The following is a 139000-nucleotide window of genomic DNA, read 5'->3' as shown; positions in this document are numbered from 1 at the left end:
ATGGAGGCTTTAAGCCCCGCCCACTAGGCTGTAGCCACGCCCCCTCGTCCCATTCATGCCCATAGAGCCTCCATTGTGGCCTATGGAGGCTTTAAGCCCCGCCCACCAGGCTGTGGCCACGCCCCCTCCTCCCATTTTTGCCCCCCATTGTGGCCTATGGAGGCTTTAGCCACGCCCCCATTGGCTCCACCCCGTAGCTCCTCCCGCCCTCCCTGATTGGCCGAGGGCATTGAGGCCCCGCCCCTCCCCCGGGCTGGCCCCGCCCCCCCCCCCGTAGTTATTTATTGCCCCCCCCCCCCCCCCCCGGGGCCGCCCCTAATTAACGCCCTTTAATGAGCTCCCGTGACCTTTGACCCCCTCCGAGGCCACCCCCCCCCAATAAAATGGATGTGCCTGAAGCCATGCCTCCGTATAGGGGTTCTATAGGTGCTGGGGGGGGCCTATGGGTGCTTATAGGGGTTCTATAGGTGCTGGGGGGGGCCTATGGGTGCTTATAGGGGTTCTATAGGTGCTGGGGGGGGCCTATGGGTGCTTATAGGGGTTCTATAGGTGCTGAGGGGGGTCCTATGGGTGCTTATGGGGGTTCTATAGGTGCTGGGGGGGGGCCTATGGGTGCTGGGATGGGTCCTATGGGTGCTTATGGGCGTTCTATAGGTGCTGGGGGGGGCCTATGGGTGCTTATAGGGGTTCTATAGGTGCTGAGGGGGGTCCTATGGGTGCTTATAGGGGTTCTATAGGTGCTGAGGGGGGTCCTATGGGTGCTTATGGGGGTTCTATAGGTGCTGGGGGGGGCCTATGGGTGCTTATGGGGGTTCTATAGGTGCTGGGGGGGGCCTATGGGTGCTTATGGGGGTTCTATAGGTGCTGGGGGGGGCCTATGGGTGCTTATAGGGGTTCTATAGGTGCTGGGGGGGGCCTATGGGTGCTTATAGGGGTTCTATAGGTGCTGGGGGGGGCCTATGGGTGCTTATAGGGGTTCTATAGGTGCTGAGAGGGGTCCTATGGGTGCTTATGGGGGTTCTATAGGTGCTGGGGGGGGGCCTATGGGTGCTGGGATGGGTCCTATGGGTGCTTATGGGCGTTCTATAGGTGCTGGGGGGGGCCTATGGGTGCTTATAGGGGTTCTATAGGTGCTGAGGGGGGTCCTATGGGTGCTTATAGGGGTTCTATAGGTGCTGAGGGGGGTCCTATGGGTGCTGAGGGGGGTCCTATAGGTGCTTATAGGGGATCTATAGGTGCTGGGGGTGTCTTATGGGTGCTTATGGGGGTTCTATAGGTGCGGGGGGGGGGCCTATGGGTGCTGGGTGGGTCCTATGGGTGCTTATAGGGGATCTATAGGTGCTGGGGTGGGTCCTATGGGTGCTGAGGGCGGTCCTATGGGTGCTCATGGGGGTCCTATAGGTGCTTATGGAAGTCCTTATAGGTGCTGAGGGGGGTCCTATGGGTGCTGAGGGGGGTCCTATAGGTGCTTATAGGGGATCTATAGGTGCTGGGGGTGTCTTATGGGTGCTTATGGGGGTTCTATAGGTGCTGGGGGGGGGCCTATGGGTGCTGGGTGGGTCCTATGGGTGCTTATGGGCGTTCTATAGGTGCTGGGGAGGGTCCTAAGGGCTGAAGGGGGTCCTATAGGTGCTTATGGAAGTCCTTATAGGTGCTGGGCAGGTCCTATAGGTGCTTATAGGGGTTCTATAGGTGCTGGGAGGGTCCTATGGGTGCTTATGGGGGTTCTTATAGGTGCTGGGGGCATTCTATAGGTGTTGAGAGAGGCCTATAGGTGTTGGGGGGGTCCTATAGGTGCTTATGGGGGTCCTTATAGGTGCTCTGTGGGTCCTATGGGCTCCCCAGGGTGCTACAGGGGTCCCTGGGATCCTATAGAGCATCCCCCCTGTTTGCTATAGGTCCCCCTGTATCGTTATGGGGCTTGAGTTCTATAGGGTCCCATTGCTTCCCTATAGGGCCTCTTCTGGGTGCTATAGGGTCCCCTTGGGTCTCTATAGGGGCCTTTCTGGGTTCTCTAGAGCACTCCCCACTCCCTATAGGGGCTCTTCCATGTTCTATAGGGTCCCCCCCACCTCCTATAGGTCTCTTCTGGGTTCTATAGGATCCTCCTGGGTCCCTATAGGGGCTCCTTTGGGTCCTATAGGGTGTCCCCCCCCCTTCCTATGGGCCTCTCCGGGGTTCTATAGGTGCCCAACCCCTTCCTATAGGGGCTCTTCAGGTGCCATAGGGTCCCCCTGCTTCTCTATAGATCCCTTATGGGTTCTATAGGGGTCCTCCCCACTTCCTATAGGGCTCTCACAGGTACTATAGGGTCCAATGCTGTTCCTATAGGGTCCTTCTGGGTCCCTATAGGGGCCTTTCCGGGTTCTATAGGGTATTCCCCACTTCCCATAGAGCTCCTTCGGTTCCTATAAGGCCTCTACTGGTGCTATAGGGCCCCCTTCACTACCTATAGAGCCCTTGCAGGTGCTATAGGGGCTCCTCCAGGTCCTATAGGCTCCCTTATAGCTCCTATAGAGCCCTTGCAGGTGCTATAGGGGCACCTATAAGCCCCCTGCTAGCTCCTATAGGGTCCTTCCTGCTGCTACAGGGCTTCTTCCGGCTTCTATACGATCCCCCTTGGTCCCTATAGAGTGTCCCCCCCTTCCTATAGGTCCCTGCTGCCTCCTATAGGGTCCCCCCTTCCTATAGGCCCCTTCTGCCTCCTATAGGGCCCCCCTTCCTATAGGTCCCTTCTGCCTCCTATAGGGGTCCCCCTTCCTATAGGTCCCTTCTGCCTCCTATAGGGCGCCCCTTCCTATAGGTCCCTTCTGCCTCCTATAGGGGCCCCCCTTCCTATAGGCCCCTTCTGCCTCCTATAGGGGTCCCCCCTTCCTATAGGTCCCTTCTGCCTCCTATAGGGGTCCCCCTTCCTATAGGTCCCTTCTGCCTCCTATAGGGCCCCCCCTTCCTATAGGCCCCTTCTGCCTCCTATAGGGCGCCCCTTCCTATAGGTCCCTTCTGCCTCCTATAGGGGCCCCCCTTCCTATAGGCCCCTTCTGCCTCCTATAGGGGTCCCCCTTCCTATAGGTCCCTTCTGCCTCCTATAGGGGTCCCCCTTCCTATAGGTCCCTTCTGCCTCCTATAGGGCCCCCCCTTCCTATAGGCCCCTTCTGCCTCCTATAGGGCGCCCCTTCCTATAGGTCCCTTCTGCCTCCTATAGGGGCCCCCCTTCCTATAGGCCCCTTCTGCCTCCTATAGGGGTCCCCCTTCCTATAGGCCCCTTCTGCCTCCTATAGGGGTCCCCCCTTCCTATAGGTCCCTTCTGCCTCCTATAGGGGCCCCCCTTCCTATAGGCCCCTTCTGCCTCCTATAGGGGTCCCCCTTCCTATAGGTCCCTTCTGCCTCCTATAGGGTCCCCCCCTTCCTAGAGGTCCCTTCTGCCTCCTATAGGGGCCCCCTTCCTATAGGTCCCTGCTGACTCCTATAGGGGTCCCCCTTCCTATAGGTCCCTTCTGCCTCCTATAGGGGCCCCCTTCCTATAGGTCCCTTCTGCCTCCTATAGGGGCCCCCTTCCTATAGGTCCCTTCTGCCTCCTATAGGGGCCCCCTTCCTATAGGCCCCTTCTGCCTCCTATAGGGGTCCCCCCTTCCTATAGGTCCCTTCTGCCTCCTATAGGGGCCCCCCCTTCCTATAGGTCCCTTCTGCCTCCTATAGGGGTCCCCCTTCCTATAGGCCCCTTCTGCTCCTATAGGGCCCGCCCTTCCTATAGGCCCCTTCTGCCTCGTATAGGGCCCGCCCTTCCTATAGGCCCCTTCTGCCTCCTATAGGGCCCCCCTTCCTATAGGCCCCTTCTGCCTCCTATAGGGCCCGCCCTTCCTATAGGCCCCTTCTGCCTCCTATAGGGCCCCCCCTTCCTATAGGTCCCTTCTGCCTCCTATAGGGGCCCCCTTCCTATAGGCCCCTTCTGCCTCCTATAGGGCCCCCCTTCCTATAGGTCCCTTCTGCCTCCTATAGGGGTCCCCCTTCCTATAGGCCCCTTCTGCCTCCTATAGGGCCCCCCCTTCCTATAGGTCCCTTCTGCCTCCTATAGGGGGCCCCCTTCCTATAGGCCCCTTCTGCCTCCTATAGGGCCCCCCCTTCTATAGGTCCCTTCTGCCTCCTATAGGGGTCCCCCCCTTCCTATAGGTCCCTTCTGCCTCCTATAGGGGTCCCCCCCTTCCTATAGGTCCCTGCTGACTCCTATAGGCCCCCCCCCTTCCCATAGAGCCCCATCCACCCCCTATAGCCCCCACTTCCGGGTCCCTTGGCCACGCCCCCTTATGGGCGCGGCCTCCCGTCCATTTCCCGCGCTCCAGCCCCGCCCCCCCCAATCCCCCCTCCCTCTCCTTTTCCCGCGCTTTGCGCCCCCTCTCGCCCCTCCCCCTTTTTCCCCTCCCCCCTCCCCTCCCCCCTCCCCCTCCCCCCCTCCCCCCCCCCCTCCAGCGCCGCCGCCGCCGCTCCCCGCGCTCGGGCCCCGCCGCCGCCGCCGCCGCCGCGGACCGGAGGTCACGAGACCGCCCCTCCCCACCCCCTCCTCCCCCTCCCCCACCCCCTCTCTCTCTCTCGCACCCCTCCCCCACCCCCTCCTTTTCCCACCCCTCCCCCCCTCGGCTTTGATTCCCCCCCTTTTGAGGGGGGGGAGGGGGGGAGGGGGAGGGGGGGGAGGGGAGGAAGCCGGAAGTGACGGGGAAAAGGGAAAGGGGGGGAGGGGGAGGGGCAGAGAGAGAGAGAGAGGGAGAGGGGGGCACGTGAACACCCCCCCCACCCCACCCCCCCGCCGGTCACGTGACGCGGGTGTTTGGCCTCGTGATCCCGTAAAGGGGAAGGGGGGAAGAGGGGGGGAGGGGGAGGAAGGGGGGGGGAGGGGGGGGGGAGGGGAGCGATCGCGGTCTCGGCGCCCCCCCCCCCCCATCCCTTTCTGACCCCCCCCCCCCCCCCCCCCAAGCCATAGGGACCCCCCCCTATAGCGGCTCCTATAGGAGAGCCCCATAGAGCGCGTCCTTCCCCCCCCCCCCCCCCTTCCCATAGGGGCCCGCTTTAGGCCTTGCCCTATAGGACAGCCCCATAGGACCCCCTCTATAGAGCCCCCTTTTGCCCCCTATAGAGTCCCCTTTAGCCCCTATAGATACCCCACCTTTACCCCCCTATAGGCCCCCTCTTTATTATCCTATAGAGTCCTTTTTAGCCCCTATAGACTTCCCCTATAGACCCACTTTTATCCCTTATAGATACTTCCTATAGACCCCCCCATAGACCTCCCCTTTTAGCCCCTATAGACCTCCCTTTACCCCTATAGACCCCCTTTTACCCCTATAGAACCCCCCTATAGACCCCTTTTTACCTCTTATAGACCCCCCCATAGACCCCCCTATAGACCCTCCATTACCCCTATAGGACCCCCCTTTAACCCCCTATAGACCCCCCCCTTTAGCCCCATCCCCTATAGGACCCCCCCCCTTTACTCCCCCCCCCCCCCCCCATGGACATGCTCGATCCCGGGCTGGATTCGGCCTCTGGCTCCACTGCCCCCAGGTAAGGGGGGGGTCCCCAATATAGGGGGGCAATGGGGGGACCCCAATATAGGGGGCAATGGGGGGGACCTCAATATGGGGGGCAATGGGGGGACCTCAATATAGGGGGGCAATGGGGGGACCCCAATATAGGGGGGCAATGGGGGGGACCTCAATATAGGGGGCAATGGGGGACCCCAATATAGGGGGGCAACGGGGGGGACCTCAATATAGGGGGGCAATGGGGGGGACCCCAATATAGGGGGGCAACGGGGGGACCTCAATATAGGGGGGCAATGGGGGGGACCTCAATATAGGGGGCAATGGGGGGACCCCAATATAGGGGGCAATGGGGGGGGGCTCAAAGGGGGGGAAACCCCAATATGGGGGGGTTCAAAGGGGGGGTCCTATGGGGGGAGCCCCAAAGGTTTTGGGGTTCCCCCCCCTTGAGCCCCCCCCTCCATTCGCAGCCATGAAAAGAGCCAAGAGCCTGAAGAGAGCGTTGAGCTGCAGGAGGGTGAGGGGGCACCCATAGGGTCTATGGGGCACCCATGGGTGGGGGGCACCCATTGGGGTCTATGGGGCACCCATGGGTGGGGGGCACCCATAGGGTCTATGGGGCACCCATGGGTGGGGGGCGCCCATGGGGGTCTATGGGCACACATGGGTAGGGGGGCACCCATAGGGTCTATGGGCACCCATGGGTAGGGGGTGCCCATGGGGGTCTATGGGGCACCCATGGGTGGGGGGCACCCATTGGGGTCTATGGGGCACCCATGGGTGGGGGGCACCCATAGGGTCTATGGGGCACCCATGGGTGGGGGGCCCCCATGGGGGTCTATGGGGCACACATGGGTAGGGGGTGCCCATGGGGGTTTATGGGGCACCCATGGGTGGGGGCACCCATTGGGGTCTATGGGGCACCCATGGCTGGGGGGCACCCATAGGGTCTATGGGGCACCCATGGGTGGGGGGCGCCCATGGGGGTCTATGGGGCACACATGGGTAGGGGGGCACCCATAGGGTCTATGGGCACCCATGGGTGGGGGGTGCCCATGGGGTCTATGGGGCACACATGGGTAGGGGGGCACCCATAGGGTCTATGGGCACCCATGGGTAGGGGGTGCCCATGGGGGTCTATGGGGCACCCATGGGTGGGGGGCACCCATTGGGGTCTATGGGGCACCCATGGGTGGGGGCACCCATAGGGTCTATGGGGCACCCATGGGTGGGGGCGCCCATGGGGGTCCTATGGGGCACACATGGGTAGGGGGTGCCCATGGGGTTTATGGGGCACCCATGGGTGGGGGCGCCCATGGGGGTCTATGGGCACCCATAGGGTTGGGCTCCCCCATAGGGGTCTATGGGGCACCCATGGGTGCTGTGGGCGCCCAGAGGGTTCTATGGGGCACCCATGGGTGGGGGGTACCCATTGGGGTCTATGGGGCACCCATGGGTGGGGGGTGCCCATTGGGGTCTATGGGGCACCCATTGTCCCCCTATGGCAGGGGGAGGGGGCCCCAGGGGAGGAGGCGGCCGTGGCCATCGCCAGCGTCCCCGGAGCCTTTGGGACCAGGGCCTTCAGTACCAGTTCCGCACCGAGAGCAATGGGGGGCAGGTGAGCAGCACCCATGGGTGCTATGGGGGCTGTGGGGCACCCATGGGTGCCTATGGGGGTGTTGGGGGCCTCCCAATGGAGTTTATGGGGGGGATATGGGGAGGTTTTTGGGGGTCCAAAAGGGGGTTGGGGGGGGCTGAAAGGGGCACCCATGGGTGCTATGGGGGGGGGTATGGGGCACCCATGGGTGCTATGGGGGCTGTGGGGCACCCATGGGTGCCTATGGGGGTGTTGGGGGCCTCCCAATGGAGTTTATGGGGGGGATATGGGGAGGTTTTGGGGGTCCAAAAGGGGGTTGGGGGGGGGCTGAAAGGGGCACCCATGGGTGCTATGGGGGGGGTATGGGGCACCTATGGGTGCCTAGGGGGGTATTGACCCTTATTGATCCCCATTGATTCCCATTGATCGCCACTGATCGCCATTGATCCCAATTGACCCCCTTTGATCCCCATTGACCCCCATTGACCCCCATTGACCCCCATTGATCCCCATTGACCCCCATTGACCCCCATTGATCCCCATTGACCCCCATTGACCCCCATTGATCCCCATTGACTCCTGTGTCCCCATTGATCCCCACCCATTGACTCTCATTGGTCCTCATTGACCCCATTGATCCCCATTGATCTCCATTACCCCCATTCCCCCATTGCCCCCATTGCCCCATTGCCCCCATTGCCCCCATTGCCCCATTGCCCCCATTGCCCCCCATTCCCCCATTGCCCCCATTGCCCCATTCCCCCCCATTCCCCCCATTACCCCCATTGCCCCCCATTACCCCCATTCCCCCCATTGCCCCCATTGCCCCCATTGCCCCCATTCCCCCCATTCCCCCCATTGCCCCCATTCCCCCCATTGCCCCCATTCCCCCCATTGCCCCCATTGCCCCCATTGCCCCCATTCCCCCATTGCCCCATTGCCCCCCATGTCCCCATAGGTCACGTACCGCGTGGTTCAGGTGACGGAGCCGCTCGATGGGCCCGAAGGAGCCGCTGTCAGCGTCGTGTCCAGCTTTGCGGGGGGCACCCAGGTCTGGGGGGGGGCACCCATAGGGTTCTATGGGGATCCATAGGGGTCTATGGGGCTCTATAGGGGTCTATGGGGCTCTATAGAGGTCTATGGGCTTCATTAGGGTCTATGGACTCCATAGGGGTCTATGGGCTCCACGGGGGTTTGTAGGGCTCTATAGGGCTCTATAGGGGTCTATGGGTTCCGTTGGTTTCTATGGGGTTCTATAGATGTTTATGGGGCTTCATAAGGGTCTATAGGGCTCTATAGGGGTCTATGGACTCCATATGGGTCTATAGGGCTCCATTGGGGTCTATGGGCTCCATAGGGGTCTATAGGGCTCTATAGGGGTCTATGGCTTCCTTTGGGGTCTATGGACTCCGTAGGGCTCTATAGGGCTCTATAGGGGTCTATGGGTTCCTTTGGGGTCTATGGGCTCCTTTGGGGTCTATGGGCTCCATAGGGGTCTATGGGGCTCCACAGGCTCTGTAGGGGTCTATAGGGCTCCATAGGCTCCATAGGGGTCTATGGGGCTCCCATAGGGGTCTGTGTCCCCCCCAGGCCGTGCTCCAGAGCCCATTCAGTAACGGGGGCAGCCCCGGCGCCGAGGGGGGGCGGAACCTCGGTTCGCCTGGGGGGGGGAGGGGACGGTGTCGGTGCAGGCGGAGCCCGGCTTGACCCCGGCTGGAGGTGAGGGGGGGCAATGGGGTCAATGGGGGGCATGGGAGCAATGGGGATCAATGGGGGGCAATGGGGATCAATGGGGGGCAATGGGGTCAATGGGGGCAATGGGGATCAATGGGGATCAATGGGGGGCAATGGGGATCAATGGGAGGCAATGGGGGTCAATGGGGATCAATGGGGGTCAATGGAGGCAATGGGAGGCAATGGAGGTCAATGGGGATCAATGGGAGGCAATGGAGGTCAATGGGGGTCAATGGGAGGCAATGGGGATCAATGGGGATCAATGGGGGTCAATGGGAGGCAATGGAGGTCAATGGGGATCAATGGGGGGTCAATGGGGTCAATGGGAGGCAGTGGGGGTCAATGGGGATCAATGGGGGCAATGGGTGTCAATGGGAGGCAATGGGGGTCAATGGGGATCAATGGGGGGCAATGGGAGGCAATGGAGGTCAATGGGGGTCAGTGGGGGTCAATGGGGTCAATGGGAGGCAATGGAGGTCAATGGGGATCAATGGGAGGCAATGGGAGGCAATGGGAGGCAATGGGGGTCAATGGGGATCAATGGGGGTCAATGGGGACAATGGGAGGCAATGGGGGTCAATGGGAGGCAATGGAGATCAATGGGGGTCAATGGGGTCAATGGGAGGCAATGGGGGTCAATGGGAGGCAATGGGGGTCAATGGGGGTCAATGGGGTCAATGGGAGGCAATGGGGATCAATGGGGGTCAATGGGGTCAATGGGAGGCAATGGGGGTCAATGGGGACAATGGGAGGCAATGGGGGTCAATGGGGGGCAATGGGGATCAATGGGGGTCAATGGGAGGCAATGGGGGTCAATGGGGGTCAATGGGGATCAATGGGGGTCAATGGGGACAATGGGAGGCAATGGGGGTCAATGGGGGTCAATGGGGATCAATGGGGGTCAATGGGGTCAATGGGAGGCAATGGAGGTCAATGGGGATCAATGGGAGGCAATGGGAGGCAATGGGAGGCAATGGGGGTCAATGGGGATCAATGGGGGTCAATGGGGACAATGGGAGGCAATGGGGGTCAATGGGAGGCAATGGAGATCAATGGGGTCAATGGGAGGCAATGGGGGTCAATGGGGGTCAATGGGGTCAATGGGAGGCAATGGGGATCAATGGGGGTCAATGGGGTCAATGGGAGGCAATGGGGGTCAATGGGGACAATGGGAGGCAATGGGGGTCAATGGGAGGCAATGGGGATCAATGGGGGTCAATGGGGTCAATGGGGGTCAATGGGGATCAATGGGGGTCAATGGGGACAATGGGAGGCAATGGGGGTCAATGGGGGTCAATGGGGATCAATGGGGGTCAATGGGGTCAATGGGAGGCAATGGAGGTCAATGGGGGGCAATGGGGATCAATGGGGGGCAATGGGGATCAATGGGGGGCAATGGGAGGCAATGGGGGTCAATAGGAGGCAATGGGGGTCAATGGGGATCAATGGGGGGCAATGGGAGGCAATGGAGGTCAATGGGGGGTTAATGGGGGTCAATGGGGGGGCAGTGGGGGTCATTGGGGAGGGAAGACCAAGGGGGGTCAATGGGGAGGTGAACGGGGGCTAATGGGGGTCAATGGGGATCAATGGAGATCAATGTGGGGTCAATGGGGGGGAGGGCAACATGGGGGTCAATGAGAGGGTAATGGGGGGGGGACGACGACACCAAATGGGGTCCAAGGGTTACTTTCGGGGGGGGTCCCCCCTATTTAGGGCCCCCCCCCCCATGGCTCTGTGTGTGTCCCCCCCCATAGGGCAGTTCTATGTGATGATGACCCCCCAGGACGTGCTGCCCCCCCCGGGATCCCAGCGCATGGGGCCCCATGGCCACCCCTATTCCCCGTGGGTACCGCCCCCCCCCCCAGCCCCCTTTAGGCTCCGCCCCCCTCGAAGCCACCTCAATGGGAGGGGGCGTGGCCGCGGCGTTAAGCTCCGCCCCCTTTTCCCACGGGCCCCCCCCCCTTTTTCCCACGCCCCCCCCCCATTGATGGGTGGCGCCAAGCTCCGCCCCCCGCCAGCCGCGCCCCCTCCCATTGGTGCAGCCGGAGGGGGCGTGGCCACGGTGCTGAGGCTCCGCCCCCTTTGGGGGTGGGCCCCCCCCCCATTGCAGGAAGCTGGAGGGACCCCGAGTGCCCCGGGATGAGCGGCGACGAGCGCAGCACAATGAGGGTGAGGGAGGGCTCTGCCCCCATAGACCCCTATGGACCCCGTATGTGCCCCTATGGACCTCATATGGACCATTATGGACCCCATTATGGACCCCATATGGAGCCTCCATGGACCCCATATGGAGCCTCCATGGACCCCATATGGACCATTATGGACCCCATATGTACCCTCCATGGACCCCATGTGCCCCCATGTACCCCTATGGACCCCATATGTACCCACATGGACTCCATATAGACCCTTATGGACCCCATATGTGCCCCTATGGACCCCATATGGACCATTATGGACCCCATATGTACCCTCCATGGACCCCATGTGCCCCCATGTACCCCTATGGACCCCATATGTACCCACATGGACTCCATATAGACCCTTATGGACCCCATATGTGCCATTATGGACCCCATATGGACCATTATGGACCCCATATGTACCCTCCATGGATCCCATGTGCCCCCATGTACCCCTATGGACTCCATATGTACCTGCGTGGACTCCATATAGACCCTTATGGACCCCATATGTGCCCCTATGGACCCCATATGGACCATTATGGACCCCATACGTACCCTCCATGGACCCCATATGGACCATTATGGACCCCATATGTGCCCTCCATGGATCCCATGTATCCCCATGTACCCCTATGGACCCCATATGTACCTGCATGGACTCCATATAGACCCTTATGGACCCCATATGTCCCCGTGGACCCCCCATGAACCCCATATGTACCCCCATGGACCCCCCAGGGACCCCATATGTACTCCTATGGGCCTCATACGTACTCCTATGGACCATTCATAGACCCTATATATACCCCTATAGACCCGCCATGGACCCCATATGTGTCCTCGTGTCCCCCCCCATGTCCCTCTGTCCCTTTGATGTCCCCTGTGTGTCCCTATGGGTGTCCCTATGGATCTACCTATGGCTCCCTATGGGTATCCCTATGGATACTCCTATGGCTCCCGCTGTGTGTCCCCACGGAACCCTATGGATCCCCCCTATGGATCCCTATGGATCCCCCTATAGAACCCTATGAATCCCCCTATGGCTCCCCCTATGGAACCCTATGAATCCCCCTATGGCTCCCCCTATGGCTCCCTATGGCTCCCTATGGCTCCCTATGGCTCCCCCTATGGCTCCCCCTATGGCTCCCTATGGCTCCCCCTATGGCTCCCCCTATGGCTCCCTATGGCTCCCTATGGCTCCCTATGGCTCCCCCTATGGCTCCCCCTATGGCTCCCTATGGCTCCCTATGGCTCCCTATGGCTCCCCCTATGGCTCCCTATGGCTCCCTATGGCTCCCTATGGCTCCCTATGGCTCCCCCTATGGCTCCCTATGGCTTCCTATGGCTCCCCCTATGGCTCCCTATGGCTCCCTATGGCTCCCCCTATGGCTCCCTATGGCTCCCTATGGCTTCCTATGGCTCCCCCTATGGCTCCCTATGGCTCCCCCTATGGCTCCCTATGGCTCCCTATGGCTCCCTATGGCTTCCTATGGCTCCCCCTATGGCTCCCTATGGCTTCCTATGGCTCCCCCTATGGCTCCCTATGGCTCCCTATGGCTCCCTATGGCTCCCCCTATGGCTCCCCCTATGGCTCCCTATGGCTCCCCCTATGGCTCCCTATGGCTTCCTATGGCTCCCCCTATGGCTCCCTATGGCTCCCTATGGCTCCCTATGGCTCCCCCTATGGCTCCCCCTATGGCTCCCTATGGCTCCCCCTATGGCTCCCTATGGCTCCCCCTATGGCTCCCCCTATGGCTCCCTATGGCTCCCTATGGCTTCCTATGGCTCCCCCTATGGCTCCCTATGGCTCCCCCTATGGCTCCCCCTATGGCTCCCTATGGCTCCCCCTATGGCTCCCTATGGCTCCCTATGGCTCCCTATGGCTCCCCTATGGCTCCCCCTATGGCTCCCTATGGCTCCCTATGGCTCCCCCTATGGCTCCCCCTATGGCTCCCTATGGCTCCCCTATGGCTCCCTATGGCTCCCCCTATGGCTCCCCCTATGGCTCCCCCTATGGCTCCTTCCCCCTATGGTCCCCCTATGGTCCCTATGGCTCCCTCCCGGCAGTGGAGCGCCGGCGCCGGGACAAGATCAACAACTGGATCGTGCAGCTCTCCAAGATCATCCCCGACTGCGGCGCCGACAACAGCAAGAGCGGCGCGGTGAGGGCCTATAGGGGCCTATAGGGGCTTAGGGGGGTTCTATAGGGGCTTTGGGGGGGTTCTATAGGGGCTTTGGGGGGTTCTATAGGGGCTTAGGGGGTCCTATAGGGGCTTACGGGGATCCTATAGGGGCTTAGGGGGGTTCTATAGGGGCTTACGGGGATCCTATAGGGGCTTTGGGGGGTTCTATAGGGGCTTAGGGGGGTCCTATAGGGGCTTAGGGTGGTTCTATAGGGGCTTTGGGGGGTTCTATAGGGGCTTTGGGGGGTCCTATAGGGGCTTTGGGGGGTTCTATAGGGGCTTTGGGGGGTTCTATAGGGGCTTAGGGGGGTCCTATAGGGGCTTAGGGTGGTTCTATAGGGGCTTTGGGGGGTTCTATAGGGGCTTAGGGGGGTTCTATAGGGGCTTAGGGGGGTCCTATAGGGGCTTTGGGGGGTTCTATAGGGGCTTTGGGGGGTTCTATAGGGGCTTACGGGGATCCTATAGGGGCTTTGGGGGGTTCTATAGGGGCTTAGGGGGGTCCTATAGGGGCTTTGGGGGGTTCTATAGGGGCTTAGGGGGGTTCTATAGGGGCTTTGGGGGGTTCTATAGGGGCTTAGGGGGGTTCTATAGGGGCTTACGGGGATCCTATAGGGGCTTTGGGGGGTTCTATAGGGGCTTAGGGGGGTCCTATAGGGGCTTTGGGGGGTTCTATAGGGGCTTAGGGGGGTTCTATAGGGGCTTAGGGGGGTTCTATAGGGCTTACGGGGATTCTATAGGGGCTTTGGGGGGTTCTATAGGGGCTTAGGGGGGTCCTATAGGGGCTTTGGGGGGTTCTATAGGGGCTTAGGGGGGTCCTATAGGGGCTTTGGGGGGTTCTATAGGGGCTTTGGGGGGTTCTATAGGGGCTTTGGGGGGTTCTGTAGGGGCTTAGGGGGGTTCTATAGGGGCTTACGGGGATCCTATAGCGGCTTAGGGGGGTTCTATAGGGGCTTACGGGGATCCTATAGGGGCTTTGGGGGGTTCTATAGGGGCTTTGGGGGTTCTATAGGGGCTTACGGGGATTCTATAGGGCTTAGGGGGGTTCTATAGGGGCTTTGGGGGGTTCTATAGGGGCTTACGGGGATCCTATAGGGGCTTAGGGGGGTTCTATAGGGGCTTAGGGGGGTCCTATAGGGGCTTTGGGGGGTTCTATAGGGGCTTGGGGGGGTCCTATAGGGGCTTTGGGGGGTCCTATAGGGGCTTTGGGGGGTTCTATAGGGGCTTAGGGGGGTTCTATAGGGGCTTACGGGGATCCTATAGGGGCTTAGGGGGGTTCTATAGGGGCTTAGGGGGGTTCTATAGGGGCTTAGGGGGGTTCTATAGGGGCTTTGGGGGGTTCTATAGGGGCTTGGGGGGTCCTATAGGGGCTTAGGGGGTTCTATAGGGGCTTTGGGGGGTTCTATAGGGGCTTAGGGGGGTCCTATAGGGGCTTTGGGGGGTTCTATAGGGGCTTAGGGGGGTCCTATAGGGGCTTAGGGGGGTTCTATAGGGGCTTAGGGGGGTTCTATAGGGGCTTAGGGGGGTCCTATAGGGGCTTTGGGGGGTTCTATAGGGGCTTAGGGGGGTTCTATAGGGGCTTTGGGGGGTTCTATAGGGGCTTAGGGGGGTTCTATAGGGGCTTTGGGGGGTTCTATAGGGGCTTAGGGGGGTTCTATAGGGGCTTAGGGGGGTCCTATAGGGGCTTTGGGGGGTTCTATAGGGGCTTAGGGGGGTTCTATAGGGGCTTACGGGGACCCTATAGGGGCTTAGGGGGGTTCTATAGGGGCTTACGGGGATCCTATAGGGGCTTTGGGGGGTTCTATAGGGGCTTAGGGGGGTCCTATAGGTGTTTAGGGGGGTTCTATAGGGGCTTTGGGGGGTTCTATAGGGGTTTAGGGGGGTTCTATAGGGGCTTTGGGGGGTTCTATAGGGGCTTTGGGGGGTCCTATAGGGGTCCTATAAGGTGGGTTTGGTTCTGATCTATGGGTGGGTCCTGTGGGCAGGGTTGGTTCTGTTCTATGGGGGAGTCCTATAGGGGCCCTATAGGGGCTATGGAGGGTCCTATGGGGGAGGGTTTTGGTGTGTTCTATGGGGGGGCCCTATAGGGGCTATGGGGGGGTCTTATAGAGGGTCCTATGGGGTGGATTTGGTTCTGTTCTATTGGGGGGTCCTTTTAGGGGCTATGGGGGCTCCTATAGGGGTCCTATAGAGTAGGTTTGGTTCTGTTCTATTGGGGGGTCCTATAGGGGCCCTATGGGGTGGGTTTGGTTCTGTTCTATTGGGGGGTCCTATAGGGGCCCTATAGGGGGTCCTATGGGATGGGTTTGGTTCTGTTCTATGGGGGATCCTATAGGGTTCCTATAGGGCCTCTGGGGGGTTCCTATAGAGGTTCCTATAGGGCAGGTTTGGTTGCGTTCCATGGGGGGCAGAGCAAGGGGGGGATCCTATCCTATGGGGTGGGTTTGGTTCTGTTCTACTGGGGGGTCCTATAGGGGCCCTATAGGGGGTCCAATGGGATGGGTTTGGTTCTGTTCTATTGGGGGGCCCTATAGGGGGTCCTATGGGGTGGGTTTGGTTCTGTTCTATTGGGGGGCCCTATAGGGGGTCCAATGGGATGGGTTTGGTTCTGTTCTATTGGGGGGCCCTATAGGGGGTCCTATGGGGTGGGTTTGGTTCTGTTCTATTGGGGGGTCCTATAGGGGTCCTATGGGGTGGGTTTGGTTCTTTTCTATTGGGGGGTCCTATAGGGGCCCTATAGGGGGTCCTATGGGGTGGGTTTGGTTCTGTTCTATTGGGGGGTCCTATAGGGGCCCTATAGGGGGTCCAATGGGATGGGTTTGGTTCTGTTCTATTGGGGGGCCCTATAGGGGGTCCTATGGGGTGGGTTTGGTTCTGTTCTATTGGGGGGTCCTATAGGGGTCCTATGGGGTGGGTTTGGTTCTTTTCTATTGGGGTGTCCTATAGGGGGTCCTATGGGGTGGGTTTGGTTCTGTTCTATTGGGGGGCCCTATAGGGGGTCCTATGGGGTGGGTTTGGTTCTGTTCTATTGGGGGGCCCTATAGGGGGTCCTATGGGGTGGGTTTGGTTCTGTTCTATTGGGGGGTCCTATAGGGGTCCTATGGGGTGGGTTTGGTTCTGTTCTATTGGGGGGCCCTATAGGGGTCCTATGGGGTGGGTTCGGTTCTTTTCTATTGGGGTGTCCTATAGGGGGTCCTATAGGGGTCCTATAGGGGTCCTATAGGGGTCCTATAGGGGCGGGTTTGGTTCTGTTCCACGGGGGGGGGCAGAGCAAGGGGGGGATCCTCTCCAAAGCCTGTGACTACGTGCGGGAGCTGCGCCAGAGCAACCAGCGCCTGCAGGAGACCTTCAAGGAGGCCGAGCGCCTGCAGATGGACAACGACCTCCTCCGGCAGCAGGTCCCCCCCCGCCAGCCCATAATAGTCCCTATAGGGCAGCCCCTATAGCGCTCTATACGTGCCCCCCCCCCCCCAGTATTGCCAATGGGAGAGCGTGGCCGCGCCGCCTCCCGTTAGGCCACGCCCCCGTCGCTAAGCCACGCCCACTCCATATAAGGCGCGCCCATTCATGGCTACGCCCATTGAGACCGCCCATTCATGCCTAAGGCGCGCCCATTCGCGGCCTAAGCCACGCCCACTCGCGCCGCGCCGCCCTCCCATTGGCTGCTGGCGTGGTTTCCCGGCAACGCCGCCCGAGGGAGGGGGGGTGGGGGTGTTCTCAATGGAGAGCCGCGTCCCATATATGGCATGGGCAGGCCACGCCCCCTCGCCTAAGCCACGCCCCCTGGCCGTATATGGAAGGGATGTGGGGGTCTATAGGGAGAAGGGGGGCACCCATATAAGGGATGTGGGGTCTATAGGGATAAGAGGGGCACCCATATAAGGGAAGTGGGGTCGATAGGGAGAAGGGGGGCACCCATATAAGGGATGTGGGGGTCTATAGGGAGAAGGGGGGGACCCATATAAGGGACGTGGGGGTCTATAGGGAGAAGGGGGGCACCCATATAAGGGATGTGGGGGTCTATAGGGGTAAGGGAGGCACCCATATAAGGGATGTGGGGTCTATAGGGAGAAGGGGGGCACCCATATAAGGGATGTGGGGGTCTATAGGGATAAGAGGGGCACCCATATAAGGGATGTGGGGGTCTATAGGGGTAAGGGGGGGACCCATATAAGGGATGTGGGGGTCTATAGGGGTAAGGGGGGGACCCATATAAGGGATGTGGGGGTCTATAGAGGTAAGGGGGGCACCCATATAAGGGATGTGGGGTCTATAGGGGTAAGGGGGGCGCCCATATAAGGGATGTGGGGTCTATAGGGATAACGAGGGGATCCCATGGGCTGCCCATTGAGTAAAGCGAATGAATGGGGGGGGGGGGGGGGGGGGAGGCTCCCCCTTTAAGCCCCGCCTCCAAGCCCCGCCCCCCGCCTCTAAGCCCGCCCCCTTGCAGATGGAGGAGCTCAAGAGCGAGAACGCCGTGCTCCGGGCCCAGCTCCAGCAACGGGGGCTGGAGGGGACCCCCGATGGCACCCCCCAATGACGTCACAACGGGGGGGGGGCCACCCCCCCAAAGGGGGATACCCCCCATACACACACCATGGGGAACACCCCCCCCCCCAATGCACCCATCATGGGACCCCTCCACCCCCCCAAATCCCCCCCCCCCCCCCTTCCTTGGACTCTTCCAACCCCCCCCCGCCTTTGTAATTAACGTATTGTAATTAATGGCTTGGTTATACCTTGGGAGAGGGGGGAGGGGCGGGGGGGGAGGGCCCCACACCCAACATAGGGGTAAAGGCAGGGAAATGAGGTGGAATTTGGGGGGGTTGGGGAGGGGTGACCTTTGACCTAAAGGGACAGCCCGGTGTCATTGTCATAATACCCCATTACCCCATACCCCATATCCCATACCCCATATCCCATACCCCCTACCCCATATCCCATATCCCATATCCCATACCCCATACCCCGTATCCATACCCCATATCCCATATCCATATCCCCATATCCCATACCCATATCCCATAACCCATACCCCGTACCCATACCCCATATCCCATTTCCCATACCCCATACCCCATACCCCATATCCCATATCCCATACCCCATACCCCATACCCCATATCCATACCCCATATCCCATACCCCATACCCCATATCCCATTACCCCATACCCCATACCCCATACCCATACCCCATATCCCATACCCTATACCCCATATCCCATACCCCATACCCCATATCCCATACCCCATACCCCATACCCCATACCCCATATCCCACACCCCATACCCCATATCCCATATCCCATACCCCATATCCCATACCCCATACCCCATACCCCATATCCCATATCCCATACCCCATATCCCATACCCAATATCCCATACCCCATACCCCATATCCCATACCCCATATCCCATATCCCATACCCCATATCCCATACCCCATATCCCATATCCCATATCCCATACCCCATATCCCATACCCCATATCCCATACCCAATATCCCATACCCCATACCCCATATCCCATACCCCATATCCCATATCCCATACCCCATATCCCATACCCCATATCCCATACCCCATACCCCATATCCCACACCCCATACCCCATATCCCATATCCCATACCCCATACCCCATATCCCACACCCCATACCCCATACCCCATATCCCATACCCCATACCCCATATCCCATACCCCATATCCCATACCCCATATCCCATACCCCATATCCCATACCCCATATCCCATATCCCATATCCCATACCCCATACCCCATATCCCATACCCCATACCCCACACCCCATACCCCATATCCCATACCCCATATCCCATATCCCATATCCCATACCCCATATCCCATACCCCATACCCCACACCCCATATCCCATATCCCATACCCCATATCCCATACCCCATACCCCATATCCAATACCCCATACCCCATATCCCATACCCCATATCCCATACCCCATATCCCATACCCCATATCCCATATCCCATATCCCATACCCCATACCCCATACCCCATATCCCATACCCCATACCCCACACCCCATACCCCATATCCCATACCCCATATCCCATACCCCATATCCCATATCCCATATCCCATACCCCATACCCCATACCCCATATCCCATATCCCATATCCCATATCCCATACCCCATACCCCATACCCCATATCCCATACCCCATACCCCACACCCCATACCCCACATCCCATACCCCATATCCCATATCCCATACCCCATACCCCATACCCCATATCCCATATCCCATACCCCATATCCCATACCCCATATCCCATACCCCATATCCCATACCCCATATCCCATACCCCATATCCCATATCCCATACCCCATACCCCATATCCCATATCCCATACCCCATATCCCATATCCCATACCCCATACCCCATATCCCATACCCCATATCCCATATCCCATATCCCATATCCCATATCCCATACCCCATACCCCATATCCCATACCCCATACCCCATACCCCATATCCCATACCCCATATCCCATACCCCATACCCCATACCCCATATCCCATATCCCATACCCCATACCCCATATCCCATACCCCATATCCCATATCCCATACCCCATATCCCATACCCCATACCCCATATCCCATATCCCATATCCCATACCCCATATCCCATACCCCATACCCCATATCCCATACCCCATATCCCATACCCCATACCCCATACCCCATACCCCATACCCCATATCCCATACCCCATACCCCATACCCCATACCCCATATCCCATATCCCATATCCCATACCCCATATCCCATACCCCATACCCCATATCCCATATCCCATACCCCATACCCCATATCCCATACCCCATATCCCATATCCCATATCCCATACCCCATATCCCATATCCCATACCCCATACCCCATATCCCATATCCCATATCCCATATCCCATACCCCATACCCCATACCCCATACCCCATACCCCATACCCCATACCCCATATCCCATACCCCATACCCCATACCCCATATCCCATATCCCATATCCCATATCCCATACCCCATATCCCATATCCCATACCCCATATCCCATATCCCATATCCCATATCCCATATCCCATACCCCATACCCCATACCCCATACCCCATATCCCATATCCCATACCCCATACCCCATACCCCATATCCCATACCCCATACCCCATATCCCATACCCCATATCCCATACCCCATACCCCATACCCCATACCCCATACCCCATACCCCATATCCCATACCCCATACCCCATACCCCATACCCCATATCCCATACCCCATACCCCATACCCCATACCCCATATCCCATACCCCATACCCCATACCCCATATCCCATACCCCATACCCCATACCCCATACCCCATATCCCATACCCCATACCCCATACCCCATATCCCATATCCCATACCCCATACCCCATATCCCATACCCCACACCCCACACCCCACATCCATGTCCCAATGACCCCCCCCCCGTGTCCCTGCCCTGGCGCCTCGGTGTCTGCCCCACACTGACCCTGGCCTGGGGACAGCAAACACGGTGGCGGCACCCGGGCGCCCGCTCCCCTCTGCCAAGGGGGGGGCATCAATGGGGTGGGGGGGCATCAATGGGGGGGTATCCATGGGGGGCATCAATGGGGAGGTATCAATGGGGGGTATCAATGGGGGGCATCAATGGGGAGGTATCAATGGGGGGCATCAATGGGGGGCATCAATGGGGAGGTATCAATGGGGGGTATCAATGGGGGGCATCAATGGGGAGGTATCAATGGGGGGTATCAATGGGGGGCATCAATGGGGAGGTATCAATGGGGGGGTATCAATGGGGGGCATCAATGGGGAGGTATCAATGGGGGGTATCAATGGGGGGCATCAATGGGGAGGTATCAATGGGGGGTATCAATGGGGGGCATCAATGGGGAGGTATCAATGGGGGGTATCAATGGGGGGCATCAATGGGGAGGTATCAATGGGGGGTATCAATGGGGGGCATCAATGGGGGGGCATCAATAGAGGGCACACAAAAGACCTTGGTCCCATGGAGGAGGGGCACTAGGACCCAGAGACTGTTATGGGGGTCCCCATTCACTTCAATGGAGGTCCCATGTGTGAGGGGGTCCCCATTCACTTCAATGGGGGTTCCATAGGTGGGGGGTCCCCATTCACTTCAGTGGGGGTCCCATAGGTGGGGGGTCCCCATTCACTTCAATGGGGGTCCCATGGGTGAGGGGGTCCCCATTCACTTCAGTGGAGGTCCCATGGGTGGGGGGTCCCCATTCACTTCAATGGGGGTCCCATGGGTGGGGGGGGTCCCTATTCACTTCAACGGGGGTCCCATGTGTGAGGGGGTCCCCATTCAATTCAATGGGGGTTCCATGGGTGGGGGGTCCCCATTCACTTCAATGGAGGTCCCATGTGTGAGGGGGTCCCCATTCACTTCAATGGGGGTCCCATAGGTGGGGGGGTCCCCATTCACTTCAATGGGGGTCCCATGGGTGGGGGGTCCCCATTCATTTCAATGGAGGTCCCATGCGTAGGGGGTCCCCATTCACTTCAATGGGGGTCCCATGGGTGGGGGGAGTCCCCATTCACTTCAGTGGGGGTCCCGTGGGTGGGGGGTCCCCATTCACTTCAGTGGAGGTCCCATGGGTGGGGGGTCCCCTTCACTTCAATGGAGGTCCCATGGGTGAGGGGGTCCCCATTCACTTCAATGGAGGTCCCATGGGTGAGGGGGTCCCCATTCACTTCAATGGGGGTCCCATGGGTGGGGGGGGTCCCCATTCACTTCAACGGGGGTCCCATGTGTGAGGGGGTCCCCATTCAATTCAATGGGGGTTCCATGGGTGGGGGGGTCCCCATTCACTTCAATGGAGGTCCCATGGATGAGGGGGTCCCCATTCACTTCAATGGAGGTCCCATGTGTGAGGGGGTCCCCATTCACTTCAATGTGGGTCCCATAGGTGGGGGGGTCCCCATTCACTTCAATGGGGGTCCCATGGGTGGGGGGTCCCCATTCATTTCAATGGAGGTCCCATGGGTAGGGGGTCCCCATTCACTTCAATGGAGGTCCCATGGGTGGGGGGAGTCCCCATTCACTTCAATGGGGGTCCCATGGGTGGGGGGTCCCCATTCATTTCAATGGAGGTCCCATGGGTAGGGGGTCCCCATTCACTTCAATGGAGGTCCCATAGGTGGGGGGGTCCCCATTCACTTCAATGGGGGTCCCATAGGTGGGGGGTCCCCATTCACTTCAATGGGGGTCCCATGGATGAGGGGGTCCCCATTCACTTCAGTGGGAGTCCCATAGGTGGGGGGTCCCCATTCACTTCAGTGGCGGTCCCATGGGTGAGGGGGGTCCCCATTCACTTCAATGGGGGTCCCATAGGTGAGGGGGTCCCCATTCACTTCAGTGGAGGTCCCATGGGTGGGGGGGTCCCCATTCACTTCAATGGAGGTCCCATGGGTGGGGGGAGTCCCCATTCACTTCAATGGGAGTCCCATGGGTGGGGGGGTCCCCATTCACTTCAATGGAGGTCCCATAGGTGGGGGGGTCCCCATTCACTTCAATGGGGGTCCCATGTGTGAGGGGGTCCCCATTCACTTCAATGGAGGTCCCATAGGTGGGGGGGTCCCCATTCACTTCAATGGGGGTCCCATGGGTGGGGGGTCCCCATTCACTTCAATGGAGGTCCCATGGGTGGGGGGGGTCCCCATTCAATTCAATGGGGGTCCCATGGGTGGGGGGAGTCCCCATTCACTTCAATGGGAGTCCCATGGGTGAGGGGGTCCCCATTCACTTCAATGGGGGTCCCATGGGTGGGGGGGTCCCCATTCACTTCAATGGGGGTCCCATGGGTGAGGGGGTCCCCATTCACTTCAATGGGGGTCCCATGGGTGAGGGGGTCCCCATTCACTTCAATGGGGGTCCCATGGGTGGGGGGTCCCCATTCACTTCAATGGGGGTCCCATGGGTGAGGGGGTCCCCATTCACTTCAATGGGGGTCCCATGGGTGAGGGGGTCCCCATTCACTTCAATGGGGGTCCCATGGGTGGGGGGGTCCCCATTCACTTCAATGGGGGTCCCATGGGTGGGGGGGTCCCCATTCACTTCAATGGGGGTCCCTCGTCCCCCCCCATCGCAATGCTCCCTCCCCATCCCCCCCCCCCCCATCCCCTGCCAGGAAAGCCCCAAAAGCCCCAAACTTGGCTTTTTTCCACCCAAATCAGGGTCACGGGGGGGGAGGGGGGGGTGGATCCTTCCTGGAATGCCGATGGAAAACGGGGGGGGGGGGGTGGGATTGGGGGGGGATAAATGGAGCTGGAAGAGCCGGACCCCCCCATAGGCAGAATGAAGGTGCCCGGAGTCATCCTCGTCCTCCTCCTGCTCTTCCTTATGGATGGGAATGGGAATGGGGTGAGCAATGGATGGGATATGGGGGGGGGGGGGACCCCCCAACATCACCCCTTTACATACCCCCCCCCCCCCATAGGCTGTGCTGCAGGATGGGGCCGTGCTGCTGGGGCCCCCCCCAAGGCAATGGGGGCCCCCCCTAAAGCAGGCTGGGACCCCCCAACACGGGGGGGGCACCCCCCAAAGGCAATGGGGGGATGGACAGGTGAGTCCAAGGGGGGTGTTGGGGTGCGGGGGGGGCGCCCATATAAGGGATGTGGGGTCTATAGGGGTAAGGGGAGCACCCATATAAGGGATGTGGGGGTCTATGGGGAGAAGGGGGGGACCCATATAAGGGATGTGGGTGTCTATGGGGAGAAGGGGGGGACCCATATAAGGGATGTGGGGGTCTATGGGGAGAAGGGGGGACCCATATAAGGGATGTGGGGGTCTATGGGGAGAAGGGGGGCACCCATATAAGGGATGTGGGGGTCTATGGGGAGAAGGGGGGACCCATATAAGGGATGTGGGGGTCTATGGGGAGAAGGGGGGGACCCATATAAGGGATGTGGGGGTCTATGGGGAGAAGGGGGGGACCCATATAAGGGATGTGGGGGTCTATGGGGAGAAGGGGGGGACCCATATAAGGGATGTGGGGGTCTATAGGGGTAAGGGGGGGACCCATATAAGGGATGTGGGGGTCTATAGGGAGAAGGGGGGCACCCATATAAGGGATGTGGGGGTCTATGGGGAGAAGGGGGGACCCATATAAGGGATGTGGGGGTCTATGGGGAGAAGGGGGGACCCATATAAGGGATGTGGGGGTCTATGGGGAGAAGGGGGGGACCCATATAAGGGATGTGGGGGTCTATGGGGAGAAGGGGGGACCCATATAAGGGATGTGGGGGTCTATGGGGAGAAGGGGGGACCCATATAAGGGATGTGGGGGTCTATGGGGAGAAGGGGGGCACCCATATAAGGGATGTGGGGGTCTATGGGGAGAAGGGGGGACCCATATAAGGGATGTGGGGGTCTATGGGGAGAAGGGGGGACCCATATAAGGGATGTGGGGGTCTATGGGGAGAAGGGGGGCACCCATATAAGGGATGTGGGGGTCTATAGGGAGAAGGGGGGCACCCATATAAGGGATGTGGGGGTCTATAGGGGTAAAGGGGGCACCCATATAAGGGATGTGGGGGTCTATGGGGAGAAGGGGGGCACCCATATAAGGGATGTGGGGGTCTATGGGGAGAAGGGGGGCACCCATATAAGGGATGTGGGGGTCTATGGGGAGAAGGGGGGCACCCATATAAGGGATGTGGGGGTCTATAGGGAGAAGGGGGGCACCCATATAAGGGATGTGGGGGTCTATAGGGAGAAGGGGGGCACCCATATAAGGGATGTGGGGGTCTATGGGGAGAAGGGGGGCACCCATATAAGGGATGTGGGGGTCTATAGGGGTAAGGGAGGCACCCATATAAGGGATGTGGGCGTCTATAGGGGTAAGGGGGGCACCCATATAAGGGATGTGGGGGTCTATAGGGAGAAGGGGGGGACCCATATAAGGGATGTGGGGTCTATAGGGGTAAGGGAGGCACCCATATAAGGGATGTGGGGGTCTATAGGGGTAAGGGAGGCACCCATATAAGGGATGTGGGGGTCTATAGGGATAACGGGGGGACCCATATAAGGGATGTGGGGGTCTATAGGGAGAAGGGGGGGACCCATATAACGGATGTGGGGGTCTATAGGGGTAAGGGGGGCACCCATATAAGGGATGTGGGGGTCTATAGGGGTAAGGGGGGCACCCATATAAGGGATGTGGGGGTCTATAGGGGTAAGGGGGGCACCCGTATAAGGGATGTGGGGTCTATAGGGGTAAGGGGGGCACCCATATAAGGGATGTGGGGGTCTATAGGGGTAAGGGGGGCACCCATATAAGGGATGTGGGGTCTATAGGGGTAAGGGGGGCACCCATATAAGGGATGTGGGGTCTATAGGGGTAAGGGGGGGCACCCATATAAGGGATGTGGGGGTCTATAGGGAGAAGGGGGGGACCCATATAAGGGATGTGGGGGTCTATAGGGGTAAGGGAGGCACCCATATAAGGGATGTGGGGGTCTATAGGGAGAAGGGGGGGACCCATATAAGGGATGTGGGGGTCTATAGGGGTAAGGGGGGCACCCATATAAGGGATGTGGGGGTCTATAGGGGTAAGGGGGGCACCCGTATAAGGGATGTGGGGTCTATAGGGGTAAGGGGGGCACCCATATAAGGGATGTGGGGGTCTATAGGGGTAAGGGGGGCACCCATATAAGGGATGTGGGGTCTATAGGGGTAAGGGGGGCACCCATATAAGGGATGTGGGGTCTATAGGGGTAAGGGGGGGCACCCATATAAGGGATGTGGGGGTCTATAGGGGTAAGGGGGGCACCCATATAAGGGATGTGGGGTCTATAGGGGTAAGGGGGGCACCCATATAAGGGATGTGGGGTCTATAGGGAGAAGGGGGGCACCCATATAAGGGATGTGGGGGTCTATAGGGGTAAGGGGGGGACCCATATAAGGGATGTGGGGGTCTATAGGGGTAAGGGGGGCACCCATATAAGGGATGTGGGGGTCTATAGGGGTAAGGGGGGCACCCATATAAGGGATGTGGGGGTCTATAGGGGTAAGGGGGGGACCCCAAGCCCCCTTTAACCCCATTCCCCCCCCAGCCCCCCCGCATCCGGCGCCACAGCTCCCACTTCCCGCTCTGCTCCTATTGCTGCAACTGCTGCCGGAACCGGGGCTGCGGCCTCTGCTGCCGGACCTGAGCCCCCGAGCGCCCTGGGGACCCCAAAATCGGCTCCGCGACCCCCGAAAACCCCCAAGGGGACCCCAAAATCGGCTCCGCGACCCCCGAAAACCCCCATGGGGACCCCAAAATTATCAATGGGGACCCCCAAAATCATCAATGGGGACCCCAAAGTCATCAATGGGACCCCCAAATTATCAATGGGGACCTTGGAATCATCAATGGGGACCTCGAAATCATCAATGGGACCCCAAAGTCATCAATGGGACCCCCAAATTATCAATGGGGACCTTGGAATCATCAATGGGACCCCAAAATCGTCAATGGGGACCCCAAAATCATCAATGGGGACCCCAAAATCGTCAATGGGGACCTTGAAATCGTCAATGGGGACCTTGGAATCATCAATGGGACCCCAAAATTATCAATGGGGACCCCAAAGTCATCAATGGGACCCCAAAATCATCAATGGGGACCCCAAAGTCATCAATGGGGACCTCGAAATCATCAATGGGGACCCCAAAGTCATCAATGGGGACCTTGAAATCATCAATGGGGACCCCAAAATCGTCAATGGGGACCCCAAAATCGTCAATGGGGACCTTGAAATCGTCAATGGGGACCTTGGAATCATCAATGGGACCCCAAAATTATCAATGGGGACCCCAAAGTCATCAATGGGACCCCAAAATCATCAATGGGACCCCAAAGTCATCAATGGGGACCCCTAAATTATCAATGGGGACCCCAAAATCGTCAATGGGGACCCCAAAATCATCAATGGGGACCCCAAAATTACCAATGGGGACCCCAAAATCGTCAATGGGGACCCCAAAATTATCAATGGGGACCCCAAAGTCATCAATGGGGACCCCAAAATCATCAATGGGGACCTCGAAATCATCAATGGGGACCCCCAACCCCCCCCAGGACCCCCAACCCCCCCCCGAGCACCCCAAAGCCCCCAACCCCCCCCCCTATTTATTGCCCCCCCTTCACGTGTTGGAATAACGGGAATAAACCGGTGTTTTCTAATGGCTTGTGATGGATTTTGGGGGTCTATGGGGCGCCCATAGGGTCTATGGGGCGCCCATAGGGTCTATAGGGCACCTATAGGGGTTGGGGGGCTCCTCAGACACCTTTGGACCCCCCTAAAATCATGGGGGAGGGGGGCGGTCCCGTAAGCGCGCCCTCCTCATCACGTGGCCTGCGGAGGCCTCGCCCCCTCGGCCGCGCTCGTCAATGGAGGGGGCGTGGGAAAGGCGCGCCCGGAGGCGCGCGCGCGCGCGCGGGGCGTGGCTTAGGAGGGGAAGGGGCGGGGCTTAGGGCGGAGGGGGCGTGGCCTGGGCGCGATGGCGCCGCTGAAGGTGCTGGTCGGGGTGAAGCGGGTCATCGACTTCGCCGTCAAGGTAGCCCTACCCTATGGGGTCCCTATGGAGCCTATGGGGTCCTTATAGAGCCTATGGGGGCCCTAAACCCTATGGGTGCGCCTAAACCCTATAGGTGCTCCTTAACACTATGGGGTCCCTATGGAGCCTATGAGGTCCTTATAGAGCCTATGGGGGCCCTAAAACCCAATGGGTGCTCCTAAACCCCTATGGGGGCTCCTTAACACTACGGGGTCCCTATGGAGCCTGTGGGGGCCCTAAACCCTATGGCTGCTCCTAAACCCTATGGGGTCCCTATGGAGCCCATGAGGTCCTTATAGAGCCTATGGGGGCCATAAACCCCTATGGGTGCTCCTAAACCCTATAGGTGCTCCTTAACCCTATGGGGTCCCTATGGAGCCTATGAGGTCCTTATAGAGCCTATGGGGGCCATAAACCCCTATGGGTGCTCCTAAACCCTATGGGGGCCCTATGGAGCCTATGGGGTCCTTATAGAGCCTATGGGGGCCCTAAACCCCTGTGGGTGCGCCTAAACCCTATAGGTGCTCCTTAACCCTATGGGGTCCCTATGGAGCCTATGAGGTCCTTATAGAGCCTATGGGGGCCATAAACCCCTATGGGTGCTCCTAAACCCTATGGGGGCCCTATGGAGCCTATGGGGTCCTTATAGAGCCTATGAGGGCCTAAACCCCTATGGGTGCTCCTAAACCCTATGGGGACCCTATGAGGTCCTTATAGAGCCTTTGGGGGCCCTAAACCCCTATGGGTGCTCCTTAACCCTATGGGGTCCCTATGGAGCCTTTGGGGGCCCTAAACCCCTATGGATGCTCCTAAACCCTATGGGGTCCCTATGGAGCCCATGAGGTCCCTATAGAGCCTATGGGGGCCCCTAAACCCTGTGGGTGCTCCTTAACCCTATGGGTTCCCCTTAACCCTATGGTCCCCCCCAGCCCCATTGATCCCCCCCAAACCCTATTGATCCCCCCAGGCCCGTATAGCCCCCATATCCCCTATAGCCCCTTTATCCCCTATACCCACCCATATCCCCTATACCCCCCATGTCCCCTATAGCCCCCATATCCCCTATAGCCCCCATATCCCCTATACCCACCCATATCCCCTATACCCCCCATGTCCCCTATAGCCCCCATATCCCCTATACCCACCCATATCCCCTATACCCCCCATGTCCCCTATAGCCCCCATGTCCCCTATACCCCCCATATCCCCTATAGCCCCCATGTCCCCTTTAGCCCCCCATATTCGCTATAGCCCTCATGTCCCCTATAACCCCCACTGATCCCCTATAGCCTCCATTGATCCCGTATAACCCCTATATCCCCCATGTCCCCTCTACCCCCCATATCCCCTATAGCCCCCATATCCTCTATAACCCCCCATGTCCCCTATGCTTCCCATATCCCCTATAGCCCCCATGTCCCCTATAACCCCCCCTATTCCCTATAGCCCCTATGGCCCCCATACCCCCTATACCCCCCCATATCCCCTATAGCCCCCATGTCCCTTATGGCCCCTATACCCCCCCATGTCCCCTATAGCCCCCATGTCCCCTATGGCCCCCATACCCCCTATACCCCCCCATGTCCCCTATAGCCCCCATGTCCCCTATAACCCCCCCTATCCCCTATAGCCCCTATGGCCCCCATACCCCCTATAGCCCCCCCTATCCCCTATAGCCCCTCATGTCCCCTATAGCCCCCATGTCCCCTATAACCCCCCCTATCCCCTATAGCCCCTATGGCCCCCATACCCCCTATAGCCCCCCCTATCCCCTATAGCCCCTCATGTCCCCCTATAGCCCCCATTGGTCCCCTATAGCCCCCCTCACGTCCCCTATGGCCCCCATAGGTGCGCCTGGCGCCGGGGGGCCAGCGCGTGCAGGAGCAGGGCGTGAAGCACTCAATGAACCCCTTCTGCGAGATCGCCTTGGAAGAGGCCGTGCGCCTGCGGGAGAGGGGGGACGCCGCCGAGGTCATCGCGGCCAGCGTGGGCACACGGCAGAGCCAGGTCCCCCCACACCGCCCCATAGCGCCCCATAGCCCGCCCCATAGCGCCCCAGAACCTTTGGGGGTCCCCCCGAGCCCCCCCGGCCCCATTGGAGCAACCCAAACCCCCCCCGTTCTCCCCCCTTCCATGAGTGGTACGGTCCGGGTGGCTGAGGGAGCGCGGCGCTGCCGCTCGGGTCAGCCCAAAGCCAGCCGTGGGGGTGCCCCAATGTGTTACCGCGGGCAATGTGGGGACACGGCAGGGCCAGGTCACCTCAAACCCGCCCCATAGCGCCCCATAGCCCGCCCCATAGCGCCCCAGAACCTTTAGGACCCCCCCCGAGCCCCCTCGGCCCCATTGGAGCAACCCAAACCCCCCTGGTTCCCCCCCTCCCCTTCATCAGTGGTACGGTCCGGGTGGTGGAGGACGATCGGGGCTGCCCATTGAGACCAATGGGGGGGTGCGCTATGGTCCGGTCACGCCAAAGCAGCCCCATGGGCACCCCAAAACCCCCCATGCGTACCCCATAACCAGCCCCATAGCGCCCCATAACCATTGGGGGCACACCGGGCCCCTTTGGTGCCCCCCAAACCCCCCCGTTTCCCCCCCTCCGTTCGTGAATGGTACGGTCCGAGGGGCTGGGGCACAGCGGGGCCGTGGACGAGGTCATTGTGGCCAATGGGGGGGGGGTCCCCCCTATGGGGTATTTTGGGGCCTCTATGGGGTGTTTGGGGTCCCTATGGGTGCTATGGGTCAGTATGGGATGCTATGGGTCCGTATGGGAGCTATGGGTGCTATGGGTCACTATGGGATGCTATGGGTCCGTATGGGAGCTATGGGTGCTATGGGTCACTATGGGATGCTATGGGTGCTATGGGTCAGTATGGGATGCTATGGGTCACTATGGGATGGTATGGGTGCTATGGGTCAGTATGGGATGCTATGGGTCACTATGGGATGGTATGGGTGCTATGGGTCAGTATGGGATGCTATGGGTCCGTATGGGAGCTATGGGTGCTATGGGTCACTATGGGATGCTATGGGTGCTATGGGTCAGTATGGGATGTTGTGGGTGCTATGGGCCAGTATGGGATGCTATGGGTCACTATGGGAGCTATGGGTGCTATGGGTCACTATGGGATGCTGTGGGTGCTATGGGTCAGTATGGGATGCTATGGGTCCGTATGGGAGCTATGGGTGCTATGGGTCACTATGGGAGCTATGGGTGCTATGGGTCACTATGGGATGCTATGGGTCCATATGGGAGCTATGGATGCTATGGGTCTCTATGGGTCACTATGGGATGCTATGGGTCACTATGGGTGTCTGGGGTCCCTATGGGTGCTATGGGTCCCTATGGGTTACTATGGGATGCTATGGGTCACTATGGGTGTTGTGGGTCCCTCTGGGTGCTATGGGGAGCTATGGGTCACTGTGGGGTTCTATGGCTAAATATGGGTGCAATGGGTTTCTATGGGCCACTATAGATGCTGTGCATCCCTATGGGTTCTAAGGGGTGTTGTGGGTCCCTATGGGTGCTATGGGTCTCTATGTGTCCCTATGGGGTGTTACGGGTCCCTATGGGCGGCGCTGTCCCCATTGCTCCCTATGGGCGGCGCTGTCCCCATTGTTCCCTACGGGCGGCGCTGTCCCCGTTGCTCCCTACGGGCGCTGTCCCCATTGCTCCCTATGGGCGGCGCTGTCCCCATTGCTCCCTATGGGCGGCGCTGTCCCCATTGCTCCCTATGGGCGCTGTCCCCATTGTTCCCTATGGGCGGCGCTGTCCCCATTGTTCCCTATGGGTGCTATCCCCGTTGTTCCCTATGGGCGGCGCTGTCCCCATTGCTCCCTATGGGCGGCTCTGTCCCCATTGCTCCCTATGGGCGCTGTCCCCATTGCTCCCTATGGGCGCTGTCCCCATTGTTCCCTATGGGCGGCGCTGTCCCCATTGTTCCCTATGGGTGCTATCCCCGTTGTTCCCTATGGGCGGCGCTGTCCCCATTGCTCCCTATGGGCGCTGTCCCCATTGTTCCCTATGGGCGCTGTCCCCGTTGTTCCCTATGGGCGGCGCTGTCCCCGTTGTTCCCTATGGGTGGCGCTGTCCCCATTGCTCCCTATGGGCGGCGCTGTCCCCATTGTTCCCTATGGGCGGCGCTGTCCCCATTGCTCCCTATGGGCGGCGCTGTCCCCATTGCTCCCTATGGGCGGCGCTGTCCCCGCTGTTCCCTATGGGCGGCGCTGTCCCCATTGCTCCCTATGGGCGGCGCTGTCCCCATTGCTCCCTATGGGCGCTGTCCCCATTGCTCCCTATGGGCGGCGCTGTCCCCATTGCTCCCTATGGGCGCTGTCCCCATTGCTCCCTATGGGCGGCGCTGTCCCCATTGCTCCCTATGGGCGCCGCTGTCCCCATTGCTCCCTATGGGCTCTGTCCCCATTGCTCCCTACGGGCGGCGCTGTCCCCATTGTTCCCTATGGGCGGCTCTGTCCCCATTGCTCCCTATGGGCGCTGTCCCCGTTGCTCCCTACGGGCGCTGTCCCCATTGCTCCCTATGGGCGGCGCTGTCCCCGTTGCTCCCTATGGGCGGCGCTGTCCCCATTGCTCCCTATGGGCGCTGTCCCCATTGTTCCCTATGGGCGGCGCTGTCCCCATTGTTCCCTATGGGTGCTATCCCCGTTGTTCCCTATGGGCGGCGCTGTCCCCATTGCTCCCTATGGGCGGCTCTGTCCCCATTGCTCCCTATGGGCGCTGTCCCCATTGCTCCCTATGGGCGCTGTCCCCATTGTTCCCTATGGGCGGCGCTGTCCCCATTGTTCCCTATGGGTGCTATCCCCGTTGTTCCCTATGGGCGGCGCTGTCCCCATTGCTCCCTATGGGCGCTGTCCCCATTGTTCCCTATGGGCGCTGTCCCCGTTGTTCCCTATGGGCGGCGCTGTCCCCGTTGTTCCCTATGGGTGGCGCTGTCCCCATTGCTCCCTATGGGCGGCGCTGTCCCCATTGTTCCCTATGGGCGGCGCTGTCCCCATTGTTCCCTATGGGCGGCGCTGTCCCCATTGCTCCCTATGGGCGGCGCTGTCCCCATTGCTCCCTATGGGCGGCGCTGTCCCCGCTGTTCCCTATGGGCGGCGCTGTCCCCATTGCTCCCTATGGGCGGCGCTGTCCCCATTGCTCCCTATGGGCGCTGTCCCCATTGCTCCCTATGGGCGGCGCTGTCCCCATTGCTCCCTATGGGCGCTGTCCCCATTGCTCCCTATGGGCGGCGCTGTCCCCATTGCTCCCTATGGGCGCCGCTGTCCCCATTGCTCCCTATGGGCTCTGTCCCCATTGCTCCCTACGGGCGGCGCTGTCCCCATTGTTCCCTATGGGTGCTATCCCCGTTGTTCCCTATGGGCGCTGTCCCCGTTGTTCCCTATGGGCGGCGCTGTCCCCATTGCTCCCTATGGGCAGCGCTGTCCCCATTGCTCCCTATGGGCGGCGCTGTCCCCATTGCTCCCTACGGGCGGCGCTGTCCCCATTGTTCCCTATGGGAGGCGCTGTCCCCGTTGCTCCCTACGGGCGCTGTCCCCATTACTCCCTATGGGCGGCGCTGTCCCCATTGCTCCCTACGGGCGGCGCTGTCCCCATAGTTCCCTACGGGCGGCGCTGTCCCCATTGCTCCCTATGGGCGGCGCTGTCCCCATTGTTCCCTACGGGCGGCGCTGTCCCCATTGTTCCCTATGGGCGGCGCTGTCCCCATTGCTCCCTATGGGCGGCGCTGTCCCCATTGCTCCCTATGGGCGGCGCTGTCCCCATTGTTCCCTATGGGCGGCGCTGTCCCCATTGCTCCCTATGGGCGGCGCTGTCCCCATTGCTCCCTATGGGCGGCGCTGTCCCCTTTGCTCCCTATGGGCGGCGCTGTCCCCGTTGCTCCCTATGGGCGGCGCTGTCCCCGTTGTTCCCTATGGGCGGCGGTGTCCCCGTTGCTCCCTATGGGCGGCGCTGTCCCCGTTGTTCCCTATGGGCAGCGCTGTCCCCGTTGCCCCTACGGGCGGCGCTGTCCCCATTGTTCCCTATGGGCGGCGCTGTCCCCGTTGTTCCCTACGGGCGGCGCTGTCCCCGTTGTTCCCTACGGGCGGCGCTGTCCCCGTTGTTCCCTATGGGCGGCGCTGTCCCCATTGCTCCCTATGGGCGGCGCTGTCCCCGTTGCTCCCTATGGGCGGCGCTGTCCCCATTGCTCCCTATGGGCGGCGCTGTCCCCATTGTTCCCTATGGGCGGCGCTGTCCCCGTTGCTCCCTATGGGCGGCGCTGTCCCCGTTGCTCCCTACGGGCGGCGCTGTCCCCGTTGCTCCCTACGGGCGGCGCTGTCCCCATTGTTCCCTATGGGCGGCGCTGTCCCCATTGCTCCCTACGGGCGGCGCTGTCCCCATTGTTCCCTACGGGCGGCGCTGTCCCCGTTGCTCCCTACGGGCGGCGCTGTCCCCATTGTTCCCTACGGGCGGCGCTGTCCCCATTGCTCCCTATGGGCGGCGCTGTCCCCATTGCTCCCTATGGGCGGCGCTGTCCCCATTGTTCCCTATGGGCGGCGCTGTCCCCATTGCTCCCTATGGGCGGCGCTGTCCCCGTTGCTCCCTATGGGCGGCGCTGTCCCCATTGTTCCCTATGGGCGCTGTCCCCATTGCTCCCTATGGGCGGCGCTGTCCCCTTTGCTCCCTACGGGCGGCGCTGTCCCCATTGCTCCCTATGGGCGGCGCTGTCCCCGTTGCTCCCTACGGGCGGCGCTGTCCCCATTGCTCCCTACGGGCGGCGCTGTCCCCATTGCTCCCTATGGGCGGCGCTGTCCCCATTGCTCCCTACGGGCGGCGCTGTCCCCGTTGCTCCCTACGGGCGGCGCTGTCCCCGTTGCTCCCTACGGGCGGCGCTGTCCCCATTGTTCCCTATGGGCGGCACTGTCCCCATTGCTCCCTATGGGCGGCGCTGTCCCCATTGTTCCCTATGGGCGGCGCTGTCCCCGTTGCTCCCTATGGGCGGCGCTGTCCCCATTGTTCCCTATGGGCGGCGCTGTCCCCATTGTTCCCTAGGGGCGGCGCTGTCCCCATTGTTCCCTAGGGGCGGCGCTGTCCCCATTGTTCCCTATGGGCGGCGCTGTCCCCGTTGCTCCCTATGGGCGGCGCTGTCCCCATTGTTCCCTATGGGCGGCGCTGTCCCCGTTGCTCCCTATGGGCGGCGCTGTCCCCATTGTTCCCTATGGGCGGCGCTGTCCCCGTTGCTCCCTATGGGCGGCGCTGTCCCCATTGTTCCCTACGGGCGGCGCTGTCCCCATTGCTCCCTATGGGCGCTGTCCCCGTTGTTCCCTACGGGCGGCGCTGTCCCCGTTGTTCCCTATGGGCGGCGCTGTCCCCATTGTTCCCTATGGGCGCCGCTGTCCCCGTTGTTCCCTACGGGCGGCGCTGTCCCCGTTGTTCCCTATGGGCGGCGCTGTCCCCATTGCTCCCTATGGGCGGCGCTGTCCCCATTGTTCCCTATGGGCGGCGCTGTCCCCATTGTTCCCTACGGGCGGCGCTGTCCCCGTTGCTCCCTACGGGCGGCGCTGTCCCCATTGTTCCCTAGGGGCGGCGCTGTCCCCATTGTTCCCTATGGGCGGCGCTGTCCCCATTGTTCCCTACGGGCGGCGCTGTCCCCATTGTTCCCTATGGGCGGCGCTGTCCCCATTGTTCCCTACGGGCGGCGCTGTCCCCGTTGTTCCCTATGGGCGGCGCTGTCCCCATTGTTCCCTATGGGCGGCGCTGTCCCCATTGTTCCCTAGGGGCGGCGCTGTCCCCGTTGTTCCCTATGGGCGGCGCTGTCCCCGTTGCTCCCTATGGGCGGCGCTGTCCCCATTGCTCCCTACGGGCGGCGCTGTCCCCGTTGTTCCCTACGGTCGGCGCTGTCCCCATTGCTCCCTATGGGCGGCGCTGTCCCCGTTGCTCCCTATGGGCGGCGCTGTCCCCATTGTTCCCTATGGGCGGCGCTGTCCCCGTTGCTCCCTACGGGCGGCGCTGTCCCCGTTGTTCCCTATGGGCGGCGCTGTCCCCATTGCTCCCTATGGGCGGCGCTGTCCCCGTTGCTCCCTATGGACGGCGCTGTCCCCATTGCTCCCTATGGGCGGCGCTGTCCCCATTGCTCCCTATGGGCGGCGCTGTCCCCGTTGTTCCCTACGGGCGGCGCTGTCCCCATTGCTCCCTACGGGCGGCGCTGTCCCCATTGCTCCCTATGGGCGGCGCTGTCCCCATTGCTCCCTATGGGCGGCGCTGTCCCCGTTGCTCCCTACGGGCGGCGCTGTCCCCATTGTTCCCTACGGGCGGCGCTGTCCCCGTTGCTCCCTACGGGCGGCGCTGTCCCCGTTGTTCCCTACGGGCGGCGCTGTCCCCATTGTTCCCTACGGGCGGCGCTGTCCCCATTGTTCCCTATGGGAGGCGCTGTCCCCGTTGCCCCTACAGGCGGCGCTGTCCCCATTGTTCCCTATGGGCGCCGCTCTCTGTCTCCCCCTGCAGGACGCGCTGCGCACTGCGCTCGCCCTGGGCGCGGACCGGGCCGTGCTCGTGGAGGTGCCGGAGGCGGCGCCGCCGCTGGGGCCCCGCGAGGTGGCGGCGGCGCTGGGGGAGCTCGTGCGGAGGGAGCGCCCCCTGCTGGTGCTGCTGGGGAAGCAGGTGAGGGGGGGAGCCCAGAGAGACCTATAGAGACCTATAGAGACCTATAGAGACCTATAGAGACCTATAGAGACCTATAGAGAGACCTATAGAGACCTATAGAGACCTATAGAGAGACCTATAGAGACCTATAGAGACCTATAGAGAGACCTATAGAGACCTATAGAGATCTATAGAGACCTATAGAGAGACCTATAGAGAGACCTATAGAGACCTATAGAGATCTATAGAGACCTATAGAGAGACCTATAGAGACTTATAGAGACCTATAGAGACCTATAGAGATCTATAGAGACCTATAGAGAGACCTATAGAGACCTATAGAGATCTATAGAGACCTATAGAGACCTATAGAGATCTATAGAGACCTATAGAGAGACCTATAGAGACCTATAGAGACCTATAGAGACCTATAGAGATCTATAGAGACCTATAGAGAGACCTATAGAGACTTATAGAGACCTATAGAGACCTATAGAGATCTATAGAGACCTATAGAGAGACCTATAGAGACCTATAGAGATCTATAGAGACCTATAGAGACCTATAGAGATCTATAGAGACCTATAGAGAGACCTATAGAGACCTATAGAGACCTATAGAGAGACCTATAGAGACCTATAGAGACCTAGAGACCTATAGAGATCTATAGAGACCTATAGAGAGACCTATAGAGACCTATAGAGATCTATAGAGACCTATAGAGACCTATAGAGATCTATAGAGACCTATAGAGAGACCTATAGAGACCTATAGAGACCTATAGAGATCTATAGAGACCTATAGAGACCTATAGAGACCTATAGAGATCTATAGAGACCTATAGAGACCCATAGAGACCCATAGAGACCTATAGAGACCTATAGAGACCTATAGAGAGACCTATAGAGACCTATAGAGACCTATAGAGATCTATAGAGACCTATAGAGAGACCTATAGAGACGAGACCTATAGAGACCTATAGAGACCTATAGAGAGACCTACAGAGACCTATAGAGATCTATAGAGACCTATAGAGAGAGAGAGAGCCTATAGAGAGACACCTATAGAGAGACCTATAGAGCCCTATAGAGATACCTATAGAGAGACCTATAGACATCTATAGAGACCTATAGACACCTATGGAGACCTATAGAGACCTATAGAGAGAGACCCCTATAGAGACCTATAGAGCCCTATAGAGAGACACCTATAGAGAGACCTGTAGAGACCTATATAGAGAGAGCCTATAGAGACCTATAGAGAGAGACCCCTATAGAGAGAAACCCCCATAGAGACCTATAGAGAGAGACTTATAGAGACACCTATAGAGACACCTATAGAGACCTATAGAGACACCTATAGAGAGACCTATAGAGACCTATATAGAGAGCCTATAGAGATCTATAGAGAGCGACTCCTATAGAGACCTATAGACACCTATAGAGACCTATAGAGAGAGACCTATAGACACGTATAGAGAGAACCTATAGAGAGAGAGGTTATAGAGAGATCCTAGAGAGACCTATAGAGAGACACACATAAACACCTATAGAGACCTATAGAGAGAGCCCTATAGAGAGACATCTATAGAAAGACCTATAGAGACACCTATAGAGATCTATATACGGAACATATAGAGAGAGAGACTCCTATAGAGACAGCTATAGAGAAAGACCTATACAGAGAGCCTATAGAGGGAGCTATAGAGACATCTATAGAGACCTATACAGAGAGAGACCCTATAGACACCTATAGAGAGAGATCTATAGAGAGACCCCTATAGAGAGAGCCTATAGAGAGACATTTATAGAGAGACCCTATAGAGACATCTATAGAGAGAGCGTATAGAGAGAGACTCCTATAGAGACCCCTATAGGGAGACCCCTATGGAGAGACCCCAATGGAGCCCCTATAGAACCCCTATGGGATGCTTCCGAGCCCCTTTAGAACCTCCCAGAGCCCCCATAGGGCCCGTGGGGGGCGGTGTCTGTGTGCCCTATAGGGCTCTATGGGGCGCCCCATGGCCCCTATAGCCCCTATGGGTGCCTCCCCCCCCCAGGCCATAGACGACGACTGCAACCAGACAGGCCAGATCCTCGCCGCCATCTTGGACTGGCCCCAGGTGAGCGCCCCCTGCCCTGGGGCATTGTGGGATAGTGGGGGGGTGAGGGGGGGGGCGCTGGTCCCATTCATCCCATGCGGGGATGCTCCCGTCCCCGTTCCCAATCCCAATCCCATTCCCAATCCCATTCCCAATCCTATTCCCATTCCCATTCCCATTCCCAATCCCATTCCCAATCCCATTCCCATTCCCAATCCCATTCCCATTCCCAATCCCATTCCCAATCCCATTCCCATTCTCAATCCCAATCCCATTCCCAATCCCATTCCCGTTCCCATTCCCGGCTGTTCCCGTTCCCGTCCCCATTCCCGGCTGTTCCCATTCCCGTCCCCATTCCCGGCTGTCCCCATTCCCGGCTGTTCCCGTTCCCGTCCCCATTCCCGGCTGTTCCCATTCCCGTCCCCATTCCCGGCTGTTCCCGTTCCCATTCCCGGCTGTTCCCGTCCCCATTCCCGGCTGTTCCCATTCCCGTTCCCATTCCCGGCTGTTCCCGTTCCCGTTCCCATTCCCGGCTGTTCCCGTCCCCATTCCCGGCTGTTCCCGTTCCCGTTCCCATTCCCGGCTGTTCCCGTCCCCATTCCCGGCTGTTCCCATTCCTGTCCCCATTCCCGGCTGTTCCCATTCCCGGCTGTTCCCATTCCCGGCTGTTCCCATTCCCGTCCCCATTCCCGGCTGTTCCCATTCCCGGCTGTTCCCATTCCCATCCCCATTCCCGGCTGTTCCCATTCCCGGCTGTTCCCATTCCCGGCTGTTCCCATTCCCGGCCGTTCCCGTTCCCATTCCCGTTCCCATTCCCGGCTGTTCCCTTTCCCGTTCCCATTCCCGGCTGTTCCCGTTCCCATTCCCGGCTGTTCCCGTTCCCGTTCCCATTCCCGGCTATTCCCATTCCCGGCTGTTCCCGTTCCCGTTCCCATTCCCGGCTGTTCCCGTTCCCATTCCCGGCTGTTCCCATTCCCGGCTGTTCCCATTCCCGGCTGTTCCCGTTCCCATTCCCGGCTGTTCCCGTTCCCGTTCCCATTCCCGTTCCCATTCCCGGCTGTTCCCATTCCCGGCTGTTCCTGTTCCCATTCCCGGCTGTTCCCATTCCCGGCTGTTCCCGTTCCCATTCCCGGCTGTTCCCGTTCCCGTTCCCATTCCCGTTCCCATTCCCGGCTGTTCCCATTCCCGGCTGTTCCTGTTCCCATTCCCGGCTGTTCCCATTCCCGGCTGTTCCTGTTCCCATTCCCGGCTGTTCCCGTTCCCGGCTGTTCCCATTCCCGGCTGTTCCCATTCCCGGCTGTTCCCGTTCCCATTCCCGGCTGTTCCTGTTCCCATTCCCGGCTGTTCCCATTCCCGGCTGTTCCCGTTCCCATTCCCGGCTGTTCCCATTCCCGGCTGTTCCCGTTCCCGGCTGTTCCCGTTCCCATTCCCGGCTGTTCCCGTTCCCGGCTGTTCCCGTTCCCATTCCCGGCTGTTCCCGTTCCCATTCCCGGCTGTTCCCGTTCCCGGCTGTTCCCGTTCCCATTCCCGGCTGTTCCCGTTCCCATTCCCGGCTGTTCCCGTTCCCGGCTGTTCCCGTTCCCATTCCCGGCTGTTCCCGTTCCCGGCTGTTCCCGTTCCCGTTCCCGGCTGTTCCCGTTCCCAGGGCACTTTCCTCTCCCACCTGGAGCTCGCCCCCGCCTCCGGCTCCGTGCGGATCCAGCGGGAAGTGGACGGGGGCCTGGAGCGGCTCCGCCTGCGCCTCCCGGCGCTGCTCACGGCCGACCTGCGCCTCAATGAGCCCCGCTACGCCACGCTGCCCAACATCATGGTGAGACCCTATAGAGACCCCCTATAGACACCTATAGACACCTATAGACACCCCCTATAGACACCTATAGAGACCTATAGAGACCTATAGAGAGAGCTACGCCACGCTGCCCAACATCATGGTGAGACCCTATAGAGACCCCCTATAGACACCTATAGACACCTATAGAGACCTATAGAGAGAGCTACGCCACGCTGCCCAACATCATGGTGAGACCCTATAGACACCCCCTATAGACACCCTATAGAGACCTATAGAGACCTATAGAGAGAGCTACGCCACGCTGCCCAACATCATGGTGAGACCCTATAGACACCCCCTATAGACACCCTATAGAGACCTATAGAGACCTATAGAGAGAGCTACGCCACGCTGCCCAACATCATGGTGAGACCCTATAGACACCCCCTATAGACACCTATAGAGACCTATAGAGAGAGCTACGCCACGCTGCCCAACATCATGGTGAGACCCTATAGACACCCCCTATAGACACCTATAGAGACCTATAGAGAGAGCTACGCCACGCTGCCCAACATCATGGTGAGACCCTATAGAGACCCCCTATAGACACCTATAGACACCTATAGAGACCTATAGAGAGAGCTACGCCACGCTGCCCAACATCATGGTGAGACCCTATAGACACCCCCTATAGACACCCTATAGAGACCTATAGAGACCTATAGAGAGAGCTACGCCACGCTGCCCAACATCATGGTGAGACCCTATAGAGACCCCCTATAGACACCTATAGAGACCCCCTATAGAGACCTATAGAGACCTATAGAGACCTATAGAGAGAGCTACGCCACGCTGCCCAACATCATGGTGAGACCCTATAGAGACCCCCTATAGACACCTATAGAGACCCCCTATAGAGACCTATAGAGACCTATAGAGACCTATAGAGAGAGCTACGCCACGCTGCCCAACATCATGGTGAGACCCTATAGAGACCCCCTATAGACACCTATAGAGACCCCCTATAGAGACCTATAGAGACCTATAGAGACCTATAGAGAGAGCTACGCCACGCTGCCCAACATCATGGTGAGACCCTATAGACACCCCCTATAGACACCTATAGAGACCCCCTATAGAGACCTATAGAGACCTATAGAGACCTATAGAGAGAGCTACGCCACGCTGCCCAACATCATGGTGAGACCCTATAGAGACCCCCTATAGACACCTATAGAGACCCCCTATAGAGACCTATAGAGACCTATAGAGACCTATAGAGAGAGCTACGCCACGCTGCCCAACATCATGGTGAGACCCTATAGACACCCCCTATAGACACCTATAGAGACCCCCTATAGAGACCTATAGAGACCTATAGAGACCTATAGAGAGAGCTACGCCACGCTGCCCAACATCATGGTGAGACCCTATAGAGACCCCCTATAGACACCTATAGAGACCCTATAGAGACCTATAGAGAGAGCTACGCCACGCTGCCCAACATCATGGTGAGACCCTATAGACACCCCCTATAGACACCTATAGACACCTATAGAGACCTATAGAGAGAGCTACGCCACGCTGCCCAACATCATGGTGAGACCCTATAGAGACCCCCTATAGACACCTATAGAGACCCTATAGAGACCTATAGAGAGAGCTACGCCACGCTGCCCAACATCATGGTGAGACCCTATAGACACCCCCTATAGACACCTATAGAGACCTATAGAGAGAGCTACGCCACGCTGCCCAACATCATGGTGAGACCCTATAGACACCCCCTATAGACACCTATAGAGACCTATAGAGACCTATAGAGAGAGCTACGCCACGCTGCCCAACATCATGGTGAGACCCTATAGACACCCCCTATAGACACCTATAGACACCTATAGAGACCCCCTATAGACACCTATAGAGACCCTATAGAGACCTATAGAGAGAGCTACGCCACGCTGCCCAACATCATGGTGAGACCCTATAGAGACCCCCTATAGACACCTATAGAGACCCTATAGAGACCTATAGAGAGAGCTACGCCACGCTGCCCAACATCATGGTGAGACCCTATAGACACCCCCTATAGAGACCTATAGAGACCTATAGAGAGAGCTACGCCACGCTGCCCAACATCATGGTGAGACCCTATAGACACCCCCTATAGACACCTATAGAGACCTATAGAGACCTATAGAGAGAGCTACGCCACGCTGCCCAACATCATGGTGAAACCCTATAGACACCCCCTATAGACACCTATAGAGACCTATAGAGAGAGCTACGCCACGCTGCCCAACATCATGGTGAGACCCTATAGACACCCCCTATAGACACCTATAGACACCTATAGAGACCCCCTATAGACACCTATAGAGACCTATAGAGACCTATAGAGAGAGCTACGCCACGCTGCCCAACATCATGGTGAGACCCTATAGACACCCCCTATAGACACCTATAGACACCTATAGAGACCCCCTATAGACACCTATAGAGACCTATAGAGACCTATAGAGAGAGCTACGCCACGCTGCCCAACATCATGGTGAGACCCTATAGAGACCCCCTATAGACACCTATAGAGACCTATAGAGAGAGCTACGCCACGCTGCCCAACATCATGGTGAGACCCTATAGACACCCCCTATAGACAGCTATAGAGACCTATAGAGACCTATAGAGAGAGCTACGCCACGCTGCCCAACATCATGGTGAGACCCTATAGACACCCCCTATAGACACCTATAGAGACCTATAGAGACCTATAGAGAGAGCTACGCCACGCTGCCCAACATCATGGTGAGACCCTATAGACACCCCCTATAGACACCTATAGACACCTATAGAGACCTATAGAGAGAGCTACGCCACGCTGCCCAACATCATGGTGAGACCCTATAGAGACCCCCTATAGACACCTATAGAGACCTATAGAGACCTATAGAGAGAGCTACGCCACGCTGCCCAACATCATGGTGAGACCCTATAGAGACCCCCTATAGACACCTATAGAGACCTATAGAGATCTATAGAGAGAGCTACGCCACGCTGCCCAACATCATGGTGAGACCCTATAGAGACCCCCTATAGACACCTATAGAGACCTATAGAGACCTATAGAGAGAGCTACGCCACGCTGCCCAACATCATGGTGAGACCCTATAGAGACCCCCTATAGACACCTATAGAGACCTATAGAGATCTATAGAGAGAGCTACGCCACGCTGCCCAACATCATGGTGAGACCCTATAGAGACCCCCTATAGACACCTATAGAGACCTATAGAGACCTATAGAGAGAGCTACGCCACGCTGCCCAACATCATGGTGAGACCCTATAGACACCCCCTATAGACACCTATAGAGACCTATAGAGACCTATAGAGAGAGCTACGCCACGCTGCCCAACATCATGGTGAGACCCTATAGACACCCCCTATAGACACCTATAGAGACCCCCTATAGACACCTATAGAGACCTATAGAGACCTATAGAGAGAGCTACGCCACGCTGCCCAACATCATGGTGAGACCCTATAGAGACCCCCTATAGACACCTATAGACACCTATAGAGACCCCCTATAGACACCTATAGAGACCTATAGAGACCTATAGAGAGAGCTACGCCACGCTGCCCAACATCATGGTGAGACCCTATAGACACCCCCTATAGACACCTATAGAGACCTATAGAGACCTATAGAGAGAGCTACGCCACGCTGCCCAACATCATGGTACCTATAGACACCTATAGAGACCCCCTATAGACACCTATAGAGACCCTATAGAGACCTATAGAGACCTATAGAGAGAGCTACGCCACGCTGCCCAACATCATGGTGAGACCCTATAGAGACCCCCTATAGACACCTATAGAGACCTATAGAGACCTATAGAGAGAGCTACGCCACGCTGCCCAACATCATGGTGAGACCCTATAGACACCCCCTATAGAGACCCCCTATAGACACCTATAGAGACCTATAGAGACCTATAGAGAGAGCTACGCCACGCTGCCCAACATCATGGTGAGACCTATAGACACCTATAGAGACCCCCTATAGACACCTATAGAGACCTGTAGAGACCTATAGAGAGAGCTACGCCACGCTGCCCAACATCATGGTGAGACCTATAGACACCCCCTATAGAGACCCCCTATAGACACCTATAGACACCTATAGAGACCCCCTATAGACACCTATAGACACCTATAGAGACCTATAGAGCTACGCCACGCTGCCCAACATCATGGTGAGACCCTATAGACACCTATAGAGACCCCCTATAGACACCTATAGACACCTATAGAGACCCCCTATAGAGACCTATAGAGACCTATAGAGACCCTGTAGAGACCTATAGAGACCCTATAGACACCTATAAAGACCTATAGAGAGAGCTACGCCACGCTGCCCAACATCATGGTACCTATAGACACCTATAGAGACCCCCTATAGACACCTATAGAGACCCTATAGAGACCTATAGAGACCCTATACAGAGAGCTACGCCACGCTGCCCAACATCATGGTGAGACCTATAGACACCCCCTATAGAGACCTCCTATAGACACCTATAGAGGCCTATAGAGACCTATAGAGCTATGCCACACTGCCCAACATCATGGTGAGACCCATAGACACCCCCTATAGAGACCTCCTATAGAGACCCTATAGAGACCCTATAGAGACCCTATAGAGACCCTATAGAGAGAGCTACGCCACACTGCCCAACATCATGGTGAGACCCTATAGACACCTCCTATAGTCACCTATACAGACCTATAGAGACCTATAGAGAGAGCTACGCCACGCTGCCCAACATCATGGTGAGACCCTATAGAGACCCTATAGAGACCCTATAGAGAGAGTTACATCACCCTGCCCAACATTATGGTACCTATAGAGATCTATAGAGTACATATAGAGACCCTGTACACCCCTATAGAGAGAGCTATAGCCACCCTGCCCAACATCATGGTGGGTACGTATAGACAGCCCGTATAGACCCCCATAACCCCCATATGTGCCCCATAGCCCCCATAGCCCCCATAGCCCCCATAGCCCCCATAGCCCCCATAAGCCCCATAGCCCCCATAGCCCCCATAACCCCCATAGCCCCCATTCCCCCCATAGCCCCCATAGCCCCCATAACCCCCATAGCCCCCATAGCCCCCATTCCCCCCATAGCCCCCATAGCCCCCATAGCCCCCATAGCCCCCATAACCCCCATAGCCCCCATAACGCCCATAGCCCCCATAACCCCCATTGCCCCCATAGCCCCTATAGCCCCCATAGCCCCCATAGCCCCCATTCCCCCCATAGCCCCCATAACCCCCATAGCCCCCATAGCCCCCATAACGCCCATAGCCCCCATAACCCCCATTGCCCCCATAGCCCCTATAGCCCCCATAGCCCCCATAACTCCCATAGCCCCCTTTGCCCCATAGCCCCCATTCCCCCCATAGCCCCCACTCCCCCCATAACCCACATAGCCCCCACTCCCCCCATAACCCCCATAGCCCCATAGCCCCCATAGCCCCCATAACCCCCATAGCCCCCATAGCCCCCATAACCCCCGTAACCCCCATAGCCCCCATTCCCCCCATAGCCCCATAGCTCTCATAGCCCCCATAACGCCCATTGCCCCCATAACCCCCATAACCCCCATAGCCCCCATTCCCCCCATAGCCCCATAGCCCCCATAACCCCCATAGCCCCATAGCTCTCATAGCCCGATAACCCCCATTGCCCCCATAACCCCCATAACCCCCATTCCCCCCATTCCCCCCATAGCCCCCATAACCCCCATAGCCCCCATTCCCCCCATTCCCCCCATAGCCCCATAGCCCCCATAGCCCCCATAGCCCCCATAACCCCCATAACCCCCATTGCCCCCATTCCCCCCATAGCCCCCATTCCCCCCATAGCCGCCCCATAGCCCCCCCTTTGTGCCCCATAGAAGGCCAAGAAGAAGCCCCTGGAGCTGGTGCCGCTCGCGGAGCTGCTGGGGGCTCCCCCCCCGCCCCCCAAGCTGCGGGTGCTGCGCCTGGAGGAACCTCCCGCCCGCCAGGGGGGGCAGCGCGTCGAGAGCGTGGCCGCTCTGCTCGAGCGCCTCGCTGCCGCCGGCCGCCTCTGAGAGCCGCGCCGCGCCTCTTCCGGGTTCGCAGCCAATGGGGAGGCGGCGCGCCGGCGCGCCGGTGACGTCAGGCGCGGGAAAAGGCGGGCGCGCCACCGGCGGCGGCGCCAAGAATAAAGCGGGTGTGAATGAGGAGGAGGGGCTGGTTTGGACCAGTATGGACCAGTATGGACCAGTATGGACACATTGGGTCCCAGTTTGACCCCATTGAATCCCAGTTTGACCCCATTGGGTCCCAGTTTGACCCCATTGGGTCCCAGTTTAACCCCTTCGGGTCCCAGTTTGACCCCATTGGGTCCCAGTTTGACCCCATTGGGTCCCAGTTTAACCCCATTGGGTCCCAGTTTGACCCCATTGAATCCCAGTTTAACCCCATTGGGTCCCAGTTTGACCCCATTGAATCCCAGTTTGACCCCATTGGGTCCCAGTTTAACCCCATTGGGTCCCAGTTTGACCCCATTGGGTCCCAGTTTGACCCCATTGAATCCCAGTTTAACCCCATTGAGTCCCAGTTTAACCCCATTGAATCCCAGTTTAACCCCATTGGGTCCCAGTTTGACCCCATTGGGTCCCAGTTTAACCCCATTGAATCCCAGTTTGACCCCATTGGGTCCCAGTTTAACCCCATTGGGTCCCAGTTTGACCCCATTGAATCCCAGTTTGACCCCATTGGGTCCCAGTTTAACCCCATTGGGTCCCAGTTTGACCCCATTGGGTCCCAGTTTGACCCCATTGAATCCCAGTTTGACCCCATTGGGTCCCAGTTTGACCCCATTGAATCCCAGTTTGACCCCATTGGGTCCCAGTTTGACCCCATTGGGTCCCAGTTTAACCCCATTGAATCCCAGTTTGACCCCATTGAATCCCAGTTTGACCCCATTGGGTCCCAGTTTAACCCCATTGGGTCCCAGTTTGACCCCATTGAATCCCAGTTTAACCCCATTGGGTCCCAGTTTGACCCCATTGGGTCCCAGTTTAACCCCATTGGGTCCCAGTTTAACCCCATTGAATCCCAGTTTGACCCCATTGGGTCCCAGTTCATCCCCATCACCCCCTATGGCGGCCCCGTTGCCAGGCAACGCCTTGGCCCCGCCCCTCCCCGCTTCCATCATCCCCGCCAGCCAATCAGACACCGAGGAGGGCGGGGCCGCGGCTCCGCCGGCCGCAGGGGGCGTGGCTTCCAGCGGGAGGCGGGGCTCCCCTGCACTGACCAATGACGAACGCGCGGAGGCGGGCTTTAGGGCGGCGCCGACCAATGAGCGCTCGGCAGACCCTGCAGGAGCGGGGCGGGCGGCCCCGTACGGGCCTTCAGAGCCGGGGCGGCGGCGGCGGCGGCGGCGAAGAAGAAGATGGCGGCGGCGGACGGAGACGATTCCCTGTACCCCATCGCTGTGCTCATCGATGAGCTGCGCAACGAGGACGTGCAGGTACCGCTCCGCCGGGCCCCGGCTCCGGGCCCCGGCTCCGGGCCCCGGCCCCGGCCCGGCTCCGGTGTCCCCGGTGCGGCCGCCATCACCGAGCCCGCTTCTCCCGCTAATGGCGGCCGCGGGTGCGCCGCCATGAAAGGCGCGCTGCGATTGGTTGAGGCCGCTTCCCCCCCCTCGGGCGCGGGCTAATGGGGAGCGGTGTTCTATGGCGGCTGTGGTGGTGGGGGGGGTGCTCCTCATCATCGTCCTCGCTGCGGATGAGAGGCGCGCTGTGATTGGCTGGCGGAGCCTGTTGAGGCTGTGACGGGGCTCCTGATTGGGCAGGGCGCGTTCGAGGCAGTCGGCGCTGCGGCGCCCCCTGTCGGCGGGGGCGGCCCCTGCGCCTCGCTGCGGCCGCAGGGAGCGGGCCGGGGCACGCCATTGGACGGCGCCCGGCGAGGGGAGGGGCTTAGCGATGGTGCGCAGCCAATGGGAGGGCTCCTCTGGGCTGCCGTGGCGCTGCGGAGCCGTGAGACGACGCTCCTGATTGGCTGGATCGGAGAGGGGCTGGGTTTCATGCCCTGCAGGGGCTTTATTTGCCCCTAGGGGAGGCTATTTGCCCCAGAGGGGCCCTTATTTACCCTTGGGGGTGGCTTACTTACCCCATGAAGGGGCAATATCCCCCTTGGGGGTCTCATTCCTACCTATGGGGCTGAGATTCCCCCCAAAGGGCTTTCATTTGCCCCTCAGGGGGGGTTATTTGCCCCCAGAGGGGCATTATTCCCTATAGAAAAGCCTGTATTTGCCCCTGGAGGGGAGTTATTTACCCCATGAGGCTGCAGTAACCCCCTTGGTGCTCCCATTTTACCCCCAAGGGGGTGAGATTCCCCCCAGAAAGGCCCTCATTTGCCCCTGAGGGTGGGTTATTTGCCCCTCGGGGGGGGTTATTTGCCCCTCGGGGGGGGTTATTTGCCCCTCGGGGTGGGTTATTTGCCCCTCAGGGGGGGTTATTTGTCCCTGGGGGTTGTTATTTGCCCCTCAGGGGAGGTTATTTGTCACTTAGGGTGGGTTATTTGCCCCTGGGGTTTGTTATTTGCCCCTGAGGGTGGGTTATTTGCCCCTGAGGGTGGGTTATTTGCCCCTCGGGGGGGGTTATTTGCCCCTGGGGGGGGTTATTTGCCCCTGAGGGTGGGTTATTTGCTCCTGGGGGGGGTTATTTGCCCCTCAGGGGGGGTTATTTGCCCCTCGGGGTGGGTTATTTGCCCCTCAGGGGGGGTTATTTGCCCCTGGGGGTGGGTTATTTGCTCCTCGGGGGGGGTTATTTGCCCCTCGGGGGGGGGGTTATTTGCCCCTCGGGGGGGGGGGTTATTTGCCCCTCGGGGGGGGTTATCTGCCCCTCGGGGGGGGTTATTTGCCCCTCGGGGGGGGTTATTTGCCCCTGGGGGTTGTTATTTGCCCCTGAGGGTGGGTTATTTGCCCCTGGGGGGGGTTATTTGCCCCCAGGACTGCTTTACCCCCCCCTCCAGCATCCCCTTTCCCTCCCCCTTAGCCCCTTTCCTCCCCCTTATCACCCCCCCTTTACCCCCTTAGTTACCCCTTCGGGTGCTCAATACCCCCCCCCTTTGCCATTTACCCCCCGGGGGGGGGCAAATCCTGACCCCCCCCCCCCCCCTCCTTCCCCGCAGCTCCGCCTGAACAGCATCAAGAAGCTGTCGACCATTGCCCTGGCGCTGGGCGTCGAGCGCACCCGCAGCGAGCTCCTGCCCTTCCTCACCGGTACGGGGGGGCCATAGCCCCTATGGGGGGGGGCAAAAGGGGCCCCAATGGGGCCCACAATTGCCCCCCCCCCATAGGGTTGGATGGGGTGGGGAAAGGGGGCGGGGCTTAAGGGGGTGGGAGGGGCTTAAAGGGGTGGGAGGGGCTTAAAGGGGTGGGAGGGGCATAAAGGGAGGGAGGGGCTTAAAGGGGTGGGAGGGGCTTAAAGGGGTGGGAGGGGCTTAAAGGGAGGGAGGGGCTTAAAGGGGAGGGAGGGGCTTAAGGAGGGGGAGGGGCTTAAGGAGGGGGAGGGGATTAAAGGGGTGGGAGGGGATTAAAGGGGTGGGAGGGGCTTAAAGGGGGGAGGGGCTTAAGGAGGGGGAGGGGATTAAAGGGGAGGGAGGGGCTTAAACGGGTGGGAGGGGCTTAAAGGGGGGGAGGGGCTTAAGGAGGGGGAGGGGATTAAAGGGGAGGGAGGGGCTTAAAGGGGGGAGGGCCTTAAGGAGGGGGAGGGGCTTAAGGAGGGGGAGGGGCTTAAAGGGATGGGAGGGGCTTAAGGGGGAGGGGCTTAAGGAGAGGGAGGGGCTTAAGGAGGGGGAGGGGCTTAATGAGGAGGAGGGGCTTAAAGGGGAGGGAGGGGCTTAAGGAGGGGAGGGGCTTAAAGGGGAGGGAGGGGCTTAAGGAGAGGGAGGGGCTTAAGGAGAGGGAGGGGCTTAAGGGGGGTTGGGGGAGGTTCAAGGCCTGCGCCCGTGGGTGCTGGTGCTGAGCGGGGCCGGGCGGGCGCAGACACCATCTACGATGAGGACGAGGTGCTGCTGGCGCTGGCCGAGCAGCTGGGCACCTTCACGGCGCTCGTCGGGGGGCCCGAGTACGTGCACTGCCTGCTGGTACGGCCCCAGCACCCATGGGTGCTGCTCCTGATCCTCCCCCCCCCGGGGCTCCAGGGAGGGGCAGTGGGGTGGGGTGGGTGCCGTTGGGGTGGGTTCGGTGCCATTGGGATGGATTGGGTGCCATTGGGGTGGGTTGGGTGTCATTGGGGTGGGGTGGGTGCCGTTGGGATCGGGTGGGTGTCATTGGGATGGATTGGGTGTCATTGGGATGGATTGGGTGTCATTGGGGTGGGTTGGGTGTCATTGGGATGGATTGGGTGTCATTGGGATGGGTTGGGTGCCATTGGGATGGGTTGGGTGCCATTGGGATGGGTTGGGTGCCATTGGGATGGGGTGGGTGCCAATGGGATGGGGTGCTATTGAGGTTGGTTGGGTGCCATTAGGATGGGTTGGGTGTCATTGGGATGGATTGGGTGCCATTGGGGTGGGTTGGGTGCCATTGGGATGGGGTGGGTGCCATTGGGATGGGGTGGGTGCCAATGGGATGGGGTGCTATTGAGGTTGGTTGGGTGCCATTAGGATGGGTTGGGTGTCATTGGGATGGGGTGGGTGCCATTGAGGTTGGTTGGGTGTCATTGGGATGGATTGGGTGTTAATTGGGATGGATTGGGTGCCAATGGGATGGATTGGGTGCCAATGGGATGGGTTGGGTGTTATTTGGGTGGGTTGGGTGCCATTGGGATGGGGTGGGTGTCATTGGGATGGGGTGGGTGCCTTTGGGACACATTGGGTGCCCACTGGAATGCATTAGACCCTATTGTGCCCTATGAATGCCCATTGGGTGCCATTGGTCCCATTGGGTCCCATTGTGTCTCATTGGGTGCCATTGAATTCGATTGCGTCGCATTGGATCCTATTGGATCGCATTGGTGCCATTGCGTCCCATTGGGTCCCATTGCATCCCATTGGGTTCCATTGGATCCCATTGGATCCCATTGGGTCCCATTGTATCCCATGGGATCCTATTGGTGCCATTGGATCCCATTGGCTCCCATTGCATCCCACTGGATCCTATTGGTGCCATTGCATCCCATTGGATCCCATTGGTGCCATTGCATCCCATTGGATCCCATTGGATCCCATTGCATCCCATTGGTGCCATTGCATCCCATTGCATCCCATTGGATCCCATTGGATCCCATTGCATCCCATTGGTGCCATTGCATCCCATTGGATCCCATTGGTGCCATTGCATCCCATTGCATCCCATTGCATCCCATTGGTCCCATTGCATCCTATTGGATCCTATTGGTGCCATTGCATCCCATCGCATCCCATTGGGTCCCATTGGCGCCATTGGATCCCATCGCCTCCCATTGGCGCCATTGGATCCCATCGGATCCCATCGGATGCCATCGCCTCCCGTTGGATCCCATGGGTTCCCCTTGGTGCCATCGCCTCCCATGGGCTCCCTTCCCGCCCCCCCGGCAGCCGCCGCTGGAGAGCCTGGCCACGGTGGAGGAGACGGTGGTGCGGGACAAGGCGGTGGAGTCGCTGCGGGCCGTGTCCCACGAGCACGCCCCCCCCGACCTCGAGGGCCACTTCGTGCCCTTGGTCAAGCGCCTGGCGGGGGGGGACTGGTTCACGTCGCGCACCTCCGCCTGCGGCCTCTTCAGCGTCTGCTACCCCCGCGTCTCCAGCCCCGTCAAGGCCGAGCTGCGCCAGTGAGTGCTCTACGGGGGGGGCCTATGGGCTCCATAGGGGGGAGAGCGGGGGGTTACGGGGTCAATGGGGGCCTATGGGGTGGCCCCGACCCATCCATGGTGGTCGCATCCCGTCCCACGTGGCCTTCAAGGGCATCTCTGGGACCCCAAGGTCTTCAGGTTGGCCACGTAGCCCATTATGGGATCCATGGGTTGGTCAGTGGGAGCCTATGGGGTGGCCCCGACCCATCCATGGTGGTCGCATCCCGTCCCACGTGGCCTTCAAGGGCATCTATGGAACCCTATGGGTTCTATGTGGGGCCATGGGGGGGTTATGGGGTCAGTGGGAGCCTATGGGGTGGCCCCGACCCATCCATGGTGGTCGCATCCCATCCCACGTGGCCTTCAAGGGCATCTCTGGGACCCCAAGGTCTTCAGGTTGGCCACGTAGCCCATTATGGGGTCCATGGGTTGGTCAATGGGAGCCTATGGGGTGGCCCCGACGCATCCATGGTGGTCGCATCCCGTCCCACGTGGCCTTCAAGGGCATCTATGGGACCCTATGGGTTCTATGTGGGGTCACTGGGGGGGTTATGGGGTCAGTGGGAGCCTATGGGGTGGTCCTAAGCCATCCATGGTGGTCGCATCCCGTCCTATGTGGTCTTCAAGGGCATCTATGGGACCCCAAGGTCTTCACGTTGGGCCATGGGGGGGTTATGGGGTCAATGGGGGCCTATGGGGTGGCCCCAGCCCATTCTATGGGGCCTTCAAGGGGGTTTGTGGGACCCTATGGGTTCTATGTGGGGCTATGGGGGGGTTATGGGGTCAATGGGGGCCTATGGGGTGGCCCCAGCCCATTCTATGGGGCCTTCAAGGGGGTTTGTGGGACCCTATGGGTTCTATGTGGGGCCATGGGGGGGTTATGGGGTCAATGGGGGCCTATGGGGTGGCCCCAGCCCATCCATGGGGGCCTTCAGGCTGCTCCGGGTCATTCCAAGCTCTTCCCATTGCCCCCCCCAGCCCATTCCACGGGCAGTGGCTTGGATAAAGGGATCCTATGAAACATCGTTGTCCTGTCCCATCCCTGTTCTTCCAACCTATTCCATCCCGTTATCCCGTCGTTCTCCCATCGTTATCCCATTGTTCCCCTATTGTTCTCCCATTGCTATCCCATTGTTCTCCCATTGTTCTCCCATTGTTCTCCCATTGCTATCCCATTGCTATCCCTTTGCTATCCCTTTGCTATCCCTTTGCTATCCCATTGCTATCCCATTGCTATCCCATTGTTCCCCTATTGTTCCCCTATTGTTATCCCATTGCTGTCCCATTGCTGTCCCATTGCTGTCCCATTGCTCTCCCATTGCTCTCCCATTGTTATCCCATTGCTCTCCCATTGTTATCCCATTGCTCTCCCATTGTTATCCCATTGCTATCCCATTGTTATCCCATTGCTCTCCCATTGCTCTCCCATTGCTCTCCCATTGCTCTCCCATTGCTCTCCCATTGCTCTCCCATTGTTATCCCATTGCTCTCCCATTGCTCTCCCATTGCTCTCCCATTGCTCTCCCATTGCTCTCCCATTGCTCTCCCATTGCTCTCCCATTGCTCTCCCATTGTTATCCCATTGTTATCCCATTGCTCTCCCATTGCTCTCCCATTGCTCTCCCATTGTTATCCCATTGCTATCCCATTGCTCTCCCATTGCTCTCCCATTGCTCTCCCATTGCTATCCCATTGCTCTCCCATTGCTCTCCCATTGCTATCCCATTGCTCTCCCATTGCTCTCCCATTGCTCTCCCATTGCTCTCCCATTGCTCTCCCATTGCTCTCCCATTGTTATCCCATTGCTATCCCATTGCTATCCCATTGCTCTCCCATTGCTCTCCCATTGCTCTCCCATTGCTCTCCCATTGCTCTCCCATCGCTCTCCCATCGCTCTCCCATCGCTCTCCCATCGCTCTCCCATCGCTCTCCCATCGCTCTCCCATCGCTCTCCCATCGCTCTCCCATCGCTCTCCCATCGCTCTCCCATCGCTCTCCCATCGCTCTCCCATTGTTATCCCGTGCTCATTGGTGCCTGTCCCCCTGGAGCAGGTACTTCCGCACGCTGTGCTCCGATGACACGCCCATGGTTCGCCGCGCCGCCGCTTCCAAGCTCGGGGAATTCGCCAAGGTCCTGGAGCTGGAGCACGTCAAGAGCGAGATCATTCCCATGTTCTCCAGCCTGGCCTCCGACGAGCAGGTCCTCACCCCCCCCCCCCGGCATTCCCGCTCTTCCCACGCGAATTCCCTCTTATTCCCTTTGGGATTCCCCGTTATTCCCTAGGGAATTCCTTGTTATTCTCTATGGAATTCCTTGCTAATCCGTTATGGAATTCCCTGTTTTTCCCTATGGAATTCCCAATTATTCCCCATGGAATTCTCCGTTTTCTATGGAATTCCCAATTGTTCGCTATGGAATTTTCCATTTCTTATGGAATTCTCTTTTCTTCCCTATAGAGTTCCCAATTATTCCCTAGGGAATTTTCCATTTTCTATGGAATTCCCAATTGTTCCCTATGGAATTTCTCATTTCTCATGGAATTCCCTGTTTTTCTCTATGGGATTCCCAATTATTGCCTATGGAATTCTCTGTTTTCTATGGAATTCCCAGTTGTTCCCTATGGAATTCTCCATTCCTTATGGAATTCCCTGTTACTCCCTATGGGATTCCCCGTTATTCCCTAGAGAATTCCTTGTTATTCCCTTTGGGATTCCTTGTTAATTCGCTATGGAATTCCCTGTTTTTCCCTATGAAATTCCCAATTATTCCCTAGGGAATTCGCCGTTTTCTATGGAATTCCCAAGTACTCCCTATGGAATTTTCCATTACCTATGGAATTTGTTGTTAATCCGCTATGGAATTCCCAATTATTCCGTATGGAATTCCACGTTGTTTCCTATGGAATTCGTTGTTAATCCACTAGGGGATTACCAATTATTCTCTATGGAATTCCCCATTTTCTATGGAATTCCCTGTTAATCCGCTATGGAATTTCTCATTATTCCCTATGGAATTCCCTATGGAATCCCCTCTGGATCCCCCACCATTCCCTATGGAATCCCCTATGGAGCTCCAATCATTCCCTATGGAATCCCCTGTGGAACTCCCATCATTCCCTATGGAATCCCCTATGGATTCCTCTTCATTCCCTATGGAATACCTTATGGAACTTCCATCATTCCCTATGGAATCCCCTATGGATCCTCTCTGGATCCCTTCTCATTTCCTATGGAATCCCCATTGTTCCCTATGCAATCCCCTTTGCAATCCCCATCATTCCCTATGGGCTCCCCACTGTTCCCTATGGACCCCCCTATGGGCTCCCCACTGTTCCCTATGGACCCCCCTATGGGCTCCCCACTGTTCCCCATGGGCTCCCCACTGTTCCCTATGGGCTCCCCACTGTTCCCTATGGCTCCCCACTGTTCCCTATGGGCTCCCCACTGTTCCCTATGGCTCCCCACTGTTCCCTATGGGCTCCCCACTGTTCCCCATGGGCTCCCCACTGTTCCCTATGGGCTCCCCACTGTTCCCCATGGGCTCCCCACTGTTCCCCATGGGCTCCCCACTGTTCCCCATGGGCTCCCCACTGTTCCCCATGGGCTCCCCACTGTTCCCTATGGCTCCCCACTGTTCCCTATGGGCTCCCCACTGTTCCCCATGGGCTCCCCACTGTTCCCCATGGGCTCCCCACTGTTCCCCATGGGCTCCCCACCGTTCCCTATGGCTCCCCACTGTTCCCTATGGGCTCCCCACTGTTCCCCATGGGCTCCCCACTGTTCCCTATGGGCTCCCCACTGTTCCCTATGGCTCCCCACTGTTCCCTATGGGCTCCCCACTGTTCCCTATGGCTCCCCACTGTTCCCCATGGGCTCCCTATGGCGCAGGACTCGGTGCGCCTGCTGGCGGTGGAGGCGTGCGTGAGCATCGCGCAGCTGCTGCCGCAGGAGGAGCTCGAGGCGCTGGTGCTGCCCACGCTGCGCCAGGCGGCCGAGGACAAGTCCTGGCGCGTGCGCTACATGGTGGCCGACAAGTTCACCGAGGTCAGTGACGTCAGCCGTGACGTCAGCCGTGACGTCATCGACGGGGAGAGACGGGGGCGTCAGTGGGGAGAGACGGGGGCGTCAATGGGGAGAGACGGGGGTGTCAATGGGGAGAGACGGGGGCGTCAATGGGAGCGATGGGTGCGTCAATGGGGAGCGATGGGGGCGTCAATGGGGAGCGATGGGGGCGTCAATGGGGAGAGATGGGGGCGTCAATGGGGAGCGATGGGGGCGTCAATGGGGAGAGATGGGGGCGTCAATGGGGAGCGATGGGAGCGTCAATGGGGAGCGATGGGGGCGTCAATGGGGAGCGATGGGGGCGTCAATGGGGAGCGATGGGGGCGTCAATGGGGAGAGATGGGGGCGTCAATGGGGAGAGATGGGAGCGTCAATGGGGAGCGATGGGGGCGTCAATGGGGAGCGATGGGGGCGTCAATGGGGAGCGATGGGGGCGTCAATGGGGAGCGATGGGGGCGTCAATGGGGAGCGATGGGGGCGTCAATGGGGAGCGATGGGAGCGTCAATGGGGAGCGATGGGGGCGTCAGTGGGGAGAGACGGGGGCGTCAATGGGGAGCGACGGGGGCGTCAATGGGGAGCGATGGGGGCGTCAATGGGGAGCGATGGGAGCGTCAATGGGGAGCGATGGGGGCGTCAATGGGGAGCGATGGGGGCGTCAATGGGGAGCGATGGGGGCGTCAATGGGAGCGATGGGGGCGTCAATGGGGAGAGATGGGGGCGTCAATGGGGAGCGATGGGAGCGTCAATGGGGAGCGATGGGAGCGTCAATGGGGAGCGATGGGAGCGTCAATGGGGAGAGATGGGGGCGTCAATGGGGAGAGATGGGGGCGTCAATGGGGAGAGATGGGGGCGTCAATGGGGAGAGATGGGGGTGTCAATGGGGAGAGATGGGGGTGTCAATGGGGAGCGATGGGAGCGTCAATGGGAGCGTCAATGGGGAGAGATGGGAGCGTCAATGGGGAGCGATGGGAGCGTCAATGGGGAGCGATGGGAGCATCAATGGGAATATCAATGGGGCTCAATGAGAGCCTCAATGGGAATATCAATGGGGCTCAATGGGAGCATCAATGGGAATGTCAATGGGGCTCAATGGGAGCATCAATGGGGCTCAATGGGAGCATCAATGGGGCTCAGTGGGAGCCTCAATGGGAATATCAATGGGGCTCAATGGGAGCATCAATGGGGCTCAATGGGAACATCAATGGGGCTCAATGGGAGCAGCAATGGTGCTCAATGGGAGCATCAATGGGGCTCAATAGGAGCATCAATGGGGCTCAATGGGAACATCAATGGGGCTCAATGGGAACATCAATGGAGCTCAATGGGAGCATCAATGGGGCTCAATGGGAGCCTCAATGGGACCATCAATGGGGCTCAATGGGAGCCTCAATGGGAACATCAATGGGGCTCAATGGGACTATCAATGGGGCTCAATGGGAACATCAATGGGGCTCAATGGGAGCATCAATGGGGCTCAATGGGAGCATCAATGGGGCTCAATGGGATCATCAATGGGAGCATCAATGGGGCTCAATGGGAGCATCAATGGGGCTCAATGGGAGCCTCAATGGGACCATCAATGGGGCTCAATGGGAGCCTCAATGGGAACATCAATGGGGCTCAATGGGACCATCAATGGGGCTCAATGGGAACATCAATGGGGCTCAATGGGACCATCAATGGGGCTCAATGGGAGCATCAATGGGGCTCAATGGGATCATCAATGGGACCATCAATGGGGCTCAATGGGATCATCAATGGGAACATCAATGGGGCTCAATGGGAACATCAATGGGGCTCAATGGGACCATCAATGGGGCTCAATGGAAGCATCAATGGGGCTCAATGGAAGCATCAATGGGGCTCAATGGGATCATCAATGGGAGCATCAATGGGGCTCAATGGGAGCATCAATGGGGCTCAATGGAAGCATCAATGGGGCTCAATGGGATCATCAATGGGACCATCAATGGGGCTCAATGGGAGCATCAATGGGGCTCAATGGAAGCATCAATGGGGCTCAATGGGATCATCAATGGGACCATCAATGGGGCTCAATGGGATCATCAATGGGACCATCAATGGGGCTCAATGGGTGCCCTCCGTGCCGCCGTTGGCCTCCCTTTCTGGGGTCCCGCTGCCCCCCATGTGTGGGGCAGGACCCACTGGGCCCCCCCCTTGTCCCCCCCCAGCTGCAGCGCGCCGTGGGGCCGGAGATCACCAAGAGCGACCTGGTGGGGGCCTTCCAGAGCCTCATGAAGGACTGCGAGGCCGAGGTGCGGGCGGCCGCGTCCCATAAGGTGAAAGGTGAGTGGGGGGCACAGGGACCGGAGGGACCATAGGGACCCATAGGGACCATAGAGACCATAGAGACCATAGGGACCATAGGGACCATGGGGACCATAGAGACCATAGGAACCATAGGGACACATAGGGACCATGGGGACCATAGGAACCATAGGGACACATAGGGACCATGGGGACCATAGAGACCATAGAGACCATAGGGACCATAGAGACCATAGGGACCATAGGAACCATAGGGACCATAGGGACACATAGGGACCATAGAGACCATAGGGACCATAGGGACCATAGGGACCATAAGGACCATAGAGACCATAGGGACCATAGAGACCATAGGGACCATAGGGACCATAGAGACCATAGGGACCATAGGGACCATAGGGACACATAGGGACCATAGGGACCATAGGAACCATAGGGACCATAGAGACCATAGGGACCATAGAGACCATAGGGACCATAGGAACCATAGGGACCATAGGGACCATAGGGACACATAGGGACCATAGCGACCATAGAGACCATAGGGACCCATAGAGACCATAGGGACCCATAGAGACCATAGGGACCCATAGAGACCATAGGGACACATAGGGACCATAGAGACCATAGGGATCCATAGAGACACATAGGGACCCATAGGGACCATAGGGACACATAGAGACCATAGGGACACATAGGGACCTGAGGGACCCATAGAGACCATAGGGATCCATAGGGACCCATAGAGACCATAGGGACCCATAGAGACCATAGGGACCCATAGAGACCATAGGGACCCATAGGGACTCATAGGGAACCATAGAGACCATAGGGATCCATAGAGACACATAGAGACACATAGGGACCCATAGGGACCCATAGGGACACATAGGGACCATAGAGACCATAGGGATCCATAGAGACACATAGGGACCCATAGGGACCATAGGGACACATAGAGACCATAGGGACACATAGGGACCTGAGGGACCCATAGAGACCATAGGGATCCATAGGGACCCATAGAGACCATAGGGACCCATAGAGACCATAGGGACCCATAGGGACTCATAGGGAACCATAGAGACCATAGGGACCATAGGGACCATAGGGACCCATAGGGACACATAGGAAGCCATAGAGACCCATAGGGAGCCATAGGGACCCATCGGGAGCCATAGAGACCATAGGGACCCATAGAGACCATAGGGACCCATAGGGAGTCATAGAGAGACATAGGGACCATAGGGACCCATAGAGACACATGGGGACCCATAGAGAGACATAGGAACCCATAGGGACCTATAGAGACCAATAGGGACCCATAGAGACCCACTGTGACCCACAGGGACCCACAATCCTCCCACTGGGTCCTCGACAACCCCCATTGTCACCCACACCAGTGTCCCCAGGGAAGCCCCCTCCCGCCCCCTAGAAAGCTCCTCCCCCCAGACGCCCCCTCCCGCCCCATAGAACCCCCCTCCCGCCCCATAGACGCTCCCTCCTGCCCCATAGAAGCCCCTTCCTGCCCCATAGACGCCCCCCATGTCCTTGTCCCTGCAGAGTTCTGTGAGAACCTGGCCCCCGACTGCCGCGAGGCCGTGATCATGGGGCAGATCCTGCCCTGCATCAAGGTGAGTGCTATGGGGCACGCTATGGGGCTCCCTATGGGGCTCCCTATGGGGCACGCTATGGGGCTCCCTATGGGGCACGCTATGGGGCACGCTATGGGGCACACTATGGGGCACACTATGGGGCACGCTATGGGGCACGCTATGGGGCACACTATGGGGCACGCTATGGGGCACGCTATGGGGCTCCCTATGGGGCACGCTATGGGGCTCCCTATGGGGCACGCTATAGGGCACCCTATGGGGGGTGGGATGTGATGGGGACACCCGATGGGACCCTTTGGGGTGCTAGGATGTGATGGGGTCCTATGGGGTGTCCTCTCACCCATGGGTGCCCCATTGCTGCTGCCCCATTGTTCCCCCATTGCCGCCCCATTGCCCCCCCATTGCCCCCCCATTGCTCCCCCATTGCCCCCCCATTGCTCCCCCATTGCCCCCCCATTGCCGCCCCATTGCCGCCCCATTGCTCCCCCATTGCTCCCCCATTGCTCCCCCATTGCCCCCCCATTGCTCCCCCATTGCTCCCCCATTGCCCCCCCATTGCTCCCCCATTGCTGCCCCATTGCTGCCCCATTGCTCCCCCATTGCCGCCCCATTGCCCCCCCATTGCCCCCCCATTGCTCCCCCATTGCTCCCCCATTGCTCCCCCATTGCTCCCCCATTGCCGCCCCATTGCCGCCCCATTGCCCCCCCATTGCTCCCCCATTGCTCCCCCATTGCCCCCCCATTGCTCCCCCATTGCCCCCCCATTGCTCCTCCATTGCCCCCCCATTGCCCCCCCATTGCTCCCCCATTGCTCCCCCATTGCTCCCCCATTGCCCCCCCATTGCTCCTCCATTGCCCCCCCATTGCTCCCCCATTGCTCCCCCATTGCCGCCCCATTGCCGCCCCACGGCCGCCCCACGGCCCCCAGGAGCTGGTGTCGGACGCCAACCAGCACGTGAAGTCGGCGCTGGCCTCGGTCATCATGGGCCTGTCCCCGATCCTGGGCAAGGACAACACCGTCGAGCACCTCCTGCCCCTCTTCCTGGCCCAGCTCAAGGACGAGGTGACGGCCTCTGGAGCCCCTTCCCGGCCCCACTGAGCCCCATCGGGACCCATTGAGCCCCATTGAGCCCCATTCGGACCCATTGGGATCCATTGAGCCCCATTGGGACCCATTGGGATCCATTGAGCCCCTTCCCGACCCCATTGAGCCCCATTGAGCCCCATTAAGCCCCTTCCCGTCCCCACTGAGCCCCATTGAGCCGCTTCCCGGCCCCACTGAGCCCCATTGGGACCCATTGGGACCCCATTGAGCCCCTTCCCGACCCCGTTGAGCCCCATTGAGCCCCTTCCCGACCCCACTGAGCCCCATTGAACCCCTTCCCGACCCCATTGAGCCCCTTTGAGCCCCTTCCCGGCCCCACTGAGCCCCATTGGGACCCATTGGGACCCCATTGAGCCCCTTCCCGACCCCATTGAGCCCCATTGAGCCCCTTCCCGACCCCATTGAGCCCCATTGAGCCCCTTCCCGACCCCATTGAGCCCCTTTGAGCCCCTTCCCGACCCCATTGAGCCCCTTTGAGCCCCTTCCCGGCCCCACTGAGCCCCATTGGGACCCATTGAGCCCCATTGAGCCCCATTGAGCCCCATTGGGACCCTTTAGACCCCATTGAGCCCCTTTGGGACCCCTTAGACCCCATTGAGCCCCATTGGGACCCCTTAGACCCCATTGAGCCCCATTGGGACCCCTTAGACCCCATTGAGCCCCTTTGGGACCCCATTGAGCCCCACTGGGACCCCTTAGACCCCGTTAGAACCCATTGAGCCCCATTAGAACCTCATTGAGCCCCGTTAGGCCCCTTTAAGCCCCATTAAGGCCCATTAGGACCCCATTAGGCCCCCTTAGACCCCCTTAAGACCCCCTTAGGACCCCTTTAAGCCCCTTTAATCCCCATTAGGCCCCTTTAAGCCCCATTAGGACCCCATTAGGACCCCCTTAGGCCCCTTTAAGCCCCTTTAAGCCCCCTTAAGCCCCATTAGGACCCCATTAGGACCCCATTAGGACCCCCTTAGGCCCCTTTAAGCCCCTTTAGACCCCATTAGGACCCCTTAGGCCCCTTTAAGCCCCTTTAGACCCCATTAGGACCCCCTTAGGCCCCTTTAAGCCCCTTTAGACCCCATTAGGACCCCTTAGGCCCCTTTAAGCCCCTTTAGACCCCATTAGGACCCCTTAGGCCCCTTTAAGCCCCTTTAGACCCCATTAGGACCCCTTAGGCCCCTTTAAGCCCCTTTAGACCCCATTAGGACCCCCTTAGGCCCCTTTAAGCCCCTTTAGACCCCATTAGGACCCCCTTAGGCCCCTTTAAGCCCCTTTAGACCCCATTAGGACCCCCTTAGGCCCCTTTAAGCCCCTTTAGACTCCATTAGGACCCCCTTAGGCCCCTTTAAGCCCCTTTAGACCCCATTAGGACCCCATTAGGCCCCTTTAAGCCCCTTTAGACCCCATTAGGACCCCATTAGGACCCCATTAGACCCCCTTAGGCCCCTTTAAGCCCCCTTAGACCCCATTAGGACCCCATTAGGACCCCATTAGACCCCCTTAGGCCCCTTTAAGCCCCTTTAGACCCCATTAGGACCCCATTAGGCCCCTTTAAGCCCCTTTAGACCCCATTAGGACCCCATTAGGACCCCATTAGACCCCCTTAGGCCCCTTTAAGCCCCCTTAGACCCCATTAGGACCCCATTAGGACCCCATTAGACCCCCTTAGGCCCCTTTAAGCCCCTTTAGACCCCCTTAGGACCCCCTTAGGCCCCCTTAGCCGCCCCTTGTCCCCGCTGAGGACCCCGCTGGCTGCGGCCCGCAGTGCCCCGAGGTGCGCCTGAACATCATCTCCAACCTGGACTGCGTGAACGAGGTGATCGGCATCCGGCAGCTGTCGCAGTCGCTGCTGCCGGCCATCGTGGAGCTGGCCGAGGACGCCAAGTGGCGCGTGCGCCTCGCCATCATCGAGTACATGCCGCTGCTGGCCGGGCAGCTGGTGAGAGCGAGGGGGGAACGACGGGGGAACAATGGGAGAACGATGGGAGAACGATGGGGGAACGATGGGAGAACGATGGGGGAACGATGGGGGAACGATGGGGGAACGATGGGGGAACGATGGGGGAACAATGGGAGAACGGGGGGAGAACGATGGGAGAACGATGGGAGAACGATGGGAGAACGATGGGAGAACGATGGGGGAACGACGGGGGAACAATGGGAGAACGATGGGAGAACGATGGGGGAACGATGGGAGAACGATGGGGGAACGATGGGGGAACGATGGGGGAACGATGGGGGAACGATGGGGGAACAATGGGAGAACGGGGGGAGAACGATGGGGGAACGATGGGAGAACGATGGGAGAACGATGGGAGAACGATGGGAGAACGATGGGGGAACGATGGGGGAACGATGGGGGAACGATGGGAGAACGATGGGGGAACGATGGGGGAACGATGGGGGAACGATGGGAGAACGATGGGGGAACGATGGGAGAACGATGGGGGAACGATGGGGGAACGATGGGGGAACGATGGGGGAACGATGGGAGAACGATGGGGGAACGATGGGAGAACGATGGGGGAACGATGGGGGAACGATGGGGGAACGATGGGGGAACGATGGGAGAACGATGGGGGAACGATGGGAGAACGATGGGGGAACGATGGGGGAACGATGGGGGAACGATGGGAGAACGATGGGGGAACGATGGGAGAACGATGGGGGAACGATGGGGGAACGATGGGGGAACGATGGGGGAACGATGGGAGAACGATGGGAGAACGGGGGGAGAACGATGGGAGAACGATGGGAGAACGATGGGAGAACGATGGGAGAAGAATGGGGGAACGATGGGGGAACGATGGGGGAACGATGGGGGAGAACGATGGGAGAAGAATGGGGGAACGATGGGAGAACGATGGGGGAACGATGGGAGAACGATGGGGGAACGATGGGAGAACGATGGGAGAACGATGGGAGAACAATGGGAGAACGGGGGGAGAACGGGGGGAGAACGATGGGAGAACAATGGGAGAACGATGGGAGAACGATGGGGGAACGATGGGAGAACGATGGGGGAACGATGGGAGAACGATGGGGGAACGATGGGAGAACGATGGGAGAACGGGGGGAGAACGATGGGAGAAGAATGGGGGAACGATGGGGGAACGATGGGGGAACGATGGGGGAGAACGATGGGAGAAGAATGGGGGAACGATGGGAGAACGATGGGGGAACGATGGGAGAACGATGGGGGAACGATGGGAGAACGATGGGAGAACGGGGGGAGAACGATGGGAGAAGAATGGGAGAACGATGGGAGAACGATGGGGGAACGATGGGAGAACGGGGGGAGAACGATGGGAGAACAATGGGAGAACGATGGGAGAACGATGGGGGAACGATGGGAGAACGATGGGAGAACGGGGGGAGAACGATGGGAGAAGAATGGGGGAACGATGGGGGAACGATGGGGGAACGATGGGGGAGAACGATGGGAGAAGAATGGGGGAACGATGGGAGAACGATGGGGGAACGATGGGAGAACGATGGGGGAACGATGGGAGAACGATGGGAGAACGATGGGAGAACGATGGGGGAACGATGGGGGAACGATGGGGGAACGATGGGAGAACGATGGGAGAACGATGGGGGAACGATGGGGGAACGATGGGAGAACGATGGGGGAACGATGGGGGAACGATGGGGGAACGATGGGGGAACGATGGGAGAACGATGGGAGAACGATGGGGGAACGATGGGGGAACGATGGGGGAACGATGGGGGAACGATGGGGGAACGATGGGGGAACGATGGGAGAACGATGGGAGAACGATGGGAGAACGATGGGAGAACGATGGGAGAGCGATGGGGGAACGATGGGAGAACGATGGGAGAACGATGGGGGAACGATGGGAGAACGATGGGGGAACGATGGGAGAACGATGGGGGAACGATGGGAGAGCGATGGGGGAACGATGGGAGAACGATGGGGGAACGATGGGGGAACGATGGGAGAACGATGGGAGAACGATGGGGGAACGATGGGAGAACGATGGGGGAACGATGGGGGAACGATGGGAGAACGATGGGAGAACGATGGGAGAACAATGGGAGAACGATGGGGGAACGATGGGGGAACGATGGGAGAACGATGGGGGAACGATGGGGGAACGATGGGGGAACGATGGGAGAACGATGGGGGAACGATGGGAGAACGATGGGAGAACGATGGGGGAACGATGGGAGAACGATGGGGGAACGATGGGGGAACGATGGGAGAACGATGGGGGAACGATGGGAGAACGATGGGGGAACGATGGGGGAACGATGGGAGAACGATGGGAGAACGATGGGAGAACGATGGGGGAACGATGGGGGAACGATGGGGGAACGATGGGAGAACGATGGGAGAACGATGGGGGAACGATGGGGGAACGATGGGGGAACGATGGGAGAACGATGGGGGAACGATGGGAGAACGATGGGAGAACGATGGGGGAACGATGGGGGAACGATGGGAGAACGATGGGAGAACGATGGGAGAACAATGGGGGAACGATGGGGGAACGATGGGGGAACGATGGGAGAACGATGGGAGAACGATGGGGGAACGATGGGGGAACGATGGGGGAACGATGGGATGCAGGGGATGCAATGGGATAACACCGGGATACAATGGGAGGGGGCCATAGACTGGGATGGACTGGGGAGGGGTGTTGGTTCATACTGGTCTATACTGGTCCATACTGCTCTATACTGGTTTATACTGGTCTATACTGGTTTATACTGGTTTATAGTGCTCCTTAGTGCTTCATCCTGATTTGTATGGTCATGGCAGTCGATCTCAGCCACTACTGGTCCATACTGGTTTATACTGGTCCATACTGGTTTATACTGGTCCAGAGTGGCTTATACTGGTCCAGACTGGTTTATACTGGTCCAGACTGGTTTATACTGGTCCAAACTGGTCTCTCCCCCCCAGGGTGTGGAGTTCTTCGATGAGAAGCTGAACTCGCTCTGCATGGCCTGGCTGGTCGACCACGGTGAGGGACTGGGGCGAACTGGGAGTCATGGGGGGGGACTGGGAGCGACTGGTCCTTACTGGTCCAGACTGGTTTATACTGGCCCTTAGTGCTATAACTGGTCCATACTGGTCTATACTGGTTTATACTGGTCCATACTGGTCCTTATTGCTATAACTGATCCATCATGGTCTATACTGGTTTATACTGGTCCATACTGGTCCGTATTGCTATAACTGATCCATACTGGTCTATACTGGTTTATACTGGTCCATACTGGTCCTTATTGCTATAACTGATCCATAGTGGTTTATACTGCTCCGGACTGGTTTATACTGGTCCTTACTGCTATAACTGATCCATACTGGTTTATACCGGTCCGAACTGGTTTATACCGGTCCATACTGGTCCATACCGGTCCGAACTGGTCCTTACTGCTATAACTGATCCATACTGGTTTATACTGATCCATACTATTTATACCGGTCCGAACTGGTCCATACCGGTCCAAACTGGTTTATACCGGTCCATACTGGTCCATACTAGTCCAAACTGGTCCTTACTGCTATAACTGATCCATACTGTTTATACCCATCCGTACTGGTCCATACCGGTCCGAACTGGTCCATACCGGTCCGTAGTGGTTTATACTGGTCCATACCGGTCCGTACTGGTCCATACCAGTCCGGACTGGTCCATACCAGTCCGAACTGGTCCTTACTGCTATAACTGATCTATACTGTTTATACTGGTCCGTACTGGTCCATACCGGTCCGAAATGGTCCATACTGGTCTGTACTGGTTTATACTGGTCCATACCGGTCCGAACTGGTCCTTACTGCTATAACTGATCCATACTGTTTATACTGGTCCGTACTGGTCCATACCGGTCCGTACTGGTTCATACCGGTCCGTACTGGTCCATACCGGTCTGTACCGGTTCATACCGGTCCGTACTGGTCCCTACCGGTCCGTACTGGTCCCTACCGGTCCGTACTGGTCCCTACCGGTCCGTACTGGTTCATACCGGTCCGTACTGGTCCATACCGGTCCGTACTGGTCCATACCGGTCCGTACTGGTTCATACCGGTCCGTACTGGTCCATACCGGTCCGTACTGGTTCATACCGGTCCGTACCGGTCCATACCGGTCGGTACCGGTCCGTACTGGTCCATACCGGTCCGTACTGGTCCATACCGGTCCGTACTGGTCCATACCGGTCCATACTGGTCCATACCGGTCCGTACTGGTCCATACCGGTCCGTACTGGTCCATACCGGTCCGTACTGGTTCATACCGGTCCGTACTGGTCCATACCGGTCCGTACTGGTCCATACCGGTCCGTACTGGTTCATACCGGTCCGTACTGGTCCATACCGGTCCGTACTGGTTCATACCGGTCCGTACTGGTCCCTACCGGTCCGTACTGGTCCATACCGGTCCGTACTGGTCCATACCGGTCCGTACTGGTCCATACCGGTCCGTACTGGTTCATACCGGTCCGTACTGGTCCCTACCGGTCCGTACCGGTTCATACCGGTCCATACTGGTCCATACCGGTCCGTACTGGTCCATACCGGTCCGTACTGGTCCATACCGGTCCGTACCGGTCCATACCGGTCCGTACTGGTCCATACCGGTCCGTACTGGTCCATACCGGTCCGTACTGGTCCATACCGGTCCGTACTGGTCCATACCGGTCCGTACTGGTCCCTACCGGTCCGTACTGGTCCATACCGGTCCGTACTGGTCCCTACCGGTCCGTACTGGTCCCTACCGGTCCGTACTGGTCCCTACCGGTCCGTACTGGTCCATACCGGTCCGTACCAGTTCATACCGGTCCGCACTCCCCCCGCAGTGTACGCCATCCGCGAGGCCGCCACCAGTAACCTGCGGAAGCTGGTGGAGCGCTTCGGGCCGGGCTGGGCGCAGGGAACCATCGTGCCCAAGGTGCTGGCCATGGCCGGGGACCCCAACTACCTGCACCGCATGACCACGCTCTTCTGCATCAACGTGCGTCCCTAGGGGCCCCTATAGGACCCCTATGTACCCCTATGGGAGCCCTATGTACCCCTATGGGAGCCCTATGTACCTCTATGTACCCCTATGGGACCCCAACTACCTGCACCGCATGACCACGCTCTTCTGCATCAACGTGCGTCCCTAGGGGCCCCTATAGGACCCCTATGTACCCCTATGGGAGCCCTATGTACCCCTATGGGAGCGCTATGTACCCCTATGGGACCCCTATGTACCCCTATAGGACCCCTATGGGACCCCTATGTACCCCTATGGGAGCCCTATGTACCCCTATAGGACCCCTATGTACCCCTATGGGAGCCCTATGTACCCCTATGGGAGCCCTATGTACCCCTATAGGACCCCTATGTACCCCTATGGGAGCCCTATGTACCCCTATAGGACCCCTATGTACCCCTATAGGACCCCTATGTACCTCTATGGGAGCGCTATGTACCCCTATGGGAGCCCTATGTACCCCTATGGGACCCCAACTACCTGCACCGCATGACCACGCTCTTCTGCATCAACGTGCGTCCCTAGGGGCCCCTATAGGACCCCTATGTACCTCTATGGGAGCGCTATGTACCCCTATGGGAGCCCTATGTACCCCTATGGGAGCCCTATGTACCCCTATAGGACCCCTATGTACCCCTATGGGAGCGCTATGTACCCCTATAGGACCCCTATGTACCCCTATAGGACCCCTATGTACCTCTATGGGAGCGCTATGTACCCCTATGGGAGCCCTATGTACCCCTATGGGACCCCAACTACCTGCACCGCATGACCACGCTCTTCTGCATCAACGTGCGTCCCTAGGGGCCCCTATAGGACCCCTATGTACCCCTATGGGAGCCCTATGTACCCCTATAGGACCCCTATAGGACCCCTATGTACCCCTATGGGAGCCCTATGTACCCCTATGGGAGCGCTATGTACCCCTACGGGAGCCCTATGTACCCCTATAGGACCCCTATAGGACCCCTATGTACCCCTATGGGAGCCCTATGTACCCCTATAGGACCCCTATGTACCCCTATGGGAGCCCTATGTACCCCTATGGGAGCCCTATGTACCCCTATAGGACCCCTATGTACCCCTATGGGAGCGCTATGTACCCCTATAGGACCCCTATGTACCCCTATAGGACCCCTATGTACCTCTATGGGAGCGCTATGTACCCCTATGGGAGCCCTATGTACCCCTATGGGACCCCAACTACCTGCACCGCATGACCACGCTCTTCTGCATCAACGTGCGTCCCTAGGGGCCCCTATAGGACCCCTATGTACCTCTATGGGAGCGCTATGTACCCCTATGGGAGCCCTATGTACCCCTATAGGACCCCTATAGGACCCCTATGTACCCCTATGGGAGCCCTATGTACCTCTATGGGAGCGCTATGTACCCCTATGGGAGCCCTATGTACCCCCTATGGGAGCTCTATGTACCCCTATGGGAGCCCTATGTACCCCTATAGGACCCCTATAGGACCCCTATGTACCCCTATGGGAGCCCTATGTACCCCTATGGGAGCCCTATGTACCTCTATGGGAGCGCTATGTACCCCTATGGGAGCCCTATGTACCCCCTATGGGAGCTCTATGTACCCCTATGGGAGCCCTATGTACCCCTATGGGAGCCCTATGTACCCCCTATGGGAGCTCTATGTACCCCTATGGGAGCCCTATGTACCCCTATAGGACCCCTATGTACGCCTATGGGAGTGCTATGTACCCCTATAGGACCCCTATGGACCCCTATGGGAGCCCTATGTACCCCTATGGGAGCCCTATGTACCTCTATGGGAGCGCTATGTACCCCTATGGGAGCCCTATGTACCCCCTATGGGAGCTCTATGTACCCCTATGGGAGCCCTATGTACCCCTATAGGACCCCTATGTACGCCTATGGGAGTGCTATGTACCCCTATAGGACCCCTATGGACCCCTATGGGAGCCCTATGTACCCCTATGGGAGCCCTATGTACCTCTATGTACTCCTATGGGACCCCAACTATCTGAACCGCATGACCACGCTCTTCTGCATCAACGTGCGTCCCTATGGGCCCCTATGGGAGCCCTATGGACCCCTATGGGCCCCTATGTACCCCTATGGGACCCCTATGTACCCCTATGGGACCCCAACTACCTGCACCGCATGACCACGCTCTTCTGCATCAACGTGCGTCCCTAGGGGCCCCTATAGGACCCCTATGTACCCCTATGGGAGCCCTATGTACCTCTATAGGACCCCTATAGGACCCCTATGTACCCCTATGGGACCCCAACTACCTGCACCACATGACCACGCTCTTCTGCATCAACGTGCGTCCCTAGGGGCCCCTATGGGAGCCCTATGGACCCCTATGGGAGCCCTATGTACCCCTATGGGACCCCTATAGGACCCCTATGTACCCCTATGGGACCCCAACTACCTGCACCGCATGACCACGCTCTTCTGCATCAACGTGCGTCCCTAGGGGCCCCTATAGGACCCCTATGTACCCCTATGGGAGCCCTATGTACCCCTATGGGAGCGCTATGTACCCCTATGGGACCCCTATGTACCCCTATAGGACCCCTATAGGACCCCTATGTACCCCTATGGGAGCCCTATGTACCCCTATGGGAGCGCTATGTACCCCTATGGGAGCCCTATGTACCCCTATAGGACCCCTATAGGACCCCTATGTACCCCTATGGGAGCCCTATGTACCCCTATAGGACCCCTATGTACCCCTATGGGAGCCCTATGTACCCCTATGGGAGCCCTATGGACCCCTATGGGACCCTTATGTACCCCTATGGGTGCTGAGCCAGTCCTATGTTCTATGGGACCCCTATGTACCCCTATGGGTGCTGAGCCCCATCTATGGGTGCTGAGGCAGCCCTATGGGACCCTTATGTTACCCCTATGGGACCCCTACATACCCTTATGGGACCCCTACGTACCCCTGTGGGTGCTGAGACCCAGCTATGGGTGCTGGGACACTCCTATGGGTGCTGGGAGCCAGCCCTATGGGACCCTTATATACCCCTATGGGTGCTGAGCTAGCCCTATGGGACCGCTATGTACCCCTATGGGTGCTGAGATCCATCTATGGGTGCTGAGCCAGCCCTATGGGACCCCAGCACCCCCTATGGGTGCTGAGCCCCACCTATAGGATCCCCATTACAGGCCCTCCACCCCACTGGGACCCCCCACCCTATAGGGACCCCCTTTCCCCTATAGGTGCTGACCCCATTGGGAGCTGTCCACCCCTAGTGGTGCTGAACCCCCGCCCCCTTCCTCCCACCCCATTGGGACCCCCTTTAACCCCATAGAACCCCCTTATAACCCCCCCCCCCCGTAGGTGCTGGCCCCTATAGGTGCTGAGCCCTATGGGTGCTGGCCCCTATGGGTGCTGTCCCCTATAGGTGCTGTCGGAGGTGTGCGGGCCGGAGCTGACGGCGCAGCAGCTGCTGCCCACGGTGCTGCGCATGGCGGGCGACGCCGTGGCCAACGTCCGCTTCAACGTGGCCAAGTCCCTGCAGCGCCTGGGGCCCGTCCTCGATGCGGGGTAAGCACCTATAGGGCACCCTATGGCGCCTATAGAACCAATAGAGTACCCTATAGAATCCATACATAGCACCCGTCAATGTGAGCTTCAACGTGGCCAAGGCCCTGCAGCGCCTGGGGCCCGTCCTCGATGCGGGGTAAGCACCTATAGAGCACCCTATGGCGCCTATAGAACGTGTACAGCATCCTATAGAACCTATAGAGCATGCTATAGAACCTATAGAACCTATACAGCATCCTATGGTACCTATAGAGCACCCTATAGCATCCATCTACACCCACTGACACCCATCCTATGGACACCTATAGCACCCATTGACACCCATGCTATGGCCACCTATAGCACCCATTGACACCCATGCTATGGCCACCTATAGCACCCATTGACACCCATGCTATGGCCACCTATAGCACCCATTGACACCCATGCTATGGACACCCATAGCACCCATTGACACCCGTGCTATGGACACCTATAGCACCCATTGACACCCGTGCTATGGACACCTATAGCACCCATTGACACCCGTGCTATGGACACCTATAGCACCCATTGACACCCGTGCTATGGACACCTATAGCACCCATTGACACCCGTGCTATGGCCACCTATAGCACCCATTGACACCCGTGCTATGGACACCTATAGCACCCATTGACACCCGTGCTATGGCCACCTATAGCACCCATTGACACCCGTGCTATGGACACCTATAGCACCCATTGACACCCGTGCTATGGCCACCTATAGCACCCATTGACACCCATGCTATGGCCACCTATAGCACCCATTGACACCCATGCTATGGACACCTATAGCACCCATTGACACCCGTGCTATGGCCACCTATAGCACCCATTGACACCCGTGCTATGGCCACCTATAGCACCCATTGGCACCCATGCTATGGACACCTATAGCACCCATTGACACCCATGCTATGGACACCTATAGCACCCATTGACACCCGTGCTATGGACACCTATAGCACCCATTGACACCCGTGCTATGGCCACCTATAGCACCCATTGACACCCGTGCTATGGCCACCTATAGCACCCATTGACACCCATGCTATGGACACCTATAGCACCCATATGCACCCATGGGTGCCCCCTGCTCCCATAGGACCCTGCAGGCCGAGGTGAAGCCGGTGCTGGAGAAGCTGACCCAGGACCAGGACGTGGACGTCAAATACTTCGCCCAGGAGGCACTGACAGGTCGGAGGGGCTATAGGGGGCTTTAGGGGCTATAGGGGGCTATAGGGGCTATAGGGGCTATAGGGGGCTTTAGGGGCTATAGGGGGCTATAGGGGCTATGGGGGCTATAGGGGCTATAGGGGGCTTTAGGGGCTATAGGGGGCTATAGGGGCTATGGGGGCTATAGGGGCTATAGGGGGCTTTAGGGGCTATAGGGGGCTATAGGGGCTATGGGGGCTATGGGGGCTTTAGGGGCTATAGGGGGCTATAGGGGCTATAGGGGGCTTTAGGGGCTATAGGAGGCTATAGGGGCCATGGGGCCTCTTGGGTCAATTGGGGCTATGGGGGGCAATTTGGGCAGTGGGTGTCAATGGGGGCAATGAGGACAGTGGGGGCTATAGGGGATATAGGGGCCATGGGGCCTATTGGGGCAATGGGGTCAATGGGGATAATGGGGGACAATGGGGAGTAATGAGGACAATGGGGGGCTTTAGGGGGCTATAGGGGATATAGGGGCCATGGGGCCTACTGGGGCAATGGGGGCAATGAGGACAGTGGGGGCTATAGGGGTTATAGGGGATATAGGGGCCATGGGGCTTATTGGGGCAATGGGTGTCAATGGGGGGCAATGAGGACAGTGGGGGGCTATAGGGGGCTATGGGGGCTATAGGGGCCATGGGGCCTATTGGGGCAATGGGGGACAGTGGGGGTCTATAGGGCACTATAGGCGTCTATAGGGGCTACAGCGGCCATGGGTCCAATTGGGCCAATGGGGAGCTATAGGGGTCTATAGGGGGTCACATAAGGACACGGAGGGGTCACGTGGTCACTCTCGGTGACCTCTGACCCCCCCCCTTTTCTCTCCCCCTCCCCCCAGTGCTGGCGCTTGCCTGACCACGCCCCCCTCCCCCCTCCCCTCCCCCCCCCGCATGTGCCATTGGCCCCGCCCCCTCGTGACGTCACCCATTCATTCATTAAACGAGGTTCGCCGTCAATGGAGCGTCGTCATTGGGGGGGGGCTAAAGGGGAAGGGGGCGGGGCTAAAGGAACATCCGGGTCCTTGGGGGGGGAGGTGGGGGGTGTGCTAAGGGAACCAATAGGGGCACGGAGGACCCGCCCCCCTCCCGCTTCCGCTGCCCTGATTGGCCCGAGGCGCTCGGCTGCTGCGCTCTGATTGGCCAAGAGGGCGCCTGGCCCTTTAAATCCCTCCCCTCCCCCCCTTTTTCCCGCCATCACCGCTGGCTCCGCCCCTTCCCTGATTGGCGGGAAAGTGGCGTCACCGGTTGCCCGGCAACGGCGGCTCAACCCGCGCCCGGGCAGCCCTGCGCGCTGCGCATGCGCAGTGGCGCCTCCCTACACTTGTGCCTCCTATATCCCCCTATAGGGCCCCCATAGGGGTCCTATGGACCCTGCGCTGCCCCACAGCGGCCCCCTATGGCCCTGCCGCTGCCCCATAGCCCCTCCTTCCCCCTCTATAGCCCCCGCCGTTGCCCTATAGCCCTTCCCCTTCTAGCCCCTCCTCTTCCCCCTATAGCTCCTCCTCTTCCCCCTATAGCTCCTCCTCTTCCCCCTATAGCCCCTCCACTTCCTCCTATAGACCCTCCCCTGCCCCATAGCGCCGCTTCTTCCGCCGATAGCCCCGTTTCCCCCCCATTGAACCCGTTTATCCCCCCTATAGCCCCATTACCCCCCTATAGAACCCGTTTGCCCCCTATAGAAACCATTTCCCCCCTATAGAACCCGTTTCCCCCTTATAGAGGCCATATACCCCATAGAACCCTATAGAACCCTTTCCTCCCTATAGAACCCATTCCCCCCTATAGAACCCCTTGCTCCCCTATAGCCCCCTTTACCCCCTATAGCCCCATTGTCCCTGTAGCCCCATTTACCCCCTATAGAACCTATTTACCCTCTATAGAACCCAATTACCCCCTATAGAACGCATTCCCCCCTGTAGCTCCCTTAACCCCCTATAGCCTCATTGTCCCCTATAGCCCCCCTTACCTCCCTATAGCCTCATTACCCCCCTATAGCCCCATTGCCCCCTATAGCCCCATAGGCCCCTATAGCCTCATTGTCTGCTATAGTCTCATTGTCCCCTATAGCCCCATTACCCCCCTATAGCCCCATTTTCCCCTATAGCTCCATTACCCCCCTACAGAGCCCATAGCCCCCTATAGAGCCTATTGTCCCTTATAGCCCCATTACCCCCCTATAGCCCCATTGTCCTCTATAGCCCCATTGTCCCCTATAGCCCCATAGCCCCCCTATAGCCCCATTGTCCCCTATAGCCCCATTGTCCCCTATAGCCCCATTGTCCCCCTATAGCCCCATTGTCCCCTATAGCCCCATTGTCCCCTATAGCCCCCCTATAGCGATGTCGGACTCGGGGCAGAGCCCGGCCCCGGGCGGGCGGCGCCGCTGGGCCCGGGACAAGGAAGCGGAGGGCGGCGTGGACCGGCGGGTAGGCGGGGCTTAGGGACAGGGGCGGGGCTTAGGGGGGCAATGGGGGGCTCTGATTGGCTGGGCGGGGGAGGGGGGCGGGGCTTAGTGAGGGCGGTGAATGGCCGAGGGGGCGGGGCTTGGGGATCGGGGGGCGGTGATTGGAGGGAGGGGGCAGCCAATGGGGTGGGGCTTGAGGGGTGAGGGGCGGGGCCTGGCTGACCACGCCCCCTGTCACGTGGCAGGAGGCGGGGGAGGAGCCCGCGGGGCTCATGCAGAAGACCCCGATCATCCTGGCCAAGCCCCCTGGGGAGCGGGTGAGAGCCCATGGAGACCCCATAGAGACCCTATAGAGACCCTATAGAGACCCATAGAGACCCCATAGAGACCCTATAGAGACCCATAGAGACCCATAGAGACCCATAGAGACCCATAGAGACCCCATAGAGACCCATAGAGACCCTATAGAGACCCATAGAGACCCCATAGAGACCCATAGAGACCCCATAGAGACCCCATAGAGACCCATAGAGACCCCATAGAGACCCATAGAGACCCCATAGAGACCCCATAGAGACCCATAGAGACCCCATAGAGACCCATAGAGACCCTATAGAGACCCATAGGGACCCCATAGAGACCCTATAGAGACCCATAGAGACCCCATAGAGACCCATAGAGACCCTATAGAGACCCATAGAGACCCCATAGAGACCCATAGAGACCCTATAGAGACCCCATAGAGACCCATAGAGACCTCATAGAGACCCTATAGAGACCCATAGAGACCCATAGAGACCCCATAGAGACCTCATAGAGACCCTATAGAGACCCATAGAGACCCATAGAGACCCTATAGAGACCCTATAGAGACCCATAGAGACCCATAGAGACCCATAGAGACCCCATAGAGACCCTATAGAGACCCATAGAGACCCTATAGAGACCCATAGAGACCTCATAGAGACCCTATAGAGACCCATAGAGACCCATAGAGACCCTATAGAGACCTATAGAGACCCCATAGAGACCCATAGAGACCCTATAGAGACCCATAGAGACCTCATAGAGACCTCATAGAGACCCTATAGAGACCCATAGAGACCCATAGAGACCCTATAGAGACCCATAGAGACCCCATAGAGACCCATAGAGACCCTATAGAGACCCATAGAGACCCCATAGAGACCCATAGAGACCCTATAGAGAACCCATAGAGACCCATAGAGACCCCATAGAGACCTCATAGAGACCCTATAGAGACCCATAGAGACCCATAGAGACCCTATAGAGACCCATAGAGACCCCATAGAGACCCATAGAGACCCTATAGAGACCCATAGAGACCCCATAGAGACCCATAGAGACCCTATAGAGACCCCATAGAGACCCATAGAGACCCCATAGAGACCTCATAGAGACCCTATAGAGACCCATAGAGACCCATAGAGACCCTATAGAGACCCATAGAGACCCCATAGAGACCCATAGAGACCCATAGAGATCCATAGAGACCCTATAGAGACCTCATAGAGACCCTATAGAGACCCATAGAGACCCATAGAGACCCTATAGAGACCCATAGAGACCCATAGAGACCCATAGAGACCCTATAGAGACCTCATAGAGACCCTATAGAGACCCATAGAGACCCTATAGAGACCCCATAGAGACCCTATAGAGACCCTATAGAGACCCCATAGAGACCCCATAGAGACCCATAGAGACCCTATAGAGACCCATAGAGACCCATAGAGACCCTATAGAGACCTCATAGAGACACTATAGAGACCCATAGAGACCCATAGAGACCCCATAGAGACCTCATAGAGACCTCATAGATACCCATAGAGACCCATAGAGACCCTATAGAGACCCTATAGAGACCCATAGAGACCCCATAGAGACCTCATAGAGACCCCATAGAGACCCTATAGAGACCCATAGAGACCCTATAGTGACCCTATAGAGACCCATAGAGACCCCATAGAGACCTCATAGAGACCCCATAGAGACCCTATAGAGACCCATAGAGACCCCATAGAGACCCATAGAGACCCTATAGAGACCCATAGAGACCCTATAGAGCCCCATAGAGACCCTATAGAGACCCTATAGAGACCCATAGAGACCCTATAGAGCCCCATAGAGACCCTATAGAGCCCCATAGAGACCCCATAGAGACCCCATAGAGACCCCATAGAGACCCATAGAGCCCCATAGAGCCCCATAGAGACCCCATAGAGACCCCATAGAGGCCCATAGAGACCCATAGAGACCCTATAGAGCCCCATAGAGCCCCATAGAGCCCCATAGAGACCCCATAGAGACCCATAGAGACCCATAGAGACCCATAGAGACCCCATAGAGACCCATAGAGACCCTATAGAGACCCCATAGAGACCCTATAGATACCCTATAGAGACCCATAGAGACCCCATAGAGACCCCATAGAGACCCCATAGAGACCCATAGAGACCCCATAGAGACCCCATAGGGACCCATAGGGACCCCATAGAGACCCCATAGAGACCCTATAGATACCCTATAGAGCCCCATAGAGCCCCATAGAGACCCCATAGAGACCCATAGAGACCCTATAGATACCCTATAGAGACCCATAGAGACCCCATGGAGACCTATAGGGACCCCATAGAGACCCATAGGGACCTCATAGAGACCCATAGAGACCCTATAGATACCCTATAGAGACCCATAGAGACCCCATAGAGACCCATAGGGACCCCATAGAGACCCCATAGAGACCCATAGAGACCCTATAGAGACCCCATAGAGACCCTATAGATACCCTATAGAGACCCATAGAGACCCCATAGAGACCCCATAGAGACCCCATAGAGACCCCATAGAGACCCATAGAGACCCCATAGAGACCCCATAGGGACCCATAGGGACCCCATAGAGACCCCATAGAGACCCTATAGATACCCTATAGAGCCCCATAGAGCCCCATAGAGACCCCATAGAGACCCATAGAGACCCTATAGATACCGTATAGAGACCCATAGAGACCCCATAGAGACCCCATAGAGACCCCATAGAGACCCCATAGAGACCCATAGAGACCCCATAGAGACCCCATAGGGACCCATAGGGACCCCATAGAGACCCCATAGAGACCCTATAGATACCCTATAGAGCCCCATAGAGCCCCATAGAGACCCCATAGAGACCCATAGAGACCCTATAGATACCCTATAGAGACCCATAGAGACCCCATGGAGACCTATAGGGACCCCATAGAGACCCATAGGGACCCCATAGAGACCCATAGAGACCCTATAGATACCCTATAGAGACCCATAGAGACCCCATAGAGACCCATAGGGACCCCATAGAGACCCCATAGAGACCCATAGACACACATAGAGACCCCATAGAGACCCCATAGAGAGAGACCCTATAGATACCCTATAGGTACCCCATAGATACCGTATAGATACCCTATGGATACCCCATAGATACCCTATAGAGACCCCATAGAAATCCTATGGATACCCCATAGGTACCCTATACAGACCCTATAAGTACCCCATAGACACCTATGGGTACCCCATAGATAACCTATAGATATCTTATGGATACCCTATAGGTACCCTATAGATACCCCATAGACACCAATGGATACCCTATAGATACCCTGTGGATACCTATGGATTCCCTATAGATGCTCCATACATACGCTATAGACACTTATGGATACCCTAAGGATACCCTATAGATACCTATGGGTACTGCATAGACATCGATGGATACCCTATAGATACCCCATAGAAACCTATGGATACCCCATAAAAACCTATGGATACTCTATAGATACCTATGGATACCACATAGACACCTGTGGATACCCTATAGATGCCCTATAGAAACCTATAGGTACCCTATACATACCCTATAGACAAGCACCCATAGGTTCCCTATAGGTATCCTATAGATATCCCATAGAAACCTATAGATACTCTATAGATCCCATAGACCCCCATATCGCCCCTATACACCCCCTATAGACACCCCATAGACCCCATATCCCCCTATACACCCCCTATAAACGCCCCATAGACCTGTATGGACACCCCATAGACCCGCATATCCCCCCATAGACACCCGTATCCCCCATAGACCCCATATCCCCCCCATACACCCCCTATAGACACCCCATAGATCCCCTAGAGACCCCCATATCCCCCCATAGACCCCTATAGACACTGCATACACTCCATATCCCCCTATAGACCCCCATAGACCCCCACATCCCCCCTATACACCCCCTATAGACACCCATAGACCCCTGTAGACCCCTTATAGACCCCATATCCCCCGTATACACCCCCTATAGACACCCCATAGACCCCTGTAGACCCCCTATAGGCCCCATATCCCCCTATACACCCCCTATAGACCCCTATAGACACCCCACAGACCCCCATATCCCCCCATAGACCCCCATATCCCCCCTATACACCCCCTATATCCCCCCATAGACCCCCTATACACCCCCATAGACCCCCATATCCCCCCTATAGACCCCCATATCCCCCTATACACCCCCTATAGACCCCCATACACCCCTATACACCCCCTATAGACCCCTGTAGACACCCATAGACCCCCATATCCCCCCTATACACCTCCTATACACCCCCCATAGACCCCTATAGACCCCCTATAGCCCCCATATCCCCCCTATACACCCCCCATAGACCCCCATAGACCCCATATCCCCCCATAGACCCCCTATACACCCCCATAGACCCCTATATCCCCCCTATAGACCCTCATACACCCCTATACACCCCCTATAGACCCCCATACACCCCTATACACCCCCTATAGACCCCCATACACCCCTATAGACACCCATAGACCCCCATATCCCCCCTATAGACCCCCATATCCCCCTATACACCCCCTATAGACCCCCATACACCCCTATACACCCCCTATAGACCCCTATAGACCCTTACATCCCCTATAGACCCCCCCGCACTGACCCCTCCCCCCCCCCCCCCCATTCCAGCCGCAGCCGAAGGCGGGGCCCGGCCCGGCCCCTCCCCCCCCCCCGCCGCCCTCGAGCGCCCCTCCCCCCCCCCCGATCCTGCTGGTGAAAGCGCGGGGGGGGGCGGGGGGAGGGGAGGAGGCGCGGGGCGGGGGGGAGGGGCCTGCGCTGGCCCCGCCCCGCGAGCGGGAGCCCGGGCCCCGCCCCACGCAGCCGGTCTATCAGCTGCACGGCAGGGGGCTGCCCCCCCCCGGCGCCGCCGACCGTGAGTGCCCTTCTATGGGCATGGGAGGGGCTAAGGGGGGCGGATATGGAAATGGGAGGGACTTATATGGGCAGGGGAGGGGCTAAGGGGGGCGGATATGGAAATGGGAGGGACTTATATGGGCAGGGGAGGGGCTAAGGGGGGCGGATATGGAAATGGGAGGGACTTATATGGGCATGGGAGGGGCTAAGGGGGGCGGATATGGGCAGGGGAGGGGCTAAAGGGGGGGTTATATGGGCAGGGGAGGGGCTTATATGGGCAGGGGAGGGGCTTATATGGGCATGGGAGGGGCTAAGGGGGGCGGATATGGGCAGGGGAGGGACTTATATGGGCATGGGAGGGGCTAAAGGGGGGGTTATATGGGCAGGGGAGGGGCTTATATGGGCAGGGGAGGGGTTAAAGGGGGGGTTATATGGGAAGGGGAGGGGCTAAAGGGAAGTTTATATGGGAAGGGAGGGACTTATATGGGCAAAGGAGGGGCTAAGGGGGGCGGATATGGGAAGGGGAGGGGCTAAGGGGGGACTTATATGGGCAGGGGGCGGTGCTAAGGGTGTCCTTATATGGGCAGGGGCGGTGCCAAGGGTGTCCCTATATGGGCTGCGTGCAGGGGAGGGTGTAACCCGTGGGCGGAGCCACCGGGGGGGGGCGTGGCCGCGCGGGTCCATGTATGGTGTGTAAAGGCGAGTGGGTGGGGCTAAAGGGGGGGGGGCTGCGCGCCCATATATGGGTGCGGGGCTAAAGGGGTGTGGGCGGGGCTGTCCATATATGGGCGCGGAGGGGGCGTTGCCAAGCGTGGCCCCGCCCCTCCGCAGCCGTGGCCGGCCAATCGCGGCTCTCGGCGCCGGAGCGGATGAAGGCCAGCATCAAACTGGTGGACGAGCAGATGAACTGGTGCGACAGCGCCCTGGAGGTGAGGGGCGGGGCTTGCGGGAGGGGCGGGGCTTAAGGGGGAAAGGGAGGGGCAAAGCGGTCTCCATATAAGGGGTGGGGGGTGAGGGGGGGGTGTGGGGAGGAGCGGGGCTTAGGGAAAAGGGGCGGGGCTTAAGGGGGAAGGGGCGGAGTTTAAAGGGGAAAGGGAGGGGCGAAGCGGTCTCCATATAAGGGGTAGGGGGGTGAGAGAGGGGGCGGGGTTAAGGGGAGTGGGGGCGGGGCTTGGGGAGGGGAGGGGCTTGAGGGTAAGGGAAGGGGCTAAGGGGGGCTTATATGGGGAGGAGAGGTGCTAAGGGTGTCCATATATGGGCAGGGGGCGGTGCTAAGGGTGTCCATATATGGGCAGGGGGCGGTGCTAAGGATGTCCATATATGGGCAGGGGGCGGTGCTAAGGGTGTCCATATGTGGGGAGGGGGCGGTGCTAAGGGTGTCCATATATGGGCAGGGGGCGGTGCTAAGGGTGTCCATATATGGGCAGGGGGCGGTGCTAAGGGTGTCCCTATATGGGCAGGGGGCGGTGCTAAGGGTGTCCCTATATGGGCAGGGGGCGGTGCTAAGGGTGTCCCTATATGGGCAGGGGGCGGTGCTAAGGGTGTCCATATATGGGCAGGGGGCGGTGCTAAGGGTGTCCATATGTGGGGAGGGGGCGGTGCTAAGGGTGTCCATATATGGGCAGGGGGCGGTGCTAAGGGTGTCCCTATATGGGCAGGGGGCGGTGCTAAGGGTGTCCCTATATGGGCAGGGGGCGGTGCTAAGGGTGTCCCTATATGGGCAGGGGGCGGTGCTAAGGGTGTCCCTATATGGGCAGGGGGCGGTGCTAAGGGTGTCCATATATGGGCAGGGGGCGGTGCTAAGGGTGTCCCTATATGGGCAGGGGGCGGTGCTAAGGGTGTCCATATGTGGGGAGGGGGCGGTGCTAAGGGTGTCCATATATGGGCAGGGGGCGGTGCTAAGGGTGTCCTTATATGGGCAGGGGGCGGTGCTAAGGGTGTCCATATGTGGGGAGGGGGCGGTGCTAAGGGTGTCCATATATGGGCAGGGGGCGGTGCTAAGGGTGTCCATATATGGGCAGGGGGCGGTGCTAAGGTTGTCCTTATATGGGCAGGGGGCGGTGCTAAGGTTGTCCTTATATGGGCAGGGGGCGGTGCTAAGGGTGTCCATATATGGGCAGGGGGTGGTGCTAAGGGTGTCCATATATGGGCAGGGGGCGGTGCTAAGGTTGTCCTTATATGGGCAGGGGGCGGTGCTAAGGTTGTCCTTATATGGGCAGGGGGCGGTGCTAAGGGTGTCCATATATGGGCAGGGGGCGGTACTAAGGGTGTCCATATATGGGCAGGGGGTGGTGCTAAGGGTGTCCATATATGGGCAGGGGGCGGTGCTAAGGTTGTCCTTATATGGGCAGGGGGCGGTGCTAAGGGTGTCCATATATGGGCAGGGGGTGGTGCTAAGGGTGTCCATATATGGGCAGGGGGCGGTGCTAAGGTTGTCCTTATATGGGCAGGGGGCGGTGCTAAGGGTGTCCCTGGATAGGCAGGGGGCGGTGCTAAGGGTGTCCCTATATGGGCAGGGGGCGGTGCTAAGGATGTCCATATATGGACATGGGCGTGGCGCCAAGGGGCGGGGTTTGGCGCCGAGGGGGGCGTGGCTCGGCGTCACGTGGCCCGCGCGTGCGGCTGTGATTGGCCCAGTTCCTGCTGGAGCAGACGGACGTGCTGGTGGTGGGGGCGCTGGGGCTCCAGGGCACCGGGAAGTCCACGCTGCTCTCGCTGCTGGCGGCCAATCAGCCCGATGAGGACCCGCGGTACGGGCGCTATGGGGCGCTATGGGGCTGGGTTGTGTCTATGGGGCGCTATGGGGCTGGGTTGTGTCTATGGGGCGCTATGGGGCTGGGTTGTGTCTATGGGGCGCTATGGGGCTGGGTTGTGGCTATGGGGCGCTATGGGGCTGGGTTGTGTCTATGGGGCGCTATGGGGCTGGGTTGTGGCTATGGGGCTGGGTTGTGGCTATGGGGTGCTATGGGGCTGGGTTGTGTCTATGGGGCGCTATGGGGCTGGGTTGTTTCTATGGGGCTGGGTTGGTTCTATGGGGCGCTGTGGGGCTGAGTTGTTTCTATGGGGCGCTATGGGGCTGGGTTGTTTCTATGGGGCGCTATGGGGCTGGGTTGGTTCTATGGGGTGCTATGGGGCTGGGTTGGTTCTATGGGGTGCTGTGGGGCTGGGTTGTTTCTATGGGGCTCTGTGGGGCGCTATGGGGCTGGGTTGTTTCTATGGGGCTGGATTGTTTCTATGGGGCGCTATGGGGCTGGGTTGTTTCTATGGGGCGCTATGGGGCTGGGTTGTGGCTATGGGGCTGGGTTGGTTCTATGGGGCACTATGGGGCTGGGTTGTGTCTATGGGGCGCTATGGGGCTGGGTTGTTTCTATGGGGCTGGGTTGGTTCTATGGGGCGCTGTGGGGCTGGGTTGTTTCTATGGGGCGCTATGGGGCTGGGTTGTTTCTATGGGGCGCTATGGGGCTGGGTTGTGGCTATGGGGCTGGGTTGGTTCTATGGGGCACTATGGGGCTGGGTTGTGTCTATGGGGCGCTATGGGGCTGGGTTGTTTCTATGGGGCTGGGTTGGTTCTATGGGGCGCTGTGGGGCTGGGTTGTTTCTATGGGGCGCTATGGGGCTGGGTTGTTTCTATGGGGCGCTATGGGGCTGGGTTGGTTCTATGGGGCGCTATGGGGCTGGGTTGGTTCTATGGGGCTGGGTTGGTTCTATGGGGCGCTATGGGGCTGGGTTGGTTCTATGGGGTGCTATGGGGCTGGGTTGGTTCTATGGGGCGCTGTGGGGCTGGGTTGTTTCTATGGGGCTTTGTGGGGCGCTATGGGGCTGGGTTGTTTCTATGGGGCTGGATTGTTTCTATGGGGCGCTATCGGGCTGGGTTGTTTCTATGGGGCTGGGTTGTTTCTATGGGGCGCTATGGGGCTGGGTTGTGTCTATGGGGTGCTATGGGGCTGGGTTGGTTCTATGGGGCTGGGTTGGTTCTATGGGGCTCGGTTGGTTCTATGGGGTGCTGTGGGGCTGGGTTGTTTCTATGGGACTCTATGGGGCGCTATGGGGCTGGGTTGGTTCTATGGGGCTCTATGGGGCTCCATGGGTCCAGGTTGTGGCTATGGGGCTGGGTTGTGGCTATGGGGCGCTATGGGGCTGGGCTGTGGCTATGGGGCTGGGTTGTGGCTATGGGGCGCTATGGGGCTGGGCTGTGGCTATGGGGCTGGGTTGTGGCTATGGGGCGCTATGGGGCTGGGTTGTGGCTATGGGGTGCTATGGGGCTGGGTTGTGGCTATGGGGCTCTATGGGGCTGGGTTGTGGCTATGGGGCTGGACTGTGTCTATGGGGCTCTATGGGTCCAGGCTGTGTCTATGGGGCTGCGTCCAGGTTGTCTTTATGGGGCTCTATGGAGCTGGGCTGTGTCTATGGGGCTGCACCATGTCTATGGGGCGCTATGGGTCTCTGTGGGTCTGGGCTGTCTCTATGGGGCTCTATGGGTCCGGGCTGTCTCTATGGGGCTCTATGGGTCCAGGCTGTGTCTATGGGGCTCTATGGGTCCAGGCTGTCTCTATGGGGCTCTATGGGTCCGGGCTGTCTCTATGGGGCTCTATGGGTCCGGGCTGTCTCTATGGGGCTCTATGGGTCCGGGCTGTCTCTATGGGGCTCTATGGGTCCGGGCTGTCTCTATGGGGCTCTATGGGGCTCTATGGGTCCCCCAGGTCCTTCGTGTTCCGGCCCCAGGGCCCGGAGCTGCGCGAGCGGGGGGGGAGCCAGACCGGGGGCATCGACTTCTTCATCACCCAGGAGCGCGTCGTCTTCCTCGACACCCAGGTACAGCCCTCGTTAACGCTAATGAGCTCGTTAATAGCGGTTATTAATGCTAATGAGCTCGTTAATAGCGGTTATTAATGCTAATGAGCTCGTTAATAGCGGTTATTAATGCTAATGAGCTCGTTAATAGCGGTAATTGACGCTAATGAGCTCGTTAATAGTGGTAATTAACGCTAATGGGCTCGTTAATAGGGGTTATTAATGCTAATGAGTTCGTTAATAGCGGTAATTAACGCTGATGAGCTCGTTAATAGCAGTAATTAACGCTAATGGGCTCGTTAATAGCGGTAATTAATGCTAATGAGCACTTTAATAGCGGTAATTAACGTTAATGAGGTCGTTAATAGTGGTAATTAACGCTAATGAGCTTCTTAATAGCGGTAATTGACGCTAATGAGATCGTTAATAGCAGTAATTAACGGTAATGAGCTCTTTAATAGCGGTAATTAATCCTAATTAGCTTGTTCATAGCGGTAATTAATGCAAATGAGCTCGTTAATAGCGATAATTAACGCTAATGAGTTCGTTAATAGCAGTCATTAACGCTAATGAGCTCGTTAATAGCGGTAATTAACGCTAATGAGCTCGTTAATAGCGGTAATTGACGCTAATGAGCTCGTTAATAGCGGTTATTAATGCTAATGAGTTCGTTAATAGCGGTAGTTAACACTAATGATCTCGTTAATAGCGGTAGTTGACGCTAATGAGCTCGTTAATAGCGATAATTAACGTTAATGAGGTCTTTAATAGTGGTAATTAACGCTAATGAGCTCGTTAATAGCAGTAATTAACGTTAATGAGCTCGTTAATAGCAGTAATTAACGCTAATGAGCTCATTAACAGTGGTAATTGACGCTAATGAGCTTGTTAATAGCGGTAATTGACATTAATGAGCTCGTTGATAACGGTAATTGACGGTAATGAGTTCGTTAGTAGCGGTTCTTAATAGTTTGTTAGTAGCCCTCATAATCCTTTATTAACTCCTTAAGAGCTCATTAATAGCCCTAATAATCCCTCATTAGCGCTAATGAGTTCAGTAATAGCCCTAATAACCCTTCATGACCCTCTTGAGAGATCCTTAATAGCCCTAATAACTGCTCCTTACCCTCTAATGAGTTCATTAATAGCCCTAATAACTTCTCATTAACCTTTAATGAGCTCATTAATAGCCCTATTAACTTGTTTTTACTCCCTCAAGACTTCATTAATAGCACTAATAGCACCTCATTAACGCTAATAAGCTCATTAATAACCATAATAACTCCTCATTAACGCTAATGAGCTCATTAATAGCCCTAATAACACCTAATTACCCTCTTAAGAGCTCATTAATAGCCCTAATAACTCCTCATTAACGCTAATAAGCTCATTAATAGCCCTAATAACATCTAATTACCCTCTTAAGAGCTCATTAATAGCCCCAATAACGCCTCATTAACGCTAATAAGCTCATTAATAGCCCTAATAACCCCTCATTAGCGCTAATGAGCTCGTTAATTGCAGCCATTGCTGAGCCCGGCGCTGCTCGATCACCTCATCAACAACGACCGGAAGCTGCCCCCCGAGTACGGGCTGCCCCACACCTACATCGAGATGCAGGTCTGCCCCTAACGAGCTTCATTAGCCCTTAATTAGCGCTCATTAGCATTAATGGGGGCAATTAGCGTTGATTAGAGGGGGTTAAGGAGGGGGAATGGGGGGCAATGGGGATCAGTGGGGGTCAATGGGTATCAATGGAGGTCAATGGGGGTCAATGGGTATCAATGGGGGTCAATGGGGATCAATGGGGGGCAATGGGGATCAATGGGTATCAATGGGTGTCAATGGGTGCCATTGGGTATCCATGGGGGTCAATGGGTGCCACTGGGGGTCAATAGGGATCAATGGGTGTCAATATTGTCAATGGGTATCAATGGGGGTCAATGGGTGTCAGTGGGTGTCAATGGGTGTCAACGGGTGCCAATGGGTGTCAGTGGGTATCAATGGGTATCAATGGGTATCAATGGGTGTCAAAGGGTGCCAATGGGTGTCAATGGGTATCAATGGGTATCAATAGGGGTCAATGGGTGCCAATGGGTATCAATGGGTGTCAGTGGGTACCAATAGGTGTTAATGGGGGTCAATGGAGGTCAATGGGTATCAATGGGTACTAATGGGGATCAATAGGTAGCAATGGGGGTCAATGGGTGTCAGTGGGTATCAATGGGTGTCAACGGGTGCCAATGGGTGTCAATGGGTGTCAATGGGGGTCCATGGGTATCAATGGGTATCAATGGGTGTCAACGGGTGCCAATGGGTCTCAGTGGGTATCAATGGGTATCAATGGGTATCAATGGGTGTCAAGGGGTGCCAATGGGTGCCAATGGGTGCCAATGGGTGTCAATGGGTATCAATGGGTATCAATGGGTGTCAACGGGTGCCAATGGGTGTCAATGGGTGTCAATGGGTATCAATGGGGGTCAATGGGTGCCAATGGGTATCAATGGGGGTCAATGGGAACCAATGGGGGTCAGTGGGGGTCAATGGGTGTCAGTGGGTACCAATAGGTGTCAATGGGTATCAATGGGGGTCAATGGGTGTCAGTGGGTATCAATGGGTGTCAACGGGTGCCAATGGGTGTCAATGGGTATCAATGGGGGTCAATGGGTGCCAATAGGTGTCAATTGGTGTCAATGGGGGTCAATGGGTACCAATGGGTGTCAATGGGTACCAATGGGGGTCAGTGGGTGTCAATGGGTGTCAATGGGTATCAATGGGTATCAATGGGTGTCAATGGGTGTCAACGGGTGCCAGTGGGTGTCAGTGGGTATCAATGGGTATCAATGGGTGTCAACGGGTGCCAATGGGTGTCAATGGGTGTCAATGTGTATCAATGGGTGTCAACGGGTGTCAATGGGTGTCAATGGGTATCAATGGGTATCAATGGGTGTCAATGGGTGCCAATGGGTGTCAATGGGTATCAATGGGGGTCAATGGGTATCAATGGGTATCAATGGGGGTCAATGGGTATCAATGGGTGTCAACGGGTGCCAATGGGTGCGAATGGGTGTCAATGGGTATCAATGGGGGTCAATGGGTATCAATAGGAATCAATGGGTATCAATGGGTATCAATGGGTATCAATGGGTGTCAACGGGTGCCAATGGGTGCGAATGGGTGTCAATGGGTATCAATGGGGGTCAATGGGTATCAATAGGAATCAATGGGTATCAATGGGTATCAATGGGGGTCAATGGGGATCAATGGGTATCAATGGGTGTCAACGGGTGCCAATGGGTACCAATGGGTATCACTGGGTATCAGTGGGGGTCAGTGGGGGTCAATGGCTGCCAATGGGGGTCAGTGGGGCTCAGTGGGTGCTGTGGGGTGGGTGGGTGCTGAGCGGCGGCTCCGGCCCCACACGTGTGGGGCAGTCCCTGCAGATCGCGGCCTTCCTGTTCACCGTGTGCCACGTGGTGCTGCTCGTGCAGGATTGGTTCACGGACCTCGGCCTCTACCGGTGCGGGCGCCCCACAGGGACCACAGAGCCCCATAGTGACCCATGGAGACCCCATAGTGACCCATGGAGACCCCATAGAGACCCATAGAGACCCCATAGAGACCCATAGAGACCCATAGAGACCCCATAGAGACCCCATAGAGACCCATAGAGACCCCATAGAGACCCCATAGAGACCCATAGAGACCCCATAGAGACCCATAGAGACCCCATAGAGACCCCATAGAGACCCATAGAGACCCCATAGAGACCCCATAGAGACCCATAGAGACCCCATAGAGACCCCATAGAGACCCCATAGAGAACCATAGAGACCGAGACCCATAGAGACCCCATAGAGACCCCATAGAAACCCCATAGTGACCCATGGAGACCCCATAGAGACCCCATAGAGACCCATAGAGAAATATAGAGACCCCATAGAGACCCATGGAGACCCCATAGAGACCCATAGAGACCCCATAGTGACCCATGGAGACCCCATAGAGACCCATAGAGACCCCATAGAGACCCCATAGTGACCCATGGAGACCCCATAGAGACCCCATAGAGACCCCATAGAGACCCATAGAGACCCCATTACCCCCATTACCCCCCATTGCCCCCATTACCCCCCATTGCCCCTATGGGGTCTCTGCCCCACAGGTTCCTGCAGACGGCCGAGATGGTGAAGCCTTCGACCCCCTCCCCTGGGCACGAGCCCAGCGCCGGTGCCGAGGAGCCCTCGGAGTACTACCCCCACCTGGGTGAGCCCCATAGGGACCCATAGAGACCCATAGGGACCCATAGAGACCCCATAGAGACCCCATAGAGACCCATAGAGACCCATAGAGACCCATAGAGACCCCATAGAGACCCCATAGAGACCCATAGAGACCCATAGAGACCTCATAGAGACCCCATAGAGACCCATAGAGACCCCATAGAGACCCATAGAGACCCATAGAGACCCCATAGAGCCCCATAGAGACCCATAGAGACCCATAGAGACCCATAGAGACCCCATAGAGACCCCATAGAGACCCCATAGAGACCCCATAGAGACCCATAGAGACCCCATAGAGACCCCATAGAGACCCCATAGGGACCCCATAGGGACCCCATAGAGCCCCATAGAGCCCCATAGAGACCCCATAGAGACCCATAGAGACCCATAGAGACCCCCTAGAGACCCCATAGAGCCCCCTAGAGACCCCATAGAGACCCATAGAGACCCATAGAGACCCCCTAGAGACCCCATAGAGCCCCCTAGAGACCCATAGAGACCCCATAGAGACCCCATAGAGACCCCATAGAGACCCCATAGGGACCCCATAGGGACCCCATAGAGACCCCATAGAGCCCCATAGAGCCCCATAGAGCCCCCTAGAGACCCATAGAGACCCCATAGAGACCCATAGAGACCCCCTAGAGACCCATAGAGACCCATAGAGACCCATAGAGACCCCATAGAGACCCATAGAGACCCCATAGAGACCCATAGAGACCCATAGAGACCCCCTAGAGACCCCATAGAGACCCATAGAGACCCATAGAGACCCCATAGAGACCCCATAGAGACCCATAGAGACCCCCTAGAGACCCCATAGAGACCCATAGAGACCCATAGAGACCCCATAGAGACCCCATAGAGCCCCATAGAGACCCCATAGAGACCCATAGAGACCCCATAGAGACCCATAGCGCCTCATAAGTGCCCCCCCCGCAGTGTTCGTGCAGACCCGGGCCGGTCCCGGCTCCTTCCGGCCCCGCCGGCTCCGGCAGATGCAGCGGCTCCTGCAGCGGCTGATGGCGCACTCGCACCTGAAGTACCGCGGTGCGCCACGGGGGGGCGGCAGAGCGCAGCGCCCAGTGCGGCCTATGGGGGGGAATGGGGTCAATGGGGGCAATGGGGGAATGGGGGAATGGGGAATGGGGGGAATGGGGGAATGGGGGGAATGGGGGAATGGGGGAATGGGGAATGGGGGGAATGGGGGCAATGGGGGGAATGGGGAATGGGGGAATGGGGAATGGGGGAATGGGGGAATGGGGGGAATGGGGGAATGGGGGAATGGGGAATGGGGGGAATGGGGCAATGGGGGGAATGGGGAATGGGGGAATGGGGAATGGGGGAATGGGGGCAATGGGGGGAATGGGGAATGGGGGGAATGGGGGAATGGGGGGGAATGGGGGAATGGGGAATGGGGGGAATGGGGGGAATGGGGGAATGGGGAATGGGGGAATGGGGGAATGGGGGAATGGGGGGAATGGGAATGGGGGGAATGGGGGAATGGGGGAATGGGGGAATGGGGGAATGGGGATGGGGGAATGGGGGCAATGGGGGAATGGGGGCAATGGGAGCAATGGGGGCAATGGGGGAATGGGGCAATGGGGCAATGGGGGAATGGGGGGAATGGGGGCAATGGGGGGAATGGGAGCAATGGGGGGCAATGGGGGGAATGGGGGCAATGGGGGCAATGGGGGGAATGGGGGCAATGGGGGGAATGGGGGCAATGGGGGCAATGGGGGAATGGGGGCAATGGGGGCAATGGGGGGAATGGGGGGGAATGGGAGCAATGGGGGCAATGGGGGTAATGGGGGTAATGGGGGTAATGGGGGAATGGGGGGAATGGGAGCAATGGGGGCCATGGGGGCAATGGGTCAATGGGGGAATGGGGGCAATGGGGGCAATGGGGGGAATGGGGGAATGGGGGCAATGGGGGCAAGGGGGGAATGGGGGGAATGGGAGCAATGGGGGGCAATGGGGGCAATGGGGGCAATGGGTCAATGGGGGTAATGGGAACCTATGGTGGACACTGGGGTCCCTGTAGGTCTCTATAGGTCTCTATAGGTCTCTATAGGTCCCTATAGGTGCCTGTGTCCCCCTGCAGGGTCCCTGTGCCCCCGGGAGCTGGTGCCGGGGCTCCCTGAGGGCCCCCCCGAGGCCGACGTGAACCTGTTCCTGCTGCCCCCCATGGAGGCGGACGAGGAGGCCCCCCCCCGCCCTGGTGAGTGCCTATAGAACCGTATAGACCAGTATAGACCAGTATAGACCCGTATAGAGCAGTATAGACCCATATAGAGCAGTATAGACCCGTATAGAGCAGTATAGACCCATATAGAGCAGTATAGACCCGTATAGAGCAGTATAGACCCATATAGAGCAGTATAGACCCGTATAGAGCAGTATAGAGACATATAGACCCGTAAAGACCTGTATAGACCCATATAGAGCAGTATAGAGACATATAGACCCGTATAGACCTGTATAGACCCGTATAGAGCAGTATAGAGACATATAGACCCGTATAGACCTGTATAGACCCATATAGAGCAGTATAGAGACATATAGACCCGTATAGACCTGTATAGACCCATATAGAGCAGTATAGAGACATATAGACCCGTATAGACCTGTATAGACCCGTATAGAGCAGTATAGAGACATATAGACCCCTAAAGACCTGTATAGACCCATATAGAGCAGTATAGAGACATATAGACCCGTAAAGACCTGTATAGACCCATATAGAGCAGTATAGACCTGTATAGACCAGTATAGAGCAGTATAGACCTGTACAGACCCAACCGCATCCCAGTGCATCCCAATCCCTCCCATTGGCTCCCATTGGCTCCCATTGCCCCCATTGGCTCCCATTGGCTCCCATTGGCTCCCATTGGCTTCCATTGGCTACCATTGACTCCCATTGGCTCCATTGGCTCCCATTGGCTCCCATTGCCCCCATTGGCTCCCATTGCCCCCATTGGCTCCCATTGGCTCCCATTGGCTCCCATTGCCCCCATTGGCTCCCATTGGCTCCCATTGGCTACCATTGACTCCCATTGGCTCCATTGGCTCCCATTGGCTCCCATTGCCCCCATTGGCTCCCATTGCCCCCATTGGCTCCCATTGCCCCCATTGGCTTCCATTGGCTCCCATTGCCCCCATTGGCTCCCATTGCCCCCATTGGCTCCCATTGCCCCCATTGGCTCCCCTCGGCCCCCACTGGCTCCCATTGGCTCCCGTTGTCTTCCGTTGGCTCGTTGTCTTCCGTTGGCTCCCGTTGGCTCCCATTGCCCCCATTGGCTCCCCTCGGCCCCCATTGGCTCCCATTGGCTCCCATTGGCTCCCATTGGCTCCCATTGCCCCCATTGGCTCCCATTGGCTCCCATTGGCTCCCATTGACTCCCATTTGCCCCCATTGCCCCCATTGGCTCCCATTGGCTCCCATTGGCTCCCGTTGGCTCCCATTGCCCCCATTGGCTCCCATTGCCCCCATTGGCTCCCATTGGCTCCCATTGCCCCCATTGGCTCCCATTGGCTCCCATTGCCCCCATTGACTCCCGTTGGCTCCCATTGCCCCCATTGACTCCCGTTGGCTCCCATTGACTCCCGTTGGCTCCCATTGGCTCCCATTGACTCCCGTTGGCTCCCATTGCCCCCACTGACTCCCGTTGGCTCCCATTGCCCCCACTGACTCCCGTTGGCTCCCATTGCCCCCATTGACTCCCGTTGGCTCCCATTGACTCCCGTTGGCTCCCGTTGGCTCCCGTTGGCTCCCGTTGGCTCCCATTGACTCCCGTTGGCTCCCATTGGCTCCCGTTGGCTCCCATTGCCCCCACTGACTCCCGTTGGCTCCCGTTGGCTCCCATTGACTCCCGTTGGCTCCCATTGACTCCCGTTGGCTCCCATTGGCTCCCATTGACTCCCGTTGGCTCCCATTGACTCCCGTTGGCTCCCGTTGGCTCCCATTGACTCCCGTTGGCTCCCATTGACTCCCGTTGGCTCCCATTGACTCCCGTTGGCTCCCATTGGCTCCCGTTGGCTCCCGTTGGCTCCCATTGACTCCCGTTGGCTCCCATTGGCTCCCATTGACTCCCGTTGGCTCCCATTGGCTCCCGTTGCAGGCTCCTCGCCGCTGTTCCCTCTGCTGGCGCCGTTCCGGGGCCACGCTTCCTTCGGGACGCTCCTGGCTCGGCTCCGGGGCCGGGTGCTGGCGGCGGCGCGGGCGCAGCTTTCCCACAGCCTCCTGACCGAGCGCAACTGGGACGGAGCGGGAGGGACTGGGAGGGACTGGGAGGGACTGGGAGGGGGGTGGGTTAGACTGGGATAGACTGGGATAGACTGGGATAGGCTGGGTTATACTGGGATAGACTGGGATAGACTGGGATGGGGGTGGGTTATAGTGGGATAGACTGGGATAGGCTGGGATGGGGGTGGGTTATAGTGGGATAGACTGGGATAGGCTGGGATGGGGGTGGGTTATAGTGGGATAGACTGGGATAGGCTGGGATGGGGGTGGGTTATAGTGGGTTATACTGGGATAGACTGGGATAAACTGGGATGGGGGTGGGTTATAGTGGGTTATACTGGGATAGACTGGGAGGGACTGGGATGGGGTTGGGTTGTAGCGGGTTATACTGGGATAGACTGGGTTATAGTGGGAGAGACTGGGATAGACTGGGTTATACTGGGTTATAGTGGGATAGACTGGGTTAGACTGGGATAGACTGGGAGGGACTGGGTTATAGTGGGAGGGACGGGGATGGGGATGGGAGGGACTGGGATGGTGGGTTAGACTGGGAGGGATTGGAATGGGACTGGGATGGGATTGGGAGGGACTGGGTTATACTGGGAGAAACTGGGTTATACTGGGATAGACTGGGGTTATACTGGGCTAGACTGGGAGGGCATTGGGTGCACTGGGAGGGAACTGGGATGGAACGGGGGGGACCGGGATATACTGGGATGGGAACCGGGAGCACTGGGATGTCGCGTACTGGTCCATACAGACCCATACGGGTGCGTACTGGTCCGTACTGGTCTATACTGGTCCGTTCTGGCCCCACAGGTTCCATTACGCCGCCCGGATCTGGGATGGGGTGAAGAAGTCCTCGGCCCTGGCTGAGTACGGGCGGCTGCTGGGCTGAGGCCACGCCCCCTTCCCCGTGGCCACGCCCCCTTCCCATTGACCCCGTTGTGCTGAGGCCACGCCCCCTCCCGCGTTGGCCACGCCCCCTCCCGCCGTGGCTCCGCCCCCATTGGCCAATAAACGCGCTTGGAGCCCCCCCCCCCCCAACTGTGTCTCATTGGGCTCTAATGAGAGGGGTTGGGGGTAATGAAGGCGCCATAGAGGGTAATGAGGGGCTATAGGGGGTAATGAAGACCTATAGGGACCCATAGAGACCCTATAGAGACCCATAAAGACCATAGAGACCTATAGAGCCCCATAGAAACCTATGGAGACCAGAGAGACCCATAGATACACAGAGACCCATAGGGACCTATAGAGACCATAAAGACCCATACAGACCCATAGAGCCCTATAGAGACCTATAGAGACCCCATAGAGACCCATTAAGATCATAGAGACCTATAGGGACCTATAGAGACCATAAAGACCCATAGAGCCCCATTGAAACCTATAGAGACCCATTAAGATCATAGAGACCCATAGGGACCTATAGAGACCATAAAGACCCATACAGACCCATAGAGCCCCATAGAAACCTATAGAGACCCCATAGAGACCCATTAAGATCATAGAGACCTATAGAGACCATAAAGACCCATACAGACCCATAGAGCCCCATAGAAACCTATATGGACCCCATAGAGACCCATTAAGATCATAGAGACCTATAGGGACCTATAGAGACCATAAAGACCCATACAGACACTTGGAGCCCCATAGGAACCTATACAGACCCACAGAGACACAGAGGCCCATAGGGACCTATAGAGACCATAAAAACCCATACAGACCCATAGAGCCCCATAGAGACCCATAGAGACACTGCGCATGCGCGCCAAGAAACCGCGGGAAACGCTTTAACCCCCTCCGCTTACCATAGAGCCTGGCGGACCGACTGCCCAGCGCGTCTCCCTCTCCCTCACACTGCGCATGCGCGCCACGCCGCTCCCTCAGCGCACGCACCATAGAGGTGGCGGACCGGCCGGTGCAGAGCGCCACCCTTTATAAGCGGCGGCACTTCCGCCCCCTGCCAGACGCCGCTTCCGGTGCGGCGGCGATGGCCGAGATCCCTCTGCTCCGCGTCGTGTCCGTGTCCAGCGAGGATCCGGTAACGGGGCCGGGCCTGGCGCGGGGCGGGGGGAGGCCCCGGTCCCGCTCCCGGTCCCTTTACCCCCGTTGTCCCCTCAGCGGCACCCGGCGCTGAACCTGCTGCAGCCGGAGGCGGGCGGGCGATGGCGGGGGGCGAAGGCCGGGGAGCGGCAAATCAGCGTGGAGCTGGAGGTGAAGGGGGCTTGTGGGGCCTATGGGGGGGCCTGGGTGCTGTTCCTATGTACCCCTGTATACCCCTATATAGCGTCTTATGTACCCCTTATGTACCCCTATATACCGTCCTATGTACTCCTATATACCTTCCTATGTACCCCTTATGTACCCCCTATATACCCCTATATACCTTCCTATGTACCCCTGTATAGCCCTATATAGCGTCCTATGTACCCCTATATAGCGTCCTATGTACCCCTATATACCCCCTCTATCTGCTATATATCTCTTATGTCACATATATACCCCCTATATGCCCGCTATGTACCCCTATATACCTCCTATGTCCCCTATATACCCGCTATGTACCCCTATGTACCCGCTATATACCCCCTATGTCCCCTATATACCTTCCTATATACCCCCTATGTCCCCCTATATACCCCCTATATACTCCCTATGTCCCCTTATATACCCCCTATGTCCCCTTATATACCCCCTATGTCCCCTATATACCTTCCTATATACCCTCTATGTCCCCCTATATACTCCCTATGTCCCCTATATGCCCCCTATGTACCCGTATGTCCCCTATATACCCCCTATATACCCCCTCTGTCCCCTTATACCCCCTCTGTCCCCTTATATACCCCCTATATACCCCTCTATGTCCCCTATGTCCCCTATATACCCCCTATGTCCCCTATATACCCCCTATATACCCCCTATGTCCCCCTATATACCCCTATGTCCCCTATATACCCCCTATATACCCCCTATATACCCCCTATGTCCCCCTATATAACCCCTATGTCCCCTATATACCCCCTATATACCCCCTATATACCCCCTATGTCCCCTATATACCCCCTATGTCTCCCTATATACCCCCTATGTCTCCCTATATACCCCCTATGTCCCCTATATACCCCCTATGTCCCCCTATATACCCCCATATACCCCCTATATACCCCCTATGTCCCCTATATACCCCCTATGTCTCCCTATATACCCCCTATGTCTCCCTATATACCCCCTATATACCCCCTATATACCCCCTATGTCCCCCTATATACCCCTATATACCCCCTATATACCCCCTATGTCTCCCTATATACCCCTATGTCCCCTATGGCAGCTCCCTGCGGGGCAGCGCCTCCATCGCCTGCTCATCGGCAACAACGGCTCCGCCTTCGTGGAGGCACTCGTGGGGAACCAGGATGGGGGCAGCTTCCAGGTGAGCCTATAGAGACCCTATGGATACCTATAGAGACCCTATGGATACCTATAGAGACCCTATAGAGACCCTATGGATACCTATAGAGACCTATAGAGACCCTATAGAGACCCTATGGATACCTATAGAGACCTATAGAGACCCTATAGAGACCCTATGGATACCTATAGAGACCTATAGAGACCCTATAGAGACCCTATGGATACCTATAGAGACCTATAGAGACCCTATAGAGACCCTATGGATACCTATGGAGACCCTATAGAGACCCTATGGATACCTATAGAGACCCTATAGAGACCCTATGGATACCTATAGAGACCTATAGAGACCCTATAGAGACCCTATGGATACCTATGGAGACCTATAGAGACCCTATGGAGACCTATAGAGACCCTATGGATACCTATAGAGACCCTATAGAGACCCTATGGATACCTATAGAGACCCTATGGATACCTATAGAGACCCTATAGAGACCCTATGGATACCTATAGAGACCTATAGAGACCCTATGGATACCTATAGAGACCCTATGGATACCTATAGAGACCTATAGAGACCCTATGGATACCTATAGAGACCCTATAGAGACCCTATGGATACCTATAGAGACCTATGGAGACCCTATAGAGACCCTATGGATACCTATAGAGACCCTATAGAGACCCTATGGATACCTATAGAGACCCTATAGAGACCTATAGATACATGTAGAGACTTTATAGAGACATATAGAGACCCTGTGGATACCCAGAGATACCTATAGATACCTATAGAGACCCTATAGAGATCTATAGATACACGTAGAGACCCTATAGAGACCTATAGAGACCCTATAGATAACTATAGAGACTTATAGAGACCCTATAGAGACCTATAGATATATGTAGAGACCCTATAGAGACCTATAGATACATGTAGAGACCTTATAGAGACCTATAGAGACCCTATAGATATGTGTAGAGACATTATAGATACCTATAGATATGTGTAGAGACCCTATAGATACATACAGAGAACCTATAGAGACCTATAGATACCTATAGATATGTATAGAGACCTCTAGAAACCCTATAGGTACATATAGAGACACTATAGAGATGCCTTAGAGACCCTATAGATATCTATAGAGGCTGTATAGACACCCCATAGACACCCCATAGGCATCCTATAGACCGCCCCATAAACTCCCTATAGACTCCCTATAAATAACCTATAGTTACGTTGTAGATACCCATAGACACCCTATACATATCCTATGGACATCTATAGGCACCCTATAGATACCCATAGGCAAACTGTAGATAGCCTATAGATACCTATGGACTCTCCCATAGAAACCTATAGACACCTCTACAGCCCTATAGATCCCCAGGGACGCCCCATTGACACCTATAGACACTTATAACCCCACATCGCCCTCCTGACCCTATAGCGTCCCATAGGACCCTATAACACCCTATAGGACTCCCTAACACTGCATAGCACCCATGGGACCCTATAGCACCCCTCTTAGCCCATGTCCCCCTATGTAACCCCTATATAGCCCCTATGTAACCCCTTTATAACCTTTATATAGCCCCTATATAACCCTTATAGACCCCTATATGGCCCGTGTATAACCCCGATATAGCCCCTATGTAACCCCTATATAACCTTCATAAAGCTCCTATATAACCTAATAGACCCCTGTAACCCCTATGAACCTCTATGTAACCCCTATATAGGTATATAAGCCCTATAGACTACTATATAACCCCTATATAGCCCCTATATAACCCTTATAGACCCCTATACAACCCCTGTGTAACCCCTGTATAGCCCCTATACAACCCCTTTGTAACCCCTATACACCCCTAGGTAGCCCCTTATATAACCCCTATATAGTCCCTATGTAACCCATATAGGCTGCTATGTAACCCTTATATAACCTCTATAGACCCCTATGTAACCCCTGTACAACCCCTATAGACCCCTATGTAACCCCTATACACCCCTATGCAACCCCTATATAACGCCTATGGACACCTATATAACCCCTATAAAACCCTTATGTAACCCCTATATAACTCCTATAGACTCCTATATAGCCTCTATGTAACCCCTGTAGACTGCTATGTAAACCCTATATAACCTCTATAGACCCCTATATAAACCCTATAAAACTCCTATGTAACCCCTATACACCCCTATATAGCGCCTATGTAACCCCTATAGACCGCTATGTAAACCCTATGTAACCCCTATAGACCCCTACAGACCCCTATATAAACCCTATAGACCCCTATGTAACCCCTGTATAATCCCTATAGACCCCTATATAGCCCCTATGTAACCTCTATAGAGTGTTATGTAAACTCTATATAACCCCTAGAGACCGCTATATAACCCCTATGTAACCCCTATATAACCCCTATAAACCCCTATGCAACCCCTATATAACCCCTATGTAGCCCCTATATAATCCCTATAGACCCCTATATAATCCCTATATACCCCTATGCAACCCCTATGTCACCCCTATGTCACCCCTATAGACCCCTATATGTAACCCCTATATAACCCCTATACGTGACCTCTCCATAGGTGCTGCTGCCCACGGCCGCCTTCATGACCCCCCGCGAGAGCCGCGAGGGGGCGGAGCCTCGCAGGGGGCGGAGCTTCGGGCCCGAGGCCCTGGTGAAGGGCGCCCTGGGGGGGGGCTGGGACCGCCTGCGCCTCGTCTGCACCCAGCCCTATAGCCAGGTGAGCCTATAGGGGCTATAGGGTCTGCCAGGGGAGCCTATAGGGGCTATAGGGTCTGCCAGGTGAGCCTATAGGGGCTATAGGGTGTGCCAGGTGAGCCTATAGGGGCTATAGGGTCTGCCAGGGGAGCCTATAGGGGCTATAGGGTCTGCCAGGGGAGCCTATAGGGGCTATAGGGGTCTGCCAGGTGAGCCTATAGGGGCTATAGGGTGTGCCAGGTGAGCCTATAGGGGCTATAGGGTCTGCCAGGGGAGCCTATAGGGGCTATAGGGTCTGCCAGGGGAGCCTATAGGGGCTATAGGGGTCTGCCAGGTGAGCCTATAGGGGCTATAGGGTGTGCCAGGTGAGCCTATAGGGGCTATAGGGTCTGCCAGGGGAGCCTATAGGGGCTATAGGGGTCTGCCAGGTGAGCCTATAGGGGCTATAGGGTCTGCCAGGGGAGCCTATAGGGGCTATAGGGTCTGCCAGGGGAGCCTATAGGGGCTATAGGGTCTGCCAGGGGAGCCTATAGGGGCTATAGGGTCTGCCAGGGGAGCCTATAGGGGCTATAGGGGTGTGCCAGGGGAGCCTATAGGGGCTATAGGGTCTGCCAGGGGAGCCTATAGGGGCTATAGGGTCTGCCAGGTGAGCCTATAGGGGCTATAGGGGTCTGCCAGGGGAGCCTATAGGGGCTATAGGGGTGTGCCAGGGGAGCCTATAGGGGCTATAGGGGTGTGCCAGGTGAGCCTATAGGGGCTATAGGGTCTGCCAGGGGAGCCTATAGGGGCTATAGGGTCTGCCAGGGGAGCCTATAGGGGCTATAGGGGTCTGCCAGGTGAGCCTATAGGGGCTATAGGGGTCTGCCAGGTGAGCCTATAGGGGCTATAGGGGTGTGCCAGGGGAGCCTATAGGGGCTATAGGGGTGTGCCAGGTGAGCCTATAGGGGCTATAGGGTCTGCCAGGGGAGCCTATAGGGGCTATAGGGTCTGCCAGGGGAGCCTATAGGGGCTATAGGGGTCTGCCAGGTGAGCCTATAGGGGCTATAGGGGTCTGCCAGGGGAGCCTATAGGGGCTATAGGGTCTGCCAGGTGAGCCTATAGGGGCTATAGGGGTCTGCCAGGTGAGCCTATAGGGGCTATAGGGTGTGCCAGGGGAGCCTATAGGGGCTATAGGGGTCTGCTAGGTGAGCCTATAGGGGTCTGCCAGGTGAGCCTATAGGGGCTATAGGGGTCTGCCAGGTGAGCTTATAGGGGCTATAGGGGTCTGCCAGGTGAGCCTATAGGGGCTATAGGGTGTGCCAGGTGAGCCTATAGGGGCTATAGGGTCTGCCAGGTGAGCCTATAGGGGCTATAGGGGTCTGCCAGGTGAACCTATAGGGGCTATAGGGTCTGCCAGGGGAGCCTATAGGGGCTATAGGGTCTGCCAGGGGAGCCTATAGGGGCTATAGGGGTCTTCCAGGTGAGCCTATAGGGGCTATAGGGTCTGCCAGGGGAGCCTATAGGGGCTATAGGGGTGTGCCAGGTGAGCCTATAGGGGCTATAGGGGTCTGCCAGGTGAGCCTATAGGGGCTATAGGGTCTGCCAGGGGAGCCTATAGGGGCTATAGGGTCTGCCAGGGGAGCCTATAGGGGCTATAGGGGTCTGCCAGGTGAGCCTATAGGGGCTATAGGGGTCTGCCAGGTGAGCCTATAGGGGCTATAGGGGTGTGCCAGGGGAGCCTATAGGGGCTATAGGGGTGTGCCAGGTGAGCCTATAGGGGCTATAGGGTCTGCCAGGTGAGCCTATAGGGGCTATAGGGTCTGCCAGGGGAGCCTATAGGGGCTATAGGGGTCTGCCAGGTGAGCCTATAGGGGCTATAGGGGTGTGCCAGGGGAGCCTATAGGGGCTATAGGGGTGTGCCAGGGGAGCCTATAGGGGCTATAGGGGTGTGCCAGGTGAGCCTATAGGGGCTATAGGGTCTGCCAGGGGAGCCTATAGGGGCTATAGGGTCTGCCAGGGGAGCCTATAGGGGCTATAGGGGTCTGCCAGGTGAGCCTATAGGGGCTATAGGGGTCTGCCAGGGGAGCCTATAAGGGCTATAGGGTCTGCCAGGTGAGCCTATAGGGGCTATAGGGTCTGCCAGGTGAGCCTATAGGGGCTATAGGGGTCTGCCAGGTGAGCCTATAGGGGCTATAGGGTGTGCCAGGGGAGCCTATAGGGGCTATAGGGGTCTGCTAGGTGAGCCTATAGGGGTCTGCCAGGTGAGCCTATAGGGGCTATAGGGGTCTGCCAGGTGAGCTTATAGGGGCTATAGGGGTCTGCCAGGTGAGCCTATAGGGGCTATAGGGTCTGCCAGGGGAGCCTATAGGGGCTATAGGGTCTGCCAGGTGAGCCTATAAGGGCTATAGGGTCTGCCAGGTGAGCCTATAGGGGCTATAGGGTCTGCCAGGTGAGCCTATAGGGGCTATAGGGTCTGCCAGGTGAGCCTATAAGGGCTATAGGGTCTGCCAGGTGAGCCTATAGGGGCTATAGGGGTCTGCCAGGTGAACCTATAGGGGCTATAGGGTCTGCCAGGGGAGCCTATAGGGGCTATAGGGTCTGCCAGGGGAGCCTATAGGGGCTATAGGGGTCTTCCAGGTGAGCCTATAGGGGCTATAGGGTCTGCCAGGGGAGCCTATAGGGGCTATAGGGGTGTGCCAGGTGAGCCTATAGGGGCTATAGGGTCTGCCAGGGGAGCCTATAGGGGCTATAGGGGTCTGCCAGGGGAGCCTATAGGGGCTATAGGGTCTGCCAGGTGAGCCTATAAGGGCTATAGGGTCTGCCAGGTGAGCCTATAGGGGCTATAGGGGTCTGCCAGGTGAGCCTATAGGGGCTATAGGGTCTGCCAGGGGAGCCTATAGGGGCTATAGGGGTCTGCCAGGGGAGCCTGTAGGGGCTATAGGGTCTGCCAGGGGAGCCTATAGGGGCTATAGGGGTCTGCCAGGTGAGCCTATAGGGGCTATAGGGTCTGCCAGGTGAGCCTATAAGGGCTATAGGGTCTGCCAGGTGAGCCTATAGGGGCTATAGGGGTGTGCCAGGTGAGCCTATAGGGGCTATAGGGTCTGCCAGGGGAGCCTATAGGGGCTATAGGGGTCTGCCAGGTGAGCCTATAGGGGCTATAGGGTCTGCCATGTGAGCCTATAGGGGCTATAGGGTGTGCCAGGTGAGCCTATAGGGGCTATAGGGTCTGCCAGGGGAGCCTATAGGGGCTATAGGGTCTGCCAGGTGAGCCTATAGGGGCTATAGGGGTCTGCAGCCAGGTGAGCCTATAGGGGCTATAGGGTGTGCCAGGTGAGCCTATAGGGGCTATAGGGGTCTGCAGCCAGGTGAGCCTATAGGGGCTATAGGGTGTGCCAGGTGAGCCTATAGGGGCTATAGGGTCTGCCAGGGGAGCCTATAGGGGCTATAGGGTCTGCCCGGTGAGCCTATAGGGGCTATAGGGGTCTGCCAGGTGAGCCTATAGGGGCTATAGGGTCTGCCCGGTGAGCCTATAGGGGCTATAGGGGTCTGCAGCCAGCCCAAGAGCCAGGTGGGGTCATAGGGGGCAGGGTTATGGGGAGGGCTCTATGGGGCAGGGGCTCTATAGGGCAGGTCTCTGGGCCTATAGGGGCTCTATAGGGCAGATCTATAGGGTAGGGGGCCTATGGGGCTCTCTCTTTCCCCAGGAGCGTCCCTTTGGTCTCTCCTATGTTCGTCTCTTTGCCCCCCCGGAGGATGCGGCTCCTGCTGAGGCCCCGGTGAGTGACCCACGGCTGCCCCATAGCGACCCATAGAGACCGATAGAGACCCCATAGAGACCCCATAGAGACCCATAGAGACCCCATAGAGACCGATAGAGACCCCATAGAGACCCCATAGAGACCATAGAGACCCATAGAGACCCATAGAGACCGATAGAGACCCCATAGAGACCTCATAGAGACCCATAGAGACCCCATAGAGACCCCATAGAGACCGATAGAGACCCCATAGAGACCCATAGAGACCCATAGAGACCCCATAGAGACCCCATAGAGACCCCATAGAGACCCCATAGAGACCCCATAGAGACTGATAGAGACCCCATAGAGACCCCATAGAGACCCATAGAGACCCATAGAGACCCCATAGAGACCCCATAGAGACCCCATAGAGACCCCATAGAGACCCCATAGAGACCCCATAGAGACCCCATAGAGACTGATAGAGACCCCATAGAGACCCCATAGAGACCCATAGAGACCCCATAGAGACCGATAGAGACCCCATAGAGACCCATAGAGACCCATAGAGACCCCATAGAGACCCCATAGAGACCTCATAGAGACCCATAGAGACCCCATAGAGACCCCATAGAGACTGATAGAGACCCCATAGAGACCCCATAGAGACCCCATAGAGACCCATAGAGACCGATAGAGACCCCATAGAGACCCATAGAGACCCCATAGAGACCGATAGAGACCCCATAGAGACCCATAGAGACCTCATAGAGACCCATAGAGACCCCATAGAGACCCATAGAGACCCATAGAGACCCCATAGAAACCCATAAACACTCCATAGAGACCCATAGGGACCCCATAGAGACCCATAGAGACCTTATAGGGACCCATAAACACACCATAGGGACCCATAAACACCCTATAGAGACCCATAGAGACCCATAGGGACCCCATAGCAACCCTTAAACACCCCATAGACACCCTATAGTGACCCATATGGACCCATAAACACCCCATAGAGACCCATAGACACCCCATAGACACCTATAGAGACTCCATAGTGACCCATAGGGACCCATAAACACCCCATAGGCACCCATAGGGTCCCCATAGTGACCCATAGACACCCATAAACACCCCACAGTGACCCACAGAGGCCCCATAGCGACCTCATATTGAACCACACTCACCCACACCACCCCCCCAACCCCACAAGTGCCCCCCTGGCCCCATAACCAACCCCCCCCCTCCCCAGCCCCATAAGTGCCCCACAAGCGCCCCATAACCCCCCCTTTCCAGGTTCGACGCTTGGGCCCCTTCACCCTACGGGAAGGGGGGGGCTCCCCCCTGCGCCCCCCCGGGGCCCTCTTCTACCAGCGCCCCCCTTCCCCCCCCCCAGGTAAGAGCCCCCCCCCCCCGGACCTCAATGGGAGGGGGCGTGGCCTCCTTAAGCCCCGCCCCCTCCCTCAGCCCCGCCCCCCGGCCCCACCTACGCTGACGCCGCCCTCAAGGCCAGCGCTGGCTCCGCCCCCAAGGCCCGGGTAAGCCCCGCCCCTTCCCCTTTAAGCCCCGCCCCCATAAGCCCCGCCCCCTTTGACCCCCCCCCTTTCCCCCATTCACAGCCCCCCCCGCCCCCCGCAGCCAATGGGACGCCGCGGAAGCGGCCACGCCCCCTGCCGGCCGAGGCCACGCCCCCCGGCGCCGAGGCCACGCCCCCCGGCGCCATCTTGGCCGGGGTGGTGGTGGCGCTGAGCGGCTTCGAGAACCCTCTCCGCGGCCAATTGCGCGCCGCCGCCGTTGCCATGGGAGCCGACTACAGCCCTGATTGGACGCCGCGCTGCACCCACCTCGTGTAAGCCCCGCCCCTTCCTCTTAACCCCGCCCCTTCCATCTCTTTAGCCCCGCCCCTTCTTTAGCTCCGCTCCTTTCTCCTCCTCTCACCCCCCCCTTCCCCTTCCCCCCCCTTCCCCCCCCTCTTCCTTCCCCCCCCTTCCCCCCCCTTCCCCCCTTCCCCCCTCTTCCCCCCCTCTTCCCCCCCTCTTCCCCCCCCCTTCCCCCCCCTTCCCCCCCCCTTCCCCCCCTCTTCCCCCCCTTCCCCCCCCCTTCCCCCCCCCTTCCCCCCCCCTTCCCCCCCCCTTCCCCCCCCCTTCCCCCCCCCTTCCCCCCCCTTTCCCCCCCCTCTTCCCCCCCCTCTTCCCCCCCCTCTTCCCCCCCCTCTTCCCCCCCCTCTTCCCCCCTCTTCCCCCCCCTTCCCCCCCCTCTTCCTTCCCCCCCTCTTCCTTCCCCCCTCTTCCTTCCCCCCCTTCCCCCCCCTTCCTTCCCCCCCTTTCCCCCCCCTTTCCCCCCTCTTCCCCCCCTTCCCCCCCCTTCCTTCCCTCCCCTTCCCCCCCCTCTTCCTTCCCCCCCCTTCCCCCCCTCTTCCTTCCCCCCCCTCTTCCTTCCCCCCCTCTTCCTTCCCCCCCTCTTCCTTCCCCCCCTTCCCCCCCCTTCCTTCCCCCCCTTTCCCCCCCCTTTCCCCCCTCTTCCCCCCCTCTTCCCCCCCTTCCCCCCCCTTCCTTCCCTCCCCTTCCCCCCCCTTCCACCCCTCTTCCCCCCCTTCCCCCCCTCTTCCCCCCCCACCATCCCCCCCTTATCCCCCCCCTTTTACCCCCCCTTTGCCTCCTCTCTCCCCCCCCAGCGCCGCCTTCTCCCGCACCCCCAAAGCCGCCCGGGCCCGGGCCATGGGGGGGCTCCTCGTGAGCCCGGACTGGATCTGGGACTGCCGGAGCCGGGGCCGCTGCCTGCCCTGCCGCCCGTGAGCACAAGCCCCGCCCCCTCGGCCCTAAGCCCCGCCCCCTCGGCCCTAAACCACGCCCCCTCGGCCCTAAACCACGCCTCCTATTGGCTAAGCCAGGCCCCCTGCACCCAACCCTATGCGCCATGAATGGGCTGTGGAAGCCCCGCCCCTTATTCCCTAAGCCCCGCCCCCTCTGCCACAAACCACGCCCACTATTGGCTAAGCCATGCCCCATGCACCCACTGCTATGCGACATGAATGGGCTGTGGAAGCCACGCCCCCTTGGGGTTGGAGCCTTCTGATTGGCCAGCCAGGGTGGGGTGGGAGTGCTAAGCTCCGCCCCCTTGTGGGCCTGGCCTCATTGCCTCCCACTACCCCCCCACACCTCCTATTGGCTAAGCCGTGCCCCCTACACCCAACCCTATGGGCCTTGAATGGGCTCTGGAAGCCCCGCCCCCTTGGGGTTGGAGCCTTCTGATTGGCCACCTGGGGGGGAATAAGCTCTGCCCCATTGTGGGCGTGGCCTCATTGCCTCCCACGCCCCCTATTGGCTAAGCCCTGCCCCCAACCCTATGTGACATGAATGGGCTCTGGAAGCCACACCCCCTTGGGGCTGGAGCCTTCTGATTGGCCACCCAGGGGGGGCTAAGGCCCGCCCCTTGTGGGCGTGGCCTCATTTTTCCCCCCCAGGTATCTCCTGGATGGCTCCGCCTCCTCCAGCAGCGAGGGGGAGGAGCCTGAGGAGGCCACGCCCCCTGCGGCCCCCACCGCCCACGTGACCACGGGTAAGCCACGCCCCCTCCCTCCTCCATTCCCCCCCCTCTTAAAGGGGCCGAAGCCCCAAATCGATCCCGTCCAATCCCATTGCAGGAGCTGGTTCGGGTGATGACAGCGACCAATCAGAGCCGTGAGTGTTGGGGGGTCGTCCCCCCCCCTTACTCCTTGTTCCTGCCCCCCCTGGCTCTGATCCATCCCATTCCATAGGGATGATCCCTATGGAGGCTCCACGGAGGAGAACAGCGAGGAAGAGGAGGAGGAAGAGCCCATTCCCCCCTTGCCCGGTGCGTCCTGGGCTATACTGGGCTATACTGGGTTATACTGGGATAGACTGGGATAGACTGGGCTATGTTGGGGGCATTGGGAGTCCAGCCCAGTATAACCCAGTATAGCCCAGTGTAACCCCATTATAACCCAGTATAGTCCATTATAACCTAGTATAACCCATTATGGCCCCATTATAACCCATTATAACCTATTATAGCCTGTTACACCCCCATTATAACTCCATTATAACCCAGTATAGCCCAGTATAATCCATTATAACCCATTATAGCCAGTTACACCCCCATTATAACCCATTATAGCCCAGTATAACCCATTATAACTCCATTATAACACATTATAGCTAGTTACATCCCCATTATAACCCAGTGTAGCCCAGTATAACCCCATTATACCCCATTATACCCCATTATACCCCATTATAAACCTATTATAACCCATTATAACACATTTTAATGCCATTAGAGCCCATTATAACCCATTATAACCTATTATATAGCCCATCATACTGCATTATAACCCAGTATAACCCATTATAGCCCAGTATGACCCATTATAACCCCATTATAACCCTTTATAGCCCAATATAGCCCCATTATAACCATTTATAGCCCAATATAACCCCATTATAACCCTTTATGGCCCATTATACCCCACTATAACCCTATTGCAAACCTTTATAGCCCATTATAGCCCCATTATAACCCTTTATAACCCAATACAGCCCCATTATAACGCTTTATAGCCCAATATAGCCCCATTATAACCCTTTATAGCCCAATATAACCCCATTATAACCCTTTATGGCCCATTATACCCCACTATAACCCTATTGCAAACCTTTATAGCCCAATATAGCCCCATTATAACCCTTTATAGCCCAATATAGCTGCATTATAGCCCTTTATAGCCCAATATAGCCCCATTATAACCCTTTATAGCCCAATATAGCCGCATTATAGCCCTTTATAGCCCAATATAGCCCCATTATAACCCTTTATAGCCCAATATAGCCGCATTATAGCCCTTTATAGCCCAATATAACCCCATTATAACCCTTTATAGCCCATTATACCCCATTATAACCCTTTATAGCCCAATATAGCCCCATTATAACGCTTTATAGCCCAATATAGCCCCATTATAACCCTTTATAGCCCAATATAGCCCCATTATAACCCTTTATAGCCCAATATAGCCGTATTATAGCCCTTTATAGCCCAATATAACCCCATTATAACCCTTTATAGCCCATTATACCCCATTATAACGCTTTACAGCCCATTATAACCACATTATAACCCTTTATGGCCCATTATAACCCATTATAACCCATTATAACCCTATTGCAACCCTTTATAGCCCATTGTAGCCCCATTATAACCCCTTATAGCCCCATTATAACCCCTTATAACCCTATTATAACCCTTTATAGCCCATTATAGCCTCATTATAACTCCTTAAAGCCAGATTATAACCCAGTATAACCCATTATAGCCCCATTATAACCCTATTGTAACCCATTATAGCCCCATTATAACTCATTATAACCCGTTATGGCCCCATTATAATCCCATTATAGCCCCATTATAACCTTATTATACCCCATTATAATTCTATTATACCCCATTATAGCCCCATTATACCCCATTATAGCCCCATTATACCCCATTATACCCCATTATAACCCTATTGTAACCCATTATAGCTCCATTATAACCCATTATAGCCCTATTATAACCCATTATAGCCCCATTATAACCCATTATGACCCATGATAGCCCCATTATAGCCCCATTACAACCCATTATACCCCATTACAAGCCCATTACAGCCCCCTATAGCCCAGTATAACCCCCCCCATGACCCCACGTGACCCCCCCCTCGTGGCCCCTCCCCCTTGGCAGACTTCTTCCGGGGCCTCTCGTTCCTATTGGCCGGCAGCTTCCCGGAGGGGGAGGGGCGGCGGCTGCGGCGCCTCGTGATCGCCTTCGGGGGGTGAGTGGGGCCCGACCGGTCCCGGCTGGTTTAGACTGGTCTGTAATGGGGTTATAATGGGGTTTAATGGGGTTTAATGGGGTATAATGGAGTGTAATGGGGTCATAATGGGGTGTAATGGGGTTATAATGGGGTTTAATGGGGTATAATGGAGTGTAATGGGGTTGTAATGGGGTTATAATGGGGTATAATGGGGTGTAATGGGGTTATAATGGGGTGTAATGGGGTTATAATGGGGTATAATGGAGTGTAATGGGGTTATAATGGGGTTATAATGGGGTTTAATGGGGTATAATGGAGTGTAATGGGGTTATAATGGGGTGTAATGGGGTTATAATGGGGTATAATGGGGTGTGATGGGGTTATAATGGGGTGTAATGGGGTTATAACGGGGTGTAATGGGGTTATAATGGGGTGTAATGGGGTATAATGGGGTGTAATGGGGTATAATGGGGTTATAATGGGGTATAATGGGGCTATAATGGGGTGTAATGGGGTATAAGGGGGTGTAATGGGGTATAATAGGGCTATAATGGAGTATAATGGGCTATAATGGGGGTTTAATTGGTTATAAGGGATTCTCGTGGGGTTATTATGGGTTATAATGGAGTATAATGGGGTGTAATGGGGTATAATGGGATGTAATGGGTTCTTATGGGGTTCTAATGGGGTATAATGGGTTATAATGGGGTATAATGGGGTTATAATGGGTTATAATGGGGTTATGATGGGTTATTATGGGGTGTCATGGCTTATCATGGTGCTATAATGGGTTATAATGGGTTATAATGGGGTTACAATGGGTTATAATGGGGTATAATTGGTTATAATGGGGTAAAATGGGGCTATGCTGGGGTATAATGGGTTCTAATGGGGTGCAATGGATTTTACTGGGCTATAATGGGGTGTAATGGTGTCCATACCGGTCCATACCGGTCCATACCGGCGCAGGACCCTGGCGCCCTCCATGAGCGCCGCCGTGACCCACGTGGTGACAGCGCAGGGCTGGGACGCGGCCTTCGACCAGGTGGGGGCGTGGCTTAAGCCCGGGGGGGCGGGGCTTCTGATGGGGGCGTGGCCTCGCCCCGCCAAGCCCCGCCCCTTCCCCGCGCAGGCGCTGGAGCTCCGCCCCTCGCTGACCATCGTGCGCCCCCATTGGCTGCTGCGCTGCGGCGAGCAGCAGCGCCCCCTGCCGGCCCAGCCCTTCGCCGTCGTGCCGACGGACGCGGCGGCGCCGTGACGTCATCGCGCCGGTCCCGTGTCGTCGTCCCCCCCCCCACCCCCCAACTCCGTTTTTGAGGTGAATTAAAGCGATTTTGGGTAATTTCCCGGGTGTAAAAGGGGGGGGGGGGGGGGGATGGTGTCATGGGACGTGGCGGTGGGGACCACACGCCGAGGGGTGTTGCTGCTTTAAGGGGTGGGTCGTCGCGCTGAAGCCATTGCCCCTTTAAGGCCGTTGCTCCTTTAAGGTCATTGCCCCTTTAAGCCCTTGCCCCATTAAGACCCCTTTAAGCCATTACCCCTTTAAGCCCATTGCCCCTTTAAGCACTTGACCTATTAAGACCCCTTTAACTCTATTGCCCCTTTAAGGCCATTGCCCCTTTAAGGCCATTGCCCCTTTAAGCCCATTGCCCCTTTAAGTCTATTGCCCCTTTAACGCCATTGCCCCTTTAACGCCATTGCCCCTTTAAGGCCATTGCCCCTTTAAGCCCATTGCCCCTTTAAGTCTATTGCCCCTTTAACGCCATTGTCCCTTTAAGGCCATTGCCCCTTTAAGACACCTTTAAGCACTTTGCCCCTTTAAGCCCCTTGCCCCTCTAAGCCCAATGCCTGTTTAAGCCATTGCCCCTTTAACGCCATTGCCCCTTTAAGATCATTGTCCCTTTAAGTCCATTGCCCCTTGAAGCCCATTGCCCCTTTAACCATTTTGCCCCTTTAAGCCCCTTGCCCCTCTAAGCCCATTGCCTGTTTAAGCCATTGCCCCTTTAAGCCCGTTGTCCCTTTAAGCACTTGACCCATTGAGACCCCTTTAACCCTATTGTCCCTTTAAGTCTATTGCCCCTTTAGCCCTGTTGCCCTTTTAAGGCCATTGCCCCCTTAAGCCTATTACCCCCTTGCCCCATTAAGACCCCTTTAAGCCCATTGCGCCTTTAACGCCATTGCCCCTTTAAGGTCATTGCCCCTTTAAGGCCATTTCCCCTTTAAGGTCCTTGCCCCTTTAAGAGCTGCTTTTTAAAGGGGCCACCTCCCCATTTCCCTCCCCCATTGGTGGGGCCACCCCTCAATCCCCCCTTCCCCCCATCACCCACCCGGAGGCGACCAATCACGTTGAGCTTTATTGTGGGCCCCACCAACGCTGGACCCTGCCGAGCACATCCATAGGTGGGGAGGGGACCAATGGGAGGCCGCAATAAATAGTGGGCGGGGGAGGGGCGCCGCGGTGACGTCAGCGGAGCAGGAGGGGGAGGGGCAGCAGCAGGAGGGGGAGGGGCCGCGGGGGGGGAGGGGCGGCCCCACGTGGCCCCACCGTGACCGGAAACACGGCCGGGGGGGGGGGAGGGGCGGGGCAGAGCGGGGGCGGGGCCTCGCCCCTCGGGATGCCGCCATTGGCTGGCGCCGCCGTGACGTCATCGGGGAGGCGGGGCTTGGCGGTGGGGCCCACCGGGACTGCGGCGGCTCCGTTGGCGTCAATGGGGCGGCGCGAGGTGGTCCCACGGGCCAGGGTGACACCGGATGGGTCGGTCCCCTCCATAATGACATCCCCATGGGTGACACCCATGACCCTGTCACCTCCTTGGGGTGTCCCATTGGGTGCTATAGGGGTGGTGTCATCTCCATAGGCTTCAATGGGGTGACCCAATGTGTCCCTATGGTCTTGGGTGGCATCAGGCTGCTCGGTCCCCTCCATAATGACATCCCTATGGGTGCCACCCATGACCCTGTCACCTCCTTGGGGTGTCCCATTGGGTGCCATTGGGGTGGTGGCAGCTCCATAGGCTTCAATGGGGGCTCCCACAGTGTCCCTATGGTCCTTGGTGACACCGGATGGGTTGGTCCCCTCCATAATGATGTCCCCATGGGTGACACCCACCAGGTTGTCACCTCCTTGGGGTGTCCCATTGGGTGCCATTGGGGTGGTGGCATCTCCATAGGCTTCAATGGCAAGGCCCAATGTGGCTTTAGGGTCCTTGGTGACACTGGATGGGTCAGTCCCTTCCATAATGACATCCCTATGGGTGCCCACTGTGACTCCATCACCTCCTTGGGGTGTCCCATTGGGTGCCATTGGGGTGGTGGCATCTCCATAGGCTTCAATGGAGTGACCCAATGTGGCTTTAGGGTCCTTGGTGACACTGCATGGGTCGGTCCCTTCCATAATGACATCCCTATGGGTGACCACCGTGACTCCATCACCTCCTTGGGGTGTCCCATTGGGTGCCATTGGGGTGGTGGCATCTCCATAGGCTTCAATGGGGGCACCCACAGTGTCCCTATGGCCTTGGGTGACACCGGATGGGTCGGTCCCTTCCATAATGACATCCCTATGGGTGCCACCCATGGCCCTGTCACCTCCTTGGGGTGTCCCATTGGGTCCTATAGGGGTGGTGGCATCTCCATAGGCATCAATGGCAAGGCCCAATGTGGCTTTAGGGTTCAGGGTGACACCGGATGGGTCGGTCCCCTCCATAATGATGTCCCCATGGGTGACACCCATGACCCTGTCACCTCCTTGGGGTGTCCCATTGGGTGCCGTTGGGGTGGTGGCATCTCCATAGGCTTCAATTACACGGCTTGTGGAGTCCCTATGGCCTTGGGTGACACCGGATGGGTCGGTCCCTTCCATAATGACATCACCGTGGGTGACACCCATGACCCTGTCACCTCCTTGGGGTGTCCCATTGGGTGCCATTGGGGTGGTGGCAGCTCCATAGGCTTCAATGGAGTGACCCAATGTGGCTTTAGGGTCCTTGGTGACACTGCATGGGTCGGTCCCTTCCATAATGACATCCCTATGGGTGCCCACTGTGACTCCATCACCTCCTTGGGGTGTCCCATTGGGTGCCATTGGGGTGGTGGCATCTCCATAGGCTTCAATGGAGTGACCCAATGTGGCTTTAGGGTCCTTGGTGACACTGCATGGGTCGGTCCCTTCCATAATGACATCCCTATGGGTGACCACCGTGACTCCATCACCTCCTTGGGGTGTCCCATTGGGTGCCATTGGGGTGGTGGCAGCTCCATAGGCTTCAATGGGGGCACCCACAGTGTCCCTATGGCCTTGGGTGACACCAGATGGGTCGGTCCCTTCCATAATGACATCCCTATGGGTGACACCCATGACCCTGTCACCTCCTTGGGGTGTCCCATTGGGTCCTCTAGGGGTGGTGGCATCTCCATAGGCTTCAATGGAGTGACCCAATGTGGCTTTAGGGGCCAGGGTGACACCAGGTTCCTCTGTCCCCTCCATAATGATGTCCCCATGGGTGACACCCATGACCCTGTCACCTCCTTGGGGTGTCCCATTGGGTGCCGTTGGGGTGGTGGCATCTCCATAGGCATCAATGGGGGCACCCACAGTGTCCCTATGGTCCTTGGTGACACTGGATGGGTCGGTCCCTTCCATAATGACATCCCCATGGGTGCCCACTGTGACTCCATCACCTCCTTGGGGTGTCCCATTGGGTGCCATTGGGGTGGTGGCATCTCCATAGGCTTCAATTACACGGCTTGTGGAGTCCCTATGGCCTTGGGTGACACCAGATGGGTCGGTCCCTTCCATAATGACATCACCGTGGGTGACACCCATGACCCTGTCACCTCCTTGGGGTGTTCCTTTGGGTGCCATTGGGGTGGTGGCATCTTCATAGGCTTCAATGGAGTTACCCAATGTGGCTTTAGGGGCCAGGGTGACACCGGATGGGTCGGTCCCTTCCATAATGACATCCCTATGGGTGCCCACTGTGACTCCATCACCTCCTTGGGGTGTCCCATTGGGTGCCATTGGGGTGGTGGCATCTCCATAGGCTTCAATGGGGGCACCCACAGTGTCCCTATGGTCTTGGGTGGCATCAGGCTGCTTGGTCCCCTCCATAATGATGTCCCTATGGGTGACACCCATGACCCTGTCACCTCCTTGGGGTGTCCCATTGGGTGCTATAGGGGTGGTGGCATCTCCATAGGCTTCAATGGCAAGGCCCAATGTGGCTTTAGGGTCCTTGGTGACACCGGATGGGTCGGTCCCCTCCATAATGACATCCCCATGGGTGCCCACCGTGACTCCATCACCTCCTTGGGGTGTCCCATTGGGTGCCATTGGGGTGGTGGCATCTCCATAGGCTTCAATTACACGGCTTGTGGAGTCCCTATGGCCTTGGGTGACACCGGATGGGTCGGTCCCTTCCATAATGACATCCCTATGGGTGCCACCCATGGCCCTGTCACCTCCTTGGGGTGTCCCATTGGGTGCCATAGGGGTGGTGGCATCTCCATAGGCTTCCATGGGGTGACCCCCATTGACCTCAATGGGGGGCTCCCCCTCGTCCCTATTGCAGTCAATGGCAGCGGCCGGGCCCCCCCCCCCCGCGGCGGTGACGTCGTCGGCGCCGGTGACGTCATCGGCGCCCCCCGCGGTGGCGTCGAGGGGGCGGGGCCCCGCCGCGGTGACGTCAGCGCAGGCGGGGGGGGGAGGGGCGCAGCCGAAGGGGGTCGGGGCCCCCCCGCTGGGTCCGGGTGAGGCTGGGGGGGGGGAAAAGGGGGGTCAGGGCCCCATAGAGCCCCATAGAGCCCCATAGAGCCCCATTGACACCTATAGAGCCCCATAGACACCTATGGACACCCATAGAGCCCCATAGACACCTATAGACACCCATAGAGCCCCATAGACACCTATGGACACCCATAGAGCCCCATAGAGCCCTATAGACACCTATGGACACCTATGGACTCCTATAGACACATATAGACTTCTATAGATCACTACAGCACCCATAGACCCCTATAGACCCCCATAGCACCCATAGACCCCTATAGAAGTCTATAGACGCCTATAACACCCTATAGAACCCCATAGCACCCATACACCCCTATAGCACTCTATAGACCCCCCTAGCACCCATAAACCCCTATAGAAGTCTATAGACCCCTGTACCACCCATAGACCCTCATAGCACCCTATAGACCCCCATAGCACCCATACACCCCTATAGCATCCATACACCCCTATAGCACCCCGTAGACCCCCATAGCACCTATAGACCCCCATAGCACCCATAGACCCCTATAGCACCCCGTAGACCCTCATAGCACCCATACACCCCTATAGCACCCATAGACCCCTGTAGCACCCTATAGGCCTCCATAGCACCCATAGACCCCCATAGCACCCATAGGACCCTATAGCACCGTATAGACCCCCTGTACCTCCCATTGCACCCCATAGGACCCACACGGCAGCCCCACACCCCACAGCACCCTATAGGACCCATGGGACCCTATAGTACCCTATAGAAGCCACAGCATCCAATAGCCCCCCAGACACTCCCTATAGCACCCATAGGGCCCCCATAGCACCCAGCACACCCCATAGCTCCCATGGGACCCCCATAGCACCCATGACCCTATAGCACCCTATAGCACCCTATAGCACCCTATAGCACACCTAGGACCCCCTTGCACCCCATGGTACCCCATATCCCCTATGGCACCCATAGAACGCCATAGCACCCATGGGACTCCCCATAGCACCCATAGCACCCCCAAACACCCCATAACACCTATGGGACCCCATAGACACCCCGTATCACCCATACCCCCCCATAGCACCCATAGCACCCCACAGCACCCCATAGCACCCAATAGCATCTATAACCCCCCATAGCACCCATAGCCCCTCATAGCCCCTATATCACCCCATATCACCCCATAACACCCCATAACACCCATGGCACCCCACAGCACCCCACAGCACTTCATAGATCCCCATAGCACCCATAACACCCCATAGACACCCCATAGCACCCATAGGGCCCCATAGCACCCCATAGACACCCCTTATCACCCATACCCCCCATAGCACCCATATCACCCCATAACACCCCATAGCACCCCATAACACCCCGTAGCACCTATACCCCCCATAGCACCCCATAGACACCCTATAGCACCCATAGCCCCCGTAACACCCCATAGTACCCATAGCACCCTATAAAGACCCTATATCACACCATAGCACCCATATCACCCCATAGACACCCATTATCACCTATACCCCCCATAACACCCCATAGCACCCATAGCACCCTATAGACACCCCATAGCACCCATATCACCCCATAGACACCCTATAGCACCCATACCCCCCATAGCACCCTATAGACACCCCATATCACTCCATAGACACCCTATAGCACCCATACCCCCCATAGCACCCATAGCACCCTATAGACACCCCATAGCACTCCATAGACACCCTATAGCACCCATACCCCCCCCATAGCACCCTATAGAGACCCCATAGCACCCATACCCCCACATAGCCACTATAGCACCCATACCCCCCCATAACACCTCATAGCACCTATAGCACCCTACAGAAACCCTATAGCATCCTGTGGACACCCCACAGCACCCATAGCGCCCTATAGACACCCTATAGCCACCCTATAGCACCCTATGGACACCCCATAGCACCCATAGCGCCCTATAGACACCCTATAGCCACCCTATAGCACCCTATGGACACCCCATAGCACCCATATAACCCTATAGACACTGTATAGCACCCATACCCCCCCATAGCACCCCATAGCACCCTATGGACACCTCATAGCACCCATAACACCCTATGGACACCCTATAGCCTCCATACACCCCTATAGCACCCATAGACCCCTATAGAGACCCCATAGCACCCATATCACCCCATAGCACCTAAAGCACCCATATCACCCCATAGACACCCCATAGCACCCATACCCCCTCATAGCACCCATAGCACCCTATAGACACCCTATAGCACCCCTACTCCCCCATAGCACCCATAGCACCCTATAGACACCCCATAGCACCCATACCCCCCCATAGCACCCCATAGCACCCATAACACCCTATGGACACCCTATAGCCTCCATACACCCCTATAGCACCCATAGACCCCTATAGAGACCCCATAGCACCCATATCACCCCATAGACACTCCATAGCACCCATACCCCCTCATAGCACCCATAGCACCCTATAGACACCCTATAGCACCCATACCCCCCCATAGCACCCTATAGACACCCTATAGTACCCATATCACCCCATAGCACCCATATCATCCCATAACACCCCATAGCACCCCATAGACACCCCATAGCACCCATATCCCCCCATACCCCCCATAGCACCCTATGGACACCCCATAGCCCCCATAGCACCCATATCCCCCCATACCTCCCATAGCACCCTATGGACACCTCATAGCACCCATACCCCCCCATAGCACCCAATAGCACCCAAAGCACCCATATCACCCCATAGCACCCTATGGACACCCCATAGCACCCATATCACCCCATAGCCCCCATAGCCCCCATAGCACCCTATGGAAACCCCATAGCCCCCATAGCACCCTATGGACACCCTATAGCACCCATAGCACCCTATATCCCCCCATATCACCCCATAGCCCCCATAGCACCCTATGGACACCCCATAGCACCCATAGCACCCTATGGACACCCCATAGCACCCATAGCACCCTATGGCCACCCCATAGCCCCCATAGCACCCGATGGACACCCCATAGCACCCATAGCACCCTATGGACACCCCATAGCACCCATAGCACCCTATGGAAACCCCATAGCACCCATAGCACCCTATGGACACCCTATAGCACCCATAGCACCCTATATCCCCCCATATCACCCCATAGCCCCCATAGCCCCCATAGCACCCTATAGACACCCCATAGCCCCCATAGCACCCATAGCACCCATAGCACCCCATAGCCCCCATAGCACCCTATGGACACCCCAGAGCCCCCATAGCGCACCCATGAGCAGGGCGCTGAGCAGCAGCACGAGCAGCTCCATGGCGGGTGCTGGGTGCTGGGGGGGGGGAGGGGAGGGGGGGGTCCCTTTAATCCCCTCCCCCACGCCGGCCCCTCCCCCCCCCAACCCCCCCTCAATTACAGGGTGCGGGTGGGGGAGGGGCCGCGGCCCCGCCCTGGAATGTGGGTCCCGCCCCCGCCCCCGCGCCCCATAGAAGCCAATGGGGGTTGTGGGCTCAGCCTGCCCCATAGCGCCCATAGGGTGGGGTCGGCCTGCCCCATAGATTGGGGTCACAAGTGGCCCTGCCCCATAGATTGGGGAATGTCGGTCACCCGGCCCCACTGCCCTTTAGATTCAGGGTCCCAGGTGGCCCTGCCCTATAGATGCAGGCTCTATGGGGTCCCTAGGGGGCTCTATAGGGGGTCTATGGGTCTCTATGGGTCTCTATGGGGTCTCTATGGGGCTCTATGGGGTATCTATGGGGCTCTATGGGGTCTCTATGGTGTCTCTATGGGTCTCTATGTGTCTCTATGGTGTCTCTATGGGTCTCTATGGGTCTCTATGGGTCTCTATGAGGTCTCTATGGGGTCTCTATGGGTCTCTATGGGATCTCTATGGGTCTCTATGGGTCTCTATGGGGTCTCTATGGGTCTCTATGGGGCTCTATGGGGTCTCTATGGGGTCTCTATGGGGTCACTATGGGTCTCTATGGGGTCTCTATGGGTCTCTATGGGGTCTCTATGGGTCTCTATGGGGTCTCTATGGGGTCTCTATGGGGTCTCTATGGGGTCCCTATGGGGCTCTATGGGGTCTCTATGGGTCTTTATGGGGTCTCTATGGGGCTCTATGGGGTCTCTATGTGGTCTCTATGGGGTCTCTATGGGTCTCTATGGGGTCTCTATGGGGTCTCTATGGGGTCTCTATGGGGTCTCTATGGGTCTATATGGGGTCTCTATGAGGTCTCTATGGGTCTCTATGGGTCTCTATGGGGTCTCTATGGGGTCTCTATGGGGTCTCTATGAGGTCTCTATAGGGTCTCTATGGGTCTCTATGGGGTCTCTATGGGTCTCTATGGGTCTCTATGGGGTCTCTATGGGGCTCTATGGGGTCTCTATGGGGTCTCTATGAGGTCTCTATAGGGTCTCTATGGGTCTCTATGGGGTCTCTATGGGTCTCTATGGGGTCTCTATGGGGCTCTATGGGTCTCTATGGGGTCTCTATGGGGTCTCCATGGGTCGCTATGGGTCTCTATGGGGTCTCTATGGGTCTCTATGGGTCTCTATGGGGTCTCTATGAGGTCTCTATGGGTCCCTATGGGGTCTCTATGGGGTCTCTATGAGGTCTCTATAGGGTCTCTATGGGTCTCTATGGGTCTCTATGGGGCTCTATGGGTCTCTATGGGGTCTCTATGGGGCTCTATGGGTCTCTATGGGGTCTCTATGGGGTCTCTATAGGGTCTCTATGGGTCTCTATGGGGTCTCTATGGGGCTCTATGGGTCTCTATGGGGTCTCTATGGGGCTCTATGGGTCTCTATGGGGTCTCTATGGGGTCTCCATGGGTCGCTATGGGTCTCTATGGGGTCTCTATGGGTCTCTATGGGGTCTCTATGAGGTCTCTATGGGTCCCTATGGGGTCTCTATGGGGTCTCTATGAGGTCTCTATAGGGTCTCTATGGGTCTCTATGGGTCTCTATGGGGTCTCTATGGGGCTCTATGGGTCTCTATGGGGTCTCTATAGGGTCTCTATGGGTCTCTATGGGTCTCTATGGGGTCTCTATGGGGTCTCTATGGGGCTCTATGGGTCTCTATGGGGTCTCTATGAGGTCTCTATAGGGTCTCTATGGGTCTCTATGGGGTCTCTATGGGGCTCTATGGGTCTCTATGGGGTCTCTATGGGTCTCTATGGGTCTCTATGGGTCTCTATGGGTCTCTATGGGGTCTCTATGGGGTCTCTATGGGTCTCTATGGGTCCCTATGGGTCTCTATGGGGCTCTATGGGTCCCGATGGGTCCCTATGAGGTCTCCCCTGGCCCCGCCCCTACATCCGGGTCCTTTCCCCCCCACGTGGGTGTTTGTTTGTCCCTCACCGCTCCCCTCCTCCCCCCCGCCCCCACGTGACCCGCGCACATACCTCCCTCCCCTCCCCGCGCATGCGCCCGGCGCGGCGGGGCGAGCCCCGGCCCCTCTGCCGCGCCCTGATTGGCCCAGCGCCCGAGGAGGCGGGGCGCGGCCCGTCCGCGCATGCGCAGAGGCGGCGGCGGCGGCGGCGGCGGCCCCGGGCTCGAGCGGCGGCGGTGAGCGGCGGGGCCCCGCGCGGGGCATTGTGGGACGGGAACAGCCGCCGCGGCCGCTCCCCCCCCGCGCCCCCTGCCCCCGGGGGCTGTTGTGGGAGGCGGCTTCACCCCCTCCCCCAGCGCGGTGCGAGGAGGGGAGCGCGGGGCATTGTGGGAAGGGTGGGAGGGGCTTAAGGTGTCTATGGGTCTCTATGGGGTCTCTATGGGTCTCTATGGGGTCTCTATGGGTCTCTATGGGGTCTCTATGGGGTCTCTATGGGGTCTCTATGGGGCTCTATGGGTCTCTATGGGGTCTCTATGGGGTCTCTATGGGGTCTCTATGGGTCTCTATGGGGTCTCTATGGGGTCTCTATGGGGTCTCTATGGGGCTCTATGGGTCTCTATGGGGTCTCTATGGGGTCTCTATGGGGTCTCTATGGGGTCTCTATGGGGCTCTATGGGTCTCTATGGGGTCTCTATGGGGTCTCTATGAGGTCTCTATAGGGTCTCTATGGGTCTCTATGGGGTCTCTATAGGTCTCTATGGGTTCTATGGGGTCTCTGTGGGGTCTCTGTGGGGTCTCTATGGGGCTCTATGGGTCTCTATGGGGTCTCTATGGGGTCTCTATGAGGTCTCTATGGGGTCTCTATGGGTCTCTATGGGGTCTCTATGGGGTCTCTATGGGGTCTCTATGGGTCTCTATGGGGTCTCTATGGGGTCTCTATGGGTCTCTATGGGGTCTCTATGGGTCTCTATGGGTCTCTATGGGTCTCTATGGGTCTCTATGGGGTCTCTATGGGTCTCTATGGGTCTCTATGGGTCTCTATGGGGTCTCTATGGGGCTCTATGGGGTCTCTATGGGGTCTCTATGGGGCTCTATGGGTCTCTATGGGGTCTCTATGGGGTCTCTATGAGGTCTCTATGGGGTCTCTATGGGTCTCTATGGGGTCTCTGTGGGGCTCTATGGGGTCTCTATGGGGGCTCTATGGGGGCTCTATGGGGCTCTATGGGTCCCTATGGGTCTCCATGGGGTCTCCATGGGTCTCTGTGGGTCTCTATGGGGTCTCTATGGGGCTCTATGGGGTCTCTATGGGGCTCTATGGAGTCTCTATGGGTCTCTATGGGGTCTCTATGGGGTCTCTATGGGTCTCTATGGGGTCTCTATGGGGTCTCTATGCGTCTCTATGGGTCTCTGTGGGGTCTCTATGGGGTCTCTATGGGTCTCTATGGGTCTCTATGGGTCTCTGTGGGGTCTCTATGGTGTCTCTATGGGGCTCTATGGGTCTCTCTGGGGTCTCTCTGGGGTCTCTATGGGGCTCTATGGGGTCTCTATGGGGTCTCTATGGGTCTCTATGGGGTCTCTATGGGGTCTCTATGGGTCTCTATGGGGTCTCCATGGGTCACTATGGGGTCTCTATGGGGCTCTATGGGGTCTCTATGGGGTCTCTATGGGGTATCTATGGTTCTCTATGGGGTCCCTATGGGTCTCTATGGGTCTCTATGGGTCTCCATGGGGTCTCTATGGGTCTCTATGGGTCTCTATGGGTCCCTATGGGTCTCTATGGGTCTCTATGGGTCCCTATGGGTCTCCATGGGGTCTCTATGGGGTCTCTATGGGTCTCTATGGGTCCCTATGGGTCTCTATGGGGTCTCTATGGGGTCTCTATGGGGTCTCTATGGGGTCTCTATGGGTCCCTATGGGTCTCCATGGGGTCTCCATGGGTCTCTATGGGGCTCTATGGGGTCTCTATGGGGCTCTATGGGGTCTCTATGGGGCTCTATGGGGTCTCTATGGGGCTCTATGGAGTCTCTATGGGTCTCTATGGGGTCTCTATGGGTCTCTATGGGTCTCTATGGGTCTCTATGGGGTCTCTATGGGTCTCTATGGGGTCTCTATGGGGCTCTATGGGGTCTCTATGGGGCTCTATGGGGTCTCTATGGGGTCTCTATGTCTCTCTATGGGGTCTCTATGGGTCTCTATGGGTCTCTATGCGTTCTCTATGGGTCTCTGTGGGTCTCTATGGGTCTCTATGGGGTCTGTATGGGGTCTCTATGGGTCTCTATGGGGTCTCTATGGGGCTCTATGGGGTCTCTGTGGGTCTCTATGGGGTCTCTATGGGTCTCTGTGGGTCTCTATGGGGTCTCTATGGGGTCTCTATGGGTCTCTATGGGGGCTCTATGGGGTCTCTATGGGTCTCTATGGGTCTCTATGGGTCTCTATGGGGTGTCTATGGGGCTCTGTGGGTCTCTATGGGGTCTCTATGGGGTCTCTATGGGTCTCTATGGGGTCTCTATGGGTTCTCTATGGGTCTCTATGGGTCTCTATGGGTCTCTATGGGGTGTCTATGGGGCTCTGTGGGTCTCTATGGGGTCTCTATGGGTCTCTGTGGGTCTCTATGGGGTCTCTATGGGGTCTCTATGGGTCTCTATGGGGGCTCTATGGGGCTCTATGGGGTCTCTATGGGGTCTCTATGGGGTCTCTATGGGTCTCTATGGGTCTCTATGGGGTCCCTATGGGTCTCTATGGGTCTCTATGGGATCTCTATGGGGTCTCTATGGGTCTCTATGGGGTCTCTATGGGGGCTCTATGGGGCTCTATGGGTCTCTATGGGGTCTCTATGGGTCTCTATGGGGCTCTATGGGGTCTCTATGGGGCTCTATGGAGCCCGTAATACTCTCAGCGGTGGGCGGGGCTTGGAGCAGTGGGCGGGGCTTAGGGCGGTGGGCGTGGCCGTGACGTGGGCGTGGCCTCAGGGATGATGCTGGCGGGCGGGCGCCAGGACGGAGCCTTCGAAGGGGAGGACGAGGAGGAGGAGGAGGAAGAGGAGGCCCCCGGTGAGCGCTATGGGGCGCTATTGGGTGTCTATGGGGTGCTATGGGGCAGCTATGGGGTATCTATGGGGTGCTATTGGTTGTCTATACGGTTCTATGGGGTGTCTATGGGGTGCTGTGGGGTGACTATGGAGTGTCTATGGGGCGCTGTGGGGCGCTATGGGGCACTATGAGGTGTCTATGGGGCACTATGGGGTGTTTATGGGGTGCTACGGGGTGTCTTTGGGGTGTCTATGGGGCGCTATGGGGTGTCTGTGGGGTGCTATGGAGCGCTATGGGATGTCTATGGGGTGTCTGTGGAGCGCTATGGGGTGTCTATGGGGTGCTGTGGCGCTATGGGGCGCTATGGGGTGTCTATGGGGTGTCCATGGGGTGCTATGGGGTGTCTATACGGTGCTATGGGGTGTCTATGGGGCGCTATGGGGTGACTATGGGGTGTCTATGGGGCGTCATGGGGTGTCTATGGAGTGTCTATGGGGTGCTATGGGGCGCTATGGGGTGTCTATGGGGTGTCTGTGGGGCGCTATGGGGCGTCTATGGGGTGCTATGGGGTGTCTATGGGGTGTCTATGGGGCGCTATGGGGTGTCTATGGCGCTATGGTGTGCTATGGGGTGTCTGTGGGGTGTCTATGGGGGGCTATGGGGTGTCTATGGGGGGCTATGGGGTGGCTGTGGGGTGTCTATGGGAGGCTATGGGGTGTCTATGGGGTGCTATGGGGTGGCTGTGGGGCGCTATGGGGTGGCTATGGGGCGCCATGGGGTGTCTATGGGGTGTCTATGGGGTGTCTATAGGGCACTGTGGGGTTCCATGGGGTGTCTATGGGATGCTATGGGGTGTCTATACAGTGCTATGGGGTGACTGTGGGGCGCTACGGGGCGTCCATAGAGTGCTATGAGGAGCTATGGGATGTCTATGGGGTGTCTGTGGGGTGCTATGGGGTGTCCATAGGGTGCTATGGCGTGGCTGTGGGGTACCTATGGGGTGTCCATATGGTGCTATGGGGGTCTGTGGGGTGCTATGGGGTGTCTGTGGTGCACTATGGGGGTCTATGGGGTGTCTATGGGGTGCTCTGTGATGTCTGTGTGGCATCCATAGGGTGCTGCGGGGCACTATGAAGTCTCTGTGGGTCTCTATGGGCTCTCTGTGGGTCCCTATGGGTCCGTATGGGATCCCTATGGGTCCCTATGGGTCTCTATGGGTCTCTATGGGTCTCTATGGGGTCTCTATGGGGTCTCTATGGGGTCTCTATGGGTCTCTATGGGGTCTCTATGGGTCTCTATGGGGTCTCTATGGGTCTCTGTGGATCTCTATGGGTCTCTATGGGGTCCCTATGGGTCTCTATGGGGTCTCTATGGGTCCCTATGGGGTCTCTATGGGGTCTCTGTGGGTCCCTATGGGGTCTCTATGGGGTCTCTCTGGGTCTCTATGGGTCTCTCTGGGTCTCTATGGGGTCTCTATGGGGTCTCTATGGGTCCCTATGGGGTCTCTATGGGGTCTCTGTGGGTCCCTATGGGTCTCCATGGGGTCTCTATGGGTCTCTATGGGTCCCTATGGGTCTCTATGGGGTCTCTATGGGGTCCCTATGGGTCTCTATGGGGTCTCTATGGGGTCTCTATGGGTCCCTATGGGGTCTCTATGGGTCCCTATGGGTCTCCATGGGGTCTCTATGGGTCTCTATGGGGTCTCTATGGGGTCTCTATGGGGTCTCTATGGGGTCTCTATGGGTCCCTATGGGGTCCCTATGGGGTCTCTATGGGGTCTCTATGGGTCCCTATGGGGTCTCTATGGGTCCCTATGGGTCTCCATGGGGTCTCTATGGGTCTCTATGGGTCCCTATGGGTCTCTATGGGGTCTCTATGGGGTCTCTATGGGTCCCTATGGGGTCTCTATGGGGTCTCTATGGGGTATCTATGGTTCTCTATGGGGTCCCTATGGGTCTCTATGGGTCTCTATGGGGCTCTATGGGTCTCTATGAGGTCTCTATGGGGTCTCTATGGGTCTCTATGGGGTCTCTATGGGTCTCTATGGGTCTCTATGAGGTCTCTATGGGGTCTCTATGGGTCTCTATGGGGTCTCTATGGGGTCTCTATGGGGTCCCTATGGGGTCCCTATGGGGTCTCTATGGGTCCCTATGGGGTCTCTATGGGTCCCTATGGGTCTCCATGGGGTCTCTATGGGTCTCTATGGGTCCCTATGGGTCTCTATGGGGTCTCTATGGGGTCTCTATGGGTCCCTATGGGGTCTCTATGGGGTCTCTATGGGGTATCTATGGTTCTCTATGGGGTCCCTATGGTTCTCTATGGGGTCCCTATGGGTCTCTATGGGTCTCTATGGGTCTCTATGGGTCTCTATGAGGTCTCTATGGGGTCTCTATGGGTCTCTATGGGGTCTCTATGGGTCTCTATGGGGTCTCTATGGGGTCTCTATGGGTCCCTATGGGGTCTCTATGGGGTCTCTATGGGGTCTCTATGGGTCTCTATGGGGTCTCTATGGGGTCTCTATGGGGTCTCTATGGGTCCCTATGGGTCTCCATGGGGTCCCTATGGGTCTCTATGGGGTCTCTATGGGTCCCTATGGGTCCCTATGGGTCCCTATGGGTCTCTATGGGGTCTCTATGGGTCCCTATGGGGTCTCTATGGGGTCTCTACGGGGTCTCTATGGGTCTCTATAGGGTCTCTATGGGGTCTCTATGGGGTCTCTATGGGTCTCTATGGGTCTCTATAGGGTCTCCATGGGGTCCCTATGGGTCTCTATGGGGTCTCTATGGGTCTCTATGGGTCCCTATGGGGTCTCTGCCCCCCCCAGGTCTCTCCGCGCTCCCGGATGAGGATTCCTCCGAGGCCACTTCGGTGTCATCCGGGGACAGCGCCCCCCCCACCCCTCCCCCCTCCAACGGCTGCTCAGGTACCGCCCCTCCCCCCCATAGGCCCCTCCCCCCCATAGGCCCCTCCCCCCCATAGGCCCCTCCCCCCCTCTCCCCCCCCCCCCATAGGCCCCTCCCCCCCCTCGTGGGCATTGGGGGAGGGGCTTGTGGGGTGGATGGGGAGGGGCACCCCTGGATCCCCTCCCCCACCTTCACACCCCCAACCCCCTCACCCCTCCCCCACCCTTTACCCCCTCCCCCTTCCCTTTACCCCTCCCCCCATCCTTCACCCCCTTGCCCCCTCCCCCCATCCCATAGACCCCAATTTTCCCCTCCCCCCCATTAACCCCTCCCCCACCCCCTCCCCCCCCTTTCCCCCCATCCCGCAGCCCCTCCCCCCTTCCTCCCCCTCCCTAACCTCCTCCCCCCATTGACCCCCTTTAACCCCTCCCCCACCCCCTTCCCCCCTTTAACCCCTCCCCCACCCTCTCCCCCCTTTAACCCCTCCCCCACCCCCCCTCTTTAACCCCTCCCCATCCTTCACCCCCTCCCCCCTTCCTCTCCCCCCCTTTAACCCCTCCCCCCATCCCATAGACCCCCATTTAACCCCTCCCCCCTTTAACTCCTCCCCCCCTTTCCCCCCATCGTTTACCCCCTCCCCCCTTCCTCCCCCTCCCTATGGGTCTCTATGAGGTCTCTATGGGGTCTCTATGGGGTCTCTATGGGGTCTCTATGGGTCTCTATGGGGTCTCTATGGGGTCTCTATGGGGTCTCTATGGGGTCTCTATGGGTCTCTGTGGGGTCTCTATGGGGTCTCTATGGGTGTCTATGGGTCTCTATGGGGTCTCTATGAGGTCTCTATGGGTCTCTATGGAGTCTCTATGGGGTCTCTATGGAGTCTCTATGGGTCTCTATGGGGTCTCTATGAGGTCTCTATGGGTCTCTATGGGTCTCTATGGGGTCTCTATGGGGTCTCTATGGGTCTCTATGGGTCTCTATGGGGTCTCTGTGAGTCTCTATGGGGTCTCTATGGGGTCTCTATGGGGTCTCTATGAGGTCTCTATGGGTCTCTATGGGGTCTCTATGAGGTCTCTATGGGTCTCTATGGGGTCTCTATGGGGTCTCTATGAGGTCTCTATGGGGTCTCTGTGGGGTCTCTATGGGGTCTCTATGGGGTCTCTGTGGGGTCTCTATGGGTCTCTATGGGGTCTCTATGGGGTCTCTATGGCGTCTCTATGGGTCTCTATGGGGTCTCTATGGTGTCTCTATGAGGTCTCTATGGGTCTCTAGGGGTCTCTATGGGGTCTCTATGGGTCTCTATGGGGTCTCTATGGGGTCTCTATGGCGTCTCTATGGGTCTCTATGGGGTCTCTATGGTGTCTCTATGAGGTCTCTATGGGTCTCTAGGGGTCTCTATGGGGTCTCTATGGGTCCCTATGGGTCTCTATGGGTCTCTATGGGTCTCCATGGGTCTCTATGCTCTCTATGGGTCTCTATGGGTCTCTATGGTCTCTATGGGTCTCTATGGGTCCCTATGGGGTCTCTATGGGTCTCTATGGGTCTCTATGGGTCTCTATGCTCTCTATGGGTCTCTATGGGTCTCTATGGTCTCTATGGGTCTCTATGGGTCCCTATGGGGTCTCTATGGGTCTCTATGGGTCTCTATGGGTCTCTATGGTCTCTATGGGTCACTATGGGTCTCTATGGGGTCTCTATGGGTCTCTATGGGTCTCTATGGGTCTCTATGAGGTCTCTATGGGTCTCTATGGTCTCTATGGGTCTCTATGGGTCTCTATGGGTCCCTATGGGTCTCTATGGTCTCTATGGGTCACTATGGGTCTCTATGGGGTCTCTATGGGTCTCTATGGGTCTCTATGGGTCTCTATGAGGTCTCTATGGGTCTCTATGGTCTCTATGGGTCTCTATGGGTCTCTATGGGTCCCTATGGGTCTCTATGGTCTCTATGGGTCTCTATGGGGTCTCTATGGACCCTAACCCCCTCCCCCCATAGACCCCCCTTTAACCCCTCCCCCCCCCCTTCTTCCCCACAGGCCCCCGCCCCCCCCCTCCCCCCCCCGCCGCCGCCGGCGCTGCCGACCACGGGGGAGGGGGCGGGGCCGGCGGCGGGGGCGGGGCCGGCGCTTCCCGCGCGCGCGCCGCGGCGGCGGCGGGGGGCGTGGCCTCCGAGTGGCACGTGTGCCCCGAGTGCGGCCGCGCCTTCGGCACCTCCCGCGCCCTCAAGGTCCACCGCAGCTACCACGTGGGGCGCAAGCGGCCCCAAAGCGGGGGGGGGGGGGGCGGTGCTGGGGCGGGGGGGGGGGGGGGGGGGGTCGTGGGGTGCCCCCCACCCCCTCCCCCCCCCCTTCATCGTCGTCGTCGTCCCCCCCTTTCCATTACATCTGCGCCGAGTGCGGGCTGGGGTTCGGGGCGCCCGCGGCCTTGGGCGCCCATCGGTGCGAGCACGGCCGGAGGAGGAGGAGGGGGAGCCCCCCCCCGGCCGAGGGGGAGGCCGCGGTGCCCCATAGCGAGGGGTCCCCCCCCAAGGCTGCCCCACAGCGGAGGAACCCGAACCCCCCCCCCCCCCCCGTTCCGGTGCACGGAGTGCGCGGGGGCCTTCGGGTTGGTGGCGGAGCTGCACGAGCATTACATGTTACATGCGCGGGGGGAGCTGTGAGGGGGGGTTCGGGGGGGCTATGGGGGGGCTGGGGGGGGGGGGGATCCCCCCCCGTTGTTGTAGCCGGCGATGGGGAGGGTTTGGGGTGGAAGCGGGGTCTGATGGGGGAATAAAGATGTGATGGGATGGGGGTTGTGGATGGGGATGGCGTCGATGGGGGGGGCGTCGATGGGTGATGTCATCAGTGGGTGATGTCATCAGTGGGTGATGTCAATGGTGATGTCATCAGTGGGTGATGTCAATGGTGATGTTGGTGATGTCATCAATGGGGAGGTGTTGTCAATGGGGAGGCATCAATGGGCGATGTCATCAATGGGCGATGGCATCAATGGGGAGGCATCAATGGTGATGTCGGGGGGGGGGAACAAAGGGTGATGTCATCAGTGGTGATGTCATCAATGGGGGGCATCAATGGTGATGTCATCAATGGGGGGGCATCAATGGGTGATGTCAGCAATGGGTGATGGCATCAATGGGGGGCATCAATGGTGATGTCATCAATGGGGGGGCATCAATGGGGGGGCATCAGTGGGGAGGCATCAATGGGTGATGTCATCAATGGGGGGGCATCAATGGGCGATGTCATCAATGGGTGATGTCATCAATGGGAGAGCCCTGGCAATCAATGTGGGGGGGGGTCATCAGGGAAGGGGTTTAAAGGGGTTTGTGATGTCACAGACTGACCTCATCAATAGGGGTGACGTCATCAATGGGGATGACATCATCGATTGGCGGTGACGTCACCGTCGGCCAGTGACAACCTTGACGGGGGCACCCTCGTGGATGGAGGGGTGGGGGTGGGGGTGGGGGTGGGATGTGACGTCATGGCCAGAGGGAGACTCCCATTGGGCGATGGCAGCGCTGGAGTGACGTCACTGCGGGCTGACGTCATCAGCGGGGGTGGGGCCCATGTGAGTGATGCCGTCCTGTTTGCACCCCTCCCCCCCACCACCTTTATGACGTCATCCGCGCTATGACGTCACACACCCACATACACCCCCCGAGCCAATCAGAACCCAGAAGCTCCCACCGAGGCTCTTTATTGGCTTCCGAAGCCCCGCCCTCAGGCCCCGCCCCCTCCAGCCCTGGCCCCTATAGACCTCTATACACCCCTATAGACACACATAGACCCCTATAGACCCACCATAGACCCCTATAGACACCCATAGACCGCTATAGACCCCCTATGGATCCACACAGACCACTATAGGCCGCCCATAGCCACCAGCAGCCCCTGGTAGACAGCTACACACCCCAACAGACCCCCCAGAGACCCCCTATAGATCCCCATAGACCCCCCCCAGACCGCCTATAGACCCTTATAGACCACTATAGACCCCCACAGACCCCATATAAACCCTCATAGACCACTACAGACCCCCTATAGATCCCCATAGACCCCCTACAGGCCCCCATAGACCACTACAGACTCCCATAGACCGCTATAGACACCCACAGACCCACTATAAAGCCCTATATATCTCTATAGGCCCCCATAGACCGCTATAGACACCCATGGACCTCCTATAGAGCCCTACAGACCCCCATATAGGCCCCCATAGACAGCTATAGACACCCACAGACCCCCTATAGAGCCCTATATACCCCTATAGACCCCCCTATAGGCACCCATAGACCGCTATGGACACCCACAGACCCCCTATAGAGCCCTATATACCCCTATAGACCCCCCTATAGGCACCCACAGACCACTATGGACACCCACAGACCCCCTATAGAGCCCTATATACCTCTATAGACCCCCCTATAGGCACCCACAGACCACTATGGACACCCACAGACCCCCTATAGAGCCCTATATACCCCTATAGACCCCCTATAGGCACCCACAGACCACTATGGACACCCACAGACCCCCTATAGAGCCCTATATACCTCTATAGACCCCCCTATAGACACCCACAGACCCCCTATAGACCCCCCTATAGGCACCCATAGACCCCCTATAGAGCCCTATATACCTCCATAGACCCCTATAGACCCCCCTATAGGCCCCCATAGCTCCCCATAGGCCGCCATAGAACCCCCTCCGGCGCCCTCCGCACCCCCCCTCCCAAAACTTCCGGCTTCCGGTGCGGCCTCGCTCCTGCTTCCGCTCGGGGCCAATCAGCGGCGCCGAACAGACCCCGGTCCCCGGTCGGCGCATGCGCGCTGGGGCGAGCCCGCAGAGGAGAGGGCGCCTGCGCAGTGGCGGTGCCGCAAGGGGGCGGTCCCCGGGCGGCCAATGGCGGGCGGGGGGCGGGGTCAGCGAGAGAGGCCGCGGTGCTGCAGCGCCCTCTAGCGGCGAGGAGGGTGAGCTCCGCCCCCCCCCCCCCCCGGGCTTCCAAGGACCCCTTGTATCCCATTGTATCCCATTGTATCCCATTGTATCCCATTGTATCCCGTTGTATCCCGTTGTATCCCATTGTATCCCATTGTATCCCGTTGTATCCCATTGTATCCCGTTGTATCCCATTGTATCCCATTGTATCCCGTTGTATCCCATTGTATCCCGTTGTATCCCGTTGTATCCCGTTGTATCCCATTGTATCCCATTGTATCCCGTTGTATCCCATTGTATCCCATTGTATCCCATTGTATCCCGTTGTATCCCATTGTATCCCCTTGTATCCCGTTGTATCCCGTTGTATCCCGTTGTATCCCATTGTATCCCATTGTATCCCGGTGTATCCCATTGTATCCCATTGTATCCCATTGTATCCCGTTGTATCCCATTGTATCCCATTGAATCCCGTTGTATCCCATTGTATCCCAGTGTATCCTGTTGTATCCCATTGTATCCCATTGAATCCCGTTGTATCCCGTTGTATCCCATTTTATCCCATTGTGTCCCATTGTATCCCGTTGTATCCCATTGTATTCCATTGTATCCCGGTGTATCCCATTGTATCCCAGTGTATCCCGTTGTATCCCATTGTATCCCAGTGTATCCCATTATATCCTGTTGTATCCCGTTGTATCCCATTGTATCCCATTTTATCCCATTGTGTCCCATTGTATCCCGTTGTATCCCGTTGTATCCCATTGTATTCCATTGTATCCCATTGTATCCCATTATATCCTGTTGTATCCCATTGTATCCCGTTGTATCCCATTGTATCCCAGTGTATCCAGTGTATTCCCCCCATTCCCCTCATTGCCCCCATTGCCCCCATTCCCCCCATTGCCCCCATTACCCCCCATTCCCCCCATTGCCCCCATTGCCCCCATTACCCCCATTCCCCCCATTACCCCCATTCCCCCCCATTACCCCCATTGCCCCCATTACCCCCCATTCCCCCATTGCCCCCATTGCCCCCATTCCCCCCATTACCCCCATTCCCCCCCATTACCCCCATTGCCCCCATTACCCCCCATTACCCCCATTGCCCCCATTACCCCCATTGCCCCCATTGCCCCCATTACCCCCATTACCCCCCATTGCCCCCATTGCCCCCATTACCCCCCATTACCCCCCATTGCCCCCATTGACCCCATTACCCCCATTACCCCCCATTACCCCCATTGCCCCCATTACCCCCATTGCCCCCATTTCCCCCATTACCCCATTACCCCCCATTACCCCCATTGCCCCCATTACCCCCCATTAACCCCATTGCCTCCATTACCCCCATTGCCCCCATTACCCCCATTACCCCCCATTACCCCCATTGCCCCCATTCCCCCCATTGCCCCCATTACCCCCATTGCCCCCATTACCCCCCATTACCCCCATTGCCCCCATTACCCCCATTGCCCCCATTACCCCCCATTACTCCCATTACCCCCCATTACCCCCATTGCCCCCATTACCCCCCATTACCCCCCATTGCCCCCATTACCCCCATTACCCCCCATTGCCCCCATTGCCCCCATTGCCCCCATTGCCCCCCGGGTACGAACTGGGGTTTATTGCGTATCAAAGGTGTTTAAAAGGGGACCTATTTACAGACACACCCGCGGGGGGGAGGGGGGGCAGGGGGCGGGGCCTCCCCAGGCCACGCCCCCTCATACATAATTCATGACCCCCATGCCCCTCCCCCATCATGGCTTTGATCGGGGGGGAGGGGAAGGGCACCTCCGCCCCCCCCCCACCCCACCCCCCTCCCCCAATAACCCCTCCCCATTGGCCCCTCCCCAACCAATCGGGTTCTTCCCCTGCCCATAGGCCCCGCCCCGGAACCCCGGCCCAACCAATGGGCTTCGCCCCTTGCCCTTAGGCCACGCCCCCACACGGAAGCCCCGCTCTCCCCCCCCCCATTATCTATGGGTGCATCCGGATGGGCCCCCCCCCCCCCATAGGGGTCTATAGGGGAGAGGCTTAAAGGGGGAGGGGCTTAAAGGGGGAGGGGCTTATCCCTATCCCCACAATAGCCCCATGGCCCCTTTCCTCATCCCAGTAACCCCCTATAGACCCCCTATAGACCCCCTATAGACCCTCATAACCCCCATAGACCTTCATAGACCACCTATAGAACCCCATAACCCCCATAGACCCCCTATAGACCTTCATAGACCCCCTATAGACCCCCTATAGACCTTCATAGACCCCCTATAGACCCCCATAGACCCCTATAGACCTTCATAGACCCCCTATAGACCCCCATAGACCCCTATAGACCTTCATAGACCCCCTATAGATCCCCATAGACCCCCTATAGACCTCATAGACCCCTATAGACCTTAATAGACCCCCTATAGACCCCCATAGACCCCTATAGACCTTCATAGACCCCCTATAGACCCCCATAACATCCCATAGACCCCCTATAGACATTCATAGACCCTCTATAGACCCCCATAACCCCCCATAGCCCCCCTATAGACCCCCATAACCCCCCATAGACCCCCTATAGACCCCCATAACCCCCCATAGACCCCCTATAGACCCTCATAGACCTCCTATAGACCCCCATAACCCCCCATAGACCCACTATAGTCCTCCATAAACTCCCACAGACCCCCTATAGACCCCCATAACCCCCTACAGAACCCCTAGAGACCCCCATAGACCCCCATAGACCCCCATAACCCCCTACAGAACCCCTAGAGACCCACCTAGACCCCTGTAGACCCCACATTGACCCCCATAACCCCCCATAGAAACCCCATAGAACCCCATAGACCCGCCATAATCACCCCAGAGCCCCCCTATAGCCCCCCATAGGCCCCAGAGCCCCCCTATATGAAGAACTCCTCCTTGCGCTTCCCGCTCTCGGCTCCCAGGAACGCCTCCCGCGCCTCCCCGTGCTCCTCCAATCCGCTCGCCTCGTGCGTCAGGTACGAGCCTGGCCCAGCCAATCAGGGGCGGCCCTCAGCGGCGGGCCCCGCCCACCGCCACGCCCCCGCCTCCGAGGCTCACCTCCTCCCATTGCCCCCATTGCCCCCATTTTCCCTCATTACCCCCATTGCCCCAATTGCCATTACCCCCATTACCCCCATTCCCCCCATTGCCCCAATTGCCCCCATTACCCCCATTGCCCCCATTACACCCATTACCCCCATTGCCCCCATTACCCCCATTTTCCCTCATTGCCCCCATTGCCTCCCATTGCCCCCATTACCCCCATTACCCCATTACCCCCATTACCCCATTGCCCCCCATTACCCCCCATTACCCCCATTACCCCATTGCCCCCATTACCCCCATTACCTCCATTACCCCCATTACCCCCATTACCCCCATTACCCCATTGCCCCCATTACCCCCATTACCCCATTGCCCCATTACCCCCCATTACCCCCATTACCCCCATTACCTCCATTACCCCCATTACCCCCATTACCCATTACCTCCATTACCCCATTGCCCCCCATTACCCCCATTACCCCCATTACCCCCATTCCCCCATTACCCCCATTCCCCCCATTACCCCCATTACCCCATTACCCCCATTCCCCCATTAGCCCCATTACCCCATTACCCCATTGCCCCCATTACCCCATTGCCCCCATTACCCCCCATTACCCCCAATGCCCCCATTACCCCCATAACCCCCATTACCCCCATTACTCCATTACCCCATTACCCCATTGCCCCCATTACCCCCATTGCCCCCATTGCCCCCATTACCCCCATTCCCCCATTACCCCCATTGCCCCATTGCCCCCATTGCCCCCATTGCCCCCCATTCCTCCCATTGCCCCCATTCCCCCCATTACCCCCATAGCCCCCATAGCCCCCATTGCCCCCATTGCCCCCATTGCCCCCCATTGCCCCCATTGCCCCCATTCCCCCCATTACCCCCATAGCCCCCATAGCCCCCATTGCCCCCATTGCCCCCATTGCCCCCATTGCCCACATTGCCCCCATTGCCCCCATTACCCCCATTTTCCCTCATTGCCCCCATTGCCTCCCATTGCCCCCATTACCCCCATTACCCCCATTACCCACATTGCCCCCATTGCCCCAATTGCCTCCATTACCCCCATTACTCCCATTCCCCCATTCCCCCCATTGCCCCAATTGCCATTACCCCCATTCCCCCATTGCCCCAATTGCCCCCATTACCCCCATTGCACCCCATTGCCCCCATTACCCCCATTACCCCCATTGCCCCCATTACCCCCATTTTCCCTCATTGCCCCCATTGCCTCCCATTGCCCCCATTACCCCTATTACCCCATTACCCCATTACCCCCATTACCCCATTGCCCCCCATTACCCCCATTACCCCCATTACCCCATTGCCCCCATTGCCCCCCATTACCCCCCAATACCCCATTACCCCATTGCCCCCATTACCCCCATTACCCCCATTACCCCATTGCCCCCATTACCCCCATTACCCCCATTACCCCATTGCCCCCATTACCCCCATTACCCCCATTACCCCATTACCCCCATTCCCCCATTACCCCCATTACCCCATTACGCCATTGCCCCCCATTACCCCCATTACCCATTACCCCATTGCCCCCATTACCCCATTGCCCCCATTACCCCCATTACCCCCATTCCCCCCATTACCCCATTACCCCATTGCCCCCATTACCCCCATTGCCCCCATTGCCCCCATTACCCCCATTGCCCCCATTGCCCCCATTACCCCCATTGCCCACATTGCCCCCATTGCCCCCATTGCCCCCATTGCCCCCATTACCCCATTGCCCCCATTGCCCCCATTGCCCCCATTGCCCCCATTACCCCCATTGCCTCCCATTGCCCCCATTACCCCTATTACCCCATTACCCCATTACCCCATTACCCCATTGCCCCCCATTACCCCCAATACCCATTACCCCATTGCCCCCATTACCCCCATTACCCCCATTACCCCATTGCCCCCATTACCCCCATTACCCCCATTACCCCATTGCCCCCATTACCCCCATTACCCCCATTACCCCATTCCCCCCATTCCCCATTACCCCCATTACCCCATTACGCCATTGCCCCCCATTACCCCCATTACCCATTACTCCATTGCCCCCATTACCCCATTGCCCCCATTACCCCCATTACCCCCATTCCCCCCATTACCCCATTACCCCATTGCCCCCATTACCCCCATTGCCCCCATTGCCCCCATTACCCCCATTGCCCCCATTGCCCCCATTACCCCCATTGCCCACATTGCCCACATTGCCCTCATTGCCCCCATTGCCCCCATTGCCCACATTGCCCCCATTACCCCCATTGCCCACATTGCCCACATTGCCCCCATTGCCCCCATTGCCCCCATTGCCCCCATTACCCCATTGCCCCCATTGCCCCCATTGCCCCCATTACCCCCATTGCCCCCATTGCCCCCATTACCCCCATTGCCCCCATTCCCCCCATTGCCCCCATTGCCCCCATTCCCCCCATTGCCCCCATAACCCTTTGCCCCCATTGCCCCCATTCCCCCCATTGCCCCCATTCCCCCCATTGCCCCCATTGCCCCCACCTTTTTGCCGCACAGAGCCCCAGAGCAGTGCCCCCAGCAGGCAGAGCAGGAGGAACACGAGCAGCGCCAGCACCCCCCCGACGATGGCGAACGGGACGGCCCTCGGTGCCGCCACCACCGCGCCTGGGTCTGCGGCACAAAGGGGCAGGCGTGGGGCAGGATGTGGGGCAGGGCTGGATGTGCGACGGAAGGGGGGGTACATGGGGTGGGCACTGGCTCGGTGGGGGGGGTGTGGAGCACGTGGGGCGGTTGGTAGGTGGGAGTAGGGCAGGGTGTGGGGTCTCTGTGGGTTCCTATGGGGTCTCTATGGGGTCTCTATGGTGTAACTATGGGGTCTCTATGGTGTCTCTATGGTGTCTCTATGGTCTCTCTATGGTCTCTCTATGGTCTCTCTATGGTGTCTCTATGGTGTCTCTATGGTGTCTCTATGGTCTCTCTATGGTCTCTCTATGGTCTCTCTATGGTGTCTCTATGGTCTCTCTATGGTCTCTCTATGGTCTCTCTATGGTGTCTCTATGGTCTCTCTATGGTCTCTCTATGGTCTCTCTATGGTCTCTCTATGGTCTCTCTATGGTGTCTCTATGGTCTCTCTATGGTCTCTCTATGGTGTCTCTATGGTCTCTCTATGGTCTCTCTATGGTGTCTCTACGGTGTCTCTATGGTCTCTCTATGGTCTCTCTATGGTCTCTCTATGGTCTCTCTACGGTGTCTCTATGGTGTCTCTATGGTCTCTCTATGGTGTCTCTATGGTGTCTCTATGGTCTCTCTATGGTGTCTCTATGGTCTCTCTATGGTGTCTCTATGGTGTCTCTATGGTCTCTCTATGGTCTCTCTATGGTGTCTCTATGGTGTCTCTATGGTGTCTCTATGGTCTCTCTATGGTCTCTCTATGGTGTCTCTATGGTGTCTCTATGGTCTCTCTATGGTGTCTCTATGGTCTCTCTACGGTGTCTCTATGGTGTCTCTATGGTCTCTCTATGGTCTCTCTATGGTGTCTCTATGGTGTCTCTATGGTCTCTCTATGGTGTCTCTATGGTCTCTCTATGGTCTCTCTATGGTGTCTCTATGGTGTCTCTATGGTGTCTCTATGGTCTCTCTATGGTCTCTCTACGGTGTCTCTATGGTGTCTCTATGGTCTCTCTATGGTCTCTCTATGGTCTCTCTATGGTGTCTCTATGGTCTCTCTATGGTCTCTCTATGGTCTCTCTATGGTGTCTCTATGGTCTCTCTATGGTGTCTCTATGGTCTCTCTATGGTCTCTCTATGGTCTCTCTATGGTGTCTCTATGGTGTCTCTATGGTCTCTCTATGGTGTCTCTATGGTCTCTCTATGGTCTCTCTATGGTCTCTCTATGGTGTCTCTATGGTCTCTCTATGGTCTCTCTATGGTGTCTCTATGGTCTCTCTATGGTGTCTCTATGGTCTCTCTATGGTGTCTCTATGGTCTCTCTATGGTCTCTCTATGGTGTCTCTATGGTGTCTCTATGGTGTCTCTATGGTCTCTCTATGGTGTCTCTATGGTCTCTCTATGGTGTCTCTATGGTCTCTCTATGGTCTCTCTATGGTGTCTCTATGGTCTCTCTATGGTCTCT

General features: G+C 57.7%; 5 protein-coding genes across 6 annotated transcripts; all 5 read left to right on the top strand.

Moving 5' to 3' along the window:
• Positions 1-5412: 5412 nt before the first annotated feature.
• On the top strand, positions 5413-17945 carry USF2 (upstream transcription factor 2, c-fos interacting). The gene is given in 12 exon segments (XM_080636451.1): positions 5413-5553; positions 6002-6047; positions 7040-7097; positions 7100-7149; positions 8087-8179; positions 8719-8770; positions 8773-8847; positions 10617-10704; positions 10973-11031; positions 13116-13210; positions 16498-16626; positions 17679-17945. Coding segments are annotated over 12 exon segments (888 nt in total). The 5' UTR covers positions 5413-5500; the 3' UTR covers positions 17769-17945.
• A 9857-nt stretch (positions 17946-27802) lies between these two features.
• ETFB (electron transfer flavoprotein subunit beta) lies at positions 27803-46526 on the top strand (the record flags this gene model as incomplete). The annotated part of the gene is made up of 6 exons (XM_080636439.1): positions 27803-27870; positions 29719-29877; positions 36365-36520; positions 38563-38625; positions 40250-40414; positions 46350-46526. The coding sequence occupies exons 1-6, from the start codon at positions 27814-27816 to the stop codon at positions 46524-46526; spliced, it is 777 nt and encodes a 258-aa protein (XP_080492565.1). The 5' UTR covers positions 27803-27813.
• Positions 46527-47825: 1299 nt separating this feature from the next.
• On the top strand, positions 47826-74077 carry PPP2R1A (protein phosphatase 2 scaffold subunit Aalpha). Of its 2 annotated transcripts, XM_080636440.1 has the most exons (15): positions 47826-47953; positions 49618-49708; positions 50474-50574; positions 52009-52241; positions 54315-54462; positions 56151-56306; positions 58518-58632; positions 60178-60248; positions 61159-61293; positions 63095-63268; positions 66260-66320; positions 68158-68312; positions 71741-71883; positions 73012-73103; positions 73960-74077. In XM_080636440.1, the coding sequence occupies exons 1-15, from the start codon at positions 47876-47878 to the stop codon at positions 73974-73976; spliced, it is 1770 nt and encodes a 589-aa protein (XP_080492566.1). In that variant the 5' UTR covers positions 47826-47875; the 3' UTR covers positions 73977-74077. The 2 variants fall into 2 exon arrangements, with proteins under 2 accessions (XP_080492566.1, XP_080492567.1); XM_080636441.1 differs by lacking the exons at positions 58518-58632; positions 60178-60248; positions 61159-61293.
• A 754-nt stretch (positions 74078-74831) lies between these two features.
• Positions 74832-111137, top strand: LOC308231255 (uncharacterized protein). The gene is made up of 28 exons (XM_080636438.1): positions 74832-75546; positions 75770-75841; positions 80566-80809; positions 81622-81719; positions 83428-83540; positions 85491-85602; positions 87106-87201; positions 89016-89101; positions 89747-89847; positions 90810-90917; positions 91972-92088; positions 93989-94175; positions 94933-94989; positions 95938-96163; positions 96244-96336; positions 97457-97555; positions 100145-100303; positions 103965-104036; positions 105303-105402; positions 105474-105544; positions 105626-105855; positions 106681-106797; positions 107470-107564; positions 107650-107686; positions 107764-107840; positions 109749-109839; positions 110791-110866; positions 110954-111137. Exons 1-28 carry the CDS (start codon positions 75460-75462, stop codon positions 111077-111079), a joined length of 3147 nt encoding a protein of 1048 aa, XP_080492564.1. The 5' UTR covers positions 74832-75459; the 3' UTR covers positions 111080-111137.
• Positions 111138-120804: 9667 nt separating this feature from the next.
• On the top strand, positions 120805-129520 carry LOC308231264 (uncharacterized protein; the record flags this gene model as incomplete). Its single annotated transcript, XM_080636452.1, is given in 6 exon segments — positions 120805-121171; positions 123905-123985; positions 126789-126887; positions 128898-129181; positions 129184-129374; positions 129376-129520. Coding segments are annotated over 6 exon segments (1140 nt in total). The 5' UTR covers positions 120805-120831.
• Between the last annotated feature and the right edge of the window lie 9480 nt (positions 129521-139000).

Source organism: Psittacula echo, assembly GCF_963264785.1.
Source record: "Psittacula echo genome assembly, chromosome: 33".
In the NCBI taxonomy this organism is placed as follows: Eukaryota; Metazoa; Chordata; class Aves; order Psittaciformes; family Psittacidae; genus Psittacula; species Psittacula echo.
The sequence above is the reverse complement of the archived record's forward strand: the minus strand, read 5'-3'. Positions and strand labels throughout refer to the sequence as shown.

What these genes read in the sequence shown, in the direction of transcription:
- LOC308231255 (XM_080636438.1), top strand. Translation starts at nt 75,460, where the DNA reads ATGTCGGACTCGGGGCAGAGCCCGGCCCCGGGCGGGCGGCGCCGCTGG. An exon ending in CCCCCCTTCCCCCCCCCCAG is followed by an intron (nt 105,403 to 105,473) that starts GTAAGAGCCCCC and finishes CCCCTCCCTCAG; the next exon opens with CCCCGCCCCCCGGCCCCACC. An exon ending in GCTCCGCCCCCAAGGCCCGG is followed by an intron (nt 105,545 to 105,625) that starts GTAAGCCCCGCC and finishes CCCCATTCACAG; the next exon opens with CCCCCCCCGCCCCCCGCAGC.
- PPP2R1A (XM_080636440.1), top strand. Translation starts at nt 47,876, where the DNA reads ATGGCGGCGGCGGACGGAGACGATTCCCTGTACCCCATCGCTGTGCTC. An exon ending in GTCAAGGCCGAGCTGCGCCA is followed by an intron (nt 52,242 to 54,314) that starts GTGAGTGCTCTA and finishes CCCCTGGAGCAG; the next exon opens with GTACTTCCGCACGCTGTGCT. An exon ending in GGGCCCGTCCTCGATGCGGG is followed by an intron (nt 71,884 to 73,011) that starts GTAAGCACCTAT and finishes CTGCTCCCATAG; the next exon opens with GACCCTGCAGGCCGAGGTGA.